Genomic DNA, 144,179 nt, shown 5'->3' with positions numbered 1-144,179 from the left:
TGTATTAGTAGTATTACTAAATTCTATCACGGTCAAGTAAAAATGAGGTTGAGAAAATCTCCCCGTAACTGAATAAACCGTATCAAACTAACTGGAACACTAGTTGGAATTCTTTTCCATGGTAATACTTTTGTTCTTTCAGTTAGCCTACTAATACAGATGCAATTGGAAATCACATATGGACAGGTTACTGGCATAATTGTATATTGATTTCATAATTTAAACCGAAACTAATACCAATATTAACATTTCTACAATATTCATTACTTTAATATTTCTAAACACAAGATACTTACTACCTATACGTTAAGTTATTAACCAACGGCTATTAACACGCATCGTTTTACTATTATTATTGTAATCCCATTTTTAAAGCTCAAATAATCTTCACCCGAATTTTCATTTCAAGCATGTTAAGCATGAAGGCAGATATTTTAAAATTATTACATGTATTTCCCGACCAGATGCTGCCGCCTTTTTTATTTGTCTTTCAGCTTATCAATATCCGGAGGATTCTACCTATTCTTGGTAACCTCCGGCGCGCGACAATCTCATCCAGTTTGGTATCGAACCAACACCACGTTGATTCTTGTGGGAGAGTAGTGTAGTGTCATTGGACCATAACCACACAATCCTCAAAGCTGAACACGAGATTACTCGGAAAATAGATATTCAATATTTAACGCGGAGAAATACCTAACGATGGAGAAGGTGCGAACAAGGAATTGAATGAATTGGAGTTGATCGAGTGGCATGGCTTGGTCATGCAGACATGGTCCCTGCTGAATATTACCTTATATCTTTTATTCATATTAAATATATTGTTCTTCCTCTAGCCTAACCTTGTTCTTCATCATGTATTGGTAGTTGTTACGATACAGTGAGTTGGTGTAGACCATGATGTGACTTCCACGTAAGATCTTATAGATTAGGCAGTTATATCATGACAAATCTACAATTTTAGGATTAGGTCTACTATTAGAGCAGTACTAACATCATGGTAGGCCATAATTCTACACATATGGCTAAAGATACACATCTAATAAACCCTAAAGAAGAAGAGCGAGACTCAGAGTCTGATATGGTTTTGACACGTAGAGGTCCCGTGGTATCTCAGTAGAGTGCAGATGTATTTGCAAGTGTTAGATCATTAAGCGTGAGGACTCCGTCAAGAAGTTTCACAAACTACGTAATCCATCTTCCAGAGTGTTTTAGAAAGAGTGTAACAGCTTAGGTTGATTGCTTAGGAGTTGACCTCAAACAACTAAGTATATGCCAAAACAATAGAGTTCAAGTATTCATTCCCTTTCTTATTTTGTATAGGAATTATATTTCATAGTATCTTATGGTGAATGTTGAAAAGCTTTGTTTGTTTGAACAGGGAATCCCACACTCCACTGTTACTGAGCGAAGATCTAAATGAAAGCCTATTTAGTATTAGTCTGGTTTCTTCTATCAATAGCACGAGCTTTACCTAATAGCACGAAAGAAGGACTGTTCCATATTAATGCTTTCTTGATAAGGAAGAAGTTTTCCCGAATTTCCGATGTTCATTTTTCAACTTTGACCGTAGATACTTTATCTCAAAGATCGTATATATGTGTGTAAGGTTTTATGTAAGAAAATCCCTCCAAGTATACACTTGCAATTTTTTCCTCTAGATTCCTTCAGATGTACAGTCTGTTGATCTTTTTGGTTCCATTTGTGGTGGTACTATTTGTACATTTATTGTAGTTTCTGTTTTTCTTACGCCTTCACTAAGTTTCCATGTCTTTCCTGAATCGCATTTACGTTGTCTTAGCTATTATTTAGCCATGGCGACAGTCATATTATTTTGTTCCCCTTTTTGATTGTGTTGCTTACATAGACTGGAATTGGGCATCCTTTGAATGCGAATTCATGCAACCGTCTGGAATCGAAACACTCTATGTTATAACGAAATCAAATATTATTTTTTAGAAAATCTTTACGTGGTCCATCCAGAAAGGAAAGGATAACATTTATCTATTGCACCACATGAAAATATCAATCACGAAATCGTCGGGAATTACTTATTGAAACACTGAGTATTTCCAGTTCTAGGAGCGTGCTTCAACACAAAACCAGTACCGTCCCAATTGGAATCAAAAGATCAACGGAGTGTACAGTTGAAGGGGTTGGGAAGAGCAAATTACAAAAGTCTGTGCAGGGGGATTTTCATACGCGATCACACAAAATATCTAAAATGACCCTACAGTCGATGGATATAAACCCTCCGTAGATAGCCACTATTTTATGTAAATTAACAAGGCGGATATACTTTGCAAGTGTGTTGGGATTCCTACCCAACACTTTGAGGTTATAATCCCACTTCTACACTATGTCACTTAAACGTATTCTCATCTCTTCTCAGGTAGTTACCGACTGGAGATATTTACATTTGTGTCGGAACATCAGTCTTAAATTTTAGACCATGGAGGTCTACTTCTCCAATTATGGTTATTTACGATGCTTTCAAGTCTCCATAACTTACTTCAAATTCTTTCATCTATATTTTTATTATAAATTGAATACGTGCCAACCACTTTCGGAAACCTCTTATACATTTCGATTTGGTTAAGATGTTTGGTTAGTATCACCATAATACTGATTGGCCCCAACTGTACTTCATCCTACTTCTCTATTGATTCATGTGAAGTTTCTAATAACCGCTCTGCGTGTTTGTGTAATAGCTGGATGTAATCGTTATTATACTTTTATTGAAGCGTTGTACTTATGACGTCTATCGTTTCTGCCTCCCTGTTACGTTCTATCAGCCTACAGTATATCTTTTTTTTAACAATCCATTATCACACGTATATACTCTCTCTTTTGTTCTTACCCATATACACAGTAATAGATTTGTCCCATGTATCTGTTTCCAAGGCAATCAGATGAACTGGGCGTTAAATAGCTCGTGCGGATTATGAAGGATACACTTCGTAATGGTTTTCGGTCTACAAATTTCATCAGCAATAGGTTATCAACAGGTCGCTTTTATGTCAGCTATTCGTAAGGCTACTGAACTCACTTAAAGAAGAAAACTTCGTGAGTATTTTGTTGGAAATTAATGATACTTTACTGCTCAATTTGGTAACTAAGCTAGGAGTATATTAATCTCACAGTTTTAACTTTTAATGATAATAATTTATTCTCAAATAACAGTTTGTTACATGAGGCATGCCAGTTTACAGGCAAGATCAAATTGATACAAATGATACAATATCCACTGTAGTAAATTACACAGCTGGGTTGATAATTTATAAGATATGAATGTAGATGGTTTTAATCAGTACCGCGGTTGGCGCGCTTCATGAAAGTTGCGTTGCAAACGTGCAACTGATGGTGGGAGCTTCGAAATGTCGCAGCCTTATGTTCCTTTGGAATGCCTTAGGCTTAGAGGATGGTGCAGGATGAAATCTTTCGTTCCATATCACAAAGGTGCTGAAAGAGGTAGCAAGTAAAAGAAAGGACGAGAGGCAGAATAGCCAATATTCAAGAAAGAATGTTTAAGGTATGATTACTCAGTCTAATTTTCTTTTATTAAGGTATTTGTTAAGAAAGAGCATTTTAATAGGTTAAAGAAAATAAGTGTTAACAAGGTGTGAGTGGACATACAACTGACAAATGGAGGCGATTCGGAAAGGAGCTGAAAGTATGGGATTATGTGTGGTTATAAAATAAAATATAGTGCTAGAAACAGTATTGCGATATACAATTGGCTATCTTTTTTTATCATATCTATTAGAGCCCCTTTCGTTTTTTGTATTATTATTTTTTTCAGGTATCATAGGGTCTTGAGTAGGCTTCGTATATTAGCGAATTGTCTAGTTTGCTTGTAATAAGGTTTCTGGGTAGGAAGTGAAACTAATACAACGTTCGTAACACGATTTGAAGAGGTATTTGCGTGATAAATCAGCATCAATACCATAAGTTCGTGACATCCCACTAAACCATAAGGAGCCGTAATTAAACAAATTGAGCAAGACTCTAATTTAGCGACGACCTTTGAACGAATCTTAAATTACCTTGACAATTATTAGCCAATCAGAAGACAGTTAGTATAAAGTGAAAATATATTGTAAGTTAACAATGAATTACAGTGGATATTCTTCTTTTACATGATTTAAAAACTTGTTAAGGTTTGATGAAGGTTCAGAGGCTCTGAATTCATAATGCATATGGTATAGAAACTCGTCCATAGAGTTAGCGTTAAGGTTAGGTTATAACCTAACCTTAACCTAACCCTAACCCTAATTAGGGTGCTAACATGCGATCAGTTTACAACGGATTTTAGAGGTCAGGTTTAGGGTCAGGATTGGGGTTGTCGCCTGTCAATAAATACCTCTTCTCTAAAATCCGATGTAAACCGATCGCATGTTAGCACACTAACCTTAACCTAACCCTAACCTTAACCTAAACCCCAATCTAACCCTAAACCCTAGCCTTAACCAAACCCTTAACCTTAACCTAACCCTAAACCCTAATCTAACCCGAAACCCTTACCTTAACCTAACCCTAAAACCTAATCTAACCCTAACCTTAACCTAAACCCCAATCTATCTCTAACCCTAAACCCTAACCTTAACCTAAACCCCAATCTAAACCTAACCCTAAACTGTAACCTTAACCTAAACCCCAATCTAACCCTAAACCTTAACCTAACCCTAAAACCTAATCTAACCCTAAACCCTAATCTAACCCGAAACCCTTACCTTAACCTAACCCTAAAACCCAATCTAACCCTAACCCTAACCTTAACCTAAACCCCAATCTAACTCTAACCCTAAACCCTAACCTTAACCTAAACCCCAATCTAACCCTAAACCCTAGCCTTAACCAAACCCTAAACCTTAACCTTAACCTAACCCTAATCTAACCCGAAACGCTTACCTTAACCTAACCCTAAAACCTAATCTAACCCTAAACCCTAACCTTAACCCTAAACCCTAACCTTAACCTAACCCCAATCTTAACCCCAAGCCGTAATCCTATGGATGAGTTTCTATACAATATGCGTTATGAATTCAGAACTTCTGAGCCTTTATCAAACCTTAACAAGTTTTTAAATCATGTAAAAGAAGAATATCCACTGTAACTCATTACTTTCTGGTAATATATTTTTACTTTATACTGTCTTCTGATTGGCTAATAATTGAAATTGCCCAAACGCTTCTCATTGGCTCGTCCCTAAATTAGAGTTTCGCCGTCCCATCTGTTTTAACCTCTCATTAATCACCTCCTCTCTAAAATCCGCTGTGAACCAACCGTATGTTAGCATCGCGTGTTGAACTTGGCTCCGTGACCTTGAAACTGCTCAAACGCTTCTGATTGGCTCGTCGCTAAATTAGAGTCTCGCCTCACCAACTTCTAAGCTAAATAAAAAGTCCAAATCTGTAACCCCTACAACTGACGACTCAGTGCTTGACAATATCGAACCTTTAACTACTGAGAAATATATGTATTGTACACAAATGTCTCTATCATCACCAGATTCTCCATGTTGCAGCCCCTCTATCTCTACGTGCAGTATGCCAACGGTAAAACTGGTTGACATACAAGATACTATACCTACGTGCATCGAAAAGTCAGCTAAGTCTACCAGACAGTATGTGCTACCAAGGCCTAAATCTAAAATTTCAAAAACTAAAGAGTCCAATGGTCCACCTCATACACATTAAAATACTGATAGATATAGTAATGACACCCGACAGCTAGAAAACTTTCAATCCGAAATTAACGGCAAACTTGAGCAATTAGCACCCCTCATTCATATATGGGACCTTGACACAGACAAATCTTGAGCAAGGGTTAGTTTTGTATAACCAACCTGCTGACTGCGGTGGACAGATGGACAAGCATCCTCGATCGCAAGGGAAAGGTTGATATCATTTACCTTGACTTCTCAAAAGCTTTTGGTAAGGTTAACCACTTGTGTCCTATCAATAAGCTCAAACGACTAGGTATCAAACCACCTCTAATCGATTGACTTACTTCATACCTAAAAAATCGACACTTTAATGTTAGGGTTAATTTCACTTTATCTCAGGCTATGGAATGTCCTAGTGGGGTCCCCCAGGGCCCAGTACTAGGGCCTCTTCTCTTCTTGATCTACATAAACGATCTTCCTCAACAGGTAACGTCAGACTTATTACTTTTTGCCGACGACGTGAAACTTTGGAGAGAGATACGCAACCAAGACGATATGCAGGTACTTCAGGAGGATCTGACTCGACTTCAAAGTTGGGCAGACGATAACGGACTTACCTTTAACACTTCAAAGTGTAAGGTAGTCCATCTGCGACATTTCGCAAATTACAGTTACAACTTAGGAAACTCCTCTCTAGTAGTATCCCAAGTGGAAAAAGATTTAGGAGTCCTGGTGCCCCATGATTTAAAGTCTTATGCTAACTGTGACAAAAATGCTTTCCGAGCAAACCTTGCACTGGTAACGTTGAAGCGCATTTTTGGACAGTTTGACGGACGAACTTTCCATACAATCTTCAATAGTTTCATCCGTCCCCATTTAAAGTACGGAAACATAGTACTCCCCCCTCACTCCAAAAGGACAAGGTCACTTCGGAGTGTATCCAACGGTGAGCCACGAAATCAGTTCGAGGACTCAAATCTAAACCTTACGAAGAGCGCCTCCATTCACTAGACCTTTACCCATTAGAGTATAGGCGTCTTAGAGGTGATCTTCTGATGGCTTATAGCATCCTTGACACTTCTGGACATCCTCTTAAACACCTACTTAAGCTTAGTTCGAATAATAACCTAAGGAGTAACACCCAGAAACTGGAAACACAACATAGCAAGACGGAATGTAGACACAACTTCTACTCCTTAAGAGTTGTCAAAATCTGGAATTCGCTGCCAGCCGAGCTAGTCCAAGCGACTTCTCAGGAGTTCTTCAAGAGGCAACTTGACCTATTCTTAAGGACCAAGGACAGCATCACACTATGATTTACCAATTTCTTTTCCTCTTTTATTGTTAACATACCTAGGTTCCTGCCTGGAGGATTTGGTGATCCCCTGCTACTAGACACGGAAGCCTGTTAAGCGAAAGCTTCTTCTATTCCGTCCACAACCATTTGAACTCACGAAAGCTGAGTGTATTTTGGAGTTTGTGGCTGAAGAAGTGACGAAGAGAGTGGTGTTCTCCCTCAATGCAGTTGCGTATAACTTCCCCGACCGCACACACCCATCTAAGTTAAGGGATATTTGCCTTAGAGCATGCGGTATGCCGAACGTTAACTGCAAAGTCATCCGCCTTAGAAAAAAGTCAGACAGATCGACTTGCCCCTCCTGTTTATGTTTGGCTGTCGTAACGATGCTAAGCAGTTTATTGATTTGAGCAAAAATATTAGCTCACTAATTCCATACAAGAATATAAAAGTCACTCCAGACCTTACGCCCTGTCAACGTCGCGTAAGAAGACGTGAAGGGATAGAATTGAATGAGAGTGTTACAGTTAACAATCAGCCAGAGACAGTTTGCAACACAGCAAATAGTTTAAAACACACGAACAATAAGCATGACACCACTCCACATACGGCTGATCACTCTGTTGATCGAGATGAGTCTGCAGATCAGAAACCTTTGGATAAGATACGGACCCCAACTGACACCAAAAACCATAACGACATGACTAACCCCAGCTGTTCGTTCAGTAATGTACTAAAATGTGAGTCGTGTAACAACACACATCTAACTAAACCTATACACTTGAAAGGTTGTCCTCCTAAAGATATTCCACAAGTAGACTTGAATGAACCTATGCTCATCTCACAGAGACAACGAAAGACTCCAGCTCTGAAAATAAAGGGTGGGAAGACAAAACTCATGATACCGAATAGGGAAACACGTAAGATTGAACCCGACTACTCTATAGGTATCCCAAGAACAGTGAACAGGTTCTCCCCGCTGCTATCGTATAACTTGCCTTCAACACCCCTTAGTTGCAAAATGGGTGGTGGGCTTCAGCGTAGCAAGCATACTTACACGCAGACTAACGAAAACTACCAGAGAACTGGCCACCCAAGTCACCCCCTGAAGCCTAAAACCATAAATAAGAATGGTAATAATAGGTTTCTCACTCCACACCCTACCTACATTCCCCAGGATCGCAACTGTAATTACTCTCAGAAAGAAAACTTTTCACACCCTTTAGTACCGACCCATCACATAACAACGGCTCCCATGTATAACAACAGTCGCAACTCCTCCCAGTTACGCGTAGCAGACCCCTCTCACGCTAACCTAAATAGCCATAACTGGGGCTACGAGTCTAACCATCAGGACTATTTTGTAAATAACCATACACTTCACAGTAGGCCTGTACAAGATTTTTTTGGAATAAGACCCCTAGTGACACCTCTGTTGAAGCATATAGCCCAGGTTATTTCAAACCACATGCAGACCATAAATTTGTTTCCTCCGTACAGTTTCCACCAGAGAGTACTCCCACCCTTTCCTCCTGGGTAAACTCCCCAATCAACTTCACTAGCTCATTTGATACATCTCCCACTAAGTCTAGCTATCAAAATACCGAGCTATTGAGGAACATTCAATCCCTCACTTCAAACTCATCTCACACCCGCGAGGGTTACGACGACTTTATCCGAGATACGCTCACCCATTTTAACTTAGTAGACCACTTGCTTAATATATGTCTTATCAACACTCGATCGATCTGCAACAAAAAGACGGATTTAGCCCTGTTTGTATCCATACATCAACCATCACTTATAATGATATCTGAAGCATGGACTAACAGTAATATTTCCGACCGAAGTATATCTCTTGATAACTATTTCCTATATAGAAGCGACAGATTGAATGGACGAGGCGGAGGATGCCTTATATACGCTCACTCTAGCCTAAACTCACTGCTATGTGATATGCCTGAACTAAACAAACTGAAGGGTTCGGTATGGATTGTATTAAAGCCGTCGAATTCCGTTACCTTACTGCTCGGCTGTGTTTATCGTCAACCTAACGCATCAATAGATGGAATAGCAGTATTATCGGAGGTATTCACACTAGCATGATCCCTCTCATTCACAGGCAAGCTCATTTGTGGTGACTTCAATGTGCCCGAAATTTCTTGGCTGCCAGTCAAAGCGCCGAGACGTTATGAATCATTTATTGTATGTCTAGAGCTTGGACAATGGACTCAGTATGTCGATAGCCCTACCAGACATCAAAACATCTTAGACTTAGTCTTTACTAGTGGCCTCATCCCCAATACTTTGTATATTGGAAAAAGTTCCCAGGTAGTGATCATAACATTGTCATATGCAGCCTTAATGTAAAAACCACAACCGATAGAAGTAAAACCGTAACACTTCGTAGAAACTATCGCGAGGTTGATTGGAATAACTTCCACAATTACATAAGAAGCACTCATTGGAGAACTTTCTTTACCTCAAACAATACAGACACATTGACCAATATATTTTACCACAACATCAAAAGTATCATCGACAACATCGCACCTTTAGAATACTGTAAACCTACGTTCTCCAAAGATCTCTATATACCGGTCAGTACAGGAAGACGTCTTCAAAGACATCATACTCGATTCAACAACTTAAATGACTTTTCCTCTTTAATAACGATGACAGAAACACTTGTCCAAACAGGGACAATAAGTAAACAAAAAGCAATCACACAGGAAAAACGTGCAGTTGAACTTAATAATAACTCCTCTACACTCACCATACTACTCCAAAATAAACTTAAACGCTCTAAATCGAGAGGGAGTATATTCACTAAAGGCAAACAAGTATACGAAGATCCCAAACTTGTCACAGAATTATTTAGTAAAAATTTTTGTTTCTCACTAACTGACGAAAAACCATTTAATGATTCAGAACCAATCCCAGTAACTCCCTGTGAAATTACTAATGTAGAATTCAGTGTACAAAATATCTCCAAGGCAATCAGTACATTGAGACACTCCTACACTGATGGACAAGATGGTATCCCATCTAGCATGCTAAAACGTGGAGGTGATGATATGTGTGTTTTGCTTCTCAAACTATTCGCGATATCACTCTCTTCAGCGTGTCACCCTACTGCCTGGAAAACTACACATATCATTCCCAAAATTAAAACGAGACCTGAAGCAAACGTTGAAAATTACCGTCCTATAAACATAACTTCAGTGGTATCCAGAGCGATGGAAAAAGTAGTTAAGGCGACTGTAGTCCAACATCTACTAACTAATAATCTCATCTCGACCTCCCAGCATGGATTTCTTAGATCCAGATCATGCGATACATGTCTAGTAGACTACCAGGATGATTTAACCCTGAAACGAGACAGCGGACTCCTTGTATCAGTCCTATTCCTAGACTTTAAGAAAGCCTTTGATAAGGTCTCACACAAAAGGCTACTCCTCAAACTAAAGTCCTTCGGAATAAACAACCCACTGTACTCATGGTTTGCTTCGTTCTTAACAGAACGTAAACAGATGGTGAAGTACGATGACTGTCTCTCGTCCCCTAGACCAATCACCAGTGGAGTCATCCAGGGAAGCGTATTAGGTCCACTTTTGTTTCTTATGTACATAAACGGCCTATGTAACACCATAGAATTTGGGAAACCATACTTATATGCTGATGATCTCAAAATAGTATACAGCTATAAGCCTGAGACACTAAGCGAAAGTGTATCCCAGATCCAAAAGGACCTCAATAACCTAACTATCTGGAGTGAAAAATGGCAATTACCATTTAACCTCAACAAGTGCGGGATCATGTACTTTGGAAAGCATCCCTATAAACCGCAACTTCACTCAAATGAAAGTAGAGTCCAAACACTCGAATCAGTACACGATTTAGGAATTAATTACACAGGAAGCCTGAACTTTGAAGAACATGCCTCCTCTATTATTTCTAAATCTAAACGGCTAATTGGTTTTGTAATGAAAAACTTTTTCACAACAGAGAGTAAACTTACTCTCTACAAAATATGTGTACGACCCTCCCTTGAATACTGCTCTTTTGTCTTCTCTAATATGAATATCACAGACAAAATAAGAGTAGAAGATGTTCAAAGACGTTTCACACGTCAACTACTAGGATGTAACTCGAATCCCGATTACACAGATAGATGTTAGCATCTATCTTTAGAACCTTTATGACACCGTAGGCTAAAAAACAATTTAATATTTCTCTACAAAGCGATATATGGGCTCTTCTTTCTAATCTCCTGCCCGACTATCACCCACGACCCAGCCTATAGACTTAGAAACAACGCATATACACTACTTACCGTAAAACACCAAAAACAAATGGGTTGTAAGTTTTTTACAGTACGGTACAGTTTATTGTGGAACAGGCTGCCAATGCCTATCCGTAACTGTGGTACGTTTACCAGATTCAAAAAGCTAATAATCCTATTTCTAGACTCCAAAGAGCTTCAACATTTCCTTGAACTCCCGCCCACCAATGAGGCACTTTATTACGGACCGCCTAGTATCTAGAAAGAACAAGATTATAACAAGTTCGACTGTTACTAATATGAATATAACTAAACCACAGAATATATGGCTTATCCTTTCCTATTATTCATTGTTTATTAATCATGGCCTTATGCTCCTAACCCTAGCTTTCAGTTCCCAAATCTCTACAGGTTAAATGTACATTATTCTTTCTAAAAGTCATACTTTTTTTCTACTGCAAGTAGACAGATAGCTCAATCTTATGGATGCTGATCTACTATGGCCGATCATACAAAGCTCAAAATTTGGCCACAAAGTCTTGTGAGTTTCTCAATGTTTTATTTGTTTTACCCTGAAATCTTTTTTTTCTTCTACAATTTTATACCCTCTCATATCTTTTGATTTGCTATTAGTCCTTACTTCTTTAAACCATTAGTTATTTTCATAGCAGTTTGATATACTATGTGGACATCTGACCCACAAAACAGACTTTTCAACTATCTGATTTGCTTGTAACATGGACCTAGTAGAGAAAGTGTATTCCAACCACGGGCTTTGATTAAAGCAGTATTCATACTTACCACATACGGAAGAGAGCCTAACACCACAAAAGGAGGGAGGGTGACGTTACTGACAAGCAAACATGATGGTGGGGAGATAAATTCAATCCACCCATGTCTGTAGGGTAGAACAATTTGTGGCGTGACTCTAATTTAGCGACGAGCCAATCAGAAGCGTTTGAGCAGTTTCAAGGTCACGGAGCCAAGTTCAACACGCGATGCTAACATACGGTTGGTTCACAGCGGATTTTAGAGAGGAGGTGATTAATGAGAGGTTAAAACAGATGGGACGGCGAAACTCTAATTTAGGGACGAGCCAATGAGAAGCGTTTGGGCAATTTCAATTATTAGCCAATCAGAAGACAGTATAAAGTAAAAATATATTACCAGAAAGTAATGAGTTACAGTGGATATTCTTCTTTTACATGATTTAAAAACTTGTTAAGGTTTGATAAAGGCTCAGAAGTTCTGAATTCATAACGCATATTGTATAGAAACTCATCCATAGGATTACGGCTTGGGGTTAAGATTGGGGTTAGGTTAAGGTTAGGGTTTAGGGTTAAGGTTAGGGTTTAGGGTCAAGGTTAGGGTTTAGGGTCAAGGTTAGTGTTTAGGGTTAGGGTTAGATTAGGTTTTAGGGTTAGATTAGGGTTAGGTTAAGGTTAAGGTTTAGGGTTTGGTTAAGGCTAGGGTTTAGGGTTAGATTAGGGTTAGGGTTAGGGGTTAGGGTTAGGGTTTAGGTTAAGATTAGGGTTAGGTTAAGGTTAGTGTGCTAACATGCGATCGGTTTACATCGGATTTTAGAGAAGAGGTATTTATTGACAGGCGACAACCCCAATCCTGACCCTAAACCTGACCTCTAAAATCCGTTGTAAACTGATCGCATGTTAGCACCCTAATTAGGGTTAGGGTTAGGTTAAGGTTAGGTTATAACCTAACCTTAACGCTAACTCTATGGACGAGTTTCTATACCATATGCATTATGAATTCAGAGCCTCTGAACCTTCATCAAACCTTAACAAGTTTTTAAATCATGTAAAAGAAGAATATCCACTGTAATTCATTGTTAACTTACAATATATTTTCACTTTATACTAACTGTCTTCTGATTGGCTAATAATTGTCAAGGTAATTTAAGATTCGTTCAAAGGTCGTCGCTAAATTGGAGTCTCGCCGTTGGTAAAATTTCTCGTTTACTGGAGTTATTGGACATGATATGAAAATAAGTGAGCACAGTACTCGTTAAATTAAATATAATATCTGAGTATTAGTTGTTAAGTATTAACCCGGTTAATACTAGGATTAGAGACTATGAGTATATAATGAATTGCAGATCTATTTACGACTTAAGTCCGCAATAGGTTCAATACGAGCTGAATGGAACATATAAGTAGGTTTTCCGATTTTAGGTGAAATTCAAAAGCTACATGTAGTCTAAAACGAGGAAGAGCAGCTGGCCCAGATGGATTGGCTCCAGAGGTCTTTAAGGATGGTGGTCCAATTTTGGCGATTAGGTTGACTAATATTTTAGCTAAAATCTGGGAGTTAGACGTTATTCCATCTAACTGGTCACAATCACTTATCGTCCCAATATAAAAGAAAGGGTCAAAATCATCCTGTGACAACCACAGAGGGATTAGTCTAACTAATATAATATCTAAAATACTAGCCTCGATAATTATCAGACGCCTAACTAAGACTCGTGAACTGAAAACACGAGAAAATCAAGCTGGCTTCAGACCTGGTCGTGGCTGCACCGACCACATATTCACCATTCGTCAGATTCTAGAACACAGGCATACTTATCGGCGTCCGACAATGGTGGTCTTTCTCGACTTAAAAGCAGCATTTGACTCGGTAGACCGCGAGATTCTGTGGCAGTGTCTGTCATTGAAAGGCGTACCCCAGAAGTACATAAACCTTGTGAAGGCTCTTTACTCGAACACTACTAGTCGAGTCATAGCTTATGGTGAACTGTCATCTAATTTTACAACCTCAAGTGGTGTCCGTCAAGGCTGTCCACTTTCCCCATTTTTGTTCAACTTCATCATAGATCTACTGATGGAAATAACGCTCACGTAGACTGAATTTTTGGGCATTGATCTTCTACCAGGAGGTCCACTTATCGACTTAGAATACGCAGATGATATAGTCTCGTTTGATGAAGACGCTGACAAAACTCAGTCTTTTGGTAGCACTGAGCAACAATGCCAGTATATTTGGAATGCGTTTCTTGTCCTCTAAATGCAAATTACTGTTTAAGAACTGGTCTGCGTCAACACATGAAGTAGTTGAACGCGTCGACAACTTCACTTATCTTGGAAGTCTGATCAGCCCTAATGGGTTGGTGTTGCACGAAATCTCACCACGGATTCGAAAAGCTTGCTTGGCTTTTGTCAACTTACGTCACCTGTGGCGAAGGCAAAATATCTGTCTACCAATTAAGGGGCGAGTATGCTGTGCGGCAGTTCTGTTCTACATTACGGCCGCGAAACGTGGCCATTAAGAGTAGGAGATACTTGTAAGCTACTAATAATTGATCACAAATGTCTTAGAAATATTGCTCGCATCTGCTGGGATCACCGGATAAGTAATAGTGAGGTTAGACGCAGGGTATTAGGGAATGGTGGTAAATCAGTTGATGAGGTTGTGTGTCTTCGTCAACTGAGATGGTTGGGCCACGCATTGCGTACGCCTGAATACCGATTACCACGATGAGCAATGCTGACTACTTTTGCAGATGGTCGGAAGAAAGTTAGGGGCGGCCAAACCAAGACGTGGCATCAGTGCTTGAAGTCACTGACTTCTGATCTTAGCCACATTAGTAGATGCAGACTACTTGGTTGAGGTTCTCGCGACTATCGTAACCAATGGTTGGACAACTCTGCGTAATATAGCTCAGAATCGATCACAATAGCATAGGTTTATGCACTCCTTGTCATCCCTTAAACCATAAGGTTAAAATGATCTTATACCTTCGAATTTCTTTCTGTATCATATCTTTATATGCACTCATTTTTATTATTGAAGTAACTTCTGTGAATTCGGTGGTCGTCTTGTTCTGCTAATAATAATAATAATAATAATAATAATAATAACAATGATAATAATGATAATAATAATAATAATAATATTTCTGCATGTGCAGGTACACACCGTTTTTACAGGCATGATCTATAAATTACAACATTTGTTGGTTCGCAAAATGCTTCCCAATTTATTAAGTTTATGGTTGTTATAAAGTGAAATCGTAGAGCGCTTGCTGTAAACTATGACCTTGAGAGGACGCGTACGTCAAGTTTGCTCCAAACGTCAGAAGTTTCATAGCTGTGCTCTCAGAGCAAGATTCTGAAGGAGAAAAAAGAGAAACAGAAGAGCAGCAAGGCACTTGGATATGAACGCCAAAGGTTGCTTAACATTGTGTAGTAGAACGGACAGAGGTATAATAAGTTAGAATAAATTCATATTATGTCTTGTTAGAGTGAAGTGAAGTCAGAGGCTCCATATTAGAGAATGTACTAATAAAGAACAATCAGTTGTGATGTTTAACAAGTTGGAGTAAGCTCACATGAAGGAAGGGAAGTCAAGGTTGGTACAAGGGAAGCGGTTTATTAGGAGGGTGTGTATATAGAGGGTGAAGTGTTAAGAATACTACTGACTATATCTTTTATTGTCTTTTTTCTTTTCTTTTTTTGTCCATCCGATGTCAGCCACGCAATCCTAGTGTAAAAGTCCGAGTTAGCATGTTATAGGTTGTCTTAGTAGAATAGCTAATCCAGCATAATATTGGAAACATGAGTCTGAGTGGTGAGCGTAGGAAAACAATCTATATCTCAGATCGACTGTCTTATTCTCAATTATAAAGAGCCTGATACGTACAAAATGTTCTATCCCCACAAACACGGGTGGATTGAAGTTATCGCCCTCACCATCAATGCTTGCTGGTCAGTAACTCCACCCTCCCTCCTTTTGTGATGTTAGGCTCATTTAGGCTTATTTTTGTATATACGTCATACCTCACACAATCCTATGTTTCACAACCTGTTGGAAAGCACTATTTCTATAAGTACCATTTTACAAGCTTATCAGGCAGTTACAAGCTATGGACTGTGGGTAAAGCATCGATGCAGTGCCTCTGTTGACTATAGTATAAAGTATAATTTGCCAATCAGAGTATAGGCGTTAAGAAGGGTATATTGTAGGATAGTTGTTTATTTAAGCAGGTGGAAAAAGTATAGAAGTATATGAGTTGTGGATAAGGGAACGAGTGGAGAAATAATATTAATTGCTAGTCAACATAGTGTACAGAAGAGTAAAAAGTTAATACAGGATAAACAGGAAGGAACTCACAGTAACTTGGTGCTGATGTTATTTTCTGTTGTCTTAACCAGTTGATTGGTAACAGGTTCCATAGATGCAAGACCACTGGTAGTAGGCAGCCGATTGTGCGGTCCTCTTAACTTTTTAGGGTGGTAGTGAGTGTCCCTTATCGACCGAGTTTAGTTTAACAGTAATGATAGGTCCAGTGAGTTACCTGTGGACCGATGCATATATGTGCCAGATCATACGTTGTGGCTGACTGACTTGTGAGACCGCGCCCTGAACTTCATGTTAGGGATTCTGTTGTTCGGGACTTATGTCGATCAAATTCATGGGCTAGGACTGTAGTATTCTATGCCATCTATATACATATACAGAATCGAAGTGTGGTCATCCACTTTACTACAAATTTGGTATAGAGAACAGGGACGATTTACGCTCCGAGTATTTGGGGACCTGAATTCCTCGTCACTTTTTTGGATCTGGGCTGCCGGGTAGTATCATTAACCCCTTCATTAAGAGCGTTTCCCATACTGAAACACTGTGGATGGGCTAAAAATAGGCATGGCTCCCAGGTCACGTGGCCTCTCCTGCGTATGTGCTACTCTGAGTTCAAAATAAAAATAAGCTTTCTTAAATTAGAGCGTAGTAGACAGTTACTGGTGTTCTGCCTCATTAAATGGTCAAGTAAGAACTCGGAGAGATTGGGACATACCCCGTTACCTTTTTGTCGTCTTCGCCTACGCTCACACTGGGTGCAGTTTGTGTAAAGTAGAGAATGAATTTTACCGAAAGCTGTCTTTTCTCTTAAAAGTCAAACAATCTGATCTAATCATACCAAACTTTAACGCCCCAGTAGGCAGTTTAAGCCAAGGCGAAAGACACTTAGGTGTATTTTACAGGGTCACAGCTCAAGACACAGATAATAATGACCGTTTGCTACAACTATTCTCAGGCAACCACATATTCTTAGTAAGCATTAGTTTTAAGCTTGAAGAGTAACATCATCTGGTGGGTATCAGGGGAAAACTTACCAGACGGAAATACGTAATGAAAATCCAGTTATTGCAAACAAGACGTTGCTAATGCAGGAGGCTATGAGCCTATTGGCTTTGGCCTGTAAGAAGAACGATGGTGGTTGTGCTGAAAACACGAGCACTAACAGTGAAGAATGTGTCAGTACAGTATGGAGAAAACGAAACGAAAAGAAAAAAGCTGTAGGCAGTACGCGGCCGGTTAATAAGTCATTGGTGGACTCCCATTGTGAGTCACAAAATGCACTACCAAAGTCTGATAGTAAGAGTGAATTCCACCCTGGCGTGACTGAGAAGGAGAATCTAATCTCATCGAATAATAATGTGAGCAAATTGCTGGAGTCAAACGACCCTGGGTGAATATACTCGTAGTATCTTACCAGATAACTCTAAAGGAGTTCGGGTAAAAAAACTGGTTAGAATAGGTAAGAGGACCGAGGACAATGTTGGACCACGACCATGTAGACTCCTTAGGGTAATCCTAGGATTGGAGAAGCAACGTCATTTCCTGTTAATTAACGCTCGTAGTTGCGACAATTCCGGTATCTGAGTTAGATCTGATATGTCTCTTGAAGACAGAATAAAAAGGAAGAGGGCACTAGCTGAACTAGAAACCCTTCGACAAAACGGTGAGGAAAGTCTCCGTTCATTGGGTTTTCGGATAGTCAGGCCTTGGGAGCGGATGCTACCAAGTCCATGATTTAGACATTACTCCAAAATTATCCGGATACCACAATCTAAGGAGGTGGCATCCTTTTATATATAGCCAATAATATAAATACTCAATCCTCTGCTAGCGAACCCCATGATAGCGGTACTTGTGAAGTCATTGGCTGTGAATCGGCTATCGATGTGGTACATTTATACTCGGTGTCATCTATCGCAGCCCAATTTGCTTAGCTAATGACTTTATTTTAGAGCACATTCAGCTTTAGAGTGCAAATAACAGATGCTTCATAATAGGAGACTTTATTGCACCTGATATTAGTTGAACTGAGATGACCACGGAAGGATTTATAGACTCCTTTGATAGTAGGTTCCTGATAGCAATAATGGAGCATGCATTAGTGCAGGATGTATCCAAATCCACTCGTTTTGGTGATAATCAAGGTTCTTCTCTGTTGGACTTGGTAATCACTCATGATACCGAGAATATTGTCGACCTAAATATTCTTCCGCCGTTAGTAAACAGCAATCACGCTGTTTTGTCATTCGCGTTTAGAACTATGGAAATGTTATACGACCAGGTTACACCCTGCCCAAATGTATGAAGAGCTAACATATCAGCCATTCAGGAGTGCGCTGCTAAGACAGATTGGTCTGTGGATATTAGCTCATCAGCTGAAGAAGCGTGGTCTGTATTTAAAGGCAAGTTTAGTTTAGTTACGTCCTCGTTCATACCATACCTGGTACCCCGTAGGCCGAATAACAGTCCGCCATGGCTAACCAAAGAAGTCAGGAAACTTCGTAGAAGATAGAAAAAGCACTGGAGCATGTTCATCTCTACTGGTTTAGAACAATACAGATCCAGTTGTTGTAAAATTAGGAATGCCTTTAAAGCGTTATTATGTAAGACTAGACGATTATATGAAAAACAATTGATTAGGGATTGTAGATATAGTCCGAAACGGTTATTGTCGTACATAAAAAGACAAACTCAGCGAAGCGATTGGATTCCAATAACTTTTGATACAAGGAACTCCGTGAATCTTGGCAAGAAATGATACCGAAGAAGCTGAAGCTTTATCGGAATGTTTTACTAATGTGTTTTCTATCAGTTATGAAGTACGACCAACGATTCATTGTGATTGTGGCGGCTCGTTGATGGACCCTGTTGTCATTGAGAAAGGTACTGTCTTAAGGCTACTTCAGCATCTCAAACCTGATAAGTCCAGTGGTCCTGATGATATTCATCCTAGAATTATGAAAGCCATATCAGATGAAATTGCTGAACCATTAACGATACTATTTGACATGCCTCTGAGACAGTCCAGACAGCCTAGAGACTGGAAAGACGCTATAATAAGTTCGGTGTATAAGGCTGGGAGTAGGGATTTAGTTAGTAACTATAGTCCCGTTAGCTCAACTAGTGCAGTTGTAAAACTAATGGAAAAAATCACTCGGATATCTGTCATAAACTATTTTGAAGGGCATAATCTTTTCTCCAGGGACGACATGGTTTTCGGAGAGGCTTATCATACTTGAGAAATCTACTGATTGCGAGAGAAGATTGGGCTGCGGCAAAGGATCGGAATATTCCTGTGGATGTGATCTTCATAGATCTAAGTAAGGCCTTCGATAAGGTCTCCCGTTATGTTACCGTAGAATAGCGGGTGATATAATATTGGCTTATTGTATTCTGAACGATGACCCTGGTATTAACATGTCTTATCTTTTGCTTCCATCTAGGACTGATCATTTGAAAGGACATTCGACGAAAGTTCAAAAACCGAGATCAAATCGTTTACGTCTGGAGTTTCGTTTCTCGCACCGAGTAGTGAATTACTGAAATTCTCTGCCGGAACACGTAATACTAGCACATTCTATTGATATATTCGAAACGAGAGTGAAACTCCTTATCGTTGAAAACTGCAAAGATTAATATAGGTCGATGGACCTCCTATCCTTATCACTGAGGTCTGAAAAAAATTGGATAATGATCGCTCTCAAGTATGTTCTTCGGCGGCCTTTTGGTTGAATTCTACAAATCACAAGTATTCACTCACTAGTTTTTCCAAAACATTTGGAATCACTGAGTGAACCTATCTAATGTTACACACTGTATTTATGATATTTGTTTGATGGGCCCAGTCTCTCTATTTTTGGTGAAATTTTAGGAAAGCCATCATAGGAAATTTTCGGGAAATAGCACAAAACCCCCCAAATTTTACCTAGAATCTTATGACACTTTGGGAAAACCCATCTACTCTCTGTGATTTGACCTCAATATTTTTTTTCGCATTTTTGGGACGTTCTTCACGATTCCGGGTTATCTCCAAGACCATATGGTCTGATGCGTTTTCCCCTTTATTTCCCCTTTCGCTACCGAAGCATTTACCCCTTTATTTCCCCTTTCTTCGCCTTTATTTCCCCTTTTTGGGTTGTCTGGGATTAGTGGTCTGTACCCAAGCTGGCAACTTTTGGGAAATTTTGGGGAAATCCCCAAAGTGAAAGAGCCTTCCCCAAAATTTCCCAAAAAATGATTGTACAGAAAATCCTGTTGACTTAATAACATGTGCACAAAAGTTACTACGCACCCATTCAATTTTATTTTCAGTTAACTTTTCAAAGTGAACGCGATTCCAAAGCAATTGAACCATAGTTGATAAGTAGAATCAATCTGTCGCGATAGATAAGCATTGCCGTAATCAAAACATTGGTGCGCTATAAGTGGAAATGTTTAACAAAGTTAAAAAAGCAATTTCCCCACCAATAAATAATGTCCTCGAATTCTTAACAGTTGCTAATGCGTTTCCGTTGCATATATCAGGTTGGTGTTGAACTTTCATTCAGTGTTCTACAAAAAGAAGTTACTCTTCTGCATTTCAAACGCAGTATCGAAACAGCCAAATTACCAATAATAGACAAACGAATGCCCTATATCATAGCAATCATCCAACCTATGAATCCATAATGCGATGTGAAAGGTTGACTACGTACCGCTGGTATAACAATAATGTTTGCTAAACTAGAAAAATTACAGTTAGGTCCGTGAACACTTGCGAAACTAGAAAATTGGGTCCCACATTGTAGCAACGACAAAGTACACTTTGGACGTACATGGCCAGTTCAGGAATTCACACCCAAAAAAGGTCCAGAATTTCGTTGACCTTCCTTACAGTTATGTCACCATCATCTCAAATGCAACTCTGTCTAGCTGTTGCTTCATTGAGAGATGAACAGGTGGAGACATTTCAGTAGTGAAACCACCTACAATTTGTTAATAAAAAACCGGAACTATGCAATTTGCTTCACTCACTCAGTCAGTCAGCTACAACGTAGGACCAGGCACATATATGCATCGGTCCAAGTTGCCATACCTCATTAACACAACAAGATGGACACCGGATTCATAAAAGTAGTTAATTCAGAGGTGGTAATATATAAAAGAAAGATTGCAATAAGGATATAGTACAGGAAGAAAGAATTAGTTCTTAGAGAGAAAGATATGAATCAATTTTAATCTCTTAGTTTAAGAGAAGACAGAGAGTGTATACACCGACGCCATTGTGATGGATTCTGAGCCATGTCACCAAGAGTCTCCAACTACTGGTTACGATAGTCACGCGGACCCCAGCTAAGTAGTCTGCATCTACCAACATGGCTCAAACTAGTAGTTAGTGACTTCAAGGACTGATGTCACGTTTTGGTTTGGCCGCCCCTAACTTTATTCCAACCATCTCCAACACCGGTTAGCATTGCACGTCGTGGTAGTCGGTGTTCAGGCATACGTAACACGTGGCCCAACCATCTCAGTCGATGAAGATTCATAACCTCATCAACTGATTTACCATCATTCCCTAATACCCTGCGTCTAACCTCACTATTACTTACCCGGTGATCCCAGCAGACGCCAGCAATATTTCTAAGGCATCTGTGGTCAAATACTAATAGCTTACGAGTGTCTTCTACTCTTAATGGCCATGTTTCGCTGCCGTAAATTAAAACAGAACGGACTGCCGCGCAGTATACTCGTCCTTTTATTGATAGACGGATATCTCGCCTTCGCCATAGGTGGCGCAAGTTGGCAAAGGCCAATCGAGCTTTTCGAATCCGTGCTGAGATTTCGTCCGATACCAACACATTAGGGCTGATCAGACTTCCAAGATAAGTGAAGTTGTCAACGCGTTCGACTACTTCACTCCCTATCCTTAGTTCAGGTGTTGACGCAGACCAGTCCTGAAGCAACAACTTGCATTTAGAGGGAGAGAAGCGCATTCCAAACATTCTGGCATTGTTGCTCAGTGCTACCAGAAGACTCTGCATTTTGTCAGAGTCTTCACCAAACAGGACTATGTCATCTCCATATTCTAAGTCGATAAGTGGACCTCCTGGTAGAAGATCAATGCCCAAAAATTCAGTCTACGTGAGCGTTATTTCCATCAGTAGATCTATGATGAAGTTAAACAAAAATGGGGAAAGTGGACAGCCTTGACGGACACCACTTGAGGTTGTAAAATTAGATGACAGTTCACCATAAGCTATGACTCGACTAGTAGTGTTCGAGTAAAGAGCCTTCACAAGGTTTATGTACTTCTGGGGTACGCCTTTCAATGACAGACACTGCCACAGAATCTCGCGGTCTACCGAGTCAAATGCTGCTTTTAAGTCGAGAAAGACCACCATTGTCGGACGCCGATAAGTATGCCTGTGTTCTAGAATCTGACGAATGGTGAATATGTGGTCGGTGCAGCCACGACCAGGTCTGAAGCCAGCTTGATTTTCTCGTGTTTTCAGTTCACGAGTCTTAGTTAGGCGTCTGATAATTATCGAGGCTAGTATTTTAGATATTATATTAGTTAGACTAATCCCTCTGTGGTTGTCACAGGATGATTTTGACCCTTTCTTATATATTGGGACGATAAGTGATTGTGACCAGTTAGATGGAATAACGTCTAACTCCCAGATTTTAGCTAAAATATTAGTCAACCTAATCGCCAAAATTGGACCACCATCCTTAAAGACCTCTGGAGCCAATCCATCTGGACCAGCTGCCCTTCCTCGTTTTAGATTAACTATAGCCTTTTGAACTTCAGCAAGAGTTGGGGGACCTACTTCAATGTTCCATTCACACTGTCTGGGAATGGAGGGTAGTTGTAGAGTAGCTGAAGGCCAGCTGAACTGTTCTCTGAAATGTTCCGCCCATCGTTCTAAACGCCTGGACTGGGAGCAGATGAGTGTATCGTCTTTTTCCGATATAATCTCACTTACACTTGACTTATTAATTCCAGTTTCTTTTATTAGTCTGTAAAGCTGTCTTGTGTTCCCTATAGTCGCCGCCTTTTCCATCTCTTTTGCTTTCGTTGCCCACCACTGCTCACGGTCGTTTCTTAGACTTTTTCTTAACCTAGATCTGATTTGTTGTCGCTCTTTATCATGTTCGGAACCTGATGGGACGAGTTTGCGAGAATCCATCAGTGTGATAGACTTTGAAGAAATCCACTGGTTCTTTGTAACTCTGTGGTTTAATTCACTAATAGATGTCACTGCTGTTTCCACAGCTGTTTGTATAGCTTTCCAAGCAACATCTGGGTCAGCCTCGTCTTCAGAACTACCTAAGTGTGACCTCAGTTGTTCCTGGAACCTACTTTTGGTTTTCTCGTTACTCAACTCAGTTCTAGCGGGTCTTTTCAGTGTGGCTTTTTTGCGTCCAGTGAGGCGCAAGCAGATGCGTGCCCGTATTAGGGCGTGGTCGGAATCCAAGCAGGTGCTCCAGAATGAACGACAATCTTCTACCGACCCTCTCCAACGATGACTGATGGCAATATGATCTAGTTGAGTCCATCGTTGATTTGATGTAGGGGGTCGCCATGTTAGACGATGTCTCTCCTTATGCTTAAAATTTGTGTTTGCTAAAAATAAACGATTGTCTGAGCATAGTTGCAGCAGACGATCACCATTATCTGTTCGCTGTGTCGGAATACTAAAATATCCACCTAAATGCCTTTCTGTTTGGTTTAAACTACCTATCTGAGCATTAAAGTCACCCCCTACGAGTACTATGTCTGAGTGTTTAGCTTTCTGCAGAAGTTCGGACAGCTTTCTGTAAAATTCATCTTTCACTTCATCTGAGCTGCAGTCAGTGGGAGCGTAGGCAGAAACGACAAAAAGGCAACGACGTGTGTCCCTATCCTTCCGAGTTCTTACGTAGCCGTTTAGCTGAACAGCACATAAACGACTGTTGACGGGGATCCACTCTAACAGTGCTTGTTCGGCCCTCATGTTTAGTGCTATGCCTACACCTGCCAGTCCACGAGAACTGGCCATCGGGTCACCAGATACACGGAGGGTGTATCTCATTGGCTCTCCGTTTTGACGAGGTGAGGTCAAGTGAATGACCACACTGGAATCCTGTATGCGTGTTTCGGAGACACAGCATACATCAATGGTAAGAGACTCTAGGGTTTTAGCCAGGGAAGCCTGCTGACCGAATTGACATAGGGTTCGTACGTTGAAGGCTCCAATGTGTAGTTTGGAGCGAGGTTTCAGTAGACCTGGGGCAGTGTTTTGAGCACTAGGATCGTTGGCTTTGGTGACACTTGAGGAGGAAGCCGAAAGAGGAAATTTAGAGTTGAAAGTCGATGTAGGAAGAATAATAGGAATGGAAGAGAGAGGTTGATTATGAATACAGTGATCTTGAGTGCTGTTAGAGGTATGAGGGCGGTTATCACTTCCCGGTTGCCCAAACCGTGGAAGGGTTGTTCTGGAGGTACCTGAAAGGGAAATTGGATTAGAGGTGATCTTAGTGACCTGGGAGCGTGACCGCAGTGCCCAAAGGACAACTGCTTGAGGTCAGTCACACACGACCTTTTTATGGGTGATTTTTGTGTTAGCTCCGTACTTGTTGAGACCTTACCGCCGAAGACGGATATCCGTGGGATAAGGTGAGGTGTGCATTTTTAGAGTCAACCTTTTCTAACCCCACCCCTCCTTGTGAGAAGGCAGCATCGCTGTCATGCTGGTTGTCTGAAGGAAACACTTTACTGCTGTCACACCTCTGTACAGTCAGCAGTACGACTTCACCTTCGGACCTTGGGTTTGTTGCTTTTAGTCTAACCGCTCTTCAATCGACCTGTCTGACATGGTAGGACCTTGAGGAACGGTTGTTCCAGCCAGTATAGCTCGGTTGCTTCATCACGATAGGCAAGCCCGACTACCGCGTCAAGGTAGCAACAACGGTCGGGATTTGCTTCACTAGGTAATTAATGAACGTAACTACAGGACGCAATGGCAGATTCTGGGACAATACTGCTACACTAGTCCAGCAATCTAGGGTGTAACCCCTCACCAGTTGATATTATTTGGAATGCTTTACATAACCCACGTTTATGTGGATCGAACGACATAAGTTTGTCCTTGCATCAACACCAGGCTGATTAGTTGTCAATAGTAGCAGACGATCGGTATCAAAAAGTTGATTGCTAACATGCACTAGTAATCTATCTCATGCTTTGACGATTTATTGCGGCATGAAGAGTTGACTTTTTAATGAACGCATGCGAGCTAATCTTCAAGAGCCTTATAATCAATGTTATTTTATGGTATTTTCCCATGTTTTTTCTCAGTTAACTAGGAGTCAGTTACACGTTGCCTTAGGTCAACTGATTGATCCAAGAACGTTCGTGTTGGAGTGTTGAATGTTATCTCTAATTTATAAGGAATACCAACAGGAAAAGACTCTTAGAAAAGCTCAGCTGGAAACGAAAAAGCAAACTATGCTTGTTTCAATTGATGAGATGACAAATGGATTATTAACCAGAATCGATGAGAATGTGTCAAAAGTAATACCATTTCTTCATATTTACAGCATTGATTTTGAAAACAGGTGTTTCTCTCTTTTTGTTAGTGCCATTGCTCTCCAGTTTTTTCCTTTCTTAAGGTTTCAGCAAATATTTTTCTTTACGTAAAGTGCCCTTTTCTAGATTGTTTGATTTGTCGATAGAATTCAGAAATACTTTGCCTGAAAACTGCCGATACACAAACAGTGTTTTTTTACCCAATTCGTCAGGGGCTTTGTAGAAAAAAAGGATAGTTAGTCTCCTTGTCCGTGTAAATTAAAATCAGGGGTAACATCGATATTTTTCTAATTCATAATCATCCTCACTCATATCGCAAACCAATTCCAACTGAACTTTTTCGTTCAAAGTGTTGTCATAGTTGTCTTTTGAATATTTGTAGGAATATATGTAGTTAAATTTTTTCTTTGAGGTTGCAGCCAACTATATTGTCGTTTTGTTTACAGTTTTTGGGACTTTACGTTAGGACTGGAGTATTCTTTTGTTTTAGGTTATCCCTAGATAGTTCAATAGTTGTTAAATAAGAAGAAATACCAAGTCTATTGATAATTTTATTTTTCGTATTCATTTGGGTAAAAGTGAACAAACATACTATACTGTTATGCAAAAACTTGGCAAAAAGCGATCATATTGCAGTATGTCTGATAGATGTGTGACCCTTATCCTTAAAACTTATGGTTATTGGAAAAATCTCATTTTCCACATTCATAAGACTTTAATAAGCTTCGCAAAGCTAGTATAAATGCTATTTATGTTAAGGGAGTAATGCTTTCATAGATAAACAGGTAACTCATAAGAAAAGGTAAAAACACTTTCAAACATAAGTGGTTTTGGGCGTGTTTTGTCATGATGCTTCAAGTTTTCATTCACATCTCAGATCCCCAGACGCATAATAATAGTGGTCTACTGACTTATTATTGGTAATCAAATCCTCAAAGAAAGTTTTTCCTGGGGACATCTACCATTCTCGTTTGTGTGACTCAAATTTTCCGTCTGTTTTAACTGCGAATTCAACACTAACATTAGCATCATCCATAGGAAATAAGACCGAGATAGGATGTCTGATGTGGTATGATTTGTTACTTTGGTTGTTATAATGTTCACATATTTAGTGGTGGGCATTTGATACTGGTTTGTAGACATAATACTCTTATCATATTAGTAGCATTCATTTGAATCTGATAAAGCGTATTTGGTATTTTGTTTCAGCTTTTTTTTTAAGATAAAACAGTTTGTTTTTTGTCATATTCTGTAGATTGAAAGTGTGTTAGTTTACTTAAAACAAATATTTCCTTAAACTATCTTGTGCATTTGACTGGGCAGGAGCTCATTTGATTTATCAGTATTTTTGCTCAACTGTAGCTGCTACCTTGACGCGGTAGTCGGGCTTGCCTATCGTGATGAAGCAACCGAGCTATACTGGCTGGAACAACCGTTCCTCAAGGTCCTACCATGTCAGACAGGTCGATTGAAGAGCGGTTAGACTAAAAGCAACAAACCCAAGGTCCGAAGGTGAAGTCGTACTGCTGACTGTACAGAGGTGTGACAGCAGTAAAGTGTTTCCTTCAGACAACCAGCATGACAGCGATGCTGCCTTCTCACAAGGAGGGGTGGGGTTAGAAAAGGTTGACTCTAAAAATGCACACCTCACCTTATCCCACGGATATCCGTCTTCGGCGGTAAGGTCTCAACAAGTACGGAGCTAACACAAAAATCACCCATAAAAAGGTCGTGTGTGACTGACCTCAAGCAGTTGTCCTTTGGGCACTGCGGTCACGCTCCCAGGTCACTAAGATCACCTCTAATCCAATTTCCCTTTCAGGTACCTCCAGAACAACCCTTCCACGGTTTGGGCAACCGGGAAGTGATAACCGCCCTCATACCTCTAACAGCACTCAAGATCACTGTATTCATAGTCAACCTCCGTCTTCCTGGATCTCAGCAGCATCTACCGCACTGATGGATGCTCGAAAACTCATTCCATCCGGCTCTGAACATAACGAAGAGCGGAGTCAGCTTAAGCTCAAGCTGACAAGAAGCCTACGCAATGATCACGAACAGTGGTGGGTAGCGAAAGCAAGAGAGATGGAAAAGGCAGCTGCAATAGGTAATAGCAGACAATTGTTCAGATTTGTTGAGGAAACCGGTATTAGGAAACGGACTGTTAGCGAAACACTCTCAGAGAAAGATGGACATATTATACATTCTCAATACAGGAGATTGGATCTATAGGTAGAACACTTTAGGGACAAGTTCAACTGGCCTTCAGCCACACTTCGGTTTCCCACGATCTCTAGTCAACCTGAATGGCAAGTTAATGTAGGTCCTCCGTCTCTTTACGAAGTTGAAAAAGCAATAGGAAACCTGGAGCGAGGGAGAGCAACAGTCCGTGACAGGTTTACTCTTGAGATTTTTAAGGATGGTGGTCCAGTATTAGCAGTGAGATTAACTGAGGTCTTAGGTAGGATTTGGGAACTGGACGTAATCCCATCTGACTGGTCTCAATCACTGATTGTGCCAGTCTATAAGAAAGGACAAAAGTCCTCCTGTGACAATCATAGAGGAATCAGTTTGACTAACATAGTGTCTAAAATACCAGCTTCAATAGTACTTCGACGCCTAACGAAAGCTCGTGAAGAGCAGACTAGAGAAAATCAGGCTGGTTTTCGACCTGGAAGTGGTTGTATAGATCAGATATTCACACTACGTCAGGTTCTAGAACACAGACACACGTTCAGACGCCCCATAATGGTAGTATTTCTTGACCTTAAGGCGGCATTCGACTCTGTTGATCGTAAGGTTCTATGGCAGTGTTTGTCACTGAAAGGAGTACCAAAGAAGTACATTAACCTTGTGAAGGCTCTCTAATCGAACACAACTGGTCGAGTGAGAGCTTATGGCGAACTGTCATCAGAATTGATTACCTCAAGTGGTGTTCGTCAGGGCTGTTCACTCTCTCCATTATTTTTTAACTTTGTCGTTGATGTGCTTTTAGAGGTTACACTTTCCTCATCTAAATTTCCAGGGGTTGAACCTCTACCGGGAGATTAACTTTTTGACCTAGAATATGCCGATGACATAGTTCTACTTGGTGAAGACGGTGACAAAATGCAGAGTCTTCTGACCACTCTAAGCAGCAGTGCAAACATGTTCGGGATGCGATTCTCTCCCTCGAAATGCAAAATGTTGCTTCAGGATTGGGTTGCATTGACACTCGAACTAATAATAGGGAGTGAAGTAGTTGAGCGTGTCGACCACTTCACTTATCTGGAAAGTCTCATCCGCCCTTGTGGTCTGGTGTGTGACGAAATCTCAGCACGGATACAAAAGGCTCGACTAGCTTTTGCCAACTTGCGTCATTTATGGTGTAGACGAGATATCCGTCTATCAACCAAAGGATGTGTTTACTGCGCAGCAGTTCGTCCCGTCCTACTTTATGGCAGTGAAACATGACTGGTAAGAGTAGAGGATATTCGTAGGTTACTAGTATTTGATCATAGGTGTCTTCGAAACATTGCTCGTATATCCTGGGACCATCGAGTAAGTAATGCAGTTGTTAGGAAACGGGTACTAGGTAAGGATGGCAAATCGATTGATGAAGTGGTGAAACTTCATCAGTTGAGATGGCTGGGACACGTGTTACGTATGCCCAACGACCGACTGCCTAGACGTCTGATGTTCAGTGGTATAGGAGTAGGTTGGAAGAAAGCTAGGGGCGGTCAAACCAAAACATGGCACAAGTCTATGAAGTCACTGACAAGTGGACTGAGTCATGTTGGTAGGTGTAGACTACCTGGTTGAGGACCGCGAGATGATAGCAACCGATGGTTAGAGACCCTGAATGACATGGCTCAAAATGGTTTGCAATGGCGCAGGTGCATACACTCTCTGTGTTCTCCCAAATTCTAATCTTCTGAATTCTTCATGTCCCTTTTTTTCCTCTTTCCAAATTCATTTCATTGCATTATACTCCTTGAATAACATCTTCAGACCCTAGTCTTTCCGATTACTGCTTATATTCTTACCACCTCTACCACTACGGGATTTGAATCGACAACTGCATCTCTGTCCTAATGTGGTATGGCAACTCGAACTGATGTACGTACGTACGAAGTTCTACGTTGTCACTGACTGAGTTTTGCTCGATGAATACAAAGTTCCAACCTCAGGATAGAAGTTTACTGGTTAGTACCGTGGGCCCCAATTTCATTCGAGTAGCATATGACAGTCTAGCTTATTAGTAAAGTCGAGTGCGTAAACTAGTGTTAATTGCCTAATTGTAAAGTAAATTTTTGTTTGCTCAAGCGACAAAATCTTAAAGAGACTATACCAGTTAAAGCTGAAATTCCCGAATTGTGCTGATTTATGTAGAATACTCGTAACCTACCCATATCTCCTGGGGCTATGGATAATGGTCATTAAGTAATAGAGAACGGACTGATACACAGTATACTCGTCAAATGGCTTTACAACATACGTTGGGTAATTTAGAAAACATCGAAAGAAATGTCTATGCAAGTGTTTAAATACAATCAACCATAAGTTTAAGTGTAACTGATTAATTCATTTAATTGTATCACAATGTTCATAAGTTAGATGCTGCTAGTAGTTATTACTAAAGTGTTGTTCTTATTTTGACGAGTGCGATATAAAACTAATATTCTTTCAAGATACTACAACCCTGAATTTTGTCAGAGTACATAAAGAACTCCAGGAGAATTTGTGAATCTTCAAATAGGAAATAGATTTCCATGAAATGTTATCTGTAAGTATAATTGTGTCTATCTGTTTGTAGTAGTATTGAACTGAGGTATTGTAGATATTGTTGGCGAATACCTTGTTACTATTACTTTAAAAGACAACTTCTACACGTTCAATAATATTGTCTAACGAGCTTCTAGAAACAAAGTACTATTATCCTGCCCTCCTGTCACAGCCAAACACCTACACAGGACTTTTGCTGACAAAGTCAAATAAGATCTTTAGATCAAGCAGGAACTATTAAGTATACTTGTTTCTAAACCTGAAAAAGGGAAGAAATTCCGCCTAAATAATCTAATTAAAAATTGCCTCGTTCTGTATTGTATTACTAGGAATGAAACTTCAAAAATACACAAGTGACGTGTAATAAAAATATTTAAACTATTGACAACTTTAGAGTACATCTTAAAAGTGAATTGACGAGAGTTAAGCCCAGTCATTTTTCGTGTTGGTTACTTTGTTTTATAGGATTTTGTTAAATTGAAATAAACCGGAGAATTTTTCAGATATAAAAGGAGTTTGAAAATTGTTTTATTCTTATTTTATATACAATAATAAATTCATTTTGGTTGAGTTTGGGATCTTGTGATTTTGTTACAGTTGAGGCATTACATCGACTCCATTGACTGCTATTTTTCATTTAGATTTATTGTGGAAAGTTTTGACTCATATGATACTAATAGTGATACTTATTACAAATTATTTATTTAGTTGAACACATAAATATTAGTACAAGAGGGCACCAAATATATATGAGTCACACTACTTATTACAAATCAGGTCATCTATGCCACTTATTATACTAGAACATTTTTCAACAATTAGTTTTTGGTTATAAAACTCGAACAACTCAGTAACATTAAGCATAAGCTTATATTATATTCAATATTTAACATTCATTTAATACAACATACATTAACTTGATTTCTGTCTTTTTTAGGCATATATAAATCAGCATCGACTAAACAGTGAATTCAAAGAGTTAATAACTCAATTACATATTTATCAGAACCATGTCAATATATGGCTAAAGCTTGTTTCCGATATTCGTAATGTACTTAAAGAACTGGGTGATGTTGAATGTTGGTCCATGAAAATGGAACAAGATGCAATGCTAATTGATAGTTGTCTACAAACAGTGCTCAGTCGTTATTGAACACTATTTTCCATGATTATAAAATTTGATATGGTTGTTTTAAGTGTATACATTTGGTAATTTCTAATTTCCTATTATCTTATTTTAAAATCATAGTATTTACTTGACATTCAATCAAAATGATAAAATAATTGAGCAGATGGTATTCTTTTGTATATAAATAAATTGCAAAAAAATCTATGGATAATATCGTCTATTAAAACTTTTCGATAATAATATGTACACATAATTATCTACTAACAGAAGTTGGTAGTTCGTTATTATTGTTGGGGGGTCGTCTCATTTCTAAAACCGTTGTGCACATTTCCTATACACAAGTCTGACATGTTAACCTTCGTAAAAAGACTATAAGTTATCAGAAAACAGTATTAGTAAACCAAATCAGATATATTCACAAACTCATTCATTAATATAGATATGTACCCCTCAAAATATTGATCCAGATTTCCAACCAATAGTGTATTTTTGTTCCCGTTGGATAATCATACCATATCCTAACTATTAGTCTATACCCGTCACCATCTCTTACTCATTGTTTGGTCTTAAAATGATATGTATGATTGATGCAGGATATCGATTAACAGTTTGCTGAAGAATAATTTGTAGATTTATTTTTAGAAACGCAGCTTGCATAATAATGATCCGTAACATAATGAAATAGTAAAAGTGTAGATCCATATGCTGAAATGGCTTAGAAATATAGAAACACTGGATGTGAGAAAAGGGATAAGAAGGAGGTATTGCGGCACTGTTTAGAGTTTTTGGTCTCTGACTGCCTTACCGCAATTATTTCAGATTTTGGCATCAAGTGCATCCTAGTTTTCGACTACTAAAGTAATCTCATAATTCATACTAGGACTGGTATGTACTTACTCTTCAGCAAATCTTCCTGCAACAACAAAATAAATACTGTTGGTTTGTTTTCAGTGTCACAATTGATTGATCACTGGGTGGTGATCAGTGTCATGTGTGTCAAGTCCTTCTTAGTGCAGATCGAATGCTATCGATCAAATTGCAATGTGGCCGCTAGTCTAGGTGACTCGACATTGTGTTCAGTTGGTCGATAGCATTCGATCTGCACTAAGAAGGACTTGACACGCCCAGTGGTCAGTCAATTGTGATTACATCTCAGTCATACAGGAGGTCGGTCATGGTCTGGTTAGCCTAGTGGTAACGTATCTGACTGTGAAGCTGGGTGACACGGGATCGAATCCGCCAGGGAGAATCAGTTCCCTCAAGATTACAGGTGCACTTTGCTGACGAGTGCCAAGTAGCACGAAATCCGGGTTTCCTGTTGACTACCTCCAACCACCATCTAATCTCAACATTGTTTTCAGTGTTTCCAATTCATATTACATTTATCTTTTAAATGTGAAGACGCATCATGGAGAAATCTACAAGTTTTAACTTATATTTAGATGGCAACTATTTAAATTACGATAACTAGTCCTTCACTGGAAATAACCTTAAAACGTCGTCTTAGAAAATTTGAATTCATTATTTGGAAGCCACGTATCCTGATGCTTAGCTTCTAATCGTTAATGCAAATAGATGCATTGTCTCGACTTTGGAGTAAGGATACTTATTAAAGAACCAAGGATATCAGGAGGAGTCAATTTTAATATGACTATTATACCGTTGTGCACAGAAAACCCAATATTTTGTGTACCTTATAGTACTATGGTTTAGTTAAACTATATTCGTCAAGATTAGAACGAATAATTTGACAGAAATTGGGCGCCGAGTAAAGAGAAGTCATTATATGTGAAAATTATATTTGAAATAGTCTCAGCGATTGAAATTCCAACGTTTCGTCCAGCTAACTTGTCTAGACTTCTTCAGGGTAGTAATCAAAATCATCAAATATTTTGGATTTTTATCATGTGATGTTTTCTAGTCAAAGGAATAAATATCGATCCTACAGCACGATAAGACAAATCAGAACTACATGATTGTATAGCTCCGACTCACCATAGTGAGTTTCGACTCAGCACTTTAACATAAAGGTTAAATATAATGTCTGTTTTATTATTGAAAACAATGGATTGATTTTTTTTCTAAAGTAGATGCGGTAGACTAACGTCAATACAACTTTAAGATATTTGAAATATTCCCATATTGTTGTAAACTTTAAGATATTCAATCAAGTAGGATATCCGGAAATTCCAACTACTTAATTGACTTTCCTCAGCGAGATAGGGAAGTTTAAGCCATCATTTATTAAAAAATCGAACCACTCCCAAAACGTTTTATAAAAAGCCTAAGCTGAAGTTTGTAAATGTTTCGAAAAGGCCCTAAAATCAACATAGAATGATTTCGATAATTCTATACGGAAGTTCTATCTCATAGTGTGGGGTACAGGTCATGTACATTCCGTGATCTCCACTATATACGCAAAGGTAAACATACACTAGGTGACTCGATTTCGAGGTAGTGTATAGCAGATTGATTTTGTCATGGGTCATGCAAACCATATATTGGTACACTATTCTCAAAGTACTTTTAATGTCTTCTAAGAAACCAGAGATCGTGTTAGTTATATTAGAGCACTTTAAATACCAAAAACTCTCAGTTTGTGATGCTGGTACATTTTAACATTAGAACTAAAGTAACTATCGGATCTAACTCCGCCTGTAGCTCTTCTAGAGTTACTGCCGGTCCCAAGCCCGGGTAAAGGAGGAGGGTTGGGCATGGGGTTAGCGTCCCCATCCCGTAGAAAACTAACTCGCTAAAAAAACGCTTACCAGAAAAAATAATTCAAACCATTTTAACTCTGCCCTGAGAGTTAGAAGGTCTTCATTTAGAAGAATTATGACGCTTCATGGTGAAAGCCGAATTCCTTCGGAAGCCACGAGGCCGATGCCCCTTCTAACAACCAGAGCAAAAATTTTTATAGGTACATGGAACGTTAGAACAATGTGGGAAACCGGGAAGACCAGCCAAATAGCAACGGAAATGAGGAGATACAACTTGGCAGTACTGGGAATCAGCGAAACCCACTGGACCCAAGCTGGACAGAAAAGGCTAGCTACGGGAGAGATGCTGCTATACTCCGGTCACGAAGAGGAAAATGCTCCACACACACAGGGAGTTGCTCTAATGCTGTCCAAAGTAGCACGAAATGCACTTGTAGGATGGGAATCCCACGGATCCAGAATCATCAAAGCATCATTCAAAACAAAGAAGGAGGGGATCTTAATGAATATTATCCAATGTTATGCACCCACCAATGATAGCAACGACGACATTAAAGATCAATTCTACGAGCGGCTGCAGTCAATCATAGAGAAATGCTCAAGAAAGGACCTCACCATTCTGATGGGAGATCTAAATGCCAAGGTCGGAATAGACAACACTGGATATGAAGATATTATGGGACGACATGGACTGGGAGAGAGGAACGAAAATGGAGAAAGATTTGCAAATTTGTGTGCATTCAACAAATTAGTCATAGGAGGCACAATATTTCCACACAAACGTATACACAAGGCTACATGGATCTCACCGGACCACACTACAGAGAACCAGATAGACCATATTTGCATCAACAAAAATTCCGAAGGACAATGGAAGATGTGAGAACCAGGAGAGGAGCTGACGTAGCTTCAGATCACCACCTAGTTGTAGCCAATTTAAAACTGAAGCTAAAAAAGAACTGGACAAGTGGACAAACAGCAATACAAAGGTTCAATACAGCCTTCCTTCGAGATACTGACAAACTCAATGAATTCAAGATAGCTCTCAACAACAGATTCCAAGCCTTTCAAGATCTACTGAAGGAAGAAGAAACTACCATGGAGGACAACTGGAAAGGCATCAAAGAAACATTGACTTCAACGTGTCAAGAGGTTCTGGGCCTAAAGAAACACCATCATAAGGAATGGATCTCTATAGAAACACTGGACAAGATCAAAGAAAGGAAGAACAAGAAGACAGCAATTAACAACAGCCGAACACGAGCAGAGAAAGTCCAAGCACAAGCTGAATACATAGAAGCAAACAAGCAAGTGAAGAGGAGCATTAGAGCCGACAGGAAGAAATACGTGGAAGAATTAGCAACGACGGCAGAAAAAGCTGCTAGAGAAGGAAATATGAAACAGCTCTACGATACAACGAAGAAACTATCAGGGAAATACAGTAAACCAGAGAGGCCGGTCAAAGACAAAGAAGGCAAGCCAATCACTGAAATTCAACAACAGCGAAACAGATGGGTAGAATACTTCGAGGAACTCCTGAATAGGCCGGCTCCAATGAATCCACCGAACATCGAAGCAGCACACACAGATCTTCCTATAGATGTCAACCCACCAACGACGGAAGAAATTAGAATGGCCGTCAGACAAATCAAGAACGGGAAAGCAGCAGGACCCGACAACATACCAGCTGAAGCACTGAAATCAGACGTCGAAGTAACCACAAGCATGCTTTACCCTCTATTCAAAAAGATTTGGGAGGAGGAACAAGTGCCAATGGACTGGAAAGAAGGACACCTCATCAAGATTCCAAAGAAAGGAGATCTGAGCAAATGTGAAAACTACAGAGGCATTACACTACTGTCAATACCAGGGAAAGTCTTCAACAGAGTGTTGCTGAACCGGATGAAGGATGCAGTAGATGCCCAACTTCGAGATCAACAAGCTGGATTCCGAAAGGATCGGTCGTGCACAGACCAAATTGCAACACTACGGATCATCGTCGAACAATCAGTTGAGTGGAACTCGTCACTATACATCGACTTCATTGATTATGAAAAGGCATTCGACAGTGTAGATAGGAGGACATTATGGAAACTTCTTCGACACTACGGAGTTCCTGAGAAGATTGTCAATATTATCCGGAACTCATACGACGGACTACAGTGCAAAGTAGTGCATGGAGGACAGCTGACAGATGCATTCCAAGTAAGGACCGGAGTCAGACAAGGCTGTTTACTCTCTCCCTTCCTCTTTCTTCTGGTGGTCGACTGGATTATGAAGACCTCGACATCTGAAGGAAAACACGGAATACAATGGACAGCTCAGAACCAATTAGACGATCTGGACTTCGCAGATGACCTAGCCCTCCTATCACGTACACGTGAACAGATTCAGATAAAGACAGCCAATGTAGCAGCAGTCTCTGCATCAGTAGGCCTCAGCATACACAAAGGGAAAACCAAGGTCCTCAAATTCAAAGCGGAGAACAGCAATCCAATCACCCTTGATGGCGAAACTCTGGAAGATGTAGAATCCTTCACATATCTGGGAAGCATCGTCGATAGACATGGAGGTTCAGATGCAGACGTAAAGGCGAGGATTGGCAAAGCAAGGGCCGCATTCCTACAATTGAAGAACATATGGAACTCAAAACAACTTTCAACCAATATCAAAGTGAGAATCTTCAATACGAACGTCAAGGCAATTCTACTGTATGGAGCTGAAACTTGGAGAACTACAACAACCACAATCAAGAAAGTACAAGTATTTATAAATAGCTGTCTACGCAAGATACTCAACATCCATTGGCCGGATACCATCAGCAATAGCCTTCTGTGGGAGAGAACAAACCAACTCCAGCTGAAGAGGAAATTAGGAAAAGACGATGGAAATGGATAGGACATACATTACGCAAATCGTCAAACTGCATCACGAGGCAAGCTCTAACTTGGAATCCTGAAGGGAAGCGGAAAAGAGGAAGGCCAAAGAACACATTACGTCGGATAATAGAAGCAGATATGAAAAGGATGAATTACAACTGGAAGGAGCTGGAAAGGATTGCCCAGGACAGGGTTGGATGGAGAATGCTGGTGAGCGACCTATGCTCCTTCACGAGGAGTAACAGGTGTAAGTAAGTAAGTAAGTAAGTAAGTAAGTAAGTAAGTAAGTAAGTAAGTAACTATCGGATCTAGTGCAGAATCTCCTTTGATGATCAAGTAACATCTATAGCCAGCTGTGTAGGAAAGTCACGTTTATTTTTAGAGCGTCTTTAGTCATGAATTGAAGTAGATTATTGTACAGCATACGTTGGGAATCACGCTTTTTTAATTCACATGAAAATACCCAATTAGTTCCATTAAACAAAGCCCGTATAACTGCTACTTCCTACTTTTTTTATTAAATTTGAAAAAAATCAAAAACATTTTGGAATTATGGATGTCTCACTACTAGCCATTAAGATTTTCATGAGAGGTGGAAACAGTTACGACAGAATCACGTGGTTGAGTTGACCTGATAATCAGTTCTTGGTGGTTCACTCCTGTTAGGAAGATAGATATCTGCTAATTACAAACTACATTTATAGCTTAGGTAGATGGATACACACATAAGAATAATGTTAACAAACGAAAGTTGGTTCCATTTTATGCAGTAACCAAGTTCGTTGAAGTTTGGTTCTGATATTCGTACAGGTATTTTCATAATAAGACTGGAGACAGAATTTGCTCATACTTCTATTGATGATATCATTGTATAGCAACATCAGCGTCAACGAAACCGGTGTATAATGCTATTGAGTGCATGTATAGACGCTCATAAAGTGTACTATTGGAATCGACAGATGGTGAATGAATTAGCATTGCTGTAGAGAACTCGAGACTCAGCTTATAATAATAGTAGAGCTTTTCATAATCAGATTTATTGTTTTTGGTCCCGCTCTAAATTCTTAGTTGTCACTTTTCATTTCATTTTATCTAATGAACTATTTTCACTAGTTGTTACTTTTATCATACTATTTTTGAGTTAATATCTAAGTTCAGTGACCCTATATTTATTTAATCATTAAACATTTTATCTTATATTTTCAAGCAAAAGCTTTGGAGAAGGGATTGTTTTTCTAGTTATGTATTGCGTTAGTGTGTAGCGGTTGTTCAACCTGAATATGACTAATGTTTATTTCCATAACTAATTTCTGTTTTCGTCTAGTATTTGGAATCATTATCAGAAAGTAACTAGTAAATGTCGTTGTATTATGATAAATTAAAGGTTTATAAATCATAATTTTCGAGACAAATAAACATGAAATTCACCTTGCTTCTTGATACTCATAAATTGAACCGAATGAAAATTAATCAAGTGGATAAATAGAATACATCATTCTGTAACCTGTTATAATGCACAGCAATCAAAAATTCATACTCTCTTTACCCACTATTATTCTACTTAAATAATATAGACAGAATCATCTCTAATAAAATCATAGATTTATTAAATATTATTGGCAAGCATTTGATACAATATTTACGGTTGAGAAATAAATTTTCTATACTTTTTGTTTGTAATAATTCCATCAAATTTTGCTTAGTGTATTAGGGATTCTTTCAGTTTCATGCTTAAAGATGAAAGTAGTACACAGTCCTCATCGAAATGCGGTGGGAAATCTGCATCTTGTAACAATGGACATTGAACGTTCGCACAATCATAAAATGACTTTTGCTGAAATATGCACAAAAAACACACGATGTACGTAATGATAATTAGACTGAGTTTGTGAAACAGAGTAACGAATACTAAGTTAGACCTATAAACTGATGACTGATGAATTCATTTCAATAAATGGTACTTACTTACTCCTGTTACTCCCAATGGAGCATAGGGATTATTATCAATACTATTATGATTATGGGTAATAGTATTAACATTAGTATTATTATATTAGGTGGTCAATAAATTTATATCCAAATACTCTTGGTTCAGTATCGGGAGAACTTTCATACTCCTAGTTTTTGGGTTAATACCACCAAAAGCAGTTTCTGAGGTTATCCTCAAGGTTTTCAATACTCAGTAGGCATTTCGTATGCACCAGTTTCAGTTATTTTCCCCTTCATTTATTGAATGAGTGCTGCATATCGGTATATTATTTTCACTAAAGATTTTATTTCTAGCGTCTGGAGTTATTCTCAACTGTCTGCTATGCACATACCTAGTGTAGTGAAGCCCAACGTGCCGGATATAAAACAAATGTAACAAAACATTATATATGAAAAATATATTTGAAATAACCTGAGCGATTGAAAATTAAATAAATAGATTATAATTCTGGTTTCGATTACAATCCTTAAAAGGTTCAGACGACTTTGCTGGATGAAACGCTGGAATTGTTTAGATTTCAATCGCTGAGATTATTTTAAATATAATTTTCACATATAATGTCTTCTCTATACTCGGCGCTCATAGTTCTGATATTGACGAATATTTTTATAAATATACTAAAAGTTGGGGCTTGAAATGAATTTCTTATGGACATGCATCCCAATACGTGATGGTTATATACTAAACAAACGGAAAAGCGACCGGAAGTCCTGGGTACAACGCTCTTATTTACCACTGAAAACTCTGAAGATAACCTCACTTATTTAATCTACACTGAATTATGTGGCTAAGCATATTGATTCCAAAACGTTTTTGGCTGTAACTAAGCTGAATCAGTTAATCGGAATGAATAAATTCTCGAATATGTTTTGCATACATATTTCATATACAATTAATTCCTTTTCTGTCATGAATAAATATAACTTAATGACTAGTCTACGTTTTTTGATTATAATTTACTAAGAATTGCTGAACACCTTTTTTGGTTATTCCCGTGTATCAATGTAGATTTTTCGATAAGTATTTTCACCTTTCATACTAGTTGGTAAAAGGTTACTATGATTTTAGTGACTAGGAAGAAATACTAAAAATTTTTAATAAAAAGAGTCTTCACTTTCTACTTTCAGTTCACTGGCAACGTCTCTAGTGTTAGTGAGGCTTCGAAACTCATTAGGAATAATAATTTTCTTCAGATGGGATTCGCTAACTACTGCCAAGATGCATGAAACTTAGTTTCAGGAATTTCTGGTGATTGTTTCCAGCTACCTAACATTGTTAGTAATGTGTTGTGATTGGATGGTAATTTGTGATTATTGAAGTATCATAGTCGGATCGAAATAAATAATCTATTTCTTAGAATATAGCAATAGCTAAAATGTAAACCAGTAATCACATGTAAGTTAAAATAGTTTCTGTGATTAGTGTTTGATATACAACTGGTATAGATAATACTTAACTCCTTAAAAACTAAACAGTCTAATCTATTTTTAAACTCTGACCAGAAGTTGAAAATGTAAGCAACTAAACCACTGCTATACATTATAAATGGGGGGTATTTATGATAAGTCAAGCTAGATCTAACATTTCATGCTAGTAAAAATTAACACATTGAATATCTTTATTAGAAGATAGACTATGTATGCAGATAATGACTATTCATCAGACTTGACTAATCCAATAAATGATATTTAGTTTACTTATTCAGAACTATTTATGTAAGATTAAATATTTTTAATAATAGGGCTGATTATTATGATTTTATATACGTTAGGAATAAGATTATGATTAACTTACATCACGATAACAATATAAACAAATTGCTAAACATTTATTATATCCTGAATCAGTTCTAAAATAGACTTCTTTAGCTAATGAACTATCTTTCATTGGTTGACCTAAAGCTGCATGTTGAATAGATCCATGAATTGAAAATGTATAATAAATGAAGAGAACCAATAAAGTTTTCATTGTTAACGGATAAATTAATCTTTTCGAAAAATATTTGAACAATATTGTCATAATTGTTAGTGTAATTCTTCAATATGTATGTTGAACACTATTGTAGTTGTTATTTTAGGCCGAGGTCACTGTTGACTAGAAAAAAAAATCAGAGTGAACATTTATTGGTTTAAATCGATGAAAATGTCATACGGAAAGATAATTTTTCTTATTGTATAGATTAGTGAAAGGAATGAAAACGGAATACAATTAAGATCAAGTATCAATGAAAATGGAAAGTAAGTTATCAGAAATTTATTAATAAGTAATTTTGTTTTGGTAGTATTGTGATGCGTGTTACTTATATTGACATAAGTAGTATATAATGCGAGTCAGGAATGTAATGTCTAGCAGCAGAAGATTGGAAAGATTAAGAAAGGAAGAATGGGAATAGAAAGTAATTAGTATAGAAATGCAAGAACAATGAAGTCCGAGACAATTATTGAACATTTTGCAAATTAGGAATTATAGTATGGTTTTTCTATTTTACCAAGGAACTCTGTAATGTTGATCTATTTTCTAATCCATGATATATATAGACATGAATAAGGTTTATTAACAATTAACAGATACAGTATGATGATATTGTAATGGAAGTGGGGTTTATTTGCAATGGCTTGTATTTCCCTATTGTCAAAATTAAGAATTGTAACGAATCAGTCTGTATTAGCTATTATTGTTAAACCTTTAATATAAAAATCAATTATCTAAACGAAATGAATGAAATGCAGTTAAATATGAGCATTTCCAATCATTGAAATCAAGAGATGATGTGACCATATTATGGTTTTATACTCCACTTGGACAACACATTGGTAAGCCATCATCATAATGGAATTTTAATATTCGAAGAGTGGTTTCATTAATCCTGAGCATACATTAATGAATTTTACAGAGAATAAAAACAGTTTCAGGCATACTTTTGTTACTTGCTGACATTCATGTTTGTATGATATTTAGAATATTAACGAACTTTATTCTTCTAAATTTTTAGCATTATCGTTGAAATGAAACTTCGAAATATTCAACTAACCCTAGATATCATGAGTCAATTGAAGTTAGACCACCATGGAAAACCTGGAAGCATTGGACGGCCGTCTCGTCCTATTGTGCGACTCCTCAGCAGTGCGCATCCATTACTGCAATTACTACAATCTCCACAAGACCCCTTCTGATACTAACCTTAGATACTTCGTAGGATTATTAAGATTACTAGTTTATCAATTTATGTACAGAATTTAATATTTCAAGAGATAAATTTCAACTTGAAGAATGCTGGTTGGTGGCCTATACTATTCCATGAAAGATAAAAGGTGTAAGTAAGTAACTGTCAACTTCAATAGACCAGGAGTTTTATATTGAAATATAATGCTAAACACTACTAGTTTAATCTTTAAGGTAATTCATGTTTAAATTAAACTTCAGAAATAGTTTATTCGATGAAAACTATGAAAATTACTTCAAAACTTATAAACATACTCGTCATGAAAGAAGTTAACGAGTGTTATTAATTGCAAAATCGAGCTAAATAACCTGTAAACTTTGATTTTCAATGAGGAAAGTAAACTTGTTAAGTTATTTTGTTTCACTAGTCTTTTTTATTAGTATTATTTTCAATAGGCGTCCATTTATTTATCTGTATAGAACATTGATATTTGTAAGTGTTGGGTTATTAAAAAGAATGTACATTATAACTTCGGTACCGTTTACTTTGTTTTGTTACCAATTGTTGTACAATATTAAAATCAAGACAATATAAGTATGATAATTAAAAATCTGTTATTTCGAAATTGCATTTTTACATCTTAGAAATAAACTTTTAGTTGATATCAAAGTTATTCTAGATTAATTCCCAACATAATTACTAAGTGAGATAAACATGGTTAAAAAAATTGAATTGTATACAATTGAATTGTGATACAAAATTAAAGCAACACTGGTTAACATACATGGTACTGATCTTATAAAATATTCAAATGACCGATTCTGTACTTTTACGGCTAACTAATAAAGTTTCTAGGTTTGATTTGATTGAATTATGAAAATGATGAGAATCATTGATTGAACAAGCAATCTATGATATTATTCAAAACACTAAATCTCAAAACTTACATTACTCATTTATTTGCATCGTTTAAATAATTATGGAGATTTATGTATAATTTAAGTGTAAATTTGTTTGTAAACTGATATCAACTAGATTATTTGAGTCAAAGATGAAATAATACCGTGTTGATAAAAAGACCTAAGGATCTCAGACTCAATCTCGTGTATGGTTGTAGAGGTGAATTGACTGATTCTACGTCCTCATTGGTTCTCTAACTGACTTCGTGTGAAGAATATTACCGCTAAACATCTTTGTAAAAAGATTTCTTTAAGAAAATAAATAATGCACCTTATTTTTTTAGCTTTGTTAATTTTGAAATTTTAAGTGAATAAAATGTTTATATTCCTTCTAAAATGACTATCCATACAAAAAATTAAAGTTTAAACTCATGTAATTTCATGAAAATATGGAAAGATTTGCTGATCCTCAGAAGAGGGTTTTGTGGAGATTTCGGTAATTTAATAGCTGAATTAAAGCTAGACCACCATGGAAAACCTGAAAGCACTGGACGGCCGTTTCGTCCTAGTATGGGTCTCCTCAGCAGTACTCATCTACGATCCCAACCGCGGGATTCGAACCTAGGACCTTCGGTATCGCGTGCAAACGCCCAACCTCTAAATCACTGAGTCGGCACCCACCGGTGTTAATGTCTAACTTCAACTAATCCACGAAATCGAGCCACCGTCCACCATTGTCTTTAGTGAGTTACTATCTCACGACAGACCCAATTCAACTCCATTGGTCACAGTTTCTCACTAGAACTCCAGGAAATGCCTCTTGAAGTCAGTCATTAGTGAGCAGAAGATTATTATTATTATTATCAGAAGGGGGTTTTGTTTATTCCTTTTTTCTCTACATAGAAAACTATCGGAATACTATGTGTTATTGTCAAACAAAATTACCAAAATAGATTTTGCTAATTTGTAGAGATTAGTTCAATAGTTTTCACTCAGAATATGATTTAGCTAATGAATAATTAAAAATCAGAACTCGCACGATAGCTGTTCTATTCTACTTTGAAACCTGTCAGCATTCTGTATTTCTCAGACATTGAACTGAAGATCAAAAAAATATTGACAAATCAAATGCTACTTTCAACTTCAGCATTCATCTAGTTACTGTATCATTTAGTTTTATAATTTATTAATACAGTAATCTATTCCATGTACAATTAGCATCAAGAAATAATATTTAATATAATTCAGCAATTAAGTACCGGTGTTTGCACATGACATTTGTCATGTGCAGATTAGTTATGTTACTTGTCTACCGAAAACAAATATAAATAAGGCAAGGTTTAGAGTAGTATCTCTATACTTTTTAAAAGCAGTTATTATAATCACTTTAACGGACTATAAATTATTCTGTGTAAAATTAATTAATCATAATCAAATCGGATTCTTAATACTGATTTCAATTTTAAAATGTTACAATTCTAACGCCATAGTAACGAGCTGACTTAATTTCCTATCTGATAATTTCAAACAAATTTGTTTAATTCATGCATTGAATCGATTTGTTTTTAGATAAATTGATTTCCTGATATTCATGTTAGTTTTTACTGTGATATGAAGTCATTAAAAAAGCATAACTGAAAATCAAATATGTGTATGAATCGTACAATTTATTCATTGTTTAGATGAGGCAGTCAAGACGTTTAAGGTTATAGGAATCTTATGCAGTAAGAACTGGTTTATTAGTCTAAGTGTAGGCGCTTGCCGTGAAACATGAAGGTCTTAAGTTCGATCTCAGGTGGGATAGTAGACGTGCATTTATGAAGAGTCTCATACTAGGAGTAAGTAGCTGTCCAGAACTTCCTGTTTGTCTAAGTCCGTTAGGTAAATTATAAGTTCCATCAATTTTCACAAACTGTTCACACTAACAGTCAAGTATAATATAGTATAACATTAGCAGATCAATTGATCTATACTAATAGATGATGAAAGTCAAAATATATAAATTAGTCGAATAGAAGTAGACAGTTTATAATAGATACATATGTTTATTGTTCTAGTACCCTATTCATACAAAGGAAAATAACAGTCGATACTATATGAGTTACGAGTCAATATCTGTATGTCTCAAGTATGTATATGTAATCTCTACTGAATAAAAGTATCAACCAAAGTTTGTACAGAATAAAATCAAACTGTTTAAATTCTGTGTGATTTTATATCTTGTAGTCGGCATGACTTTTCCTCCTCTCTTTCATTCTACCTAAAATCTCAGTGTTTACTTATGAGTAGGTAAGAGCAAATTGTTTCTGTCGTGATCGAATGTTATGATTAGTTCAGAACATGCAAAATCATTTTAAAAAAGACATAGAAATTTCAGGAATTATTGATTTAGAAATAGTCTTTGCCTGTTGATTTGTTAGAGATTTTCATCAATTTCAGACTAATTTGAAATGTTGCATTTTAGTTTCTTTTTGTTTCTTTATCAAACATTATTCTTACCTAACCAAATGTGCTCTAAAGGTTAAGCGTTTGTGCGCAAGACCGAAGGCCTTGGGTTGGAGTTCCGCGTTTGGGATCTTGGATATGTACTACTGAGAAGTCCCATACTAGGACGAAACGGTCATCCAATGATACCATATTTTCAATGGTTGTCTAATATTGATTGGTTCATGATCACAATTAACTGCATACTAATATAACAAATCTCGGAATTCCTTTCATAAAAAGTACACAATTAAAATTAACCCACTGGAAAGTAATTTTCATGGTAGACCAAAATTAATTGAAGAACCACTGAAAAATTGGCGAGCACTAAACGGTTATTTTCATTCAATGTTGAACTCTTCTAAAACGATTCATTTGTGATTTCAAATAAAATCAGACTAATGAATTTTATGTTTCTCAGAAAATATAGAACTTTGAAACTAATGATCCAAAATCCAGTAGCTCTTATTTCCCAGTTCAATTATTGATGGATTCAAAGTGATTATTATTAAATATCAATGTTCATAACTGTCACAATACTGATATATATATATATATCTTCCCATAAATGAGACTACCTGATAGACTGCAATGAAGTGATGATTACGCTATATTTTCCGTCTACTGAAGATGAAAAAGACTTATACGTTGATGTGTGGGCGATAGTGATAATGATTGGTTGTTTGCTTAGTCAGATCTGTAGATAGTCTGACAGGTCTTAGACGAGTTATATATTCCCCTATCCTTATAATAATTATTATTGATTGTTTATTGTTGTTGGATTGTGTCGGGTTGTGGTGTGGAAATATATTTACGTTCTAGTCAGGCTAATCACGTGTTCTTGATCTGAGCTGTGTTGAAGTCCTGTAGAATGGACACTGGGAGGGAATCTAGTGTAGATATTTGTTTAAGGTAAATTTACGTCCCATACGTGTAGATGAAGTAAAATCGAGCGTTATAACACACATATTGACTCGATTGTTTAGGATTTTCATTCTTGGTCATAACCATTGAATTTTCTACTACTTTCAACGATTCCTGAGATGATCTCATGTAGAGAGAACAACTATTTTCAAAAGTTAATTAATTTTCATAAATCATCTCTATAATATATAGAAATAATCTTATACATACAATTTATAATATGTGAGTATACAGACTATGAATTCGATAGTACATCTTTTTGCAGTGTTATAAAACAAGATACTGTCCAAAATTTCATCAAACGTTCATACTCAGTCAGTCTGTCAGCTACAACGTAGGACCAGGCACATATATGCATCGGTCCAAGTTGCCATACCTCATTAACACAACAAGATGGACACCGGATTCATAAAAGTAGTTAATTCAGAGGTGGTAATATATAAAGGAAAGTTTGCATATAAGGACATAGTACAGGAAAAAAGAAAGATATGGAGCGATTTTAACCTCATAGTTTAAGGGAAGACAGAGAGTGTATACACCGACGCCATTATGATCGATCCTGAGCCATGTCACCCAGAGTCTCCAACCATTGGTTACAATAGTCACGCGGACCTTAACCAAGTAGTCTGCATCTACCAACATGGCTCAGACCAGAAGTTATTGACTTCAAGGACTGATGTCACGTTTTGGTTTGGCCGCCCCTATCTACTGCTCATACTTCCCTGTTGAAAATAATTTTATATTTCATTTTATGTTAAACTTAAATTATTTAATAAGAAAAATAGTGCTCATAACTTACTATTTTTTACTCATGGTTACCAATTGATCTAGTTCATAACTCATGATTTTAGTTTTAAAGTCTTTCATGGAATTTATATACATATTCACTGAGTTAAAAAACAACTTTATGTACGTCATTTGAAGTGTTAAGTGACATAAAAATGTGAGCTTTAATTTATTTCGAAATTTAAATAAATTTTGAGTACTGAAACGATGAAATTACAAAATCTAATTATCAAACGACAGTCACTTCTACTGTCTACTCATTATTACTGGTTGAAATCTGTTAATCTTAAGTTATACAATAGGATTACAAAGTTGAACTGCAATGTCTAATAAACTAATTAGTTCATAAAAACAGAGATTAAAATTATCAATAGTTGAGATCATGAGTCAATTGAAGCTAGACTACCATTGGAAACCTGAGAGCACTGGACGGCCGTTTCATTCTATTGTTGGACTCCTCAGCAGTGCGCATCCACGATCTCGCCCCTTGCGAGATTCGAACACAGGACCTATCAGTCTCGCGCGCGAGCGCTGAGTTGGCATTCAACGGTGTTAATGTCTAACTTCAACCAATCCACGAAATTGAGCGACACATTTATCATTGCCTTCAGTGAGTTATTATCTCACAACACACCTGGTTGAACTCCACTGGTCGCAGTTACTCACTAGAACTCCAGGAAATACCTCTTGAAGCCATCCAGTGCTTCCAGGTTTTTCACGGTGGTCTAGTTTCAACTGACTCAATTTCAACCATTGAAATTACTGTAATATCCACAAAAACCCTACTGATATGAATTAAAATTATATTATGTATTGCTTTAGTTTCATCAATTTACAATGGCTCGATATTATAGTGAGTTTTATTGAATGTTTCATAACTGGAATCGTAGATTCATACCTTTGATAATGTACAATGATTCAGAAATCAAGATACATAGTCAAACATTAAAACTCTTCGGTCATTAAATAATACTAAATAGAATCTAAATTAGAAATCACAACATAAAGGTAAAATCATTCTACAGAAAACTTAACAAGTTTGTCCAATTTTTGCTTAGCATCACTTATGATCATTTTTACTATAATCTTTTCGACAAATTACCTATTTTACATACACATATAAGTGATTATGGGTTGCATTTCATTATATTGTTTAAACAACTTCCCTATTTATCATGAGTATCACTTATACAGTATTTGAACTTTTGAATTGTATGGTTTAATTCATATGCTAACTCACGTACTAAACGTGAGTACCAATGTTAATTAGAATAATAATAATAATAATAATAATAATAATAATAATAATAATAATAATAATAATAATAATAATAATAATAATAATAATAACAAAATTAATATTGTTATGAATAAAGATATTCAGAGATATGACAGATCATTCTCATACAGTAATTATTATAATTAAGTTTTATATCTATGACCTTATGAAATTTAATCATCTCTATTTAAGGTGATAGGGAAATGTATGAGTAAACAAAAGTCACGAAAAGAAATGGTTTTTGAGTTCATTAACTATTTTGACTTCATTCTTTAATAAAATTAGTGTTTTGGTATATCACAAAAATATATTACAGAAAATTATTAAATTGTTGTCAATGACTGAGTTTACACACCATTTTAGAACAGAATTTACAAAGAGAGATCTGTTTACTGATCATGATCAGGAAAGCTAAAATTTCTGAGTTCGATAGTATATTAGAGCAGTGAAACCAGAAACTCAACGAATCTTAAAATAAAATAGATGTTAGTTGATAATAGAAACTATTTCTAAATAAGTAACTATAAATCCACTGAGGCTCCAACCTAATTATATATATATTTGAATGTTTATAAAAATTTGAAAAAGAGGATTTTAGCTTTCTTTCTGAATAACCATTTAAATTATACTTTCATTTAAATGTGAGATCTATTCTTAAACATTTAATATTTTCTATTGAGATCATGAACCGATTGATGTTAGACCACGTGGAAGCATTGCTGAGGAGTCCCACAATAGGAAGGAACGGCCGCACAGTGCTTTCAGGTTTTCAATGGTGGTCTAACATCAATCGGTTCATGATCTCAATCAAAAACTTAAAAATCTCCACAACCCTATACTGATATTTAATATTTGTTTTAGACTTTATCGTACTGTAAGCAGTAGTATAATCTCATCATAGTATATGTAAAGTATGTCTTGTTCAATTGAAGTCGGAGATTGAAACAGTTGACTATGTTATATTTTTGTCAGTAAGTATATGGGTTTGGTCTAATCAAAGTGATATATGAACTACGTAGAAAGTGAACTATATCTTTTGAAACATAATTGAAAATATCAAAGAGTTTTGTGTATATAAAAGAGTAAAAGTGTTAATTTATCCTCTAAACTTATTTGTTTGGACGGCCGTTTCGTCCTAGCATCAGACTCCTCAGCAGTGTTGATCCGCGATTCCATCCGTGGGATTCGAACCCAGGACCTATCGGTTCCGCATACTAGAACGAAATGGCCATTCAGTGCTTCCAGGTTTTCCATGGTGGTGAATTCAACTATTAAATAATCTAATAGTTCAAGGAATTCTATAAAACGTCGATGTTCTAAGCAAAAAAAGGACTATTACTACATAAAACTTCTTGATATTTCAGTAAAATATCAATATAAATTCTTTTTGTTATTTATAATTTCATTATCAAACATTTTGATAGATAATTCACATATGTTGATTAATTACTAATAAAGCTACTTATATTGTTTTGTGATTAGTAATATTTTGTTATTGTCATATGTATTATTAAATTGATATCGTGAAATGATTATAAATAAATAAAGCGAATACAGGAAAACATTTGTTTATTCATATACTCAGGTCATGTGGTTGACTGGTATATATATATATACGATGAGAGAAGTTAAAAACAATCTGTGATTAGATACGTATAATTTAACTTGAATCTATCAGCTTGATAATGTTTATGCTGGACTGGAGAACCTATTTCAATTAGGTTCCAAATTTACATCCTATTAGTGACTATTAGATCGATGATTGAGAGATTAAGTCTTATTGTTTTGACATTATTTATCTAATTACTCTCTCTGTTATATTTCAAAGCAAGTAAATGATTATTTAGTAATAAAGCTTTTTGGAATAGCTTTTTTATTTTTCATGATTCACTACTGTATATTAGAAGGGATTTGATTAAGATAATCTCACCTAAGTGCTTAATTAGATATACTTTAAAAAAACCGGTTAAAAGGTTTTGGAATAGTTACTAAAAGATATCTGTACTAATTTTCGAAGAAATGATTCGATGATTTATTACAGTGAAGCTTATTTAAAATCAGTTTTATTGACTTATAATACAGAAAAAGACGTAAACATGTACAAAGGAGTAGTAATAGTACTAGTTTAATATATCGAACTCTGTACTTATCGTGCAGAAAATAGGTCATGTTTGTACATTAGTATCACTGAATTTATAGTATTTAAGAGTAATATATATGAAATATTCTTATCTTATAATCCCCCTTTCTTCTATGTATACATATTCTTTGCTTTATTTGTTTGTCATGTTCAGGCTAACTGGGTCTATATTTTGAGTATAAAGTAACTTTTAAATTCACTTTCAAGTTTAAGTCAACATTTAACATTGAAATATTTGTTTACCTGGTTTTGGTGCCATTTTATTTAATTTTTTTTATCACTAAAAGTTGACCATTTTCCATTATTATTACTTCTATTGTTAATTAAATTTAATCTTTTTTTTTAAATGAAAAAGCTTGGACCAGATTGCCAGGCGAAACGTTGAATTTACTTCAAATTGTTTCGCTGAGATTTTACAAATACATTCTTTCTCTTTAAAAAAGGGATCTGTTTCAAAATTAATGAGAATTATATTGTGTACAGAGTATCTGTTTATTGTAATGCACGAGTTCACAGTAGTGTACACAAATGGCAACATATAGTAATGATTATCAGAATGGGTTTTGTGGAGATTTTTAGAAATTGAAGCTTCAATTGGCTCATGATTTCAACTTGTGAAATATAGTAATGAACCTAAAAATTCACTAACTAATTATCCAATATCCCATGTTTCTAAAGACATGGTACAATCTTCATTCAATGCAATTAGTCATATTTCTCTCAGTTTTAAGACATGATTAACTTGATAAATCACAAATTTGCTAGTAGATTCATTAATGGACATTGAATTTGTAGAGTTAGGTAAAGTTGTGACGACTTTTTTACATATATATATTTAATCTTTACGATTCAAGTTCATTTATATTAGATTTGAGAAGTCAACTGTTATAAACAATGTGTTGTAACGTATTTATACATTAAGAATGGTTCCTATTCATTCACTACTTTAGATTATAATATTTATATTAAAATAATGGAAAATACATAAATGACTAAACAACATCATACTGTTTGAAACCTTGGTCATTATAAATATCCAACTAGATGATTGATGTTCTATTCATTTATTAGAGCATATTTAACGTATAGAATTTGAAAATAATACACGGCTACAGAACCCGAAACAAACAAAATATGGTTGTACTTTACTACTTAAAGTTTAAGGTTTCAGCAATAAAACACACACACACATACATACATACAAAACAATGATTACAATTCAGTGTTAAGTAAATGATAGACGAATTAGGCTTGTAATGTATTCAATGAATAAGTACAGATTAGTAAGTATACTAATGTAAAATGTTGTGTATTTTGAACTGGTTACAATGACCGATAATACATTTATATTTATTCATTATTTTTATTAGGCATCAATCCTTATGAATAGAATTTGTGTTTTCAAAGTAAATTGTAAACAAACAGTTGAATGAATGACAAACATGCTTTAAATAAATTTAAAAAAACATTGGAAATGTTTTAATTTATACCATAGTTATCAACATGAAGAACCACAGAATACTATTCGGACACTGTTGGGGAAAAGCTGAATTAATTTCATATACGATATCGAATAAGTTTCGTTTAGATTTTCAGTATTCATTCATCAATCACAAAGAGCATGCATAATATTGAAGGATAAATTATGACATGCTACAGTATGAATAAAGACATCTATACTACTCATTGTATTTGGTCCTATACAATTAAAGGTGAATATAAAAAAATATGAAGTTCATCTTGTATTTATTCTTGAGAAATGTTATAATAGAATGGAATAGATTCTTCATAATTGATAATTTACTTTAATTAAAATGGTATCTACTCAGAACAAGAATCAAAATATTAGACTAAAGGTCATAAATACTGCTACTTATTTCTGATTACTTATCACGTTGTACATTCATTATCGTATTTCTAGTACACTAAGTTAAACATCAGTTCGCTTGTATTCTGAAGTTAATTTCTAGATCTTCAGTAAACTCATTAGGAATAATTTGAGAATCAATGGAGTCACAACTCTTTTTCGTTATCAAAAAGAGATGGTTCAGTGTAATATACAAAAACCTATTGTCGAATTAGGCACTAAATATATTATTATTAATGGCTTTATTTAATATTATATTTTTGGTATAATATGGAATTCTCAACACAAAGTATTTCAACAAGTTTCCTTTTCTTCTTGATCAATCCTGATGATCGATATTAAGTGCTCGCCTGTCAAATATTAACAGTTCAGGAATCGATATCTGAATAATGCTCATTCTTTTCGGTGCATATTGCATGTCACCACGATGTCTTTAACTGTACTTTTTTGTAACTTGTACAACGGAAGACTGTACATTTTTCAGATACGCGCGTGAATAGGTTATGCGATTAATAGACATAATGATGTATTAAAACAAACGAAGACATATAACCTGTTGAAATAACTTGATGACAGAAACAGGTAGCTCAGATATTCAAGGAGGCCGACAAATATGTGTATCGATAATGTTTCCGCTCTAACAACGTAGCAATCATACATAGTATTTTATGAGAATCCTTTAAATGTCAACCAATAAGAGTAAATACATATTTAGCCATTAAAATATATTTCCAATTAGTCTAACAACCACAGTTACTAATGGACTTTAAATTGGAAAATCGAAGTCACAGTTGTAAAAAAAACCCATATTTTTGCTGATCTTAAACATATATTATTGAATTTAAAGCAATTAGTCCATTTTACAAATTTCGATAGAGCAATGAGAAAACGGAGTTGATTTGAAAAATGTGATGTATTTACGCTATACATTCCGAACAATCTGGTCACACATATATTTGTCAAGGCATTTTATATGGAAATTAATAAAGGTCAATTAAATGAAAGTTCAAGTAAAAAGTAACGAAAGGGAGAGAAACAATTTTACATCGTATTGAAAGAATAAGAAATTGTCGCGTTATCTTATACCATACCATACCATACCATGACTTAAGGATTACCAGGGTAAATTCAAGGTCCTTGGAATTTTTTAATAAACGGAATACACCCATTATGACATTAAATAAGAAAGAAAGATTAGTTCAGCGAAGAGTTCTCTTTTCGGCGAATTCATTTTCAAAGCTGTACAATCGCAAATATATATGCTTATTTTTACAGGGTGATAATAATACTGATAATAAACTTCTGTTATACATGGTGACAGTGAGGTTAAATTCATATAATACAGATCTTTGTGAAATGTTGAGTTTCAATAACGAAATGCAAGGACGAATAGAGTCAATAACATTTTGTGCATGGCGTTTAAGAGATTTCGAGTTTGGATAAATATGGTTTCTTCGAAGAATTTTCCAGTATAACAGAAGTTTATTATCAGTATTATTATCACCCTGTAAAAATAAGTATATATATATTTGCGATTGTACAGCTTTGAAAATGAATTCGCTGAAAAGAGAACTCTTCGCTGAACTAATCTTTCTTTCTTATTTAAATTCAAGGTTACGACAAATTGTTTTTGTACACATAAGGGGGTTTAAATTTATGAATAGCCAAGTCTTTAATAAACTTGAGAATTCCTCCTTGACAATTTCTATACAACGTTTTAAAAGCTGTATTAACATCAATTTTGTACCCCATTTCTATTATATGTTTCGCTACCGATGAACATGGTTTTCTACCTCCCACGTTGATCGAAACATTTGATACTAATTGGCTTTGAAGCCATCTAGGCACATGTTCTATAACCCTTGATTGCATTGTTCGTTTACTTCTCCCTATGTATGTGTGTCCACAAACATGTAAATTGGTAAATACAATGGGATGTGACGTAATCATTTGTACATTGCCTAAGTCTATTTGAAATCATAGGCTTAGACTTTTCAATCATAACCAACTGAGCAGTATAATAGGTTTTATTAATTTTCATATAAAGTGCCCTGACAAGTATATGTGTGACCAGATTGTTCGAAATATATAGAGCAAATACATCACATTTTTCAAGTCAACTCCATCTTCTCATTGTTCTATCGAAGTATATTGTTGAAATAGAAATCATTTAGATCAAATATTTCATCTGTTTATATAAAATATATACCCTATGTGAATAAACATAATACTTACCTTAATAACAGCGCAATTATATCACAAAATCAACATAATTTTTTTTTCAAGTTTTTATAAATGAATTTTTAAAGCGTCTTAGGAATTTCTCATAGGTCAGTTATAATTTGACCAATAAACACTAAGGTAAGTAGATAAGCATAAATAATATGGAATGTGATTCAAATGTTTATCAGTTTAAGGCGCTACAGTTAACATTATCATCATCATCATCGAGAGATAGAAACTTGACAACATGTGAAGTCAATGACTGGGACAAATATCAACAACATAAGTGGAAAAACAAGGGTTAAAAGTAATAAAAGGCAGACGGAATCATTGAATGAAAACTATGCTATAACATTATATTCATATATTTGAGAAAGAAAAAGAATGAGTGTGTTTATTCCACTGCTACCGATTTAAAGTTATATCACTTAGAGTCGTCAACTAATCATTATAACTAAACTGCAGACATAAATAAAAAAGTACACACATTCGCATCTGATTTGGATCAACAGTTTATTCCATAACAGGGGGAAGTGATGAAGTATTCCATTACTGTAAAATATACTAAGAAGTAACTCACAATAACTCTATCATCACATCCTGGGAAAGGGGTAACGTCCTGAAGGCCACATCTGTTGGTGAGAAGATATAATCATGAGAATACAAATTGTATTTGAGATTGATAAGTTTAGAAAATAACAAATTTTAACACCCGGGTGGCGTACTTGAATATTTGGGCTACCTGATCCTGCCATCTAGATATTCTAACAAGTTATCGGTTTCCTTGTTTGTTTTAACAGATCATTCTGTCAATTAATTACATATCCCATTCAGGTGCGTTTGTACTAGTTACAAAAATCCTCAATCGGGGACATCATGATGGCTGGTAATGTGCATTGAAAAAAAAGAATATTATTCAGATGTCAATTTCTGAAATGCTAATATCTAACTGGCGATCACTCAATATTTATCGTTAATATCGATCAAGAAATAAGAAAAGGAAACTCGCTGGAATAATTTGTGCTGAGAATTCTATATTGTACCAGAAATACTATATTGAATAAATCTAATAATAACAATAATGATAATAATAATAAATATTTGTATTATATGAAACCGAAGACTGTGGACGATTTTACTGGAGTCTCTCAATTCCTCTAAATGGGGAGTAAATACCAGTGGAAACTAACAATATTAGAGATTCGGTAAAGTAATGGGGGAAAATAGGCCGTAAAATAAGGGTAGGCTAATGAATATTGGAGTGGAGTTGTTCTGGCTTCAATATCTGACTCCAATAAATAATATCCCGTAAAATGAGTATTTAAGGTAGGCTTAATCTCCTAGTAGAATTACGGATTTACTCGAGACTATTCAAAAGCCTGAACACCAGTTGTAGAGATAATTTATTGTTAATGATTAGTAGAAATTCGCAAGCATACAGCAACCAAGCATATGGTGAAGTCAAGCAAAAATTATGAGCAGTGGAGATGGCTGGTAAGCCAACTCTTCTTTTGTCAAGCGTTACTCAATATTTATAGGCAGACAAAATAAACTACAGACATGTGATGAGTCATGGGACATGAAGTGTACACACATATACGCTCATATAAAAACAGTCAAGGCTAATAAGTGAATAACTAACAAGGTCAAAATATGACTCAAGTAGAATGAATATAGAATGGAATGTCCGAAAGTTAAAATACAGTATATGGGCTTAACACAATAATTGACACTACAGAGTCATTTAAGTCACTATGGTGGTATTTCAAACAACCTTCTTAAAGTCGTAAATAGCTTATTTCCGCTTCCTAGAGGACGATATCAATCAATAATTTCACGCATAAAGTGAAAACTCTACAATGCCTTATCTAACAAATATACTATGTAGAAAAAAGCTTTTAAAAACTAATGCTGTCCAAAACCTTGTCGGTTGAAAATAGTATGCCTTTAGTCATTATTACGATACATATATTGACGTACTTCTTTGAAATTTTGCAGTATAAATGTAGATCAATAAGAATTTGTTGAACTACTTTACAATTTGTGCTGAAAATTCTTTACTGTACTAAACACATTGCATTGAATAAAAAAGAGAAGCCGTGACCAGTGGAACTAATCTGTGTCGGGTAGAAACAGGTGTCTACCTCAGTACAATGGAAGATGTGGATTGGTTCAGGTTAGACATTAACACTATTGGATGCAGGCTCAATGGTTTAGAGGTTAAGTGTTCGCGCGCGAGACTGAGGTCCCTGGGTTCGAATCCCGCGAGCGGGATCGTGGATGCGCACTGCTGAGGAGTCCCATAGTGGGACGAAACGGCCATCCAGTGCTTCCAGATTTTCAATGGTGGTCTAACATCAATCGGTTCATGATCTCAATCAAGAAAGATTCTTATTGTTATCAGCATAAGTTTACAGTCATTCTATATGACAAGGTTTGTTTATAGTCACGTGGTTTAATATATTGCTTTTAGTTTTGTATATCTAATTTATTCCATATATACTTATCCTATCAATTAATGAACCTTAGTTTAGTTACTAAGTAATAATAAACAATATATCAGCCAATTACTTTAGTATATAAACATATTAAGTTTTGTCACCTAATTTACATATTTCATTGAAAAGTCTAAATGTACCAACTTCATTTTTTAGTTTCAACAATAACAAATAGTTATTTGTTACTTGATGTTATTATTAACAAGATAAAGTCAAATATTGAAAATATTATCACAATTGATTGATCACTGGGTGGTGATCAATCTCATGCTTGTCTAGTCCCTATTAGTGCAGATCGAATGCTATCGATCATGTTGCAATGTGGCCACCAGTCTAGGTGACTCGACACTGCGGGCACTATGTATTGAGATTAGATGAGATTGATCACCACCCAGTGATCAATCAATTGTGATTACATCTCAGTCCTACAGGAGGTTAGTCACGGCTCGGATAGCTCAGTGGTAACGTCTCTGACTGTGAAGCTGGGTGACACGAGATCGAATCCGTCAGGGAGCACCAGTTCCCTCAAGATTACAGGTACACCTTGCTGACGAGTGCCAAGTAGCACGAAACCCGGGTCCAGGGTTTCCTGTTGACTACCTCCAACCACCATCTAATTGAAAATATTATCATTTAGATGTTTTTCTCTTATTTGAATTATCATAATCTTATCAAGAATTGAATAAAGATAAAACAACAATTAAGGTAGAATAATAGCCGAATTCATAAAAGGAACCAACTGTATGAAATTTTCAGAAATTCCTAAGAAAAAACAAAACCATTCATTTGAATAACATTGAAGTTTGTGAGGCAAGATATTTCTTTACAGTTCAGTTATCGTTTGACTTTAAGTTAGTTTTCAGTTATCATCAACAATTTACTACGGAAGAGAACAAACCAGCTTCCAGTTGAAGAGAAAATTAGGAAGAGATGTTGGAAGTGGATAGGACATACATAACGGAAGTCATTAAACTATGTCACGAAACAAGCTCTTACTTGGAATACTGAAGGGAAACGGAAAAGCGGAAGACAAAAGAACACAATGCGCCAAAAATTGAAAGTAGACATGAAAAGGATGAACAGCAACTGCAATAGTTTGCCCAGAATAGTGTTATATGGAGAATGCTAGTGAGTGGCCTATGCTCCTCCATGAGGTGAAACAGACGTAAGTAATTTTAAGTCACATTACTTATCATATAACTTGTACTAACTGATTAACACCATAAACTAGGACTTGCATACTTTATTTAATTGTAAAATTCTTCATTTACACTGAATCATAAAATCTTATCTCAAAGTTCCTAGGAAGTGAATCACCACCTTAAAAATGATAGTTTAAAGGTCTGTTGAAGAACATAAACATATTTTCGATTTCACTTCAACTTCACTTGTAGAAGAATAATGTATTGATAAGTGTAATACATTCGTTCATAAGTTTTAAGAGATAAACTCGCGTAACTCAGACGAAAATAACATCGATACCGTAACCTCAGGATTGTTAGGTTTAATCCAAACAGAAATAATATTCAGTTTTTGATTTGTTCATCGCGTACTCATAAATCTGTACAAAAAGACTGGTATGTACAGTTTATCATGGAATTATTAACTATTAAAATAACTTTTAAACATTGAATTACGTAACCTGTACTCTATGCTTGTTGATCATAGAGACGACAGATTTTTTTTTAAAATATCACTCATTACGACAATCCTTCAATTATTGGTGTGATATTATAAATACCTCTTGAGACAGTTATTTATCAATGAAAAACGAAAAATATTATTTTGGTAAGGCAGATTTTCTAAACCTGAGTTATTTTATTGAATCTTCATTGCAATTGTGTAAAGATTATTTAACTTAAAACAGTTCCTCTCTGTGCTTATCTAATGACCCCCCCCCAATTCGGGAACGTTGGTAAGGAATTGAAAAGTTGTTTTCTTTTTAGATTAGGAAAGATATAAAATTATATTTCTATATTACTCAATAAGACATAGAATATATAAGTATACATTTCGTAAAACGAACAAGTTAAATTTTGAAATATTGGCTATTAGTAAAACCTAGAACATATATTCCACCCCATGAAAGACTCATTGGATGAAAATGTTAGTACAATCCAGTATTGATGGTTACTCGTGTGGAATCTGGGGGAGATTTCCAACATTATGAAGCATGTACATTGAACTAAAGAGTCTTAAATAAGATGAAACACAAGTTCTAAATTTCAATCATAGTTAGCACCCAAATTATGATCAGTATATACAGTACTTTTGTGGTTTATGCTACGTATATTGACAGACATAAGTAGTATGTAGCAGCAGTAGGAATTGGAATGCCTGTTAACAGAAGATTGAAATGTAGAGAACAGGAAGGGAATTGAAGATAGATCGAAGTAACAACACAATCGGAGGAATAGTGGGGTATGTGAAGGTCAGTGTGAAGAAGCTCTGCAAATAATGTATTTTGCTTAACAACTGCATGTATGTCCGGCTTTCTCCACCTGAGTTCTCATTCACTAAAATATCGTCAAGTCATCCGTTCAAATAGTGTGCATACTAAAATAGATCAAAGATTCAAGTAAAATATCCTCCAAGTTGATCTATTCAAATGTTTATTAGACATAAATTCAATTCAGATTAACTTTACAATAACAAAAGTTTATCATTTTGAATTAAATTTATGTGTTTAACATTACTCTAAGCATTTAATACTTAATTATGCATGTATAATCACTAAACTTAAAATCTACTTGAATGCTGTAAAGTATTATTGACGTATGTATTCTATTCCACTGTTTTCCACCTAGTTTATTACACAGGTCATTGTACAACTGTTTTCATCGATTTAAGTTCATATTTTCTAAAAAATTTTAAGCTCTAATTTCTTTGTTAGTAACGTAATTATGATGAATATATGATATATGTATATATGAACTGATAAAGTGTTATATCCTTAGCTTATACAATTATCGCGAAATACACTTGCTAATTTAGATACGCTGAATGATACGACGAAACTAATGATGCGTACAACAATCCGGGTAGCTTAGAGTTCCGATTGGTCCTTAAACCGCCTAGTCCTGACTGTTAACTCCAGAATGACAATCTCAACCTCCGCGATATGAATCATACATTTCAAACGTACTGGGTTTATATACAAACAAATCAGGCCATATCATACCATAAAATAGAGAATAGCATTTGTACAAAATCAAGCCTAAAGTGACTATGAATGTGGGAGACTGTAATTAATAGACAGACTAACTTGAGAAGATTAAATCATATAATAGTAACCCATAAGTTAAATAAAAACTTATAATGAAAGGAATATGAATATACATATAATACAGTTACATATAATATATTTATATAATATGTTGAGGTGATCCAGAAAATTGCTTGCAAAAGACAAGCAAGCATCAGAAAACACTAAGAAGCGTTTCATCCAATCAGCGTTCACTTGAAGTCTTAGCCAAAAATGTCAAGGAGGCGAAACGTCACATGCAGAGGCTCTGATTGGCTGGCTGCTACACTGCTACTATGTTTAGTAGCATTCCGGAATCTTCTAGCAACCCAAGGATATTTAAAATATGATAAAAACCCTGCATTTTCTGTATTGCATACTTTGAGTCTTCTCTCTCGTGTTCAGGTCGCTGTATAGTTCTAGCTTGGAGGGTTACAGAATAGCTTAGAAGACGAATATAGCGTTCAATCCGCAAGACTTATCATAATAAGAATATTCATATACTATTAGTTCATACGTAACTCCGTATAGTTACTATTCATTTATTCTCGTTCGGACATAACATAAAGCTTACACCATTCATTCATAGAATATTGAAAATATAAAACAGATAATTTCAAAGGTTGTTTTTCTTTTAAGCATTAATAACTCATTTTCCTACTTATTAATGGAAATTTATACTTTATATAAATGAGAAACTGTCAAAAGGAAATAAATCAAATAAAACAAGCTTATTATTGTTGTTAAAATTTAAAGAAACCGAAGGAAGAAAAGAAAGGCAGAAACTTCCGGTAGATGTTTTTCAAAGTAAAAGTTGAGTTTTTACATCATTATGATTATAGCAATACACTTTCAACCAATATAAATATAATGAATAGATAAACATATAATTATTATAATGGTTATTTTCAGCATTAAATTAAAGAGGGGCTGAATAGGTCGATGAAAAACAAAGGGGTGATGCATGAGATTGAATTAATTAAAATACATGATTGTTTTGCTTTGTGTTAACCTATATAAAGTCTGAAATGAGCACTGCTAAACAAGAGTCACCAGATTAAGACTGATGATTGAATAGTAATTAATGTTATATTTGTGTAACTCTTTAAGTACTTATTGAATTAAATTGATCGAGTTGAAATATATATTCACTAATCTAAGTGAAACTGAACGACATGAAATCAAGTTCTTCAGATACCAATAGTTACCCCATAGTTACAAATATATCTTACTGAAAAGTACCAAATTGCATAAAATAGGTTGAGTAGGGTTTCTTATAGACTATTTCCATCCATCCGACAAGTATCAAATGCTGCAAAATATAATGAAGTTATAAGTTTAAGAGGAAAATAAGGATAATATGGAAGGGGAAATTAGAGTAACCTTTCTAGCTACTAACTTGATACATTTTCTAAGTTTTAATTATACATTAATTATTAAGAGAGTGATAGAGACATAGAAAGAACATTAGGATAGTGTATCTAGATCAGACTTAAAGAAGTCTGTTTTTAAAAATATGTAGGTTTTCCTCATTTCATATTGAATAAATTATGATCTTTGGAGGTACAAACTACATCTATAATCCAAAATAACTTAAACACACTTTATCGTCAATTCCTTTCATAAAAATAAAAAAACACAACCTTTTGAAAGGATTTCTAACTAGTTTGAGTTCGTATAATAAACTAGTTGTGAGAGTAATATTTCATATAATTTTTTTGAACACCTCGGTAATGAACAACTATGATTTTATAAATGATTGAATCCGAAAACCTTAGACAATAATTTCCGACCATTGAGATAGTAATCAAGATCTTTTTAACTTTAGTAAGAGATTGATATTAAATCCAAATGGTTTTCGATGGTCCTCTAGTTGCTATTGCAACGCGAGTAAACCGTCTTTGAAATCAAGTCGACCTCTGCAAAAAAACCAAGGTAAGTCAATTTATTAATAAATAAAATATGAGTCGATTATCTCTTTCATATGATAATACTGCTTGAATAAGAAAATCCATCATTTTGTACACTTTTTGTTCATTTCTACATATTCGGAGAAAATCGAAGAAGAATATGAGAATCAGAAAAAAATAAATAAAATTTCTGTTTGACACTTTTCTGATATCACCAATCTTTTTTTATGAAAAAAAGAGAACAACACTAATATCTAAAGCTAACAATCGTCACTATGATTCAAATTCATTAAAGGAATCAACTGTATAACAACTATCTAGTTAATTTTATTGACACCAACATTTTTTGGTTCTAGAAAGATTGTATCAATCGAATTAGATAGAGATGCAAGTTACTGTTTCATAATAAATTAAAGAAAATCCAATGCACATATATATTTGGTATTTTATCTTGAAAATAGTTAAATTTAAAAATTTAACCTTTTTTATTAACCTTTATCTACAATAAATAAGTCGATTAACTACACATTTCATTGCCAAAACGAATTCCTGCGATCGGAATTTATTTTAAAGTAAAGTGAATTGGGGAGTTCATGTAACAAAATGGGAACATTGTATATACATAATGAAAAAAAATGTTACAGTGGCAATACAAGTTAGCTATTTGCTTGAATAATAAAGGTCAAAAAGATCACAAATTTGTATCGATACTAAATTTTGCACAAGTAATATAGATAAAAATGAAAATTGAGAAATAAGTGGCAATTATATTTTTTACTTTTTGTTGAGGGGATCCAGAAAGAAAAGCCGAAAAGGCTCCTAAAAAGCTGAAAAACATCTTATTCAATCAGCATTCAATATAAGTTTTGCCAGTAACATCTAAAAAATGAAAAGTCATATGTCACGTTTCTGATTGGATTATTACCTATACTACTACTATGTTTAGCAGCATTCCAAAATTTCCCGGAAACCCAAGGCCATCTAAAATACTATAAATAACCTAGATTTCCTGTACATAAACGAACCTTGGACTAAAACGTTTCTTCCATATTTCGTGCATTTTTCTCTGGTGTTCAGGTTGCTATGTAGATTTAATAGAAGAGCTTAAGTATTGAATCTACTATTCAATTAGAAGACTTGTCACTTTTGAAAGACCATTTGTCCAAAAAAATGTATTCATCGAAAAATAATATTGATCAATTGATTTCCAGAAATATGGAACATAAAATAATTTTTTTTTGTTTGAAACATTAATTTCTAGGATAAATTAAGTTTTTTCTAAATCTCTATAGAATTGATTATTTTTATAGCAAAATAAATATAATAATTATTTTGTATGATGAAATAAAACTATTTTTAAGATTGATCAATGGTCAATTCAATGTGACTAATGTTATCAGTCAATAAATTTCTAATGTTGATTACGTAATTAATCATTATTATATTTTTTGATTGAGATCATGAACCGATTGATGTTAGACCACCATTAAAAACCTGGAAGCACTGGACGACCGTTTCGTCCTATTGTGAGAAGCCGTGACCAGTGGAACTAATCTGTGTCGGGTAGAGACAGATATCTACCTCAGTACAATGGAAGATGTTGCGCAATTTCGTGGATTGGTTGAGGTTAGACATTAACACCATTGGATGCAGGCTCAGTGGTTTAGAGGTTAAGCGTTCGCGCGCAAGACTGAAGTCCTGGGTTCGAATCCCGTGAGCGGGATCGTGGATGCGTACTGTTGAGGAGTCCCACAGTAGGAATAAACGGCCGTCCAATGCTTCTAGATTTTCAATGGTGGTTTAACATCAATCGGTTCATGATCTTAATTAAACAAACTTAACAACCTCCACATTTCCCAAACTGATATTATTATTTTGATTATCATTTGTAAAATCTATATAAACTGATATGATATTTCTTTGTGATATTGAATTTTCTGAATTGGTTAATTGAATTATCAAACATCAAAATGAAAGTGATCTATTTTAGTTTCGTAATGAATAGTGGTTAATAAATTATTCCGTCGAGATAGAATTTCATTTTAGTTACCATACGTATTTGTATTATAATTAATTATTCTTTAACTTGACTTTGATTTCAACTGAGAATTCATTTTAAATTACCCTACTCTAGTTGTTAGATTTTATTAATGATTAGTTAACAAGAGTACATACACTGATTATTAGAACCACTCAATATATTTGAGATATGTTTTTATTATACTTAAAATAAGATACTACTTCAAAATGAACGGTACTTTTAGTAGGTTAGGTTTACGTCTATTAATATCTCTAATATTAACACATTTTAGAGGGTAAACTTGATCTATCTCAAGGCGTATTCATTCACATGTTCTATGTAAGTAACATATGGCTTGTTTTGTCATTTAACTAATTAAAACGTCCTCACCTTCAAACATCTTCAATATCAATGTGGATATAGTAAGTGATATAGAAAAAAAAGCTCATTTCTATTCTATACTCACTTCAACGCAGCTGTTACATTAGCACTTTGCAATACACTGAATATGTTCAGTAACGGAACTAAAAGTTTAAATTCACTATCGGAATCCGTTTGTTTTCAATTCTCTGAATTTTTTATGTGATATTTCTATGTTTGTTATCTATGTCACTAAAGCTCAAAAGGTAAAACTGAGTTTCAGTTCATATACATTAGATGTTTTGATTTTCGTATTAATCTTTAAGACTATAATTGATCAGTCCATTTTGCAATGTTTGTATAGTGTACGGATTGTCTCGATATTGTCATTAAGTTACAAGCATTATAAACAAAGATAGCTGTTATATCCTAGCGAAGATTGAATTACGAGTAACTTCTGAGAACTATTAGTGGACTAATATTATATATATTGTTAGTGTATAACTATTCAGTAACTAGATTGTGTATACTTATATTCATCTTATTCTAGGCTTCATTTTGACGTATAGATTATTATAATACGATTTACTGTTCCTAAATTATGTTCAGTTTATTAACTACTGTCTCCCACGTTCACAACCACTTTTGGGTTCGATTTTGTACAAATGTTGTTTCCTATTCTATGGTGTGATATGGTATGTTTGACTGGTATATAAACCAAGTATGTTTGAAATAAATGATTCGCATAGTGGAAGCTGTTGTTGGCGTTCTGGACTCAACTGGACGGGTTAGGCGAATAAAGGGCCAATAAGGCCGCTAGGCTGCTCATACCGTTCGAACGTCATTGGTTTAGCACAGTACTAAGATTAGTAAAGTCGTATTTTGATTAGCGAATAAATCACGTGATAACTAGCCGGGCTTAAAGTCACAACAATAGCCACTGACTTGTGCAATGGCAGACTCAGTAGATAAGTGGATAACGCGATGACGTTTAAAGAGAATGATAATTGGTTCGAGTTCCAGAGTGAATATAGAATTTGCAGTAAAGACACATACTATTAACGAGTCCCAAATAGGAAGAAATGCGTATCTTAGATTCCAGTGCTAGTCATCATCCATCTCTGCTTCACATAACTGACTTTTAAAACAATACACTCGGTGTTCGGTTTAAACAGATAAAACTAATGAAACAGAAAATCAAATAGAATTGTTATAAATATTTATCATTAGTTCGTGTTTAAAAATATGGTAAAAAGACACTTAGCATTTAGCGAAATAATGCTGTTACGCATTTAATGTTAAAATTTCTAAAGGCGGGATGAGATAATAAGTTGTAAAACGGGATTCAAATTCATCGTAAATAACCACTTTCTCAGTAACTGAATTAATCAGTGTTAACACAAGAAACATCATAATTAATGTCTCCAACTACTGAAAAGACAAAAATTCCAAAATAAAGTCTTATTTATTATTAATTGAAATCATGAGTCAATTGAAGCTAGACCACTATGGAAAGCCTGGAAGCACTGGACGGCCCTTTCGTCCTGTTGTGGGACTCCTCAGCAGTGCGTATCCACGATCCCGCGCCCCGCGAGATTCGAACACAGGACCTATCAGTCTCGCGCCAGGCGCTTAACCAACTGGACTAATGAGCCGGCACCCAATGGTATTAATGTCTAACCTCAACCAATCCACGAAATTGTGTGACCATCTTCCATTGTACTGAGGTAGAGACCTGTTTCTACCCGACACAGATTAGTTCCACTGGTCACAGCTTCTCACCAGAACTCCGAGAATTTTCTCACGAAGCTAGTCACTAGTGGTATATATTACTAATGTTACCAATAAATCTGAGATAATGCTAATTTTTTTTAAAAAAAAGAATAAATTCAGGCTGAAAGGTTTTGTTCAAGGATAGAAAAAGTTAGTGTTTAAATGAAACAAGTACATGAAAAGATGTAATTTTAATTTCCCTGGCCATTAAACAGACATAAGTTAGGAAAAAAATAAAATTCTGTTTGCTATAAAGCTAGACAGAATTAAGAATAGTTTATGTGATTACAAATTAATATCTAATGAGAATTTCGGAAGTTGAGGGTATTAACTAATTAAGAAATAATTACCATAGTCTACCAAAAACTTATTTTTGTTCCAGAGTTTAATCTTAACATGGTTATTGAATAAAGAGGAACAGTGTTGTTGTAAAACTTAAACTCGATAGTCAACCATATCTATATAACTTGTTACTCCAAGTAATCTCAGGTAGATTGAATTCCTCGTTCAACTGTAAAATAAATTCAGTAACTCAAGTTATTTCACAAGAAACGTTTGTAGCATAATATTTAAAACGTCTTCAGTTTGGCTAATAGTTCTAAGATGAATAACCGGTACAAGGTTCAAAATTTCAACTAACCCTAAGATTTGCGCATTCAGTGGCTTTAATTCTATCAAGATACTTCTGATAGACTCTGTATAGTGATATATCAACGTCGTATAATATCTCGGGGCAAAGTGTAGTTCACTTGAAGATCATTAATATTGATGAAGCATTCATAGATCGAAGTTGAAGTTCACATTACTAACAAGCAGTTTAATAAAATGTTTATTACTAATAACCAGAAAAGGAATCATCGAGGTAAATATATTAGGTGATAAGAATCCCACTGGAGATAGAGTCCAGGACCTACAGGTTACGCGGCAAACATTAAACCTTCAAACCATTAGGTTATCATCCATTATCTTAAAAATGCCCTTACACTAAACAAGTTAGTTGTTCACCTTTATTTACATATAGCAAATTATTTAACTGATAAAATTTACGGCAAATGACTAGTATAAGATTGTGCTTTATATTACTGCCTTTCAGTTTTAAATATTGGCTATCAAAGGTCAATATAATCCTTCTTAATTAGAACATTTTATTAGAATAACTAAAATTCGTGATTAAAAAAATATCCAGTACCATCTGTAAAGCAAGTAAACTGACATTTGTCCACAAATTTATATACCTTCTTTGTCACTTCCCTACATATATAGCTAGAAATTAATTAGGTTATATCATGAAGAATTCATCTGCATGTTCTATACACAAACGGATATTTGTAAAAACAGCAAATTTGTTTAAATAGGTTGTAGTGTCGGTTACTATGCTAAGCCCACATCACTTATTCTAGCTTCCGGACAGGCTGATCTATCCATTCTTCACATTTTGACCTTGTCAACCATTCGCTTATTAATCTTGAATTTTTATGTAAGAATATGCGTATGTATTTCCTATCTTACTCATGACATGTCTGTAACTCATTTTGATGTGACTATAAATATTGATTCATGCTGCGTTAAATTGAGTTGGCTGACTCGAATTCCTCATTGCGCGTCATTTCGCTTCGCTCTCTTCTCTTCACTCCATTTCTCTGACTGTCTGTTCAGATCAATGAGTGCATAAAATATACGTATTCAAAAATCCCTTCTCGTATTTAACTTATTTAATCCCGTTAATCACCAACGCAATTTAAGTCGATGATTATATACAAGGATTGGCGACATGTATATTTCGATAACAATCATTTGTCCGAACTAACTGGAGTCAAATATTCTAGGGCCACAAAAAACTTACTATAGCTTATTTATCAGGTATAGAGTTGCGTATTTGGTTTCGAGAAAGACTCTAATTGTGAAACCTAGTGATGATATTCATTTTTTAAACGGAAGTATTTGGAGCAAAGTTCGTACCGAAGATTTGGTGGCTAGAAATAAAACGTCTTAACTACTGAGCTATCGCTCCACCAGTTCATGAAGAAAACCATGTACATTTTATTTTATAGTCATTGGATAACTTTTTATGAAATTCCTGATTGAGAGATAAAAATCAATTGTATTTTACAAAATTGCTACCTACACAGATTATCCGTATATTAGTTTTACAAGTTTCCTGATGATGTACAATCGGGTTTGAGAGAGTCACAAGAGCGAAACATATTTTTGTCATGTAACAACTAAATAACGAAAACAGTCTAGTCATATAAAATAACTCTAATGTAAAATAATCATGATTGAGATATTTATCAGTGATTTCCTGTTGATAAGACATAATCATCCAATACTACAAGTTGTTTAACATTGTGATATGAAATTAGTGTATTAAAGTTATCTGAATGAGGTGATAACCTTTGTCGCTAGTACTATGAAGAATAATTTATGAGAACGCGTAATAATAAACCTTATGAAGTCAATGTATTTGAATTAGCTAATAATTAACATTGTTCACAAACATATCAATAAACTTATTTGAGTCTTCAGTATTGAACTATATCGTTGAGAGTCCAATTCAATTTTATGAAGAAAGGCAATTTAGAAGTTTTCGACTCATGCCATCCATGAATTGTCATAGGCTTCATGTTTAGATGAAAAATTCATTTGAGAATTTTTAAAGCTACGATCAGAGTGACAACAGGCATTTATTTATTGATGAAGATTGTGGTTGTCAATTAGTTAGTTTCCAAGGTTAATACTCGTATGAATACCTGTATGCAAATGACATATCACACAAAGAAACGTCCAATCTTCTTAACATAGAGTTATGTTACAAGCATCATGGTAAACTTAATAAAAATAGCTATCAGTAGTAGATAGCAAAATCCATTGAAGTGAATTGTGTTATTCAACTAACTACAGTAAGAATCAAAAGAATGATAAAGATTTAATGTATTGTGTAGATTACTTGAATTTACGGAAGGTACTTAAAACATTCTTAGATGATATATAAAGAACCGGAACAAAATAAAACTTAGAGTACTAGCCTAACAGTAGATGTTTCTCTTTTCTTTTAAATTACCTCAAAGATGAAAGTAAAACAGCATAGAATAATTGTCTATGCAAATAATTTATTGAATTCATTACAGCCATATATAAAACATAAATGAGTAACAAATAATACATAAAATTAATGATTTACAATAACTCAATTTGACACAATAATCTATATAAACCACAAAAATATCATACTACATCAAACAAGAAAGTTGATATTCAAGTTTTTCCATTTTTCTTTCTATTACTTCAATCTACAAAAGAATATTCAAGAAAACAAGAAAAATGAAAAACAGAATACAAAAACAAATTAGATTGATTAATTAAACTATTAATTCAATACGATAATCCATGTGTGCAACTTCAAATCATATACAAACGTTAAAATATAGGTATCTAGTTGAATTGACCAGCTGAGGAAGAAATTAGGAAGAAGCACTAGAAGTGACATGGCTCAGAATCGATCACAATTGCGTTGGTGTATACACTCTCTATCTTCCCTTAAACTAAGAGATTAAAATTGCTTCATATATTTCTTTCTACGAACTAATTCTTTCTTCCTGTACTATATCCTTATTGCAATCTTTCTTTTATATATTACCACCTCTGAATTAACTACTTTTATGAATCCGGTGTCCATCTTGTTGTGTTAATGAGGTATGGCAACTTGGACCGATGCATATATGTGCCTGGTCCTACGTTGTAGCTGACTGACTGATACTCAAGGCCAAGGGTAAAGAGGAAGACCAAAGAACACATTACGCCGAGAAATGGAGATAGACATGAGAAAAATGAACAAGAATTGGATGGAATTAGAAAAGAAGGCCCAGGACAGAGTGGGTTGGAGAATGCTGGTCTGCGGCCTATGCTCCATCAGGAGTAACAGGCGTAAGTAAGTAAGTAAGTTGAATTAACCAATATCTGAAACTAAAATTGATTAGGTAACGCAGAGAAACAATAACATAAAAATAGAAAGCTGAACACTAATTATTTTGTTTTAAAAACCGCTAGATTGAATTCGTTGATAAATTAAGTAATACAATATGATATATATATATATATATATATATATATATATATATATATATATATATATATATAAGCCGCCGTAAATGTTTAATTTCATAAATCATATAAAAGTGACCTTAGATACATCAATAACATACAAGTTAGTGAATTTAAATTGTTTGTACTTTGGAATGAATGAAATTTTTGATGATTTTATTGTAGAGTTCTTTTTAATGAGATGTAGTTTCTGACCTTACGCAATACTTTCTCTTTCATTATACACTTAAGATCGGTAGTAGATATCAGGAGAGGCTTTTGGCGGAGGTTTATGCTTTATCTTATTTCCGAACTAAAATTTAAGTGACAGATATAATGTCCTGTTTAACAGAGAAATAATTTTCGGTAAACAATAAAATAAAAATTAATGATGAAACACTTCACTAGTTTATTATAAACTATCTAAAAAAATGATACTATTGAAAAGAAGGTTCACTTCGCTGGACTATCATTATTTTGTTCAACGACTTAATATGTTTCTTTCGTTGTCTTCTTTGATAATACGGGACAAAGTGACTCATATCAATGAAGGAATTATTTATACTACATCATATTTTTTATATTGTTCGTCACTTAGATCGAACTTGTAGCTTAACAGTTAAGACGTACATCATTCTATCTGATCATTTATAGGCTAGTGTTCTAGATAATAATTATGCAGTTTATGTTGACATGTCACAGGATCAAATGAAATATCTGATTCCATGAGTCAGAATAATTGTTCAGCTGTTCAGTAAAACAAACTTCAAATAAAATTTTCCAAAATAATATTCACATCAGTAACTTTAAAATGAATTAAAAATTCGTGTAAAAATTATTTTGATTCTATTATTTCAATACGCTCATCAAACAATGACTTAATTCAAACCAAATAAGGTTAATTAGAGGAATCTATTGACATCTTAATATAGGGATAGATCCTATTTAGTATCTTCCCGGAAGTAACAGACAACGTTAAATTATTGAACCTTACAAAATTAGATGTAATGAAAAAAGGTCATAGAGCTACTTAACTGTTTTAAAATATTTATTTTTTAAGGCTCATTTTATTGGTTTAAATGATCGTTTGAGCGTTTTATACAATCCTATATATATATTACTACAAAGGAACTGACTGGCTTTCGTTCTGCAGAAATAGAAAAGCATCATGATGAAGTGGATAAATAATGAGTGAAAACATAAGAACATTGACGAATCTTCATTACCTTAGATTGATTTGTTTCATGTGCATTCTCTTTGCCTTTTTTCATTTTCTCTATTTTTATCAGCTCCTCTTTACGTTTACATAATTTATCAATACGAAGTTGTAATTGATTACTAGCCCAATTAAGATCATATTCCTGTATAATGAAATTAAATTAAAACATAAATCATTAATAAAAGTATACGATGAAATGTTAATTCATAGAAATACTTTTAACAGGAATGTAATATTGTAGCTCATTGAATCACGTCTATTTTTAATTTCAAACACATGAGTGATGAAGTCACATCGTTTTTTGTAGTTTGGAACGGAAAATTAAAATTAATCGTTTACTTTCTTTAACTCACTAATGATGATATATACTTATTCGATTGTTATAAGTAGCATATCAAAAATTCTCTAAATAAATTCATGGAAAATTTAAGATGAATCAAATATCAACTTACATTCTCATTTATACATAAATGCCAATCAGTTTGATCATTATGAACAGGTATATAAACATAACTATTACTTCTTAGCATATCTGACTTCAAGTTAATAGATGTAAGCGCTTTCAAAACAGCAGATTCATCTTCTGAAACATTTGAATCACTAGAGTTTTTTATCAAGTAAATACCATCAGATTCAATTTTCTTTAATTTCGTGGGATTTCCTGATTTATCATGATGAATAGATCGGAGTAAAGTACGCCAAGAATTGACATTCGAAGCTACTGTAGTTAGCTCAGACATGATTTCTTGTACACGATCCAATGAAATATCATAGTTATTCTGATACAAGAATTCAAACTGTAACAACAATAATATTTACAGACTATGTTTTGATTAAAACAAGTAACAAGAAGTAAATGATACAATTATTTTACTGGGTATATAACCAGAAAGTACGATGAAAGAATTTCGACAGTGGCAAGCCACAAAATCGTATGGAGTAATATGTATTTTAGTCAAATACAACCAGGTTTTGCGTGTGTTACCTTTACCTTATTGATTGACCATTTAGGTCATTTATACTAATCGCAATCTATGAGTTGAGAAAGTCAATATGGCTAAACACTGACTACAGTGGTGTATGTGTTCCCCACACTTGTTACCCTATGACATCATTTTTCGCTCACTGAACTATACATTCATAAGTGTTTATTTTACCACTGCAAATGGTATTTTTATTTCAACACCTTTATCAATCATCAGGCCACACTTTTTCAATGTATTGACATTAGACGTAAGATCGATACATGTTGCTGAGATCTAGAATTTTAGGTTTGACACGACAGGTAGATTGGTAAAAATTAAATAACAGATAATGGTTATTTTTTAAGCTGTTTAACAAAACAGAAAGTTTGAATGAAGCAATGGAAAATAGAATGACATCACTAATAATTCCAGTACTATATATATATATATATATATATATATATATATATATATATATATATATATATATATATATATTATATATATGTATATCAATTGGATACATACCCATTTACAATTAGGAAATTGTTGCATCAATAAGCTGTTTTCTGGATTATACAACTCGTCTTTCTGTTCAATATTAATATTTAAACCATGCCAGAGAACTTCAGTTAAATGTGGCATAATTGGATGAAATATATGAATGCCGGTCATTAGACAAAGATATAAGATATGCAAAGAATTGGTGTTGTACGGTGAAGAAACTAAATGAATAAAAGAGAAAACAAATTGTTAAAGATGAGGATAATAACAATGAACCATATGAGAGTAATGTATTATTCTTTATTTTCATCAAAAGAAGAAACTGTCTTTTTAATAGATATTACTGATGATGTTATATTTGGCAGGCATATGCGTATGTATACGTTCGTCTTCAAACTCGTAACTCTGTTCAATTCAGCGTCTTTTAAAATATGCTAAGTTCAATACGTTAAAGAAAATACTTTTTAAATCATAAAACATCATTATATTCATAACCCACTCTCTCACTTTGACGACCTGAACAGTTAATGTTTGTGAGTAAGTCGATCAACGTTTACCTAATTTACTGAAATAAATAAAAAGAATGTTATATTATTGTATCTGTAAAATGTGATTGATAGACGAACCCACCAATAATAAGGGAAACGCCCACCACCACATCAACTCCTTTTGACCTTGTCGACTGTATCTCTTTATTAACCAATCACAGTTTAATGTTCATTGTAAAACAATTTTGGCTTGTTGACTCATTTTTCCTATTCTCTAGCTTCTGTTCGGTATGTTATTTGTCTCTGTTTTTCTCTGTATTAATAGACCGTACTGTTTGTTTGTACGCTAACGATGTTAATTTATGTTTTAGAAAAAGATAAAGTTTATATAGCCAAATAGCTTACTTGTTCTGACTTTGGCTAAACCAAGACTCTGTACTCGACAGTCTAGAGATTAGCTTAGAGTTGAATCTGTGGGAGATTGTTTCCTACAGTATCGTTTCTTTTTAAATCGTAAACATATATTGCATTGAAATGTATTTGGGTTAGCGGAAACAATGTCAACATGGATTAAATGATATGTTGCTAAGTTACAACGTATAAATCCTCAAAAATATATTTCTTGTTATAATCATTAGAATAGAATAAGATAAACTTCATCAATTTTACTCTGAAATAATCTTGATAATTATGGACAAAACAACAAAATATTAACTAAAGAGTCAGTCATAAGAAACATAAAACCTAGAACATATGTGGATCAGTTGAGGTTACAACAAAACATTAATATAACGAGATGAGATTATTCGATAAAGGAAGGGATTTTATCCAACATCTCCAACCATTAGATACGATAATGCTGCTTGCTTTAACCGGTCAACCTGCATACATAGCTCATACCAACAACAAATGATTTTATAAACTAAAGATATGTTCTGATTTGGTGACTCCTAGCTCTTTTCAAACTTACTCCTTCTACACTAACTTAATTCACACGACCGCGTTGGCGGTCGTTGAAGCACCTAAGTTAAGTTCTTTCTATTTCGTATGATTTAAACCTAATTTGATAATCTGTAAATTAGACAGAATAAACATTGATTATGGATAGTATATATGTGCTGAATTGACTATGATCTAACTCAAACATTGCAATTTTAATGATAAACAATTAATTAGACATGTTTTTAAGATGTTTGTTTTTATTCAAAATTAATTGACTAAATTTTACATAGTACAACTAGTCATGAGGGCTAATTTCAGTAAAAAAAAACACAGACATCATGGATTTACAATAACAAAAATATCATTACGGGGTGATTCGTCAATATTTTGTTATTAGATTATACTGAAATAATCTCTACTTTTTAAACTAGGTCTATACAAGAATAGTGACTGAAATTCTAATGAAATATCACTTGCAATCGGAATCAAACTGAAAATTCTAAACTATCAACTCAATATTCTATCTGGCGAATTAACTGACTAGAATGTTGACGTACTGAAATAAAATCCACATTTATTCTTCTATTATTAAGTTTTGCGATCGGTAGCTTATAAACGAATATAGAGAATTATTTAATTTGTATTGGTTGTTTGAATCTTCTCATTGATGTTTACAACTGGTAGCAATCAATTTCTTTTGGTATATATGCATCTTGTGCGGATTGCATTGATATTGCCATTAGGCCACAAGTCCCATAAACAAAGATGGATGGTGGCTAGCAACGGGATCCAGGATCCGCGTTTCGTCCAATTTAGGACTCAATAGCTGGATGTACCTACATCTGAGTTGATGTTCACTCTGGGACTCTAACCTAAAGCATTCGCTTCAAACGCTATCACGTTATACAACCAGCTACTGAGTTTCCATTGCATAATCCAGAGGCTATCTAAACTAACTAGATAAGTGGGTAATGCGATGTTGTATGAAGAGAACAGTACTAGGTTCGAGTTGAAGAGTAAACATCGACTCAGATGTATGTAAACTCAGCTGACGAGTCCTGAATAGGGCGAAACGTGTCCTACATTCCATTATTAGTCACAATCCATCTTTGTTTACGATAAAGAGAGTTTATTGTCATCAAATGAATTATTCATTCAGATTATTATTAAGCCATTTAAAATTTTGCAAAATAATCACCTTCATTTTTAATTACTTCTAGGTAAATGGAACATAGATCATTCAGCCACCAATTTTGCATCCCTTTGACACCATGATGGAATGACCATTTTAAATTTTCATTATCAAAATCGACTCTAAGCCTGTGATTGCCAGTCTGAATCTTATTTTCACCATGATCAATGTCTTCAGGATCTGTCCATGATAAGTTGATCAAATGAATTAATCGACATAATTTATGTATAATCCATATATCAAACAACCTTAATTGCTGTGACAAAAGAGTAAAGAAAAACAATTCAAAAAAATATATTCCGATTCATTCTAATACGATAAATAAAATCTTTACAAAGAAAAATTGGACTGAAAATTTAAAAAGTACATACTGCTACCTATTGATAACCAAGATATCTCAAATGAGATGAACCAAGTCTACGTTATGGGACCTCATCAGTTACAACCATATTTCAATGATAAAACTAAGACAAGAGTAAAATGGAAAAATAGATACATAATTCCATTTTGATTGTCAACTTAAAGTTATTTATGTCTAACAAACTGCTCAGTGATCTTAACTTTAGCCAAGCACGAAAAAACATCAATTTCACTAATTGTTAACCTTCAACTTCTGTAACTAATCATAAGAAATGATAGACAAAATGACCATGTGAGAACCACTAGAATCTATTCTAATAGATTGCTTTTCATAAGTAACCTTAGATGTGAATTCGAATCGCATGAAAAGCAATAGTTTCTTTTTAAAATTTTAAATGCATCTTACTGATAAATATCAATTAGCATAAAATCTAAATGCAAGTTCTCCTGTTGATTACTGTTTCATATCAGATATTATATTCTACTTCCAAATGCTTTCAAAAACCGATATACACAGTATTTCTAGAATGCAATAAACAACCAACCAAATCAATAAATGCGTGAATACGTTACTAATTGAGTGATTAGAAAGTTCATTTTATTGTTAGAACAGCAACAACAACAACAAGAAATTGACACCACACGCATCACTAATAAGTTTGAATGTAGTAAGTGGTCACCTTAATGAACAGTTTAGGACTAAGATATGTGTATTTGGTTATTCAGAATGAAAAATTAGTAAACTTTGTTACGTAAAAACATGTTTTCCAATTCAATTGTGATCAAATAAAAAATATATAGTTTTAATTCTGGAAAAAGAGGGATATTTTGGTAATAATTTTACGTAAAAAGTGATAACTGTTAATAATAAGTTGGCCAAATGTCGATTGCTAGTCTTTTATTATTACACATCAAAATTATTTATAAACGTTTCCACATAGACCAACAATCTTTAATAATAATAATACTCATGATAATAGCTAACCTTTTCTTTACATAATCCTCCCACAAAATCTATCCACTGGGTACCAAGTGATTTGTGATGTATGCTTGAAACTGATTGAAATACATTTTGCTTTTTAAGTTGAATCGAAACAAAACGAGCTGTTTGCCACATCTATAGAAAAAAAAACTATTGTATACTGAAGCTCTGGGTTTATCGCTACAGTGAAGCAATACTTCGTACTAAGATATTTTGATAACTACATCTAAGTTTTCAAAAATGTCATAAACTCAATAGTTAGGGATCAGGTCTTTATAGTTTAGTGAAATAGAATTAGAATTCATGACAGACATTTTCATAAGTTTTAATTTTTACAAAATCACAAATTTTCGAAGATAATTCGCAAAAATTCACATAACTGATCTATACATTCATAATAAGATGAAATAATCCCCTTAAAATTCATAGTTTATGTTAAAATGATAATTTTAGTGAAAACATAATATCCATGTAAAAGGGTCTAAATCTTTAGAAGTTATTCATTTATAACTCAATAGAAATGTAATACTGTGTTAACTATCAATGAAATTTCGAACACATTAATTCCTTCATTTCAAACTAATCAACATGATTTATTGGTATCGCAGTTACAAACTTACGCAGAATATAAATGAGGTGTAGCTGCTCACAGAACGACGGTTACTAAAGTAGTCGGACGTTTAAAAAAAGACAAATATACGAATCAATCATAACGTCCCATATTATACTTGTTTCCCTGAAACTAAGGCGTTATACACATGTAACTATTTTTATAAGTAAGGGTTATGGATTATCATAAGAAGTTGAAACAAAACCAACAAAAGTCATCTCAGTAATTTGTAAGTTTTAATAATAGGCGAAATTGTTTGAACTAAATATATTCTACTCATCATATAAAGATACGGAAATTTGTTGTAAATTACAGCTTTCGAAATACCTAACAATGAATTTTGATATGATATGGGATTATTTTTCTCATTTTCTGTAGGGATACATTTCGAAAACGAAGATTGTGGTTAGCTATTGAATTTTTGAAGGAGTCGCTATGAAGTGACAGAATATCAGATGTTCTTGTAGATTTATTCAAAACACCGTGAGATTAGATTAGAAACCACTATTATCAGGATTAACACAAACTTTCAGCTATTCCACCTTTACTAGTTAAAACTCAAGGACCATAACTCAATAGCTTAAACTAACCTTAAGACTAATAAGTTATTAGTTTAAATTCTTCTTTCATTTATAAATTACATTGAAAGTAACCGCATTGCATCATGCAATACTATCAAGTTTAAAATTATTGAATCAACCGAATGATTGGAAAACTAAATCATAAAAACTTGGCATTTCATTTTACCTTATTACAAAATTTTCTCATTTCCAATACAACATTCTCATCAAAATTAATATGTGACTGAGATAATTGATGAGTTAATAATGCAGCTCTTAAAGCATCTGCACCTAATACTTGAATCGATGATCCAACAGTTTCCTGAAAGAATAGTAAAAGAACGTAATGTGTAAACAGTTTAAGAAAAAACACAAAACCATACATTAAATTTTAAAAGAAGAGCAAACTAATTCAATTTACCTTCAATCGAACTTTTTATATTCATAAGAAAGATATAAAAGGAGGAATAATTTAAGCAAATTATATCAAAATGATGATGACTTTTATACTAGTTAGGTGTAGGTTAATTGCCAAAAACAACGCATTTATGTACCCGAGTTTGAACAATACAATATGTACATAGTGGATAGTAACACTTCATGACTGAACTGAGATAGATATAACTCGATTAGAACCCACAAAAAACGAGTAGCAGGAAATCGATGCATAAATACAAGACAACTTACAGAATTCGAATATAAGGAAAGAGTTACTCTGGGACGAGTAAAAAAACATGAAGATATGTCTAACCTGATATTATTTACCAATCTCATTTCATCACAATAAAATTGTATGGATTGTGACATGGATTAAAAGATGTAGCAAATGCGTGGAAAAAGGTTAACACTTGAAAGTTCTGAGTTTAATAAGAATTTGTAACGAGTTTAATTACTCAATAGGAATATTCAGTTAGTTGACAAAAGGTTATAATAAAAATCACCATTATTACACGTTCTGTAACCGATACTGTTTCTGATGAGATGCCTTTACATTTTATTTGATATGATCATTACACTGATTTTGAAATATCAGAAAAGGTTTTTCATAGATTAAACACACTGGGTGACTGAGGCATTGTGTTGAATCCTAACAAAATAAATCAAGCCTGTTATTGTGCCCGCTTGATCTGACTCCTATTTAGAGCGTATGGAAGATGGCTGGGAAGCCAACCCCATTTCAAGCCGGGCATTACTCAATATTTATAGGCAGACAAAATAAACTACAGACATGTGATGAGTCATGGGACATGAAGTGTACACACATATACGCTCATGTGAAAACAGTCAAGGCTAATAAGCGAATAATTAACAAGGTCAAAACATGACTCAAGTAGAATGAATAGAATGGAATGTCCGGAAACTAGAATAAGATATATTATGGGCTAAAACTAATGACTAACACTACACCGTAGCTTTCAAATTCTATATTTAAAACATTTATGTATAATTCATTCATGTACTATCTAGAAGACAATAATATGAAGGTAACATCAGTTAAGTGAATGTTGTGTCATATTTAACTATGATACAACAGGAGAAAAAGCGTAGATACTTCGAAACAATGCTGGACCATACAAAAGAGATTTTCTTCTAAACTTTATTTTAGATAAATAAACATAAAAAGTTATCCAGTAAATTATAAATTACAATTTATACTGGCAAAATGGGTGATGAACATTGAACTATCAGTTAAATAAAAACATGCAAAATATTTGATGCAATAAAATCAGTTCTTAATAAATAAAACGAATGAAGTAAGAAATAATTTATAGTCTTTTATTATTAATTATTAGATCAACACAATTTATTCTTTTTTTATATTCTACTTCAAAATGGAAAAAATTTATTATGATCAGTGATATATACATGTATACCACCACCTATTTATCGTCCTTTCTTCCTGTACTATGTCCTTATATGCAATCTTTCTTTTATATATTACCACCGTTGAATTAACTACTTCTATGAATTCGGTATTCATCTTGTTGTGTTAATGAGGTATGGCAAATTGGATCAATGCACAGATGTGCCTGGTCCTACGTTGTAGCTGACTGACTGACTATTTATCGTTAACAACAAAAGTAATAATGATAATAATATTATTATTTATACAAAACAAACCGAAGACCCCGAACCACTCCGTGGTGGTGGTGAGGGAGGAGGATTTAACTCAGGTGATTGTTTTAAGGATATAATCAACAGATCTTATCAAATAATAAAATGTAAGCAATCCAGTGAATACATCCAACAACATTTAGAAATATGAAAAAAATTAATTTCTGAAAAGCAGAGTGAAAATTCCGTAGGAATAATTATTGATGAAGAGTAAAAATGCGAGAAAATGGACAGAAGAAATGACATTCAGGAAAATAAGAAACAAAACAAAAGAATAAAGAATGGGTTTATTACAGTTATTTTAATTATACAACCGTTAATCATAATAACAAAACTAATAATGACAAAGAAATCTTTTCTATCTTTTCAATTTTAGGAAGTAATTGGTTTAAGTATCAATGTGTTTGATTTTCAACCATAAAGTGTCAGGTTCGAATCTCGCTTCATCTACTTGTGTTTGGGCAACTAGGGGGTTTCGTTGTGGTTTACATTTAGAGTGTGATTCATGTCGAATCACTTGGTGATGAGTGAGTTAATCTACAGGTTTATATAGTCGAAAATAGATAATGGGATTGAAAACATTATATATTAGATCAAAGATCGGTTAATTTATCAATAAAGATAACGAGAAATTTAGAATGAAACTACTTTGATTGTGAGGAAAATTTTTGTTTAAAAGAACAGAATTAAAACGAGGAAAAGAGGGAGAAGAAAAACTAAAACATCAAAGGCGAAATAGAAGATAAAATGTGATAAGAAAGTTTGAGAGTTAGATTCACAAACTATTATGTTCATAGTTTACTCTTCATCGTTGGTCAATACTAACTGTAGAAGCGTTGAAAACTAGGGGACACTTCATGTCCAGTTCGTATTGATCTTCAATATATTAAATTTATTTATAAATACCTTGCCATTGAACTTCCAAGTTAAAATCTAATTGCATATACCTTTCCAATTCCATGCCATTTGCTATTTGAGATTATTGTAAATCTATACTTCAGTGAAGTTAACAGTTACCTATAATTACATAACTTTAGATTATATATCCCAAAACACGTCACGCAAATGTACTAGCTACTTATACAGTTAAGAATCTAATAAAACAAGGTTTTGATGATTCTACCGTGTTGAGCATAATATAGTAACAATTTACCTTTGGAAGGTTTCCAATCCCATGTATCATTTTCAATGGATTCACTGAATTGTTTTTACTCTTAGACATTTTTTGACCAGTTGAATCACACACCAAACCGTGTAAAATGACCTTGTTTTATTGGAAAGTAATATTGATTAAGTAAATTATTATGGAATGATAATTGTCAGTATAGGGTTGTGGAGATTGTTGAGTTCCATTAAAATAATGAACCGATCAATGTTCAATTGTGTTGGGTGTGAGACAGTTATCCCCCGAGGTCGATGGAAGATTGTCACACACGATCGTGGACTGACTGAATTTAGACATTAACACAGTTCGTTGCCGAGTCAGTGGTTTAGAGATTAAGCGTTCACGCACGAGGCCGAATTTCCTGGATTAGATTCCCGGACCCAGAGTCGTGGATACGTGTTGCTAACGCGTCCCATACCAGGACGAAACGACCGTCCAGTACTTCCAGGTTTTCAATGGTGGTCTAACACTGGTCGGTTCATGATCTGAATGAAACTCAACAATCTCCACAATTCTATGCTGTAAAATAATATGATTGTATTATATAGTGAAACATATTAACAGAACTCATCATTTAGGCTAAGTTAGTTCATCAGTGTTTTATCAAATTAATCTGTTCGTCACAACACAAACTATTCGCAACAAGAATACTAGTAAACTGAAACTATTATATTAACGATCAACTTTATGACGTCAATAAGTAAGTACCCAATTTGTAACTGACATAAAATAGAGTAGAATATTAAAAACACTATTTAGATGCCAGGTGGTTGGAGGTCAGCATTCGAGAGCAAGGCATACCCGGGGTTTTGAAAAAACTAGTGGTCCAAGTAAGGTAAACAGCAGAACCCAGCTGCGAAGTTGGAGACGTTATCACTGAGATATACAAGCTGTGACTAGCATCCTGTAGAACTGAGATATTTATATAATGTTGACGCTGAGCCACTCATAGACAGTTGTCTGTAATATAACTTGATCGATAGAATTTGATCCGCACTAAGGATTGGACAAATATGACATTAATCACTACTATTCAGTGTTCTATCACTATAAAAATACTGTTTACCTGATGATAGATCAGCATCATTATCAATAATCTGAATTGATAACAAAACATGAACCATGTGCACAAATCGATCTACTCTAACAATATCATTCAAATTAAATATTAATAAGTAGGTTAATGTTATTCTTTTAAACAAAAACTTTTGTTCCGAGTAATTCACTTCATTTCAACAATATAGAACAACCAGTATAACTTGAGTTTTTTTTCTTCTCTAGTTCTTTCAATTCACGTTGTGTAATTTAAATCTTACAATAGGATAATATAATTTACATAAAATTGGTTAACATTTGATCATGTTGCATTTGATGATGATTGATGGGTAATGACGATGATAAATATAAAAATTTACACAAACAAAAGAATAGTTTATTCGAAATACTCGGTTATTCCAATCAATCGATAAAAATAAATGATAACCAACAATTAAGTAGATCAATTTTGATGTACATACAGTTTTAAATGGGACTTGTCCTGTTAGAAATACACCAAGCATAACCATACGAGCAATCCAAAAAAATAATATATCCTGTCCACTTTCTATTAAACGCAGAGGATAGAAACGTAGTTCTTTAGTCTAAATTAAGAATACACATATATATGTGTCAATACAGATGAAGTAAGTATTGGAAAATTTCCATAACAGTAATAACGAATTATAATCTAGAAACAAATGTACATGAATTATTAAAGAAGAAATGATAAATAAGCAACAATAACGGAGAATGATTAAGTTTACTTTAAAAGGATTTGTGTGGAGATGGAATTTTATCGTTCGAAATTTGTGGCGCGCTTCCTATTACAACAAATAATTTGATATCGGTGTAATCAATGCAAAGTTTGTTTTTCTAACCTAAGATTTCTTTGTACGTAAGGTGTACGCTTAACTTGGTTTTTCACTTGTAAATTAGAAAGTGTCGAAACAGTCTATAGGTTGATGTCAGCTACATATAAAAAGATTTACTTGACCAAAGATATTAATCATCTCACTTGCTTAAGTGGTTAATTAAGAAATTTTTAACTGATAGTTAATATTAACACAAATAATGAAGACTTGTTTGTGATTGTGAAGTAAAAACCACTATGGATGAACTCAAAGAGCACAAAATAATCAGCAGATAATTAAATCTAATCTATAAACAATATGAACAAACTGTTATTGATGAAATATATGTTAGTATGATGAAGTACACAGATAATATGAGGTTATTTAGATCGAATTAGTCAGAGGTTCAAACCTAAGATCAAAGTTTTTAGATGCTCACCATTTAACTTTAATATAATGTTGATGAAATATAGATCCTACTTACATCGTATATACTCTGTAGACAAATCTCGCTGGAAATAACGTGGATATAAAATGTTGAATGCGAGTATTTCGGATGTTGATATTTCATACATTTATTTCGGCAGACAAGCAAACAAATAAGAAGCGAAGATGGTAAATAAGCCTACTCAAACTATTATTCACTAAAAGAGTTAATATAACTCAAAATAGATAATGCATAGTGAGATGAGGAAACAAGCATTGTATAAAATAATGAATGAATAGACACACGTACAAACATACATGAGACTCGTAAGTGTAGAACTACAAGGACACAAATATAAGCAGTATATTTGTGCTAAACGTCATAATTTCCTAGGTAAAGAATAAAATTATCAGAACGGAAAAAAATGATTCAGTAGTCATGCTGTCTGATTCTGTTCAAAAGTTAGGATCAGTGTCATGTGGGTAAGTAATAGTAGCCGCAACACATTCATAACACTAATGCTTCAATTACAAATAGCCATAGCTGAAAATAAATACAGTATTCACTAAATGATTTTTAAACATATTATTACATAATTTATAACTATCACCATATAATAAACTTACATCATTTGGCCAACCAAATACTGAAAATGGTAATAGTGCAGAACTGAACCAAGTATCTAAAACATCTGGATCTGTAATGAACAACAAGTTTAATAACTAAGAAAACATTTTATGATTTATGTACAAATCCCCATTCTGATAAGAAACATATGACAAATGTCATGGGAAAATAAAATAATTTACTACAATAAATTACTGATAAGACATTTAATTTTGATAAACATCTTCGACATTGATATTGATCATGAATACTAGACAATTGAATAACATTTCTTAAAACAAAAAAACACCGTTTCATACTGTAAGTAACAGATGATATTATTCATATTATTACCATAAAAGTTCTATTCTATTAAACAAAGACGCTGAATAAATTAACCATAAAATTTCTAAAAATAATGAACTTTTCAATATATATATCACCTGGTATAAGCTGATAATCATTCGACTGAAGTCCAGAATCAGTCAAAATATTTACAGCTTCGTTAATTGAACGAGCTACGATCCATCGATCCGTACTATCACAATCATCATTTGATTTTGAGTTGGACGTAATAACCTTGACGTTAGATATATTAGGGAAAAAAAGAAGAAACAACATTAATATTGATCAGAAACATAATGGAATAGCTTACTGATGTTTGTCTTAGACTTATAATAAGTTTATAATGCCTAGAATAATTGAAGAGATTTGATATCATGCTTTAAGTCTAAGGAGTATGGTTAGTGTTGAAAAAAAGTACCACTATTAAGAAACAGTTTTAAGTTCGTGAACCTCTGAAACAGAGGCCAACATGAAGAAGAGATTCAATTAAACATGAAATAGTAGAAAAGTACAAGCTAATAACTCACTTTATAAGCTGGAATAGGATGACCCCAATAAAGCTGACGACTTATACACCAATCTTTATGATTTGTTGGTTTTAACCATTCCGACCAAATTAATTTTTGATTTGCTGGAAATAATTCCAACTGATTAGAATGGACAGCCTTGAAGCATAATATGAGATCACAAATAGATGAAATTATTTTTAGAAAATATAAATAAATTCAACAACATAGCTACTTCAATTTTTAAAATATTATGTAATCCGATCAGAATACACTATGAAATCGGAAAGCACAAGAAGAAAAGTTTTAAAAAGTTAGTAGACTAAGAAAATAATCACTAATGATATAAATGTACTCAGTCATAACTACTTACACTACTGTAAAGGTCTTGGTTTGTTTTAAGTCACTCTACTATTCTAATAAGTAAAAAATACTAATGAGGAGTCCCACAATAGAACGAAACGGCCGTCCAGTGCTTCCAGGTTTTCCCTAGTGGTCTAGCTTCAACTGACTCATGATCTTAACCATTGAAATTACAATAATATCCACAAAACCCACCTGATATATGCAAAAATAGAAAATCAGATATATTCATATAGATATTGCTACTAGTATTTGAAATGAAAGCACATCTGTCAGAAACTAAATATAAGGAATTCAATGTATGGGGCAATGATTTAATAGCGAAATTCATAAAAATCAAATGAATCGGAATTATACTATTCACAAAGACTTTTCACTAAATCTATAATCGTTATTTAATAACTCGCAGTTTCTTGCGATGAACACTCCTAGAGGCACTCAATGTTTGTGAAATGTATTATGACTAATTTTAGCACCCGTTTGTGGGTATAACCACTCATACATATAATATTTGAACAAGTATGAATAAATAACATATAGTAATGTCTCTTGAAGGCACATCGTAACTAAAAGAACTAATTCCAATCAGATCACCTATAGTCTTACACTAGAGACCTGGATTATTTCACTGTTTCTAAACACAAAGTTAGTACTTTTCTACATGACAGAGACTAATAATCAATGACTTCATGAACCGACCCAATATCTTGATCTATTGATCTGTAGACTTTTTTAAACTGAATTATATGTAACCCAGCGTAATGCGTCGGACTAGATAGAAGTCTTATGTATTAAGATCAAACAAGTCAACTGATAAAGCTACATGACGTTAATCATAATTATTTAGAACTTCTGTCTGATATCAGAGTCGTTTACTTGATGAATTGAGTTTGAACTACCAAAATCCCGAACGACATTTTTATATAATAAGTAAGAGTAGGGTAAAAAAAATTGAAATATAAGGTAAGACAGCTTCTACAAGTTTAATGTATGGTTATTATAGCCTGAAGATCTTTTCTACAATTCAGAAACTCATATAATTATAGCTTTTAAGTAGTACGCTTGGTTTTTTTATTTGCTTAAATTTGATACTGTTTTATCAGTGCCCAAATTGAACAATATGGCATTATGACCCATGAGACGATCTATGCATCAAAAATTTACATAATAAGCTATGTTCATCGTCCAAAGGCATAACAAAATCAAAAGTAGACACAATATGATTAATCCGATAAAATAATTACATTTTGCTGTTGAAAGATTAATTATTATCTTGCAGAAAAAAAATTTCATTTAATTACAAACTAACTTACTTTCACTGCAGCCTCAGCTAAATTTTTTGTACGTACAAACCATTGTTTTTTAATCATCGGTTCAATAATATCACCAGAACGAGAACAAATTGGCAATAATGCAGTTCGACCTCCATTGGCTCCAATATTTTGTCGACGTTTATATAGACCAAGATTAGTGAGTTGTTCAACTAAACGTTGACGTGCTATAAATCTGGGTAATCCCTGAAATAAAATTAATGATAAACGCATATATTGAAGTTAGTCAAATAAATGATAAACAAATTATAATGTGGAGTTTCATTTCAATGATGATAAATAAGTTCATGACTATTTAGTTTAAATTCGTACTGACATAAAAAATCTTGTGACATAAACAAGATGAAAGTTATGGATGATTAATTACTGAGTAGTGAACAATGCTATGCTTGTCTAATCATTTAGTGTGGATCAAACCCTGTTGATCACATTGCAATGCAGCCATTAGTGATTCAACATCGTGTGCACTATCTTGAGATGTAAGGCAGTCGGAAGAAGTCTATCAGTAATAAAAGGTTAGACAAATATAACGTTAGTTACTACACAACGATCTATTAATTGTAAATAACTCAACTTCACAGGAGATCATTGCAGCCGGAATATTTCATTGGTAATGGCCTATACTTTAACGTTCAGAGACACAGGTTCGAATCCATCAAGAGCGATCAGTTTCCTTAAGATTATAGGTACATCTTAATGAAAAGTGTCGTGTAGCAAACAAATAGAGGTTCAGAGCTTCTTGTCGACAATGGTAGTTCAAAATAAAAAAAGATTCGTTCTTAATCCAAACTATTAACAAGTGACTGTAATATTAAAGAAACTTCAGACTGATAATTATACCACACAACGTCACTCTTTGATATATGTTACAATTGAGTGGATTTACAAACAGCTATTTACGCAAGATACTTCAGATCCGTTGACCGAACTCCATCAGCAACAACCTAGAGCGACGGAGAACAAATCAGCTTCCAGTTGAAGAAATTAAGAAAAGACGCTGGATGTGGTTAGGATAAACATTGCAGAAGTCAAACTGCATTGCCAGGGAAGCCTCAACTTGAAATCCTCAAGGTGGAAGGAAAAAATGAAGATCAAAGAACACATTGAGTCGAAGATTAGAGGCAGACATAAAAAAGAATGAATAGCACTTGTAAACACAACGAGAAAGGAGAGCCCAAGACAGAATTGTTTGAAGGATCCTGGTTGATGGCCTATGCTATATGTGAGGTAACAGGTATAATTAAATTTAAATAAACGAATGGACCTACGAACATTGAATTGTTACATATCGTCTTACGACAATGAATGTCCAGTCGAAAAAAATGCAATACAGGACACTTTCAACCATTTTTTTCTCAAAACAATAAAATATCACCAGGTCAATGCCAAATGTTGTGAGCGGCCTATGCTCCTTCACGAGGAGTAACAGGCGTAAGTAAGTAAGTAAGTAATGCCAAATGTTGCTTCAGGATTGGGTTGCATTGACACCCGAACTAATGATAGGGAGTGAAGTAATTGAGCGTGTCGATCGCTTCACTTATCTTGGAAGTCTCATCAGTCCTTGTGGTCTGGTGTGTGACGAAATCTCAGCACGGACACAGAAGGCTCGACTAGCTCTTGCCAACTTGCGTCATTTATGGTGTAGGCGAGATATCCGTCTATCAACCAAAGGACGTGTTTACTGCGCAGCAGTTCGTTCCGTCCTACTTTACGGCAGTGAAACATGACTGGTAAGAGTAGAGGATATTCGTAGGTTACTAGTATTTGATCATAGGTGTCTTCGAAACATTGCTCGTATATCCTGGGACCATCGAGTAAGTAATACATTTGCTAGGAAACGGGTACTAGGTAAGGATGTCAAATCAATTGATGACGTAGTGAAACTTCATCAGTTGAGATGGCTGGGACACGTGTTACGTATGCCCAACGACCGACTGCCTAGACGTCTGATGTTCAGTGGTATAGGAGTAGGTTGGAAGAAAGTTAGGGATGGCCAGACCAAAACATGGCACAAGTCTATGAAGTCACTGACAAGTGGACTGAGTCATGTTGGTAGGTGTAGACTACCTGGTTGGGGACCACGAGATGATAGCAACCGATGGTTAGAGACCCTGAATGACATGGCTCAAAATGGTTTGCAATGGCGCAGGTGCATACACTCTCTGTGTTCTCCCAAATTCTAATCTTCTGAATTCTTCATGTCCCTTTCTTTTTTCTCTTTCCAAATTCATTTCACTGGATTATACTCCTTGAATAACATCTTCAAACCCTAATTTTTCTGATTACAGCTTATAATTTTACTACATCTAGCACTACGGGATTTGAATTGACCACTGCATCTTCGTGCTAATGTGGTGTGGCAACTCGAACTGATGTACGTACGTACGAAGTTCTACGTTGTTACTGACTGACTGACAGAGGTCAATGCCAATAGCTAATTTGAAATTATTTTTTAGAATTAAGCAATATTAAATGGATTCTTTTCATATATAACTTCTAAAATTTATATCCTTCCATCTATCATTAAAACTAAGATTTCAATTGAATAATTGTTATCATGTTCGTTTCTAAAAAATTAGTAAAGTACATATTGATTTTAAAAAAAATAGGAAATAATAAAATAAAAACAATGAACAAAGATTTTCAAAAGAAATTGTTATAAACAAATAACCTACATCGAATTCACTTCCCGTATTTGTTATACAACCAGAATTATCAAATACATGTTTAATAGGGAGTTGATGCCGTTTTGCTACTTCCCAATCAACTTGACTATGACCTGGGCTGAGTTTTACAACACCTTATAATCAATTGAAATTGAAAGAAGATTAATGGTAGAAATTTTATAATCCATATAGAACATATATTTAGACGGTAGTAACTGGAAAAATTACCACGTACCTTGATGCTTTTTAGTAAAAATAAACACCAGTATAGTCCGATTTTTCAGTGATGTTGAACAAAATTTCCCTAGATTTAACAAATGGATTTTGCTGGAATCAGTTTATTTTTTAGTTGCTGTTTATCACAGATTGAGTTTATTTGAGGTGCCAATGAAAACATAGGAGCACTTAACAGCTGTTTGACCTAGTATTATAATTTTTAGCGGTGAATACCAAAAGTTTCGTCATATTCTGTAGCCATACTTTAATGACCGTTAGACCAAGAATGAAATAGAACTAATTAAATTTAGAATGTCATCAAGTAGTTTGTGAAAATTCTATCCGATAAAAAGTAACGAGTAGAGCTTTATCGGCGTTCTATAACAACTGTCACATGGAATTATTTGTCCCAATTGTCTAGTAAAAGTGTACTCCTAAGTGAGTAACTTTATATCGTATTCCAGTAATTTAGATTTCATTTAATTAAATGTATCATAATACATAATAATTAAATATGATTGATGAAGATCTACTTAGTGTCATAAAAAATACATTCGGTTAACTATCAAACCGTCAAATACTGAACCTCAGGCATAACATATCATAGCGATATCATCCTGTGCCTGCAACTGATATTCAGTACAATAATCAGAATATAGACTATAAAAAAAAACAATTGTTCACAAAGAAAAGAAAATTTCAGAATATGATACATAAATATAACACATTACTTTACTGTTGAACATTGGTTAAGAGTTGACATTTGGTAAGAATTTGAGATGAATACACCGTTAAGTTAATTATGGGGGACATGATAGAATCAACGTTCAATAAGTAATAAACCTGATGAATAAAGACTACTAAAAAGTTTCTAATGATAAGGTTTATAGTCATAGGGGGGATTTGAAAAATATACACAGCAAAATATCAACGTATTAGTTACGACGAAAATTTATATTTCTGATAATTACTAACAGAGAAATCTAGAAGTGTTTTCACTTATTTTGACGCATATGGACAATCATATATATTCATGATATATATATATATATATATATATATATATATATATATATATATATATATATATATATTCTTCAGGTATTTTTAGTTTGCTTATTTAGACTTGTTGTGAATACCGTATTAGTATGCATAAAACATTTAATTCTCACTCAGATTCAACTAAACAACTCAACAACTTATTTTTCATATATTTCATGTAAATATACTTCAAAATCATAGCACACTTTGATAAAGTTCAAAGTGGGAGGAAAGAACAAGAACGACCTGAGCAAGGAAACATCAACTAGTTACAACATGTATTTTCAAATAACATACTTATGTAAATGTAACCGGTTACAATTCATTTTAAAGATATATTGACATCGAGTAACAAAGGTTAAATAAAATGTTTTAGCTAAATAACATTTTCAAATACTATGTTACAAAGATTTCATAATATCTAATTTTTTTAAATATGTATTGATGCTTTCTTGTAACAATAACCATGAGGACCTTTTTTTATTTGTATTTCCGTATGATCTTTGCTACTTTCTGATTGGTTGCTGCCAATTTGCATATCCTAAGGTCATATCGGTTACTATAAGTAGAGGGAATAGTTCCAATTTTATTTTGTCTTCATAAATATCAAGTCTCTTTCTGAATTGTTGGTTTGTCTTTGGAGTAGGAATTATTATTGAAGAGCTGTGTGTCAGTGATCAACTAAACGGGTTTGTATTAGAATTATCTCGATAGTTCGTAAACGGCAGTTGGCTGAACCGAGCAGAATCGCTAGATACAACACACTGATTAGAATGGTAAATAATGACAATATAGTTTGAATAGGGTGGTTGTATAGATTCAAAAATGAATACATGACAATACACGTGTTTACAATGAATTATGATAAATGTTACGAGTTGTAAATAGATAGTTTGAACTGAAAGAAATAAAATGAATTCATTGTATTCTGTTTAATGCGCTATTCACACTTTTTACAAATATAACTGGAATTGCATTTATTGTTTGCGTTACTAGCCGTAGTTAAATAGAACCAAGAGTTTTGTGATGTGTGAGCGAGGAAAATAGTGATTAATTGTTTACCTAGTCAGACTAGTAGATAGTCTCAGAGGTTACTAGATGTGTCGTATATTTTCCTACCCCTTGTTATTATTGTTGTTGACGTTGAAATATACTCATGTTCTGGTTAGGCCAGTTACGTGTTCTTGATCACAGTTGTGTTGAAGTCCTGTAGACTAGACACTGGCAGAGTATCTAGTGTAGATATTCATCTAAGGCAAATTAGTGTTTCATTAATGTAAGGGAGAAAACCGAACGTTATTTCAGAGGAAAATACAAACATTTTACAAACTGAGTTAATTCCAATGCAAGCAACCCGTTCACAATATGTTGACTGTGATACACATGCTTCAAGCGCTTCTCCATAAAAAATAATATCACTAGGTACCTATAACATTTTATTTTATTTAGAATACATAATGTGTATGAAAAAATAATGATAACTTTTTATATTTAACCATCAAGCTGTACCAAAGTGGTGTGTTTCCTCCAATTTACTTCAGAATATATTATTCTCCTACATGTTTGTTGAATGAATATTCTAAACAAAACTAAATTATACCATACACCTTACCTGTGCCTATTTCAGGCTGAACAAATTGTGCATCGGCAATTATCGGAAGACGTTCATTTGGATAGAATGGATGTTCTACGTAACACCCAATTAAATGTTGATAACGTTTATCATCTGGATGGACAACTAGAGCTACACTAGCAAGCATTGTTTCTAAACGGGTAGTCGCGATAACTATTTCGTCCCATCTAGAAATATAACCAATAATTGAATGAGGAAACATGAATCTAACCAGTAGTGACGGTTGAAAAATTTAAACTAAATTATGGTGGTTAATTAGTAGAATCCAACTGGGAATGAGGGTTAGATAACATAAAACAGATAGTTACTAAGTGATCATTTGATGACACTTTGAGTTCGATGAGAGGACGATCAGAGTTCAGAAAGTCAATTGGCAGTGTATTTCTCTCTCTCTTACTATGCAGGTGGGTGGCTCGGGTTCTAATTCGAGAAGAAATAACAGTTACTTTAAAACTGCACAGTCATAAGTCACATATACTAAACGCTAAGTATTCAGTAGTCGAGTACAATTTAATATATAAAAACTGAGGGTTACGTCAATTATACAGTAGCTATCAGAAATGCACATTTATTAAAACTAAAGAATTCACGGAGGGACATATAATACTTATGTAACGTTTGAGAATCTAATCCTTAGCTATAGACATTCTCAAAAACTAAAAGTCTGCTTTTTTTTTCTACTCAAAAAGTAAATGACTAGAGGCAAACTGCTGAGTTTTAGGATTTATTCCAATTACTTACTACACTAGCAAACAGATTGAAAGCCTCTAAAAAAGAACCTAGAGGTGTATGTTTCACTAGTCCTCATCAAATAGGAGTAACTTGGGGTTGATGATGAAATGGTGATATGTTTGTGACTCATTTATTAGAATTACCTTGAACCAGAGTGATTACATTCTGATAATGATGATTTTGGTGGGTCTATCACACGATAGGCAAAATAATCCATTATACCGAATTCAATTGGCTTTTCATAACCTGGTATATTGAGAAATTTCGACTCTGAAATATCACGAAATTCAACCTTTTAAATAAAAAAAGAATCAAGATAAAAAGAAAGTTACAAAAAGAAAGAATAATCTTGAAAAAACAAATTTTATGACAAGGACATAAAATTAGCATACATTTAAGACATAAACGGGATTTAATGATCAAGAGTTATTGTTAGTAATGATATTTTTGACTTTAATTTTCAAAAATACACATAAATCTTTGGCTATGTCGAATGATAAATAATTGAATCAGTTTTATGATTGATAGATATACTATTGAAATAACTCAAAATACTTTAGTGTTTGTAAATGAACTGATGTTATCATTATAATTAACTCACTAATGAGTACAGACCGATGTACTTGGCTTTGAGCCATACCGAAGTAGGTGGAGTGGTATTCAAACCTGTGACTCAGTGATTAAAAAGGTATAAAATGGTTTAACTATTGTATAATTCTAGTCTTATTCAGTTTCGTTTGATTTTATTATAATTAATCAAATAATAAGGTCATTAGCTAATGTTTAATGTAAATCTAAATAAAAAACTACTCTTGATTGCATTTTATCTCAACAAAACTAGTACACTGAGTAATACATTTGTTAAGTGCCGACAACAAACATCGAAAATAAATCTGCTCCAAATACATACGCTTTAATTTTATAAATAACATATAGTTTTGCAAATCTAGTTTGTATGAACAGTATATAAAACAATTCAGTTTAACTGTATAAGTAATCATAAACATATTCTTTGATCACAGAAGTTCGATGTACATACGAATAAAATAAGCGAATTCAGAATATAATCAACCACAGAAAAAACGTATCTTCCTCATGTAACCTTTAGTTAGTTCTTTGGAACTTCAGATAAAATTCAAAATGTATCATCCATTTTAATACAACTTCCATAATACATCAAATTAGTAAAGATGGTGTAGTTTACAGATTGTTATTCTTCTACCCAATAGCGACGATACATTGTTACGAATAACAGAAATATTGAGTTGACATCAATAAATTACTTATAATAATTTGAAACAATTTTCCTTTTTTTTCTCAACTTACTTCGATATCGGAGATGGCTGTTTGGAGATAACAACACCAAGATATAAAACTTTCAGACTGATAAATCAATCCTGCATTGTACAATCTTAAAAATGCTTCAGTGACACACTCAGAATGGCTCTAGGAATAATTTTGTTTAAAAATATATTATGAAAATTAGAAAGAAACGATAACAACGCAAATATTAGCAGATATAAACCCACAATCAATACAATGGAACTGAATTTTTACCATCAAAAAACATATTTATCCATCAGTGATAAATGAAAAAGACGAAAGTGATTGAGAATTTGTCCTTATCTACAGTCTTCGAAGTCAGTTAACGATGATGATTAATACAGAAAGTTCAGGTTGTGGATGTCTTGATAGATTGATGGTTCATTATTGCTACATATTAACAGAATGTGATTTGTTTTGCAATCCAGAGCTAAAATATAATCTTTATGACTTAAAAGCATATTCAAATCATGAACCGGACTAAGTTAGACCACCATTGAAAACCAGGAAACACTTGACGGCCGTTTCATCCTAGTATGGGACCACTCAGCAGTGCACATGGACGATCACTGATAATTTTTCTAGGAATGTCACTTTATAAATGTAAGCCATTTAATTTAATCATCATATTCAAGTGTTTGAGCATGTAATTGATAGAATAACTGAATTTACATTTAACACAAATTTATTGATATACATAGTCAACTGCCCAGAAAATACAAGACAGAAAGTATAATACTCATTTAAATACTTACTAATTTTAATCTTTCTGGTACTATGAGATTACTATTGATATAGTTGCGCAAAATACAATCAGATGTTTTTGTATAAAAACAAACATAATTTCTGCATGATCTGCCATCTTCCACAGAAAACACTTTTGTGAAATATGCGGATGATCTCATTGTATGTATACCTATCTCTTCCTCTTTACATCCCATAGAAATGAATGAGTTTTTGTCTCGTATTGATTGTTGGTCTGTTGGTAATGGTCTCATACTTAATCCGTCTAAATGTCAAGCTGTTAACTTTAGCATGAGACATGAACGGAATCTAAACACCATTTTGAGATCCCATAATGCTTGTACCATTGGACACTCTTTGATAAACACATTGTCGAAGGTCAATTATCTTGGTGTCACCTTTTCCTCTGATCTGTCTTGGTGTTCCCACGTTTTATTGTTATCGAAGAAGGTTTTCCGTCTGACTTACTACATAAAGAGATTGGGATTACTCGTCATTTACTCTTACAATTTGTCAATTCTTGCATATTACCTATTATTCTTTACTGTTCTCTATTATTCTTTCCCGGGCTTTTGAGAAAAGACTGCTGTATTGCGGAGAATGCTGAAGGCAGGTAGTAAGATGTGTGGTGAACCTTTCGAGGTCATAATTAATATGGTTGTGGATAGACATTTAAAATCATGCAAACTCCTGGCAGGTGTTATTTTATCAGATACTAACCATCCCCTTCACTCATATCTTTCTTCTTGTATATCTTCTGGTAGAACGAGACGTAATTACATTAAAATCCATGCACGCAAGCAAAAGTATAAAAGTTCTATAATACCTTACCTAGCAAATATACTCTGTGACGAACAGGTTGTTAGAGTTAACCTAGTCAATAACCTGCATTCTTAACATGTCTTTAATTTTAAAAGTTGTACAGTTTTTCGGTTATTTTTTAGACCTTTTTTTGTATTTGTTACTGTTTTTTGTTGTTGTTGCGTAAGTAACTTGTTGAAATACCCTGTGCTGAGAATTCTATATTGTACCAAAATATAATATTGAATAAAGCCATTAATAATAATAATAATAATAATAATAATAAAAAAGAGCAATTCAACTAAGAATTTTTAAGTTTCGCTGTCAATTTATGACTTACAGGACTTAATGTGAAAAACTCTCTACTCCAATCCAAACATAATCCAAGACTATTCAATTGTTCACGGATCAAATCGGCGTGTCTAGAAATGATGGAGTACATAAAGACTCAATGAAAGATATGAATATATGCAAACTACCAATAAAGAGCTATTTATATCAACCAGTCAATATAAAGAGAAAAAAACAATAAAAGCGAGCTTGATATAACGTCAATGTTGAAACTAGAACCAATTCATATTTGGCACTCATCATCAAGGAATACACCTGTAATCTTGAGAGACTGATGCTCAGAACTTGGGTTCAGAGTTTACTGTCGACTACCTCTAACCATTACCTTACATTTCGACATAGTGTACGGAATGGGGAGCTACTTAGATTACTGGCCATGTTGTAACTTGAACGACAGAACTCGATCAGCTCTAAAGAAGCACCTGACATTCATGACATTGGTCACCGCTCATTGATCAATCAATTGTAAATACATCTGTCTTATAAGAAGTCGGTTGAGACCTAAAATGCTCAGTGGTAGCGTCTCTGACTGTGAAGCTAGATGACAAAGGATCGAATCTGTCAAAGAGAATCAGTTCCTTAAACATAACAGGTACACTTTGTTGATAGGTTCCAAGTAGCACGAAGCCTAGGTTCAAGGTGTCCTATCAACTTCCACCAACCACTCTCTTTCAATAGCTCTATTCTCTTCTAATTTTTCAGTTACTTCAAAATACAAATCTTGTCAAAGGAATTTATTGAGAAGAACCAAATAATATCTGCCTTAATTCAATATAAATTAATTTTATTGATTACCAACTGAGCGACTGTTATTTTAACACTAACTTTAAAAACACGCTAATGTACGGAACTGTAACGTGAAAGATTACCATAAAAGTTACCAAAATATTACTACAATCCAAAAACAACTGCCTACACAAGATACTCCAGATCCATTGGGCAGAGGCCATCAGTAATAATCTACACTAGAAGAGGACAAACCACCTGCTAGTAGATGAGATCGGGAAAAGACGGTAGGAGTGGACAGGATACACTTTGCGAAAACCATTATGTTGGATCACAAGGAAACCTCTGACTTGGAATCCTCAAAGTAAAAAGAAAAAGCAGACTAAAGAACACATGTTGTCGATAATTGGAGGCAGACATCAAGACCATGAATATCACTTGGCGAAAGCCGGAAGGGAAAGCCCAGGACAGAAGTGTTTGGAGATTGCTGGTTGGTGACTTATGCCCCATTAGTAGTAGGGATAGGAAGATAAGTAAGTGATCTAGAAGTTGAGTAGCTTGGCCACTTATTTACCAAATAAATTCAAAACAGAGAAACAATGAAACCATTAGTTAAGTATTGGTTAGTGGTTTCAGTATGTCATGAGCTAACTGGAGTTAAAGTTATGGACCATTGAATTTCATCTTAGTAGTTTGTAGGTGTAGACTTAACCATGAACTATTGGGAAATTTAAGACTGATCTTGCGATGGTGGTAGCGAATAGATTATCCCAAGAAGTTTAAAACTAAAACTCTTTGATTTTTAAGCCTATTCAAGCTTGTGATGAAAATAGCCCTTAAATAAAATCAGCACTTAAGAATGGGCAGGCATACCATGACTATTCAGTGAACGATAAATGTAAATATCGAAGTCCTGCAAGTGGCTAGTGGGAGCCCATATAGCTCAGTAGCAACGCTTCAGACTGTGAAGCGGAGTGGTATAAGTTCGAGTTTCATAGTGATTATAGGCCACCTCAAAACTGTAGTTACGATTTGCTGACGTGCACTGATTCCAACCACATTGACACTGGAAGACATTAAATTACACATAAAAAGAAAACAAATACACTAACTGATTCTTCCAATCCCAAATACGTTGAATAAAATTTTCCCGTCCCAGTAATAATCTTGGATTTGAAGGAACTTGACAGCTCGGTGCTGATGACTTAGATTGATTAATAGGAAATTGACTAGAATTTAATGAATATTGTTTTAGTAAATCTCTTTCAACTACTGACTGCGTCGCAATTCCAGCATGATCCATACCAGGAACCCATAGAACTGTTTTTCCGTGCATTCTGTAACTAACAGAAAAAACTAACAAATAATTAACCATAAATCGTACCACAATTTCAAGTGAATGGTATCATCACTACAAACTAATGATAAAAACTTTATTGCAGTGATCGATTTCAAAGACACTTATTGCAAGATTAAATACTTGAATGATGACTAATGGGTTTTAAAATGAAGAGAGATTTAGATAACACAACATAATCCATAACCATGTTCTCTTCTTCTTTATTAAGTAAGATCAACTTCTTTAAACCCATTGACATGTCATTATTATTTGGTTCAGTAATCATCAACACAATGAATCTAAACAAGTGCATAGATAGTATTCCATTCGCTCTGTAGTTTAAGTGCTAATAAGTAGGGAAAAGCATCGGTTGAGAAAGTACATTTAGTACAAGGCGTTGAATAAAATTCCAATCAAATTGATAACTATGAGCCCCCCAATGACTTGGTACGGTTGACGGTGGAGACAGTCAGCTCTTCTCGAAATGCTCTGACATGGCCACACGTATGAAGCCACTATCACGGAAGTCCTACTCACTGCCTTTTCGCAGCGAGGGTGCTGTTTACGAAACTGAGAGGACGAAAAGCGAATGTCCAGCTCGATAACCGGGTTGGTGGACACAGAGGGTATTTAGTGCCTCCTTGTACCGATATTTATGTGTTCAGATAAATAAAACTGTATTAAAAGATGGTGGTTTGAGTCTAACATTATTCTTATTGAAAAAAGCTATATAAAAAGAACTATTTAGATGGTATTCTCATAGTAAAAAATTCCACCAAATCGCGTGCCACCTGAAGTTGCCATTTTTTGAAAATTATTGATCTACAGTAAACAATAAATAAGAGGAATAATCATGGATGGATAGTACTTACCAACGAGCGATTGCATCTTGAATGGTACATGTAAGCGCATGTCCAACATGAAGTGTACCTGTGATATTCGGAGGTGGTAAAATCATGCTAACAATAGACTCATTATGATTTAACGCCAACTAATAACAAGAGAGAAAATACATAGTTGTAAACAACTGAACTACGAAGCTGAATAACTCGAATGTATATATCAAACAAAATTGGCTTTGTAAGTATATGTTTGAATATGATTAAACTAAGAGATTAAAATCACTTCATATCTTTCTACGAACCAATTCTTTCTTCTTGTACTATATCTCTATATGCAATCTTTCTCTTATATATTACCACCTTTGACCTAACCACTGCTGTGAATCCGATGTTCATCTTGTTGTGCTGATGCGGTATGGCAACCTGGACCGATGCACATATGTGCCTGGTCCTACGTTGTAGCTGACTGACTGACTGATGATTGAATTTATAAAACTTACTCTCCTATATTTATGATGAATATGATTAAATAGACAGCCTAAAATACCTCTTACTTACAAGACTTTGGATGCAGAGTGAAACTAAACAACGAAACGTTTAACACTACCACTCACTATCTACAATATTTATTTTGGTCATTGTGTAGTGAACACGAGCACCAGTGGGGACAATCGAATGTATTTGACACAAAATTGCAGGACTTGTTAATAAAATCTAACAATCAAATAGTAAATACGTAATTTGTAAAATGTCCATCAATTGTCTCATAATGACTCAGACTTCATTGTTCTTGCATTTTCATACAAATTGCATTCTATTCCCATTCTTTACTGTTCGATCCTCTTGTCTCTCTGCTGCCAGACATTTTGTTCCTGACTAACATCATATACTACTTATGTCGACATAAGTAGCACACCACAATTGTTTACAAAAACATTTGGAAATCTTCATTTTGTATAAAATGGGTGTAAAACATGAATATTATACAAAATAGTACGTTCGTTATTATTGTTTGACTCAAACAAGATGTAATTACGTACGATTAGATAACAAATCCAAGTAATATGGTGTTCAATGCTAACCAATGACATTAATCAACCAACAAGAGACCAACTTATGAAGAAAACATTAATCCATGCGAACATCAGTTGAATGTGAAAGTAAATAAGTTAAATGTATGAATATATTGGTGTATTGATAATTTAGGAATCTCTTAATCAGAAAAAAAACCTGAACACAGATATTATGAGTTATTAGTACTGATTCATGTGATTGTTGACCCATTTTTTTATGAAAAGAGGATTAGTAAAAAAAACATACTAAATAAATAGAAATCATATATATTCGTTGTCATTATCAAAATAAAAGGCAGAACAATAAATGCTTATTAATGATAATAATAGTGATGAATAAAGATTATACGAGTCAGTATTCACTTACTGTCTTGTCTGGATTAAACAGTTGTAAACGATCCCATAAAGATTTACATAGATTAGGATTTTCCACTAATGTTGGATTATACACAGGTTCTGAATCTAAGAGACAAGAGAGATAAAGGAAAATATGTGTAGAAATATATTTTTTTACATCTATTATACATCAGTGAAACTTTATATATTTTCCACTTGTAACATAGATTGTTAATTGAATTTTTATCTCAATTCTGTGAATACTTTCGTTTCTCAGTTTAAATCATTGATCGAGTAACTAATAAAATTCCACAAACTAAAAGACGAGACCTGCCTCAAACTACGCAATATTATGGAGAGAAAGAACACTTACAGCGTCAACAACGCTGTTAAACATAAAGTAAATCTTTCAGATAAGTAAAAAATGAGAGTTATGACATATACTATGAGACTCAAAACAACGCATGGATATGTTATGTGGGAGCATCGATAAATAACGGAGTAAAAAGTCGAGTGATTTGTCTCAAAAATAAACAAGTCATTGAGAATAGAGAAAATTACCAGAATAGCATGTAAATGGAGGATCACAAAAGCGTTCAAAAGTACAATTTTCGGTAGAAAATGGAAATATTGAAATAAGTGTATAAACAAGTGGGATAAACTATATGTGATGAGAAAGAAATATCACTTCGGAAGTGAACTTCATAGAAATATTGAAAAATTCTGGGAGGACATAAATTGCATAGATCACAAGTGTCACTCGCTGAATGAATCCAACCTCTACTACAAACAATTTGTATGTAGTACTTTGCAACATAAAAAGATTAGTGGTAAATTTTAACCACCATATTGAGGAAAATTTGTAAATAAAGGTAATTAAACAATTTTACAGCATTTCTATGGAAAGGCTCCTCGTTGTTCATAATTCTGCTCTTCCAAAAAACATAATCAGATGTGTCGTTATTTTTATTAACATTGATAACTTCTATAACCAGGATCGAATACTGAAATTACTAAATAAATAAATTAAGATATAATTGAATAATCTAGATGGAAAGTGGGTATATTGAAAATCACCATTTAAGCCGTTGGTTAACGAGGTATCAATTTTTCGACACTAGATTTTGATCCATGCTGCTAAGTTGTCAGAATAATCTATTGGTTAATCTATTTACCTGTTGAACCCTCAATGAACATAAATTATCTAATTACTTTTCGACTGATTTTAGATTGTCTAAAAATGTACAAAAGGAGTTCAATTTCTATCATATGAGAATTATCACAAGTTACACATCACACGTTGTCTTCTGATATTTTTATGATGTATGGTTCTCGGAGTACCAATCGTTTTGTTGTCAATTTGTGATGTGTTACTGCAAATCTGTTCTCATCACTATTTCAGTCCAGTCGATCACATCATACTTCTACATGCCTGATGCTACAAAGAATGAAATAAATCTTCCAGAGAAAAATGGGTATCCTGAATAGCACATTATAAAAACTATAAGATTGAGACCTTACACTACTTCACTTTCATAGCTTCTGTTCATTAAGTTATAAATGTAGACTAATAAAATTCCTTTACCATGGAGAGAGGAAGTTATGTTTTACAGATAATATTGAAGAAGAATGTTTAGAAATAGAAAGTTATCTTCGATCAAATGGTTACCCTGGCTCACTTATGATGAAATAAATATACAAGAGAAGCAACATAAAACTATTTGAATCATATTCAGAGGCAACAAAATTGCAAAAAGATGAATAAAAGACTGAAAGTAGTTTTATGTAGTTCATTTACTTCATCGAAATAGGTCCCAATAAACTGAATAACAGATATCAAAGTAAACAAATACCTAGCATATTAAACCTCCGACTCGATTCACCAATTTACATATACATACAAAATCAGGTACATTGAAAGATAGAGAAACAGGAATTTAGGTGTTTTAATGGGTGTATTCCTAAGAGAAATCGTCTCGCAGACAGAAGCTTCATGTACTTGACATGAAACATGAGGTGGGAAGTAGGTACTCCCTCAAAATAATCAGTACGCAATACACATCCATTCTACTACCATTCACGGAAACCATATAAATAAGGAAGATAAAAACAAGCCTTCGTATCGAAAAAAAATTCAAACGTTAAGCTCTAATTGTCTTCTTTATAAAAAAGGAGAACAATGTTAAAATAGTAATTTTCATCTTTTAAAAGAAATCATGATGTCAACGTAAATTCCTGTATTATCCTTACACAATTTTAACAAATTTTTTGTCATAATATTTTAAAACTATAACTGGAATTATCCATAACAAAAATCTCATTACAATGTCGCCTTCTAACCAATATCATCTATGCATAAATCACTAAGAAAGCGTTTATCAAAATTAATGTAATAAAATGAATAGATATTTAATAATTCAAACCTTTCGAAGGAAATTCGAGCAACAAAAACAAAAGTATACTTTTAACCAAATAAGGGTAACTTACGTAAAATATTCCACCGAGGACTAGATGTTGATACAGTAGTTTCATTATCATGTGATATTTCTGGACACACTGTTTTCCATCGAATAGAAATAATATTTAGCTGATGTCTTGTAAATACTTTTTTATGACCATATCCAAGATAAAGCGGTATTCGTAATTGGTTTTGCATTCAGCACTTTTTTTATTATAAAATGTAGAGTTCAATAAATAATATAATGTAGTGTAGCCGATTCATTAAGTGTTCTTGTTCATATACTCGATATTAGGTTTAACTATAAGTGCGAGAGCTATTCAAACTGAAAGGGATAGGATAAAACTTGAAATTGTAATGGAATGGTTGATACACAATTGCTTTAAATACTGGACAATAGATTCACATAAGATAATGTCTTATTCCGATATAAAGTAATTTATTACTTTCCTTAGTAAATTAATCACATGAGTATGCTAAAATCATTTTTTTTAATGAGTACGAGAATTGTTCAAAATCTTGAAACAAATCACTTAAACATTTTAGGTACTTTTTAAATGAAATCTAGCTAGAATAACAGAGGTAAATAGTTAGTGCAAATCGCAAGTTACACTAAGTCAAAATTACTCACTCATATACAAAATATGACAGTAAATGTCACAATAAAATTTTAATAGCCGTTTTAACAAGAATAAGTTTAGTTAACTCGGTATCATGGAAAAACTTAAGTCGGTCAAAAATTCTATTCCTTGATTCTCTTAAAATATATTATCTGTTTACGATTGAAGAAACATGACATAAACACAACCAAATCTTCCATTTTTTTCAATAACCACATTTTTTTCATAGGCAATTACTCAGTCAGTCAATAACAACGTAGAACTTCGTACGTACGTACATCAGTTCGAGTTGCCATATCACATTAGCACACAGATACAATTGTCGATTCAAATCCCGTAGTGGTAGAGGTGATAAGAGTATAAGCAGTAATCGGAAAGATTAGGGTTTGAAAATGTTATTAAAGGAGTATAATGCAGTGAAATAAATTTGGAAAGAGAAAAAAAAGGACATGAAGGCAATTACTAATTAAAAATGCTTTCGTTAATGCGTTAAGACATTATTATGGATATTGGTTTTGGTGACTGATCAATATCAGTCGGAGAATTATTGAAATGTTATCCACTGCAAAGCGAAAACTTAATGGTCCAAAAGTTAAACGCTTGTCATAAAATCTAAAAGGATTTGAGTTTGGTACTAAGTACGGCCGTCGGTGAGCGCACGGTTGAGTTTAAAAACCAGGGTAAAACAAGTGTCTAGTGATTATTCATAGTTTTTCAAATTAAATTAATCTCCACAAACTTCTGAAGCTAATATAATAGGTGTAAATCTAAATAAGACCAAGAAAGTGGAAGTATCATAGTCAAGATCGAACGTTGCTGATCGATGTTTTATTTAACATTTTGAAGCCGACTCAATGTAATTTTATTTATACTATTATTACCATAATAGTTAACAGGTATGATAAATTAATGTATATGCACAGTTTGTAGTTATTTTTGCCATTTTAATTGTACTTTATTTGACAGGATTTAGTTATGAATGAGGAATATATATAATATTAATCAATTGTAAATGATCGATTAGTGCGTAAAATGATGAAATTTATATATCCCATTTAATAAAATGGACTTATTTTTTAGAAGGAAAATTATTTTATGGTGACATATATCAAGTTGATATCAAAAAGCGATAGTCTATACGAGGATTACTGTTATCCTGATATGCTTTCATTTTAGTTAATCATACATAGTATAAACAAACACATTAGATATCATTTGAAAATTCGTAATATAATCGAAATTTATTTGCATAAGTTAACAAAATAACAAAAAAGAAAATTGCAACAACTGAATGAGGTAAGAAAGTCAACCGATTTGAGGGTGAAACGAATGTTTACTGGTGACAATGGATGATAATCGAGAATTCCACGAACCTGAAATCATTAGACGTGTTGCATACTCGCAAAAAAAAATCTCCCCAGTGTCCTCTAGTTTTTAGTTTATCTTACCTTTAAACCTTAAAAAGTTCCTTATCTTCTTAGATTGTTATGCATACGTAAATCTAACCTAGTGGTGAACAGTGAGGACTTACTTTGATCAGGTAATAGTATACCATATACGTGAAAGGAAAACAAACAGGTACAATTCTAAGCTTAATTTAAAAAGATGTGATTAAAATAGATGATAGGGTAGGTACGAAAATGGATTTTACGATAACTTATCAGAAACAGCACACCATTCATCACATGGGGACCGTCTCTTCCAATCATCCAGGGAGTCAATATCAAAATTCACAAGTTTACAGACGCTTGCTTAACTTTCATCAAGAAATATCCTCAATGTAATGCTAATACTTTTGACGTCAATTATCACACAAGTACACAGCAATCAAATACTTCCGATTTTCCGGACCTGTACAGCTCTCGCTAGACATTTTTAAACATGCTTTTTAAAACCCACATCAGTTATTTCTGTCAGACAGTAAGTGGAAATACGGAAACGATTTTCACCCATATTGTGATAGACCATAGTTAAGAATTATAGCTGAGCTTGCTCGATCTAAAATAATGATGGGTTATACTTATAATATTAGGTCACAGTCCTTAAAACACTCTGAAATTGGTCATCAAGTCCTGTTGCTCTTCTTAGCTCTTAATTTCTCTAGATCACTAAGGGTTTGAAATCCAATGTCCATCTCTGGATGAGTGTGAAGCGAAAAAAATAATTGCGTACACAAAGTTGTTCGCAAGTAACCATTTTTGATTTTATAGTGCTCAACACCCAGCACTGAAAATCTGAAACAAAAGCATGTATGTATTTTCGAGCTATTCTCCTTACTAACCACTCTTCTTTGTATAAAGGGAGACTAGCTGGAGATGCTGACCACCTATGAAAAAACCTTACTACTGCCACACTTCAGTACAGACAGTAGTATAACTACATCTTTTATGCCCAGTCGCTGTGAACTTCTGACCCTCGAAAAAGTATGTAGATTCGCTTAATAGACCTAATTGCAGTGGGAAATTTTAGGCTTTAAACAGATAACTATTTCATCTTAACTATCCTTCAGTTTCATCATAACAGAAGACTGTTCGACTGATTGCATAATTAACACAATCATGCCGCAAACTAAAATGATTTCTAACGTTAGCCATGGCAGAGCACAAATTACGAAGTCATAGAAGATATAAGGAAATAGTTGATAAGTATTTGCTAGACAACTGATTCTACTTAAGTCTGTAAAAAACGATTTATTTTTAAAAAAACACACATTTTTTACACTACACAGAGAAAATGTCAAACTTTTAACGGCTTATAAGGTATAAAATAGTCTTTTAGAAATATACTGAAACTAAAAATTTCTTTCAATAAATCGAAAAATCAAAAAGAGTACATGCAGTAAAATGCAAATTTATTTCATAATATGAAAAGTTTTCCAAGTATTTATAAGGAATATGGAATAGAAGTATAGACCTACAAGATCCGTTAATAGATAAATAATGGATATTTACATAAGTGTATCACATACAGTCAATTAATTGGACGTAGTTCATAATCAATTACAATAGGTGATGATGTGGATGGTGTACAATTCTTCTTAGCTGATGATTCACGTGCAGCATCCAATAGAACATTGATGAGATAACGATCTTGAAATGGTTCTGGATTTAAACTTCGTCCAATTATACCATGACCACGAACAGGTGGCCATGGATTTCCGTGCAATTCCAATATTCCAAATGATTTAGTACCACTAGATTTTATCGGATGAACTGGAGGAAAAATCTGAAACAAACTAGTGTATGCGCGTTCATAAAACCTGTATCTTGGTACAAATACCTGAAACGAAAATAATTAAATCATATACTATAGTAATATACACCACAAAGTATTAGCAGGAAAAAAAGAATAAATACCACAGAGCTTATATGTAGATTTTATGAACAAGTTTCAGTTATAAAGTGAATAAACAAATTAATTAGTCATATTTGGGGCTTAATAAATAAACTATCTAAACTATAGTTATAATGAGTTCCAGTTCTAGTGTACGAACATAAACAGTCAATATGATAAATATACAACATAGATTTGTCTAGCCTAAAATTGAATGGAATATACACTTTATACTTCATTATTCCTTAGTAAAATTCACCCAATGAATCTATTAATTAACAATCTATTATTATAATATGTTTACTAATGCATTTACAAAATCTGTTAGGATATTGAGAGTTTTGTTAAATTGATTTCATTCATTATAGATACTCATGAAAATCTAATAGTTATTTCTTTTAGATATCTAGAATTCACAGTATGGATACCTAGTCATTATCCTATTGTTAATTAGTTAATTAATAATAATAATATTATTATTATTATTAAGGATGTGAACAAAGCAAAATAAACACTTATATCCAACTACGTTTGAGAACAAATTCAAACAGTAACTAAATAGTAGACATAAATTTGATAATCTAAATTAGGACTTAATCATTATGTTATTTTAAACTGAAAGTCAATTTTAGTATTTGCGCTAAAACTAACTGACAACTAATACCTTTATGTAAACTTGGACGGTAAAAAAACACTCCATAGAAAACCATGCAATTTGTTTTGTTTTACAACTTCCGATTGCTGGAAGTGATAATCATTGTAGAACAGAAAAGAACTCTCCAATGAGTAACACTTTTCAAAAAGTTAAGTGAGATAAATCTCAGAAATCTGACTTTAATGTTGAGCAATAAACCCAACACATCTAGATAAACGAATAAATAAACTTGTACGTTTCCTCAAGCTGACCATCGAGACTACGAAACTTTTGATTTATATAAACCATATTACTGACAAACGCTTTAAAATCCGTATCTCAGAACGGATCAACAACACTAGCCAAAACTGAATCAATCCAGTCTATGTACGACGTTCCTGAGACACACATGCAAGATGCAAGTATACTTATTGAGTTAACTTCACCTAAACAGCGCCATAATTCAATACGACTTTTCTGTAGACAGGAATATTATCGTAGGTTTGATGACTCTGGAATTTCAGACGTCAACTCTTCGTGCTTTATTAAAGTCAATTTCGTGGACGCTTAGAGAGTCAGCTACAACGTAGGGCTATTGCCACTTATAAGTCTTATAAGTGAATGCTTGAATCGGTTTTCTAATCTCTTCTAAAAATCCCAAGCTAAATCTACACGGTAGCTTGAGCACAAGAAAAAAAATCACGAAGTGCGAAAAGAATGCTTTGCTCCAAGGTTAGTTTATGTATAGAAAAACGAGGGTGTTTATATTATTTCAAACAGCCTTGGGCTTCTGAAAGTTTCTGGAACCATATTAAATATAGTAGAAGCATAGGTAATTATTCAATCAAAAACGTGACACTTGATTCCTCACTTTCTAGATGCTTCTGAGCGGTTTCTGTTCAACGCTGACTGGATAAAATGTTCCTCAGAGTCTTACGGACCCCTACGTGCCTTTGCGAGGAATATTTCGGATCTCCCCAACAATGAGTGACTTACCGTTATTCTACATTTTCAGCTCCGTTTTAAATAATCTTATCAAAGCTAGCCAAACCTCTTTGAGGATGTCGAACAAATGAAAGCAATCATAGTTGCTACTGACTCCAAATAAGATATTGGAAGGGTGAATATATTGGACGGGGTGAAATGGTTCTTTAAACATTCATTCCCACTCCAGATGAATAGAATGGTAACGGGCTTTATCTCCTGCAAATTATAATTGATAATCGTTTGTTCCCAGCCAATACAAATGATAAATAAATATTTATATGGACTAAGCAGTTGATTGTGTCGACCCAAAGATGGAGTCAGGTTTAATAGCTAAAAGTAACCTAAAGAACTCCGTTTGAAAACTGTTAGTCTTTGACACGAACCAAGTTAAAATCAAATCACATGTTGGTTAAGAAACTAGGCATATATTTGATTTAAAAAAGCCAGAAATGGTCTTTTCAAATAAGATGTTGCAATGAACAGGACTGAAATTTAGCAGGTAAATACAGTTTCGTGCAGATGGCACTATGTGATAGCTAACAATAATACTCGACTGCCAAAACCAGAATTTGTGAAGCAAATTTCCGATACACGATCTTATTTCAGAGTAAAGATAATAAGACTCCCAATACTGCATAAAACTGGTGATGAGCAACAGCGTATACAAAACATAAACCCAAATCCTACTGTTACTAGTAAGTTGATGCATGCAGATAAAATTACAAAAAATGCAGAACATACAAAATTAAAAATCAGTTTTTCGAATACCTTGAATAATTTTTCAACTAAACGTTCCTCAGTTAGCCAAAACACAGAAAGCTCTAGAATACCAAGATTGAGTTTATCGTTGGTTTTTGGTTCCTTAGAATTTTTCCAAAGTTCAAATAGCGAAACGAGATCCTGTTCAGCTGATGCCAAGATGCTTTCCTGAATCAAACGCTCAGCGTATAATCGAGTTTCAGTAGCATGTGGCCATGGTAATTCGATGCGTTCATCATCAAGTAGCTTTGAAACATATCGTCTAAGCAACATCATACGACCTGTTACACCACCACCAACACCCTCAGCCCTTCTCATACGAATCGGTCTTGGAGAAACTGGAAAACGCAATCGAGTAACAGCTGCACCATAGTCACCAACTTTTCCACTCTGATTGGACGACTTTCTGCAAAGTTGTACTAATGAAGTTCCAAAGCAAAGCAGTCTGGTACTCGGGAAATTCGGTGACAGGGAGTAATATGAGAATGGTGACAATTTCGGAATCTGAAAAGATTTTAAGTTGAAAGATTACTAGAAAGTCTGCGACTATAATATATGAAACTTGTCAAGAGTAAAACAAGGGTTGAATCAAACATTATAGAAAGTAAATAAAAAATCTGAAATTGTATTTAACGTGTGAAACTCGTACAGAAATAACATGAGTGCGGAACACACGAATTCGTTGGAAATGGAAAACCACACTTTCCTTAACATCTATAAAAGAAATTCCCGAAATGACAATAAGAAACTTCATGAATTATATAACCCGTTGGGTGTTTGATGTGAAAGATACTGGATCCCAGTCATTTTGCAAACAATACAGAGGTACAGGTGCATCCAGCTGGCAAGTCTCAAAAAGGACGAAACGAGCGTACTGGATTACACTGCTCGCCGCATTCCATTTATTCTATAACGATTTGTGATGTAATTGTTATATTGAAGCAACATGCACAGGATGCACATATTCCAACTAAGACTGGTCAGAATTCAGTCAAAAAATATCTAAAACAAGATAATTCAGACCATTACAAATCAAATTAAATGAAGACCGCAAACAATATAAGGACCAAGTCTTCAAAATGCTATACCACAGGCACCAAAATCATTTACAAATTGTTATATTTGAAAATAAATATGGAAATCCAACGATTATATAGAACAGAGTCTCCAATAAATGTGAAAATTCATGCATCAGAAAATGTACAATTATTGTTATTATTAAACGACCTCACCCAGTACTAACGGAGACGCTGTTAAGTGATCGGTTAACACACACAAACTTAGTCTTACATGATATCGGTCGTAATTCAAATAACACAACAAATACTGTATATTCTGTTCAGTAAATACGTTAAGTGAGAAACTAAGTTTGTTAGTTATGGATAACCATCGACCACTTGAAGTGGTGTTGCAGCCGCTTGTGTTATTTAATCGCTAATTCACTGTCTGGTTAATTCTTTAAGAAATGAATTTTGAAAAATCGTTTGTGCATACAATTCCAATAAAGCATTTATAATTGAGAAAATTCTGTGCAGAAACAACACCAAAGTTCTTGACACCTGACTGGAAACTGAATCAATATCGCAATGAAACGAAGAAAGGATGGCACAGTTCCACATTCAGTTTATAAAAAACACACATGGAATGGGGTTTATCTCAATTTCAATAGCTTTTGTCCAATCAGTTACAAAAAGGCACTTGTCAAAACAGTTTCACAGAACAGAGGGAATGTGTACTGCAGATACAGTAGAAGAGAAAGTTATGAATGTTAAAAAATGTTTAAAGAATAACAGATACCCACTGAAATTTATTGAGAAATATGAAAAACGTGTAGATAAAAAAACCCAGATGAACTACAGCAAATACAAAAAATGTTTTTATTCAACTTAAATCCAAAGGTGATGTCACAGGGTCAATCAATTTGAGATTAAAAAGTGCATTGACAAAAACTTATACTGCAGCTAAACTGATTGTCCTGTCCAAAACAACATGTTCTTTAACACAATCAAAGGTCGACAGGTATCTCTTTCATGTTACCATCAACTGTGTATATAAATTTACATGTATCTGCCAAAGCAATTACATTGGTAGAATAGATAGGAGGGTCTACGTCCGATTCAAAGAACATATTCTGAAAAGTTTAAGATCAAATGGATTAAAAGCATCCACCAGTGCCATCGCAAGACATCTCCTTGACACAGGACATGAAGTCGATACACTGAAGTCCTTCAAGGTAATTAACAAACAATCAGACTCCAACCTTTTGAAATTTGCCAAAGCGATCGCAATCAAACATCTAAAACCAGATCTATGTATCTAGAAAGAGACAGTAATAAATCTTTCTTTGCCCTGGTAACATTAAACTTTTTTATTTATTACGTCATCGATTATTTCAACTCTTTCTGAAGTATAAATTACATCATTATCATTTTTCTTCAATTCATAACTGACTGATTTCAATTCATATCTTTATTACTATTAATCTATTTTCAGTTACTTCATAACATAGTCATCTAATGTGTTTTTAACTCAATGAGTTCTAATCACTATTTCAATGTTCTGGGACTTTCCCTCCCAAACTTTATTTTATGACCTCATTAACTCTATCGGAATCTTCACTACACCATAATACATATATTCATCTTTCATCACTCTCGTATGTATAATTATGTCAATATCTGTAATAACGATTATTTTCAAATATTTTAGGTTGTAAGCAGCTAATGAGAACCTAATGAAATAAAATGAATTCGTATTATTCTGCATCAATGTTCGTTCTTCTTCTGTTTAAGATAACAATTTAATAAAATTAGTTCGTACAACATCTAGAAGATAATGGATCATTACAATTATTCTGAAAACATGACTCATACACATACATACCATTGACAGAGAAATCATTGCAAGGTTGAAGTCGATATTTTTATTGTTTATGTAGGGAAACTATTAATAAATAATACAAATGATAATAAGATACTAAGTATAAAAATCTGAAAGTCATAGTAGTCATATTATCAATAACAACAATTATGTTGTTGATCACAGTAACATGAAATTTTGGAAGAAAAATAAAACAATACGAAAATCATGCAAAATTATGAGATAGAATAAGAAAAGAATATAAATAAATTCAATAGAGAGTGAAAGATGTGTGAAGAAAACACATGAATCATATTAGTTAATCAATTTATTATTCAAAATAATTTTCCAATGGCCATTGAGGATCACGTAGTTCAATTAAACCTATAAGAAAACCATTGAACTTCATGATAGATTTATCATAAGTATGTAAAATCGAATTCCAACTCCAAGTTAAACCGATACGATGTAGATGGATACAATGTGATGAAGATGTTGTATTTGAAAATCTTTCTGACTCTGAAATATTTTTATTGGGATCAAAAATGAGACCAGTTACGTTGTAATGAAGTACAGACCAAGGTATATTGTTTTTCAATTCAATTTTTTCTAGATTAAATATAGAAATATGACAATAACGATGATGATGATAATAATAAGAAGAAGGATAAGAATAAACTAATATTTATAACTTTTTGCTTAGATTATCTTATCTCTACTTTAAAAGTAGTTATATTCATGGAAAAAATTTATTCACACAGGACGATTTGAAAGTAAATACATAAACCTCTTCTTGTGATACCTGAAAAAAAGAACTGTACATAGGCGAGATTTCATTAACGGCAAGGAAGAAAGTGGTTTGACAGTACAGTGGTTCAATCGATTGGATTTTAACAGTTCACTTGTAGGTTCGAATTCTACTCAACCTATTACAATCTGGACAGTTGTATACTTTTAGTAGCCCTCATACAATCAAAATGTAACTATACTGAGACATTGAATTAAATTAGCTCTTAATGGCACTAAATACCAATAGTATGTTGTTAGTATTGATAAATTGTGTAAATGTAAAAACAATCGAAACGACTTTGGTAGCTAGGAATATTTTGTTAGACGTTATAATGACGATAGTATAATGTGGCTCAAATATCAAAATATGGGCTGTATAGATTCGTGAATTTGTTACTTAGAGAGACACTTTTTGATTTCCAGTACGTGGGTGGAATTTTCTTGCAGTGCAATAATATGCCGGTTATTCAAACTCCACTTAATTAGCTGAGAATTAGTGTCTGTAGGTATGGTAAGTTATTTAAACCTTTGAAAAGCAAAGTACTTCAACTAGACTGGGAGATGCCTGTGTCCACATCTACTGTTTGTGCTGTGCTATTAGAAATAGTCAGAGAGGTTGTGTGTCTGGGTAGTTGTGAGTGTTGGTAGTGGAATGACAGATGAAGTCAATCTATGTATAATAAGTCAGAGCAGCTAATACCAATCTGTGTCACTTTTGGCATTATCGTGATATTAATCTGTCAGCAAGAGATCGGGTTTACAACGCGTCACTGAGAGTACTTCAGTTCTATGCCTGTGAAACCTAGCCCCTCCGAATCGGGGCTATTCAATAACCTGCAGTGTTCGATCACCAGTCTCCAAGGGAATGCTGATATCCAATGGTAATAACATTTTAAAAATGCTGAGATTTGGTAATTATAAGTTCAAGAGTAGTGACGGTAATTTAATCAGTCATCATCTTAAAGTAAATAAATAGGTATAATCTGTCAACGCACTACTATAAACAATTTTCTACAGGAGTAGTTATTACCATTGACTTCAACTGGCAAGTGACTTGACTAAAAGATATTTTTGGTAATGACCACATTGTTTTTGCTAAAATCTACAATAGATTGTTTAACTTTTAAACAAAAGTAGACAGGAATTCTAGATTAGTCACAAAATTTGTATAAATGACACATATAAAAGGAAACGAATAAGTTATTAGAAACTATAAGCCAGCAGAAACTAGTGAGTCTTAGACTTCGTGGCAACTCATTGCAATTTTGTATACAAAATACCACCAGTAACACAGAAAGACATTATGAAATTGAAATGATGGGGAAGTCTAACGGTTAAGTCCTTCATTCACATATAGAATGAACAATATATAAAATCGATTTTATCAAATCATTTATAACGCATAATCATGTCAGTTTTATGTCAATATTTTTTATATAAGTATGTTATTTTCTAGTGGAAAACCTATTCTACTGGGCAGCCATTTTATTGTATGATGCCAGCTCGACCGGGAGCTTACGTCGATAATTCAATCTCGTGAATAACCACCATTCGACTCTATTGTATCATTGAATTTCACCAATTGTTAGGCACCTTATTGATTCACTTTCACAATCACAACCCTTATTCATTTAACAAATCTCATTTATAACAAACTGTAACCGACTGATAACTAATAATCAGATTAGAGTTTTCAGTCTTTTTCTACCTACTTCGGGTTTGACTAGCACGCTTGTGATATTTAGATTTTATATCAAAATGACGTGACTGATGGTTTATTATACTAAAATTATCCTTAACATTCGTGAACATCAAACTCAGCTAATGTGGTTAAGAATGAATCAGTCAGTCATCAGTGAAAATGATCTATTGACCTTCAACACAAAACACTCAAAGAAATCATAAGAATTATATTTCAGGAAGTAAAGTAACATCGTCAAAAGTCAAATGTAAGACAAAAAACTAACCCTCATCAGCTGTCAGAAATGTGCGTTTAAAATTAATTTCACCATCATTTTTATCCGGGAAATGAAATGTATCCACAAACAGTTTTAAACCGATTTTATGGTCCAAACATTGTTCAGATGGCAAAGATGTCTCCTTATTTAAAGTGTATGGAGTAATGGCTAGTTTGAATTGTGCTTTATCAGATATAAATGAATTACGACCAAAAAGAAATAACTCCATTAGTGAATCATTTGATTTTTGTTGCTCAAAATCGACTACTATATCGGATTGTTCGAAACGTATACATAAACACGTTCCTGTGAATTTTTCGTAACCTGTTTCCAAGATTTGGACAGCCTATGAAATGAAACATTATACGTAATGAGCATGTGAAGAAAGTAAACCAGCTAGCATCATTAAGTTCAATCCCAACAAGCTAACAAAAATGATGTCCAAGGTTAATTTACAACAAGGACTGAATTTAGCTATAATTCAATAAAAATCAGGGAGTTATGAACAGTTGTTTTGTCCTAGGATGCTTTAAAAAGTCATATTGTTAGTAATACAAACAAGAAATAATTATTTGCGTAAATTGTTGAGTGCAACCTGTTTTTAGTAATTGTCCCTTGAGTAGTATGGTCCACGATCCTGGGTTGATGAAAGATTTGGCAGCAAACAAATTTCATTTTGAGGTTCCGCAAGTATAAATGGCTCTTCACTACAAAGGCAACCGGGAAGCATCAATCCCTACTCCAAACTTTCAGGAATGCCAATAGTTATTTTATTTACTATGAAACTCTCCTTCAGTTTCTAGTAATTCCTCTATTTCTACTGATATTCGTAATGGACTACCAGTGTTAACGACTAAGTCTCATGACCTTCTAAAACGGTACTCCAAACTACGAGGGGGCTTTTTAATGTTTGGAACCAATAAATAATAGAACATAGATCACTACCCATGATCACGTAATCTAGGACTTGAAAGGAAATGATGAGCGGGCTACTGGTGGCAAAAACTTGAAAAGTAAACACTTAGAGGACTTTTTTTAAAAGACAGCAATACTCAACTACCATTGTGGGAATGAAAAATCCAGTTTACATTTATTTATCAGTCCATAAGGAATGTAAGTCTCTAGAAGAATGCACGTTCTTACATGATAAAGCCCTAGAAAATAAATTAGTGATCCGATAAAGAAAACTAATTGAATTAGTGGGATAAAAACTGGAAAAACTATCAACTAATCAGTGGATGACTTACGGAAAAACTAAATTTCGTCATGTCGTTATCAGTCAATGATTTGTTTAGTTCACGGCAAGTTGGAAATATCTATTGAACAAGATAACAGTAAGCACCACATAAATGACAATTAAATCTTTTTCAGTAATTGAGCGAGTCATTCATACAAACGATATGTCGATTAGAAAATGTATTATCAAATATGAAATGAATTTAAACACTACTAACCACAAAGAGCAAGTGTAAGTTATTATATACTTTGTTTGTTTCAAAGTAAATTTGACTGACGATGAGCAGTAAAAGATGTAAGCCACACAAATTAGTAAAATAACATCTGATAGTTCTTCAGGCCAATCGATACCATGGACGATCACTAGGACTCTTCTCTCCATGGGGTCATGATGAACCACAAAATGATAACTCAACACAAATATATTCCATACTACCTCGAAATATCGTAAACGAAGTGGTTTTTTGTCTTTATGAATCATTAATAAAAGGAAAGGCAAGTCTACTCGCTCACGAAAAAAACCTATAACGAAAATAGACAACAAAGAATCTCAACAAACTCATCAATCCTACTGCATTGGTTGGAAAATTGAAAAATATTTTGCTGAAAAATAAGCTTACATCTACATCTTATCAATAATATTTAACAAGAAAGTAAAATTAGTGTGTGTTTTCTGTAAGCAATACAAGTGAAACAGCATGCATCGAACGTGGATGTTTAACTTGTGAACACGCAAATTTTTCAGCTGGATATCTAAACAAAGTAAATAATGACTTATCAAAATTATCAAAGTATGCAGTTCGATAGCAAATTAATAAAACTGGAAACGATCGAAATAAATCAATTCCGAGATATTCCGATCAGACAATAGGCAGGTGATTCATAATGAAGGTTCAAATGGAAACACCGAAAAACATATATGCATGTTCACTTCAAGTCACCGAAAACTCCAATGTGATAGTTATGACTTAATAAACGAAAAGCGACATGGTTTTTTGTTTACAAAGTGGTGATTGCAATAATTTTAATAAAATTAGCGGTTCTCTACAACTGATTTTATAGTTAGCTGATCTTAGAACACCATTGTTATACTTGTGATTGATATATTCAAATATCTTAACCTTTGTGATTATCTCACTACATACACTAAATAGATTACAATAAATGTGGAAAACATAATAATTCACCTACTTGTTGCCGACCCATTTGACTTCCGTACTGTAATATCATTTCATTTTGTGCCGTCGAAGGCTTTGGAGGTAATAAACCCTGACCAGAGCAACATGTTGTGCAAAATAAAATATCTGAATCATATTTTTCACATAAATCACAAGGTAATTGAATAACCGGTAGACTGGGAAGTGTAGGTTTATATAGCATTGTAACATTATCAATACTACTCAAACCCCGTAGACGACAAATTAATGGACTTAAATATGACCAGAATTTTGTGTTCATCTCTGCTAATAAGCTGAATGCTTTGATTGGATCACCAGCTGCTTCTGTCAAATCGCACTTTTCGAACACCCAACCAGGTGCAAATAAAGCCACTGATAATGGGCGGTCGAGTCTAGAAGCCTGTGGAACATAATTATAATCAATGATGAAAAAGTAATAAGTTATATTATGTCAAGAAAAGTGAATTTCGTAGTTTAAATACGTGTAATGGTGGAGTTTGGTTATAATAATAATATATTTTGAGATGAAAGTCAGGTTCTAACAATTTTTTACATTCAGTCAAAATTATTTTTTGGCGGTTGAATAAAGTAGACTCATTGTGACAAGGTTATAAAAAGAACGCAAATAAATCCATAGTAAATGTTATTAAGGACCACTTATTTATCAATAATTATTCGAAATACAAATGAAGATAAACACCAGTTTTACGTTAGAAATAACAAGGGGATCAAATAAGTGTTTGAATACATCTTTAAGTGCATAGTACTCTCTAAAATATTTTCTAAAATGTTAAAAATGACTACTAGTGCGTTTGATAAACGATGTAATGTTAAATATCTATACATAACTAGACTACCTTACAGAAAGGCAGAAGGCCGAGGTAGTTATTTATAAGCGGGATGGGTCGGTGATTTATGAATACTAAAGAAGGTTGAAGAATTACGAGCCAGTCAGTCATACAGAGAACAAAAAAACCAGGGTATTTTTGCTTTAAGATGATAGGGAAATGAGTGGGACACACATATATAACAAGTATAAAATACCATTTTTATCTTAGATCAATTAAATATTATCAGACAAATTATAATACCTTTAACAGACATTTTATACATAACATTTTTAATTCCTCAATAAATGATCAAGTTGGTCGACTGATAGTTCTGACTTTTTAAATCTATTCACCTGATGCTTAAAGATAGGTTTACTGACTACTTTAATTGATCGTGCTTTATCAAGTCAATTGTTCCATCATAACGCGTTTATTCACCAGAAACGTGATTTCTAACAACATCCTTTGTAATGTATCTCAATCTCTTCAACGTGTTTAAAATTAAGTTACAGCAGTTTTCACAATTGATTGATCACTGGGTGGTGATCAATGTCATGTGTCAACTACTTTTTAGTGCAGATCGAATGCTATCGACCAAGATGCAATGTGGTCGCTAGTCTAGGTGACTCGACATTGCGTGCACTATGTTAAGATTAGATGGTGGTTAGAGGTAGTCAACAGGAAATCCGGGTTTCGTGCTACTTGGCACTCGTCAACAAGGTGTACCTGTAATCTTGAGGGAACTGGTTCTCCCTGACGGGTTCGAGCCCGTGTCACACAGCTTCACAATCAGAGACGCTACCACTGGGCTATCCAGGCCGTGACTGACCTCCTGTAGGACTGAGATGTAATTACAATTGATTGGTCACTGGATAGCATTCGATCTGCACACATGACGTTGATCACCACCCAGTGATCAATCAATTGTAATTACATCTCAGTCCTACAGGAGGTCAGTCACGGCCTGGATAGCCCAGTGGTAACGTCTCTGACTGTGAAGCTGGGTGACACGGGCTCGAACCCATCAGGGAGAACCAGTTCCCTCAAGATTACAGGTACACCTTGTTGACGAGTGCCAGGAAGTACGAAACCCGGATTTCCTGTTGAATACCTCCAACCACCATCTAATTACAGCAGGTTTGTTCAATAAAATGCGTTGTATATTTTAAATGAGAGCTAATGCCAATTTTATTCTTATGATTGCGTTAGTTTAAAATGATTTTAAATCTGTGGTATTAGGTTTAGGCTTTCTATGTTGAAACCACGAAACCAAAATTTCTTTTGTTTAGACATTAGGATTATAGTTCAGTTCATTACTAATAATATGTATAAAACTCCATTAACATTTTTAAAGTGGTACACTATTGATAAGCTAACAGTGCGAACTGACAGTCTAAGTTTCTCAAGACAATTTAATTGGAAATAGGAAGGCATAGAAAGTAACTGACGTTAATATCTAAAACAACTTTCAGTGCTTCAACTGTACCGAAACCACCGCCTCCAATACAACCACGACCGAAACAATCAATACCGACAAACACCTTTGTTGACATTGAAGAATTAACAGCACTAGTTGTTTGATTTAAAAAAGAGAAAAAAATAGAAAAAAAAGTAATTAGTCAGATCCAAAGCTAACAAAATGCTACTGATGGATAGAAAAAACACCCAAACTTTTTCGTTTGTGTGAACTAGAAGTATGTACAGAATATTCAGTTTAATAAATATTCTACCATCGAACATTGGTCGACATACCACGTATTCGGGAAACTTTGAAGTTTACATGCTTATCGCACAGACTCGGTACTTGAATGGTTAATTGGTTACAGCCCTTTCAACCTACTTGCCCTTTATCTCAGAACTTTACAACCAACTTTAACATTACTTAATCGGTTATTTAACAGTGATTAGCCAATACTTCAATGAGATTTATGATAAAGTACCATCAACCCAGCGTCTTCGGCTTTAACAGCCCTGTTTGAGCAATAGGAGAAGACAGGGAAGAGTTTTGAGTAGTTATTCGAATGCATAACATTTAATTAACCAACAGTCCGTTAGAATTTAAGACCTTCGCAAAATACTTATTAGGATAGGGGGTTGTTGGGATTAATGGATTTTGTAGCTTTACACTACGGACTGACTTCAGTTAGACAATCACTAGAAATCAAGAAGTACTGAATAGCTGTTCCACCCTAATATTGGACTTCTTAGCAGTTTGCATCCACAGCATTATCAAAGGTTGAATCCATAACATCTACAACGATATTTAGTTACACCAGTACTTTCAATCGATATGAATTTAACTATCAGTGTGAAGAACTAATACATGTTAAGTTAATTTCATTAAATGAGCTGTATTTACAATATTTCAGCAATACTTTATTTGTTATTTGTTAATCATATTGCTGTGGCCTCGAAATTCCTGTTATGAATGATCTATAATTTCGAAATGAAATATATATAAATTTGATGAAAATGTTACTTACATCTCTTGTGATTGTCGTAACTTAACTGGATTCCAATTATAATTGAGAAATAAACCACTTCCAGAAGCTTTCATATACGGCAAATTTTCTTCGGTCAATTCATTCTGAAAGCTTAAGTGGCCAGACCAAGTTAGTGCATCATACCTTAAATAAAGAACAATGCAAATCTGCAAGCAACAATGACATGATGCAAATTTTATTTAAAAGTTGTGACATTTAAGGAATTTTCATATAAATTCAATAACTAAATCTATGTTTTTGTAATTGACTCTCAACTTTATTTGATTTACAAAACCGAATTAAAGTGGAGTTGGGATTTGCAACCTATTGATTAAAAGTTGAGCGCTTTAACTACTGACATGTATAATAAGAAGTAACTGTAAAAGTACAAACTACGCTGTCTTCAAACTTCAGCCGTTTCTTGATATATATGAACAGTGATTATTTACCGTGATTAGTAATCATGAACAAATTGTAGCACACTGAAGCAATGGGCAGCATCGTCGATGAACAAGGAGGTTCTGATGCAGACGTAAAGGTAGGGATTAGCAAAGTAAGGGCAGTATTCTTACAGTTGGACAACATATGGAACTCAAAACAACTGTCAAATAACATCAAATTGACAATCATCAGTAAGAACTTCAAGACAGTTCTACTGCACAGATCTGAAACTTGGAGAATTACCACAACCATCATCAAAAGACTACAAGTATTTATAAAAAACTGTTTACACAAGATACTTAATGTCCATTGGTCGAATACCATCAGCAACAGCTTATCGTGGGAGAGAACAAATCAGCTTCCAGCTGAGGAAATTAGGAAAAGATGTTGGGGGTGGATAGAACATACATTGAGGAAATCACCAAACTGCATCGCGAAGCAAGCGCTAACCTGGAATCCTGAAGGGAAACGGAAAAGAGGAAGACCGAAGTACACAGTGTGTTGGAAATCGGAATGAGACATCAAAAAGATGAATAGCAACTGGAAATGCTTGCCCAGGTCAGAGTTAGATGGAGAATGCTGGTGGGAGACCTTTGCTTCTCCTCGTGGGGTAACAGGCATAGTAATTATATGGAAGCAGAACATTCAAGAGAAAAATATGTAATTTTTGTGGATTATTTAGATGGGATGAGGTAGTAGCAAGGAAAAATTATCCTTTTTGATGTTTATTTCAACCATAAAACTATTATAACAAAAAATCTAGTTAGTTATTATAAGACTAAGATACGAACCAGATAACTTCAGAACCGAGGTTTCTAAGCATTCGTAGGAATTTCTTTATTCGATCACGAATTGTAGCAATTTTTTCCTAAAAGATAATAGTAATGAGTAGCAACAACCTAATAGATTTTACATACATTTATCTTGTAGTTTATAAATCACAAAATAAATCAGGAGAATAATCAAACTTGAACTAGGAGTTACTCATATATCAAGAAAACAAAGCGAAAATAAACTTTCCAGAAAAAAAGGGAAGAAAAATAAACTCACAGGCTGAAATCATAGAATAGCTAACCATAGATGAGAAACAAGGCATTTGTACAACTGTGTTCCAACTTATCTGGACATATTTCTTCCACCAGACTACTATTTTTCTCCCCACTTGTAAACAGTAGTAAGCGCTTTAATTGACTGACTCGCGACATCATTAACTAAATCAAGCAAGACGTTTAGAAATATACAGTTCGACGAACCAGAACATTAATGATACTGGTTATCTAGAAATACGACTGCACTTGTTGACATATTGGTGATTTAACAGTTGAATTCATGGGTCGATTAAAGCTAGACTACCAAGGAAAACGTGGAAGCATTGGACGGCCATTTCGTCGTATGGGACTCCTTAGCAGTGCGTGTTACCACGAAACGATACTGATTAGGTATCTGCATTTTCTTCCACTTGGGACTTCAGCATATTTCAATTTCGGAAAATGTAATTATAATTGTTTTACCCCGAGTCCACTTCAGATTGAGAATTACTGGTGGTGACTGACAGCTAATCTATGATATTCCATAACACTGAGAGCAAATGTATGTATGTGGGAATTTTTGATACCTCAGTCATATGAAAACTTAAACCCCGTTGTGTTCAAAAAGTTTGTACCTACGTTAATCCTACCATGGTCATACTAACCTTAATTTGATATCCAGAGTGGTATGATTTATGTTGCTTTTTCCCTTACTATCTTTGATTTTCTTGTGTTCAGACACTTATAGTTTGATCTTGATTTCTTATAAAGATATTTTAAGTTAATATGCGATCGGACTGCTTGCAGTTCTGATAAGTTGTCTTCGCACAACACTATCTGAGATCTACTTGCTGAAAAAATCGGACGCCATATTCATATGGATGCTTTCTCCAAAGTTAAGTTCGGTTTGTACTATTCCTTAAGTATTAGTCAACATTTTCTCGATAAATTCCACTTTCAAGTACAATAGTATTTTAATAATGCTGAATATTTGGATCACATTAAACGGAAATTAATTCACTGACCTGTCTTTTAAGCAAACAAGGTAGTGTAAGAAAAACCTTACCTAATTATAAATAGCGTGTTAAAACCTTATACTCGCATACTATAAACAGATTTATAGAGATATTGGCCACGTGATCAAGGTTAAAAATTAGATGTATTAACATAAATACAGTTCGATCAAACAAAAATTCACATTGGTCTAAATTGCTTTAATTCATGTGAGTACAGTTAAAGGGAATCAACGTGAGGAAAACTTAAGGAGTGAAAATGACAATACCGATTGGTAGTGAGAAACCAAAAACCAAAAATGAATATCGTGAATTTCTATATATAGAAAGATAAAATTATGAAAACTAGAAGATTAATTGCGTGCAGTAAATTAAATAAATGTTTACATACCCAGGGTAGAGAAATTTCAAAGTTAATAAACCAACCCTCAAACCCAACAACTCGTCTTATTTGATCCAAACGTATGGCAAAATCCTTATAGTTTGATATTTTATTGACATCACGATAATGTTCCGAGGAACCCATAAAAATGAATTTGAATCCATCACACTCCACTGATTCCATAATTACAGTACCATAGACACTGACACCCTGTCTTAAAAATAACCAGAAAAAGATTTATAGATGTTCAGAATAACTAACCGACCATTAAGAATGTAATCCATTGAGAAAGAATTATAGCAACCATGTACATAACTACATGCTACATAGTCGATAAACGACAAGCTTTTCCAGCTTGGAGAGAACAGGTGTGGCAGATCTATAATAGTATTCAAGTAAAATTAGGCGTAGCATCCATTCAATTGTACTTACTATAAGAATGGATATACATAGCCACCAAAAACTGTAACCCGATTCTTGCCAGTCAAGTTTAAATATCAAAGTGTCATAGGTTTACAGTCTTTTATGTAAACATGAGTTTAAAATTGCAAAACTAGTTGTCCAGTCGTCGTTTAATCTTATCACCAGAAAAGTAATATTCATGAGAATCATCATAAATAGGTATTAGCATCTGCCAAAAATAGTTTTTATCAATGATGTTTTAACCGCGAACATTGTGTTTAGTTCATCCCGACCGTTGTTGCTACCTTGATGTGGTGGTCGGGCTTGCCTATCGTGATGAACCAATCGAGCTACACTGGCTGAAACAATCGTTCCTCAAAGTCCTACCATGCCAGACAGGTCGGTTGAAGAACGGTAAGACCAAAAGCAGCAAACCCAAGGTCCTGAGGCGAAGTCGTACTGCTGACTGTACAGAGGTGTGACAGCAGTAAAGTGTTTCCTTCAGAATAACAGCAATGCTACCTTCCCACAAGCAGAGGTGGGGTTAGAAAAGGTCAACCCTAAAAATGCACACCTCGCCTTATCCCACCGACATCAGTCTCCGGCAGTAAGGTCTCAACAAGCACGGAGCTAACACAAAAATTATTCACAAAAAGGTCGTGTGTGACCGACCTCGAGCAGTTGTCCTTTGGGCACTGTGCTCACGCTCTCATGTCACTAAGATTACCTCTAACCCAATTTCATTTTCAGGTACCTCCAGAAGAACCCTTCCACAATGTGGGCAACCGGGAAGTGATAACCGCCTTCATACCTCTAACAACACTTAAGACCACTGTATTCATAATCAACCTGCCTCTTCCATTCCTATTATTCCTCCTACATCGACTTTCAACTCTAAACTTCTACTTTTGGCTTCCTCCTTAAGTGTCACCATAGCCAACGATTCTAGTGCGCGAAACACTGTTCCAGGTCTACTGAAACCTCGCTCCAAACTACACATTGGAGACTTTAACGTACGCACCGTATGTCGAATTGGCCGGTAGAACTCCTTGGCTAAGACCCTAAAATCTCGTACCATTGACGTATGTTGTGTCTTCGAAACACGCATACAGGATCCTAGTGTAGTCATTCACCCGGCGAAGGCGAGATATCCATCTATAAATTAAGAAACGAGTATACTGCGCAGCGGTTCGCTCTGTTCTGCTTTGCACCTGCGAAACATGGCTATTAAGAGTAGAAGATACTCGTAAGCTACTAGCATTTGACCACAAATGCCCTAGAGATATTGCTCGCATATGCTGGGATCACCGCGTAAGTAATAGTGAGGTTAGACGCAGGGTATTAGGGAATGATAGTAAGTCAGTTGATGAGGTTGTGAATCTTCATCGACTGAGATGGTTGGGCCACGTGTTACGTATGCCCGAACACCGATTACCACGACGTGCAATGCTAACCGGTGTTCGGGATGGTTGGAAGAAAGTTAAGGACGGCCAAACCAAAACGTGGCATCAGTGCTTGAAGTCACTAACTTCTAGTCTGAGCTATGTTGGTAGATGCAGACTACTTGGTTGGGGTCCGCGTGATTATAGTAACCAGTAGTTGGAGACTCTTGGTGACATGGCTCAGAATCGATCACAATGGCATCGTTGTATACACTTTTTGTCTTCCCTTAAACTGTGAGATTAAAACTGCTTTACATCTTTCCTTTTACCAACTAATTCTTTCTTCCTGTACTATATCCTTATATGCAATCTTTCTTTTATATATTATCACCACTGTCTTAACCACTCTTATGAATCCGGTGTTTATCTTGCTGCGCTAATGCGGTATGACAACTTGGATCGATGTACAAATGTGCCTGGTCCTACATTGTAGCTGACTGACTGACTGTTTAGTTTATGTTCGGAGAAACAATTCATATTAAGAGATTCTGTTTGTTTTTTTAAGTTCTACACTAATGAATAGGGCAGGTATTCTAAGCCGAATAAGAAGTCTTTACAATTATAAACATGGTTAATAAGTAACTGGCAAATACCGTTAATCTTGATATAAACACAGTAATTTAGCCTCGAGATAATGGATCATTTTCACATAGGTTATTATTAGTAAGTAATGTGACTAGATTACGGTGAATTTTTGGAACATTTTGCCGAAAAGTGCATATGTTATAAAATGTCAACAGGACCTTTTTCATGTTTTCGAAAATTGTGTAGTACCTAGGCTTTTTATAAATAATGCGAAAAATACACAAGAAACAGTTAAATAGACCGAATCCAAACATAAAAATTATTATATAACTATGAGTTTAGTTTGCATCAGTGAAAGACACGTACTTAGTGACCTTACCGTAATGGTTTCGGTACTACGGTCTTTTGTTAAAAATAAGTGGTAAGTTAACGTTTAAAATGGGTGTATCTTAAAAGGTATTCTAAAATAGCTTACCTATGTGCTAGATTAATCCATGAGACTGGCGGTATAGTTATGAACTGATGACTGAAGTAAATAAATATGTCAACCAAGTGCCAATGAACGAATCGAAAAGCAGGAAAAACACAAGTGAAGTTGACTGTTCGATCAGAGGACAGATAACCGCCAGCCATATCATGACAGTATATAACTTTAGGTAATCCAGAGGACTTACGAATAAAGCCAAAGTCTATATTTGATTGCTGGTAAAGGGAAGGACAAATTACCATTTAAAAAGTCACTGAAATAGCTTAAAGGTATTGTAAGATTCGATGTAGACGGGAAGTCCCAGTGTACCAATTCCTGTATAGTGGAAATAGGCTTACTAATGTAGCTAGACTCGTCACACATAGCTGCTAAAAGAGATGAAACAACAAAATATTAATTTCTGAAGACAAGTGTGCACTGAAATCCTAAACTTTATATGATTATACTGAAAAAAAGTTTGAAGTAAAGCATTCACCTCTTCATTTATGATCACCAATCCCTCAAAAGTTTTGCAGCAATATGATACCAGCAAGAGTTTAAAGCACTAGTTTTATCACTAACGGAAGGACACAATACGTAACAGGAAACTGGATTATTCGGTGTTAACATGTTTTTCAATTCCTTTTTAATACCGTTCAGCATTTTTCTTGTGGTAGCACCTGGATAAATTAAAGGACTATAATAAACACACGAGCATTCATTGATCTCAAAAATCAAGTTTGCAGCCAATTTTGGATATGAGTAAGATATAAAGCATTTTATATGATAGTTATCTAAACCACAAACAATGACCGATGGGACTCTTACTTCTGTTTTTCGGCCAAAATGATTATCGAGGGATTTTTGTCCGTCAGCTGAGTTGTTAGGTCGAAAAGAAGATTCACTTATTCCCAGAACCATGCAGTAAACGAAAGCTACATACACGTCATAATTGACGATTGTGTATCGTTTAACCTCACGAAACTATTTGGTAAACTGCATTACAACTTCCAATTAGTTTGTCAGGATTAACGAACTGTCTTTTTCTTTTAATCAGTGTCTGGGTAGTTGGAGAGTGTTCAAGATTAGAGGCATGATTCTTGCCATACTCCGAGAAACTGAGAGGTACAACTTAGCTAATGATATGAGTGATCAATAAGCAACACTTGGAGTAATCGCCTTTAGTATTTGCAGAACTAAAGTGATGATCAACCGTTTTTCCGAAAGATTTAGCGGAAGGTAGCATCATTATGACTTTCGGCAAGTTCCATAACTTCCTGACTCAAACCCCGAATTCCACATAGGTTTTTGTGCAGGCTCGGTGAGACTACAATTTATGGGGGTGTCCACCTAATAACCGAGACCGAATGAGTATTATAAACCAGTGTGAGTAATAAGAATTATGATTAACAGTTGGTGGTTAATGTTCAAAATTTTCATCACGTAATGACATTAGCTATAATACCAAAACTCAATTTAACTAAGTGGATGAGTGAATTTCGTACTAAAATCTGAGAGGTTATCTTATGCCTAATTGATTTGTCATTAAATCATAGCCTCGCCATAAAATTGTTCCGAGGCCTCGAAAATATGGTTTTGCGTATTGAGTAACACCTACATATATATATGCACATATACATATACAAATACGTATTCGTGAGTCAACAGTGACTATAATAACTTTATACAGGAATATGTACATAATACCACGCGTTTAAGAGATTCAAGGACATAACAGACCGCGGAACAAGAAAATTATGTTGTGGGCCCAATAAGGACTTATGAAGTATTCCTATATAGAAACGAAACGTCGGCAAAAGCCAATGGTGAAATCTCGTGACTTCAACAAAGCGAAAGTTTTGAACGAACCGGTTATTGACAAATCAGTATTCAGTAATAAGAATATGCGGTCTATCAACCTGTATTAATCCTTGCGGTTTTTGCCACTATGGAAATCCAATCTCGTTTTCAATATACCAACAGGTGCTGATATTATGTGTTTTGGTAGAGAATTTTAGTGATTTACTACTTGATGAGAGGAACAGAACTACATATGTAGACGGTCTGATTTCACTTTTCGAACTTTCTCAGAATGTTCTCTCAAATGACGAGTTCCAGAGGGAATGAAAAGATAAAACATATTAACATTAAGGTCATCGTTCAGTATGCAGTAAGCCAATATTAGATCAGCCCGTAATTTATGGTAAGATAACGGAAATAAGTTAGGTTGTCTCAGTCTGTCTACATAAGGTAGGCCACAGAGACCTTTTACCGCCTTGGTCCCTCGTCGTTGTGCTCGTTCCAGTATATCCGCCCTAAACTTGAAACAGCGACTCGCTGCTTGAACCCCACATTCTAAATGTGGTCTCACGGAAGTCGATTATAATACTCTAAACATTTCTTCGTTCAACTGCTTAAAAAGACCTACGAATTGCCCATAATACCCCTTAGCCCTTTGCAGCAGCAGACCTGTAGTTACTCATAGTTTTGAGATGGCTGCTTATTCTGAATCCTAAATATTTATAGTTCATTACTTTGGATAGCGCAACTCCACCTATTGAGTATTGATATGAGTCATGATAGATATTTAATAGCATTATCACACTGTTGTTTGACTTGACTTCTGGTGACCGTCCACTTATCTGTAGTGTGGCGTCGAGTCACTTTTGACTATGATCACCACTACGAGAAGTTAACCGATAAGATCCCTGTAGGCCAAATATCAGAAAGCAGTTAAAGGATGTAGTCGAGGTGTATTTGTTGACGATCTCGTGGTATCGGAAGAATACCGAGATCGTACCAGGTTACGAGTGTGGTTACCGGATTCGAGCAAGGTCTCAAGCAACGGAAGAATGTTTGTTCTCAGTACAGTTAAACAAAAAAAGTACAGTAAAACAATCCCTGGTACAATTGGTTATACTAACAATTGTTTTCATTACACCAACCGCGTTCTCTTGATAAAAGTAGGTCACTACATATCCATGCCGCCAATGAGTCGAGATCACCCTGTAGTGCTAGTCTCTCTGACATAACATGTATGGGTCCCCAAATCTTTATGTCATTGTCATTACTCATTATACGTGTAGAAAATTTCTTGAGATTGTTGGATTTTCAAGGTTTAAATCAAGAAATAGTCTTAGCTAGGCCACAAGTGAAAATCTGAAAGAGCTGGTTGGCGAATTTATCTAAGCAATGCTCATTTACGGCCTCAAAACCGAGAATCGATCCCGCAACACTTGTTCTCTTATGTGATCACACAACATGTAAGACACTGCATCAGAATCCAACGAATCCAACCGAATCACGATACTGGGCTACCATTATCCGTTGCCTAAGCTTGATAACAGTCCCACACTCAATATGGATTGAACTCCACCAGTGGTCTGGCTAAGATCAGCTTACAACGTAAACTTTGAAAAAACTCTCATTACCATTCCTTTAAAAACTCAACCTTAATGTTGTGCTATCTTATAGCACTTTTAATTCTTTGTCTGAGATACTGTCGCCCCTGGTGAGTTTAAAAGCATGGTATTTCGAATACGACACAATATGCACCGAGTTTCATGCGAACACGTTCGGTTAAAACTCAGGAGCCAGGTACATGGTGCTCATACTCCGTCTTGAACAGCGATAGCGTAACAAACAAACCAGAGATGCTATTCACCTTTTTAAAAGCTGAATTGGGTGATACGGGGTTCAAATATGAAATTGAGAATTAATGAATTTGATCATCAAGCAATAAGTTAGTAATGATAATCAAGAAAATGCTTTTCAGTAAAGTCACATTCAAAAAATAGCCCTCAAAAAGTAATTCCCATGGGACTAAGTGAACTACATGAAAAATTCATGTTACTATATCGCAACAACAAAAAGAGAGAAAGTGTAGTCTTAAATACTAGCAATCGGAAAATATAGACCCTTGGAATTAATATTAATAAAATGTCCTTTAGGATAGTTTTCTCCATAAAACCTTACAGCATTTAGACACTAGTGTTAATCTATAAGGTTACAAAATACGACTTTCATGGACTATATTGATTTTAGAAACTTTTAAAAACATTCATGCGTATAAACACGAATCAGTCACTTCAAACTGAAAATATATGCTATCGCTGACTCTCACACAGTAACTGTCGTTTTCAGATTTCAGTGTAAGATTGTAGAATTATGGTCTACTATGATATTAGTACTGCTCTAATAATAGACCTAATCCTAAATTTGTAGATTTGTCATGATATAACTGCCTAATCTATAAGATCTTACGTGGAAGTCACACCATCGACTACACCAACTCACTGTATCGTATCAATTACCAATACATGATGTAGAACAAGGTTAGGCTAGAGAAAGAACTTTATATTTATTATGAATAGAAGATATAAGGTAACACTCAGCAGAGACCACGACTGCATGGCCGAGCCATGCCACTCGATCAAATCCAGTAAATTCAATCCATTGCTCGCGCCCTCTCCATCGTTAGGTACTTCTCCGTGTTAAATATTGAATATCTATTTTCTGAGTAGTCTTGTGTTCATCTTTGAAGATTGTGTGGTTATGGTCCAATGTCACTACAAGATCTTATTAGAGTTAAGCCGTTATAAAGTAAAATTTATCTATAGGTATTTCATTTTTTCTAAACTACAAGTCAATATACCTTCATATTTTGGAAAGTGGAGGTGTAACTGTAACAGCTTAGGTTGGTTGGGTAATAGCTGACCTCAAACAATTAAGTATATGTCAAAACAGTAAAGTTCAAGTACTCATCCACTTATTTTGTATAAGCATTGTATTTCCTATTATCTTATGTTGAATGTTGAGAGGTCTTGTCTGTCTGAACAGGTAATCCCACGCTCCACTGTGACTGCGCGAAGATCTAAATAAAAGGCTGTTACGGGAGAACTGTGGGCATTTGGCTGAATAAAACTGTGTACTAATAATTTTACTGTGTTTTTGGATGTATTTGATTCACTTACTTTATGGACTTGTTTGTTTACATGATTATCTTCGGACATTTGGGTTTCTCTTCGTCTTTGGTTTGGTATTTGAGAGTTTTTGCTTCGGGAACCTTCAAAATTGAAGAATGACATTTTGGGTCGACTATTTGTAACTTATGAATAAACTTTGTTATCTAAATTAAAATTTAGTTCTATTGTTAATTTGGGTTCGTAAATTGCAACTAGGTCGATATACCGTACTTCAATAAAGGGAACGAGCAAAAACTTGGACGTAACAAGGACCTATCCACTACTAGTCTTGTTTCTATCAATCGCATTACGGTCACTACAAAACTGAGGCACTCTTCCAGAATTGGAAACACTGTGTTATAAAGCAACCAAATATTATCTTTTGAGCGAATCTGTGCGTGATCTATCCATACAGGATATAATAGCATTTATTTGTTGTGATTGATTTGATTAATTGAACAATTATTGGTTGGATAGCTGGGTGGTCATATTTGTTTAGACAACAACGTACATTTAAATTTATGATGAATTATAGTACCGTCATTTTGCCTAATTACTTTGTTTTGGTTTCAACCGGGCAAGGGCGCGTATCTAACCTACCTAGACAGCTACTCTTCAGTCCAAACCATAGTTTGGAGCTTACACCTATTATTAATACTATTTTTTTACCAAGTCGTAAAACTATACCTTCTGATTATTCTTAATCAAGTATTGGTATATACATATTTACACATAGTTTTTTATCTTGAAGTATTCGTGTTGTAGTAATCATTTTCCGTGCTGATTTCATTACTATGTTGGTCATATACCTCATATCAGACTCAATGTAAACCAAAAAGCTGGAGGATAGACACTGTTATGACTTCGAAATCCCGACTTCCGGAATTCGATCGTAGTGACCCTAAGTTTTGTTTTGCTCTACTAGAGCATCGTTTTATGAGACACAATATCAAATTTGGTTATACTATCATCACGGTGCAAAATTTGAAAGTGGCAACTTTTTCACGTCGTTCAGGACTTCGTCGACTAGTTCATTTGTAGAGTGTATTATACGGGGACTACCATCTTATCCTGTATATCGGGATCATTTACCCTGAAAAAAATTTTCGACGGACACTTTCCACTTAACATTATTCTTATCGCGGACTGAAGTCTTAAATAGATCTGAAATTTATTATATACTCATAGTCTCACCCTTGTATTAACCAGGTAGATACTTGATAACAACTAAATCTCAGATATTATATTTGGTTTAAAGAGCTCTCTACTCATCCAGTTTCAAATAATGGCCAATAACTCCAGTAAGAGAAAGATTTCACCAACTTCTAGGTCAAATAAAAGGTCCAAATCTGTAACCTCTATGGCTGACGACTTAGTACCTGACAATGTCGAACCTTTATCTACTGAACAATATGCGTCTTATCCACAAATGTCATTATCATTACCTGACTCCCCGTGCTGCAAACACTTTATATCTCCGCGCAGTATACCAACGGTGAGACTGGTTAACATCCAGGGCAAAATACCCTCACACATGTATTATTATTCACAAACATCTTGTGGATACATAAGTGTTGTGAAGAAACCATTTCGGGTTTCGTCAAAAATGCAATAAAACACAAGTTTCAATAACTTTAGCATTATATTTGTCATATTTGAAAAAAGAGAGTAATAATAATAGAATAATAATAATAAATCAGGCTCTGAGTAATTGAGAAGAATATTGAACTGAGTTTAAAGAAGGAAAGGTAGAAAACGAGGCAATAGAAATAAAGAAGATGTGAAATACGCAAATAGTTAAATAGCAGTGTCCACGAACACATAACAAAATAAACGACTATGTATATGTCGTCCGATTAGTAACAGAAATAAAATGTAAAATGATTAAGAAAAAATAACGTTAGTGCTGTAAGATATGACGTTAGATTATACGTTTGTGCAGACATGGTTTGGGGCCTTGATACTGATAGAAATATTGAGTAACTCACTAAAACTGAGTGCATTTTGGAGTTTATGGCTGAAGAAGTGACGAAAAGAGTTATATCTTCCTTCAATGCGTATAGCCTCCCCGATCTCACACACTCATCTAAGCCAAGGGATAAATGCCTTAGAGCATGCGGTATGCTGAGCGCTAACTGCAAAATCATACGCCTTAGTAAAAAGATAGACAGATCAACATGCCCCACCCTGTTCAAGTTGAGTTGTTGTAACGATGCCAAAAAGTTTACTGATTTGAGCAAAAACAGCCCACCAATTCCATACAAAAGTATAAAAGTCGCTCCACATTTTACTCCCTGTCGACGTCGTGCAAGAAGATGTGAAGCGATAGGGTGGCATGATAGTGTTACAGTAAATAACCAGCTAGAGACAGTTTGCAACACAGTAGGTTGATTAAAGCACGCGAAAAATAAGCATTACACCACTCCACAAACGGAAGATCACTCTATAGATCTAGATGAGCCTGTTGATCAGAAACCTTTGGATTAGATATGGATTTCAACTGTCACCGAAAAGCATAACGACATGTCTAATTCTGGCTGTCCTCTCACTAAAATAATAAAATGTGGTCTAATTGACAACAGACTTCCAACTAATCCTACACACTTGGAAATTAGTCCTCCTAAAGATACTCCACAAGTCAACTCGAAAGAACCTAAATTCATTTCACAGAGAGGAGGAAACTCTTTGGCTCTTTTACGCGCAAACTAACAAAAAAATCAGAGTGCTGGTTACTCCACTCATCCCCTAAATCCTAAAACTATTAATAGGAATGGTAAATGTAGGTTTATCACTCCACACCCTATCTACCATCCTCAGGATCACAATTGTAATTACTCTCAGAAAGAAAACTTTTAACACTCTTGAGAACCAACCCACCACGTAAAAACGACTTCCATGTATAACAGTCGTAACTACTTCCAGTCACGTTCAACAGACGCTCCTCATGCTCACACCTACGTAAACAGCTATAACAGAGGTTACGAGCTTGCTACTAGGGCAAGGGCGGCCTGCTTGATCATCTGGGCTACCTGTTCCTGCCATCTAGATATTTCAACAAGTTATCTATTTTTGTTTGTTTTAATATATCATTATGTCAAAGTTACAAAAAACTCAATAAGAGACAATGTGGTTGCTGGTAATATACAGCGAAAAGAATGCACATTTTTCATATGTTCATTTACTGAACTGCTAACATCTAACTGGAGATCACTCAATATTTATCGCCAGGACCGATCAAGAAGGAAAAAACGGAAACTTGTTGAAATACTTTACGCTGAGAATTCTATATTGTACCAAAAAATATAATATTGAATAAAGCTGATAATAATAATAATAAAACCGTCAAAACTATCTTACAAATAACAGTACACTTCACAGTCAACCTGTACAATGTTTTTTTGGGAAACGACCTCTAGTGACACCTCTGCTAAAAAATATAACCCGAGACATTTCAAACAACGTGCAGAACATAAACTTGCTTCCCCCATACAGTTTGTATCAGACAGTAATCCCACCCTTTTTTATGAGTAAACTCCCCAATCAAATTCACTGGTTCATTTGGTACATCTCCCACAAAATCTAGCTATTAAAATACCGAGCTACTGAATAACATTCAATCCCTCACTTTAGACTCATCTCACACCCGCGAGGGTTATGACAACTTTAATCGAAATACTCTCACCCATTTTAACTTAGTAGGCCATTTGTTTAATATGTGTCGTATCAACGCTAGGTTGATCTGCAATAAAAAGACGGATTTAGCCCTGTTTGTATCCATACATCAACCATCACTTATAATGATATCTAAAGCATGGACTAACAGTAATATTTCCGACCGAAGTATATCTCTTGATAACTATTTCCTATATAGAAGCGACAGATTGAATGGACGGGGCGGAGGATGCCTTATTTACGTTCACTCTAGCCTGAACTCACTATTGTGTGATATGCCTGAACTAAACAAACTGAAGGATTTGGTTTGGATTGTATGAAATCCATCGAATTCCATTACCTTACTGTTTGGCAGTGTCCTCCGTCAACCTAACGCATCAGTAGGTAAAATAGCAGTGTTATCGGAGGTATGCACACCTTTAGAATACTGGAGACCTACGGTCTCTAAAGATCCGTATATACCAGTCGGTACACAAAGACTTCTTCAAAGACATCATACTCGATTCAACAAATTTAATGACTGTTTTTCTTTGGTAACGATGGCAGAAATATTTGTCCGAGCAGAAGCAATAATTACACAAAAAGCCGTCGCACAGGAAAAACATGCTGTCGAACTTAATAATAATTCCCCTGCACTCACCATACTACTCCAAAATAAACTTGAACGTTCTAAATCGAGAGGGAGCATATTAATTAAAGACAAACAAGTATACGAAGACCCTAAACTTGTTTCGGAACTATTTCGTGAACACTTTTGTTTATCGCTAACTAGGGAAAAACCACTAAATGATTCAGAACCAATCCCAGTACCTCCCTGTGAAATTACTAACGTAAACTTCAAGGTACAAAATATCTTCAAGGCAATTAGTAGATTGAAACATTCCTACACTGATGGACTAGATGGTATTCCATCTAGCATGCTAAAACATGAAGGTGATGGTACGTGTGTTTCGCTTCTCAAACTGTTTTGCGATATTACTCTCTATAGCGTGTTACTTTACTGCCTGGAAAGCTACACATATCATTCCGAAAATTAAAACTGGACCTGAAGCAAATGTTGAAAATTACCGGCCTATTAACATAACCTCAGTGGTGTCTACAGTGATGGAAAAAGTGGTTAAGACGGCTGTAGTCCAACATCTACTAACTAATAATCTCATCTCGACCTCCCAGCATGGGTTTCTGGGGTCCAAGTCGTGCGATAAATGCCTGGTAGACTATCTGAATGATATAACTCTAAAACCCGACAGTGGACTCTTTGTGTCAGTCCTATCCTTAGAATTTATGAAAGCCTTTGATAAAGTCCCACACAAAAGGCTTCCTGTCAAATTAAATTCCTTTGGAATAAACAATTCACTATACTGATGGTTCGCTTCGTTCTTAATAGAACGTAAACAGATGGTAAAGTACAACGACTGCCCCTCATCACGTAGACCGATAACTACTGGAGTCATCCAGGGAAGCGTATAGGTACACTCTTGTTTCTTATGTATATAAACGGTCTATGTAACATCATAGAATTTGGGAAACCATACTTATATGCTGACGATCTCAAAATAGTATACAACTATAAGCCTGAGGCTCTAAGTGAAAGTGTATCGCTGATTCAAAATGACCTCAATAACCTAACTATCTGGAGTGAAAAATGGCAATTACTACTTAACCTCAACAAGTGCTGGATCATGGGCTTTGGAAAATATCCCTATGAACTGCAACTTTACTTAAGTAAAAGTAGAATCCAGACACTCAAATCAGTAAACGATCTATGAATTAATTACACAGGAAGTCTGAACTTTGAAGGACATGCCTCCTCTATTATTTCTAAATCTAGACGGCTATTTGGTTTCATAACGAAAAATTTCTTCACAACAGAGGCTAAGCTTACCCTCTACAATATTGTGGTTTTATTCTCTCTAATATGGATACCGCAGACAAGATAAGACTAGGAGATGCTCAACGACGCTTCACACGCCAACTGCTGAGAAGTGACTCCACTCTCCATTACACAGATAGATGTAAGGACCTCTCTTCAGAACCTTTATAATAATATAATTTATTCTCAAATAACAGTTTGTTACATGAGGCATGCCAGTTGACAGTCTAGATCATATTGTTACAAACGAAACATTTTTCACTATAATAAATCGCTCAGCTGGGTTGATATTGTAATGGTAAATAAATCCCAAAATAAATAGCTCTGTAAGCTTTCGACATTGGATGCTGACCACCTGTTTTAATGGACTCACCTAGCTGAAGGCTCTCGGTCATGCATCCGCACCAGATCACGTGTAGGAACGCCGTGTTCAACATCTACTGCGATCGCTAGCCATACTAGATCGGACAATTCCGATATATTGGCAGTCGTCAAACACAACTTCTGATCTCCTCGATTCTGTCTTTTGATTTCTCTTGGTGGATACGGGTTATATTAGAAGGTGTTACCGGTAAAATCGTTGTCAAACAATGAATACCTGTGCCATCTTCAATATTTTATAAGATATGAATGTAGACGGTTTTAGCCAGTATCACAGTTGGCGCGCTCTATGAGGGTTGCGTTGCGACGTGCAAATGATGTTAAGGGTAAATATAGAACTCGCCCGGAATATTTTCGAATCGAGGTAATGAAGATTTAAAGTAAACAGTAGTTCGAGTCTGTATTGTATACGAGTAACTGTTGATTAAATTCTTGGATTATACAGCATTGTAGACTGAATTTGTATAAGTCCAAAATTAATTGAAGCCAAATGCATAGCATTACCTGACGGACAGTCTAAACGAGATCTAAGATTGCAGGAAATTTGTAATTCAAACTCACCGTAAATTTTCAGCATTCGTATTCTCTGTTTGGCCATGGAACTCAGTAATTGGAAATCAGGCAGGTAGTGATCGGAAGAAAAGATATTAGAGGATAGTCCACAATTTAAAACAGATTGAGACGTTAAGTGAAGAAACAATATGAAGAGTTAGGACCAGATAAACATTTAGTCCTTGCTGACGTGTCTAGTCAATGCATGTTTACCTTATTAACGGGTTATATTTGCTAGAGCTTGATGTTTAAACAAGTTTATTTCGCTTGTAGCGGTAAATAAATCCCCAAAATAAATAGCACTAAGTTTTCGACATTGGATGCTGACCATATGTTTTAGTGGACTCATCTAGCTGAAGGCGCTCGGTCAGGCATCCGCACCAGATCACGTGTGGTAACGCCGTGCTCAACATCAACCGCAATCGCTAGCCAGATTAGATCAGAGGATTCCGATATATTGGTAATCGAAAAATACACTCTTTCGATCTCCTCGACTCTGTCTTTTGATTTCTCTGGGTGGGAACGAATTATATTAGAAGGTGTTATTGGTAGAAGCGTTGTCAAACACTGAATACCTGTGACATCATCATTGGTGAGAACGACGTGATCTGGTACACCTTATTGCAACTGTGAGTCTGTTCCTTTTTGGGATTTTTATATATCATTGCCTTATTTTTTATTTTTTTTTAAACATTGTGATTTTTTTCGTGTTTTTTCTTGGATATATATATATTTTCCCCTCGTTCATTATCGTACTTCATACTTCATCATGACTGAACAGACACCTAAATTACTCAAGCTTAAGACTTTGTCCCCGCCTTCGTTTCAACTGATGCCTTTCTGGCCCGACAACATCGAAGCCTGGTTCTGCTACGCAGAAGCCGACTTCCACGAGCACGGCGTGATCGACACACGTGCACAATTCCTCGCAGTAGTCAAGGCACTACCGCGTGAATTCAACAGGCACGTAACACCTAGTATGTTTACTAGTGATGTTTCCGATCCTTACGAAATCTTAAAACGCTCGATTCTTAAACGAGGAGACCTTGTAACAGCTTAGGTTGGTTGGTTTAGAGTTGACCCCAAACAACCAAGCATATGCCAAGACAGTATTGTTCAAGTATTCATTCACTTCCTTATTTTGTATAAGCGTTATATTCCCTATTATCTTATATTGAATGTTGAGAGCCTTTGTTTGTCTGAACAGATAATCCCACGCTCCACTGTGACTGCGCGAAGATCGAAATAAAGACCTATTCACTACTTCTCTGGTTTCTTCTGTCAATAGCACGAGGGTTACCTTAAGGCACGAAAACCTAACCGATCGACAAAGGTTAGATCAACTCTTCAATAACATCGACCTGCAACACGGTTCTGCGACGGACATGTTGCAACGGATGAGAGAGGTAATAGGCCCAAGAACTTTCGACGAAAGTCTATTCAAACAACTCTTCTTGTCAAAACTTCCCCAACAGGTGCAAGCAGTTCTGGTCTCGTTTCAGAACAACGTCTTAGACGAACCAGCTGCATCTACCGGCCGCATTTTAGAAATTACGAAACCTTCTACTACCGAGGTATTTTCAGTCAAAGAAAAACCTCAAACGACTCAGAATGATATAACCGAGTTATGTCACACACTCACGCGTCATCTTAGTCTTCATACCGACCGTAAGAGATCGCGCACCCCACGTAGAAGCATGTCACGTAGGCGATCTGTCTCTAGACCACGAGAGACAGATAACCCCGACTGATGCTGGTATCATAACCAAAATGGAAAGTTTTCCAGAAATTTCAGAAAATCCTGCAATTTTCCCAACACGAAACCGATTGACTCGAAAAACAACTCGGGAAACTTTCAAGCCGGCACGCGTTAACGGCAACCGTAGCCGGCGAACATGGCCGTCTGTTGTACGTCACAGATGTGACAACGAGAGTTCGCTACCTCGTCGACACTGGCGCAGAAGTTAGCGTTCTCCCAGCAAATCCTAACGACCGGCTACACGAATCGACCCTAAACTTACAGGAGGCAAACGGAAAACCGATCGCTACGTATGGCAAAAGGTACGTTTGCCTTAACGTGGGTTTACGCAAACCCATTCACTGGGTCTTCGTTGTTGCAGATGTTTCTATGCCAATCATTGGTATGGACCTTCTACAAAACCACAATTTGATCATCGATACGCGCAAATGGAGGCTAGTAGACGGAAACACTAATTTGTCCGTTTGCGTAACTTCTTTTACTGGTTGCAGATTATCCCCAGTCACAATTAAGCATATGATAGACCCACTCTATCAACCACTACTCGATAAGTACCCTGGGATACAGCAAACTCAACCGAAACTACCGTGTGTAACCAGCAATGTTACACATCACATCACGACTACAGGACCACCTGTATTTTCTAAAGCACGACGACTAGCTCCGGAAAAGCTAAGGTTAGCGAAAAACGAGTTCGACCATATGATAGACTTAGGAATCATACGACCGTCAAGTAGCCCATATGCATCTCTGTTGCACATGATCCCTAAAAAGGACAGCAACGATTGGCGTCCAACTGGTGACTATCGGCGATTGAACGCGAAAACCATTCCCGATCGTTACCCGTTGCCTCACATTCACGATTTGACAGCTACCTTGAAAGGTACAACTGTCTTTTCGAAAATCGACTTGGTTAAAGCGTATAACCAAATCCCTATGGCTACTGACGACATACCGAAGACAGCTATCATAACTCCCTTTGGACTCTATGAATTTTTGCGGATGCCTTTCGGTCTAAGAAATGCTGCTCAAACATTCCAAAGATTCATAGACGACGTTTTTCGAGGTCTCAACTTCGTACATGCGTATGTTGACGACTGCCTAATCGCAAGTCCGGACAGAGAAACACATCTCAAGCATCTGGATCTTGTTTTCGAACGACTACAAAAACATGGCAGTATCCGAAAATAAACTCAAAACAACGCGTTCTGGAAGAAGAGTAAGATTTCCAGAACATTTAAACGACTACTTCACGTAAGGCACTACTCGACATTTTATATTATCTCGATCTTTCTTTTTAACGATATATAATTTTTTTTTTTAAAAAAAGACAATTTTATTATGCCTATATATTTATATTTTTATTAAAAAAAACATAAAAAACATTTTTTTAACGCTATTACGTGTGGTTGAGTATATTTTTCATTTTTTCGCCGACATTGTGTTTTTACGCACATACGAGTGTATTTCGACATGCATTTACACTTTCTTTTTTCTTTTCCAGGACGACTGGAAAAGAACGATGCAGTTTACGAGGAGTCGAAAATTTCGTTGTAACTCTTTCTTTTTTTACTATGTTGTACCTCGGTCCCATATAGTAAGGAAAGACGACCAGACGCTGCTACACTTAGTAAGCTATCAGAAGAGTGTTTACCAACGACAAACTCGTTGGGTTTAAACTTCTGGCTGGCCACGACTTAGGGTCGTCACTGCCTCACTAGGGGGTGGAGTGATCTGTAGCGGTAAATAAATCCCCAAAATAAATAGCACTAAGTTTTCGACATTGGATGCTGACCATATGTTTTAGTGGACTCATCTAGCTGAAGGCGCTCGGTCAGGCATCCGCACCAGATCACGTGTGGTAACGCCGTGCTCAACATCAACCGCAATCGCTAGCCAGATTAGATCAGAGGATTCCGATATATTGGTAATCGAAAAATACACTCTTTCGATCTCCTCGACTCTGTCTTTTGATTTCTCTGGGTGGGAACGAATTATATTAGAAGGTGTTATTGGTAGAAGCGTTGTCAAACACTGAATACCTGTGACATCATCACGCTGAAGCATGTAAATGCTAATAAAGCTTGTTAACGAACCATCAAAGCTAATAATTATTATAGATGACCAGTTTTTATTATCTATTGAACCTGTAAGTTATGAGTACTAATCAGTGTAATATTACGATAATACATGTTAGCATTACCAGAGGACTATTAGAATAATGGGTTTACATAAATAAAAACCGATCGAGAAAGTTAAAGTGGAAATAACGACTAACAGTATTAGGTTGCGTTCCTTTAGTCAGGCTTACCAATGTAGAATTATGGTCGACTTTGATATTAGTACTGTTCTAATATAAGACAAAATCCTAAAGTTGCAGATTTGCCATGATGTAACTGCCTAATCTATAAGATCTGACGCGGAAGTCACATTATTATCCACACCAACCCATCGCGTAGTACCAGTCATCAGTATATGATGAAGGGTACACTCGGGCCAGAGGTAAAACAATATATTTACTATGAATAAATGGTACATAATAACATTCGAGGATAGCCAAACCTGCAAGGCCGAGCTATGGCATTCGATCAATTCGAATTAATTCAGTTCATTGTTCCCGCCTTCTCCACCGTTGGGTTTTTCTCTCCGTTAAATGTTGAATATGTATTATCCCAGTTTTCTCCTGTTCAACTTTGGGGATTATGTGGTTAAGGCCCATTGCCACTATAGTGAAACACTTGAATAGGGTAGAAGGTTGGATGCAAAGTAGATCCACTCATCTCTTCGAAACATTTTGTCGGATGATATCTGAGTCGGGAGGTGATTTTGTTGATTAAGACACCTCAGAATCTCTTTGATTTTAGGAGTTATAGACTCAACGAAGCTTAGATGAACATGACAAAAGGTTTGTCAAAGGTATTTGGATTTGGATTCGTTGTTCAGGAGCTATGTTCTATTAAGGAATTCTGATACACAATATTCAATGCAAAGTTAAAATTTTCGGATGGATAATTTATCTTATCTTCTTTGATTTTCTGAGCAAATTAGTTGCTCAATATCCTTTTGAGAAAACGGTATACAAGCATATTTGATCATCCTAAATGCAGAGGGAAGAAAGTAGGTTATTCAATTTCGGACTCAAGATCTCAGCAAAAGCGCATTGAAGATGTAGCAAGTATTTGAAGTTTGACAACGTATCTACACGTAGCATCTTTATAGTGGGATTATGCCAACCCAGTCGAATTAAAAGTAAAAAAAATGATGTGGTTGGAATGTGCATTTGGAAGGCTATCGATTTATCGGAGAGCATTTTATCTAGACTGGCTAACAGTTGTAAGGGATATGTAGCATGACGTATCCACTCGTGATTTTATATGAACGCGTGACCGAATGTCCATTAAAACTAATGAGGTCAGAGACAATGTTGAAAACTTAAAGACCTATTTGTTTTGGGGATTTATTTATCTGCACATCATTTTTCACCAGTTTGAAAGGACCTTCCATCAAGTCTTTTACAGTTTTCTTTGGCCATGTTTACAATATAGGAAAGTAGCGTTTCCTCACTCACCCCAAAAAGATATGAATACACGAGACACGAAGTTTGTTCGGGGACTCTAATTCAAACAAAAAGAACAAAGCCTCAAATTACTGAATGTCTACTCATTAGAGTATATACGTCTCAGAGCTGATATTTTAATGACTCATAGCATTTTAAACACCCCTAGGTATCT

The 144,179-nt window shown here is 34.7% G+C and overlaps 3 protein-coding genes across 5 annotated transcripts; 1 reads left to right on the top strand and 2 right to left on the bottom strand.

Moving 5' to 3' along the window:
- Positions 1-19,750: 19,750 nt before the first annotated feature.
- BLOC1S1 (biogenesis of lysosome- organelles complex 1 subunit 1) lies at positions 19,751-32,052 on the top strand. Its single transcript, XM_051212224.1, has 2 exons — positions 19,751-25,885; positions 31,602-32,052. Exons 1-2 carry the CDS (start codon positions 25,742-25,744, stop codon positions 31,815-31,817), a joined length of 360 nt encoding a protein of 119 aa, XP_051072381.1. The 5' UTR covers positions 19,751-25,741; the 3' UTR covers positions 31,818-32,052.
- Positions 32,053-37,690: 5,638 nt separating this feature from the next.
- On the bottom strand, positions 37,691-55,584 carry MS3_00004318 (uncharacterized protein). Its single transcript, XM_051212223.1, has 3 exons — positions 55,160-55,584; positions 41,177-41,476; positions 37,691-39,226 (listed from the first exon to the last, which is right to left on the bottom strand). Exons 2-3 carry the CDS (start codon positions 41,399-41,401, stop codon positions 39,092-39,094), a joined length of 360 nt encoding a protein of 119 aa, XP_051072380.1. The 5' UTR covers positions 41,402-41,476; positions 55,160-55,584; the 3' UTR covers positions 37,691-39,091.
- Positions 55,585-70,045: 14,461 nt separating this feature from the next.
- Positions 70,046-129,125, bottom strand: TWN2_1 (Valine--tRNA ligase, mitochondrial 1). Of its 3 annotated transcripts, XM_012938778.2 has the most exons (32): positions 127,744-129,125; positions 127,508-127,636; positions 127,257-127,470; positions 122,781-124,626; positions 121,549-121,692; positions 120,514-120,634; positions 118,249-118,635; positions 117,069-117,137; positions 115,831-116,167; positions 110,225-113,683; positions 103,912-107,781; positions 101,456-101,550; positions 100,046-100,164; positions 98,947-99,177; positions 97,098-97,179; positions 95,216-95,335; positions 94,033-94,181; positions 93,137-93,324; positions 90,277-90,401; positions 87,584-87,787; positions 85,929-86,066; positions 85,500-85,635; positions 85,077-85,147; positions 83,652-83,774; positions 82,123-82,233; positions 79,042-79,176; positions 77,688-77,819; positions 76,349-76,598; positions 73,745-73,941; positions 72,704-73,048; positions 72,259-72,393; positions 70,046-70,242 (listed from the first exon to the last, which is right to left on the bottom strand). In XM_012938778.2, exons 11-32 carry the CDS (start codon positions 104,078-104,080, stop codon positions 70,183-70,185), a joined length of 3,315 nt encoding a protein of 1,104 aa, XP_012794232.1. In that variant the 5' UTR covers positions 104,081-107,781; positions 110,225-113,683; positions 115,831-116,167; positions 117,069-117,137; positions 118,249-118,635; positions 120,514-120,634; positions 121,549-121,692; positions 122,781-124,626; positions 127,257-127,470; positions 127,508-127,636; positions 127,744-129,125; the 3' UTR covers positions 70,046-70,182. The 3 variants fall into 3 exon arrangements, with proteins under 3 accessions (XP_012794232.1, XP_051072378.1, XP_051072379.1); XM_051212221.1 differs by having other exon boundaries at positions 82,123-83,774; positions 121,549-124,626; positions 127,508-129,125; XM_051212222.1 differs by lacking the exons at positions 76,349-76,598; positions 77,688-77,819; positions 79,042-79,176; ... (23 more) ...; positions 127,508-127,636; positions 127,744-129,125 and adding an exon at positions 74,228-74,284.
- Positions 129,126-144,179: the final 15,054 nt, after the last annotated feature.

This window comes from Schistosoma haematobium, chromosome ZW, assembly GCF_000699445.3.
Source record: "Schistosoma haematobium chromosome ZW, whole genome shotgun sequence".
Lineage (NCBI taxonomy): Eukaryota > Metazoa > Platyhelminthes > Trematoda > Strigeidida > Schistosomatidae > Schistosoma > Schistosoma haematobium.
This window is presented reverse-complemented; position numbering and strand designations above follow the sequence as displayed.

Bases quoted from the DNA above. Each gene is read 5' to 3' on its own strand.
- MS3_00004318 (XM_051212223.1), bottom strand. From the start codon at position 41,401: ATGACAATATTGTTCAAATATTTTTCGAAAAGATTAATTTATCCGTTA. The intron at 39,227-41,176 runs GTAAGTTAATCA...TGCATATTTCAG, and splicing joins GTTTATATTGTTATCGTGAT to CAAAAGTCATTTTATGATTG.
- BLOC1S1 (XM_051212224.1), top strand. From the start codon at position 25,742: ATGTTATCTCTAATTTATAAGGAATACCAACAGGAAAAGACTCTTAGA. The intron at 25,886-31,601 runs GTAATACCATTT...TGTCTTTTTTAG, and splicing joins TCGATGAGAATGTGTCAAAA to GCATATATAAATCAGCATCG.
- TWN2_1 (XM_012938778.2), bottom strand. From the start codon at position 104,080: ATGCAAAACCAATTACGAATACCGCTTTATCTTGGATATGGTCATAAA. The intron at 97,180-98,946 runs GTTAGTGTATTT...CATCATTTCTAG, and splicing joins ATTTGGGATTGGAAGAATCA to ACACGCCGATTTGATCCGTG. The intron at 86,067-87,583 runs GTAAGTTAGTTT...TTATGCTTCAAG, and splicing joins TAGCTGAGGCTGCAGTGAAA to GCTGTCCATTCTAATCAGTT.